Source organism: Oncorhynchus mykiss, chromosome 26 (assembly GCF_057628025.1).
Source record: "Oncorhynchus mykiss isolate SJ-2025 chromosome 26, ASM5762802v1, whole genome shotgun sequence".
Taxonomy (NCBI): domain Eukaryota; kingdom Metazoa; phylum Chordata; class Actinopteri; order Salmoniformes; family Salmonidae; genus Oncorhynchus; species Oncorhynchus mykiss.
In genome coordinates this window covers 25,950,629-26,094,807 of record NC_143047.1, presented here as the reverse complement: position 1 = coordinate 26,094,807, position 144,179 = coordinate 25,950,629, and the positions used below count along the sequence as shown (strand labels likewise).

General features: G+C 44.0%; 3 protein-coding genes across 4 annotated transcripts; 1 reads left to right on the top strand and 2 right to left on the bottom strand.

The window, feature by feature from the left end:
- Positions 1-13,470: 13,470 nt before the first annotated feature.
- On the top strand, positions 13,471-24,810 carry pepd (peptidase D). The gene is made up of 15 exons (XM_021586531.3): positions 13,471-13,935; positions 16,083-16,266; positions 17,490-17,617; positions 17,770-17,833; positions 17,999-18,046; positions 18,170-18,231; positions 18,332-18,376; positions 19,172-19,247; positions 20,325-20,371; positions 21,822-21,890; positions 22,068-22,145; positions 23,037-23,185; positions 23,445-23,629; positions 23,778-23,969; positions 24,221-24,810. Exons 1-15 carry the CDS (start codon positions 13,895-13,897, stop codon positions 24,335-24,337), a joined length of 1,485 nt encoding a protein of 494 aa, XP_021442206.2. The 5' UTR covers positions 13,471-13,894; the 3' UTR covers positions 24,338-24,810.
- Positions 24,811-29,752: 4,942 nt separating this feature from the next.
- Positions 29,753-72,448, bottom strand: LOC110506714 (thrombospondin type-1 domain-containing protein 4). Of its 2 annotated transcripts, XM_036964153.2 has the most exons (18): positions 72,147-72,448; positions 71,028-71,084; positions 70,743-70,812; positions 68,884-69,245; positions 67,285-68,350; positions 66,908-67,010; positions 65,740-65,876; positions 36,241-36,448; positions 34,152-34,327; positions 33,934-34,024; positions 33,584-33,781; positions 33,283-33,412; positions 32,797-33,001; positions 32,202-32,375; positions 31,643-31,816; positions 31,054-31,233; positions 30,754-30,898; positions 29,753-30,486 (listed from the first exon to the last, which is right to left on the bottom strand). In XM_036964153.2, the coding sequence occupies exons 2-18, from the start codon at positions 71,054-71,056 to the stop codon at positions 30,344-30,346; spliced, it is 3,591 nt and encodes a 1,196-aa protein (XP_036820048.2). In that variant the 5' UTR covers positions 71,057-71,084; positions 72,147-72,448; the 3' UTR covers positions 29,753-30,343. The 2 variants fall into 2 exon arrangements, with proteins under 2 accessions (XP_036820048.2, XP_090078727.1); XM_090222601.1 differs by lacking the exons at positions 65,740-65,876; positions 66,908-67,010; positions 67,285-68,350; ... (2 more) ...; positions 71,028-71,084; positions 72,147-72,448 and adding an exon at positions 47,147-49,149.
- An 11,989-nt stretch (positions 72,449-84,437) lies between these two features.
- LOC110506118 (uncharacterized) lies at positions 84,438-141,989 on the bottom strand. The gene is given in 20 exon segments (XM_090221647.1): positions 84,438-86,086; positions 86,542-86,704; positions 93,592-93,701; positions 93,854-94,039; positions 94,240-94,474; positions 101,630-101,725; positions 101,842-102,020; positions 102,229-102,306; positions 105,281-105,364; positions 107,703-107,850; positions 112,786-112,847; positions 112,989-113,045; positions 128,162-128,335; positions 129,813-129,909; positions 130,002-130,247; positions 130,347-130,636; positions 139,121-139,187; positions 140,388-140,611; positions 141,644-141,867; positions 141,956-141,989. Coding segments are annotated over 20 exon segments (2,976 nt in total). The 3' UTR covers positions 84,438-85,864.
- Between the last annotated feature and the right edge of the window lie 2,190 nt (positions 141,990-144,179).

The following is a 144,179-nucleotide window of genomic DNA, read 5'->3' as shown; positions in this document are numbered from 1 at the left end:
TCTGGCCCTTCTTTGGACTCTGTTAACAAACCTCCAGACGAGCTTCAATTCCATACAACACTGCTTTTAACTGCCAGTAAAACTAAATGCATGCTCTTCAACCGATTGCTGCCCGCACCCGCCCGCACCCGCCCGCGCTCGAGACCGCCAGTCTAGCATCACCACTCTGGATGGTTCTGACTTAGAATATGTGGACAACTACAAATACCTAGGTGTCTGGATAGACTGTAAACTCTCCTTCCAGACTCACATTAAGCATCTCCAAACCAAAATTAAATCTAGAATCAGCTTCCGATTTCGCAACACAGACTCCTTCACTTATGCTGCTAAACATACCCTCGTAAAACGGACAATTTTAACGATCCTTGACTTTGGCGGTGTCATTTACAAAATAGCCTCCAACACTCTACTCAGCAAATTGGATGTAGTCTATCACAGGGCCATCCATTTGGTCACCAAAGCCCCATATATTACCCACCACTGCTATCGCTTCATATTCGGCGCCAAACCCGCTGACTCCAGGTCATCTATAAGTGCTTGCTAGTTAAAGCCCTGCCTTATCTCAGCTCACTGGTCACCATAGCAACACACACGAGTAGCACGCGCTCCAGGAGGTATAGTTCACTGGTCATCCCCAAAGCCAACTCCTCCTTTAGTTGCCTTTCCTTCCAGTTCTCTGCTGTCAATGACTGGAACGAATTGCAAAAATCACGGAAGCTAGAGACTTATATCTCCCTCACTAACTTTAAGCATCAGCTGTCAGAGCAGCTTACCGATCACTGCACCTGTACACAGCCCATCTGTAAATAGCCCACCCAACTACCTCATCCCCTTATTGTTATTTATTTTTTGCTCTTTTGCACCCCAGTATTTCTACTTGCAGATCATCATCTGCACATCTATCACTCCAATGTTTAATTGTAATTATTTTGCCACTATGGCCTATTTATTGCCTTACTACCTCCCTAATGTTACTACATTTGCACACAATGTGTATAGATTTTTCTATTGTGTTATTGACTGTACGCTTGTTTATGTGTAACTCTGTGTTGTTTTTGTTGCACTGCTTTCCTTTATCTTGGCCAGGTCGCAGTTGTAAATGAGAACTTGTTCTCAACTGGCCGACCTGGTTAAATGAAGGTGAAATTAAATTAATAAAGAGTAAAATTCAGTTGGTGGTACAGTAAAGGTTGGGATCCACTGCTGTACCCACAATCAAAATATTCTGGGGTTTTCATGTAGTTTAGCTACCTTTGGTATCAAGAAATACTCTCAGAGATCCATTGTTTCTCAGTTTTAGATTGGATACAGTACTGTACAGTCAAAGAGAGGCACACCTCCCCCTGCTGTCCATACTATAGTGGTGTCTTACTGTAGTTTTCCCTTGTTATTTTAGGAAACATGATGGATGCAGTGCTGTCCCTGATGTGATCTGACCCTGGATTCAGTCATCATATAGCCTAACCCTAGAGTGTGATTGAAGCTGTAAGATGTTTCATTATATATTTATTATGAGCTATTATTACATAAACACTATTAGTTTTATGTGACAAAGTGGCAGCTTTAATACCAGTTGAATGATGGGGCAACAATCCAGTGGCGTGCGGTGGGCCTGTGGGCTGGGCCTTCAGTGAGGTCCTACACAGTCCCACCCGAATTAATCCACCTCTTATTACCATCATTATGATGCTATGGCTCTAGACACTATACATTTAGACAGAAACGCAGTATAAAACCAGGCGTTGCGTCACCTTGAAATTGACATTTTTATTCATAGAATTGCAGGGGAAGAGTACAATACCTTTTCATTGTGCAGCTCCCATTGCCCTGCGCGCTTGTTCGTTGAGCTGTAGATCCACTCGGGTGTCCACAAAAGTTTTCAAAAGCACCATTGCTTGTAAGTGCCCAGCCGTGTCTCATTGCTGCTTGGTTAGACAATTCAAGTTTGCAAAGCCAGTGTGGCTCCAAACACCAAATCTATCACTTGCAAATAATAGGCATTCCCAGCAGTACAGTTTGCAGTGCTTCTCGGAGCCTGTGAGCCATTGATAGCGCTCGTAGTTGGAACTTTGAAAGTGGCGAACAAACCCCTTTCAAACCGCCTGTGACAAGCTTTGTAGCGTCGGCGTCGGGCGACCTCTCCTGACAATGTCTAACTTTTCTTGAAAAGTTTGTCTTGAGAATGGCGTTCTAATTATATCCTCGACCAAATCGATGTCTTCTCCTCCTTCCGCCATTGTGGGTTAAAAAAACAGCTTAGTAGTACGCAAATTAATTAGTTTATCAAATTCAGTTTCCTAGTTCTGGGGTTTGCATATACCTTCCCATATAGGACCTGCCTCTCAATATTGGTAATCCAATCAAAAGACGTGCACGCACTACGCCTGCTAGCTGGCTCCTGTGTAACACTGGAGCCAGCCATCAGGCGTACAATAGCCAACTCTTAAGCTGATTGGTTGACACTAAATTTTCATTTCCATTCACTTTAAGCTACAAGCGCCCGCACTGTTGATTCTGAAGGCCTGAGGGCAGATTTTAGACCCCTGGCAACACATGATGGCTGAATATGATTGGATAAAAGATCTAACATAAAGACCAGCCCTCCAAATCTCAACCTGGGGCTGGAAGCAGTGCAACCAAGAGGAAAGCCATGAAATGAAGAGTATAACTCTTACTCTGGGGAATAATTTAATACATATTTGTGGGAAAATATATTTAAAAAAAAATTATATTCTGATGATGTTTAGGCCAGCAGAGAAGGCCTTGCTGGCCCTGACGGCCCACCACTGGAAGAAGCTGATCAAACAGCATGATCATTACACAGATGCATTGGGAGAATAAAAGGCCACTCTACAATTTATAGTTCTGTCACACAACACGCAGGAATGCCCACCAGAGCTATTGCCAGATAATGTAATGTAAATTTCTTTATCATAAGCTACCTCCAACATAGTTTTAGAGAATTTGGTAATACGTCCAACCGGTCTCAAAACCACAGACCAAGTATAACCACACCAGCCCAGGACCTCCACATCCGGCTTCTTCACCTGCGGGATCATCTGTGACCAGTCACCCGGACAGCTGATGAAACTGTGGGTTTGCACATCCGAAGGATTTCTGCACAAATTGTCAGAAACCGTCTCAGGGAAGCTCATCTGCGTGCTCCCCGTCCTCACAGGGTCTTGACCTGACTGCAGTTCGGCATCATAACCTACTGCAGTGGTTAAATGCTCACCTTCGATGGCCACTGGCACGATGGAGAAGTGTGCTCTTCATGGATGAATCTCAGTTTCAACTGTACCGGGCAGATGGCAGACAGCATGTATGGCATTGTGAGGGTGAGCGGTTTGCCGATGTCAACATTGTGAACAGTGTCCCATCGTGGCGGTGGGGTTATGGCATGGGATGCTACGGACATCGAACACAATTGCATTTTATCAATGGCAATTTGAGTGCACAGAAATATCGTGACGAGATCCCGAGGCCAATTGTCGCGCCATCACCTCATGTTTCAGCATGATAATGTACAGCCCCATGTCGCAAGGATCTGTACACAATTCCTGGAAGCTGAAAAGGTCCCAGTTCTTCCTTTTTTAGGGTATCTGTGACCAACAGATACATATCTGTATTCCCAGTAATGTGAAATCCATATATTAGAGCCTGATTAATTCATTTAAATTGACTGATTTCCTTATATGAACTGTAGCTCTGTAAAATCTTTGAAATTGTTGTATGTTGTGTTTATATTTTTGTTCAGTGTATATGGTTTTATTTTTTTCCTATTTAACAAAAGTGGGGCAATAGGACTTGAAATGACTGAAATTCTTTCTACATATGGTACCAATCAAAATATTTATTGGGTGAATACTAGATCCAGTCCAGGGTTTTTGGCATTATTTGTCAGTCGGAACTGGTCCAGAACCACTGAAAGACTAAACATCTAAGAGGGTATTAAAAAGACGATGGTGCTTGAAAGGGGAACTCTTGGAAAGCCTCTTTAACATACCCACTGGATTCTTCTTGAACGTTTGTCTTAGAGGTTGAAAGTTGAGCAGGTTTAAAATGTTGATACACAGAAGATGGATCCTTTAGAGTCTTGTATCACTGAGTGGCTCTCCCATGAGTTTATTCATAAACAGAGCACAGCTTGACTGTATTTGAACCTGAGGCAGGCTGCTGTGTGCATAGGGATACTGATGGAGATTTAAAGTGGCTGTTTGGAGCGCCCATGGTGACAAAACATGAGCACCTTTGAAAGGCAAACTGCCTCCACTCAAAACTTTTATTCATTCTGATGTGCATGCTGGGAACAATTTATTGTCTGTTTGACAAGGGTGGAGAAAGCACTCTATGAGGCTTTGCTGAAGTCATCATGGACCATCATGGCTCTCATTAAACCAGGTCATTAAATCAAATCAAATGTATTTATATAGCCCTTCGTACATCAGCTGATATCTCAAAGTGCTGTACAGAAACCCAGCCTAAAACCCCAAACAGCAAGCAATGCAGGTGTTGAAGCACGTTGGCTAGGAAAAACTCCCTAGAAAAGGCCAAAACCTAGAAAGAAACCTAGAGAGGAACCAGGCTATAAGGGGTGGCCAGTTCTCTTCTGGCTGTGCCGGGTGGAGATTATAACAGAACATGGCCAAGATGTTCAAATGTTCATAAATGACCAGCATGGTCAAATAATAGGTCTGAGACAGGTAGCACGTCCGGTGAACAGGTAAGGATTCCATAGCCGCAGGCAGAACAGTTGAAACTGGAGCAGCAGCACGGCCAGGTGGACTGGGGACAGCAAGGAGTCATCATGCCAGGTAGTCCTGAGGCATGGTCCGAGGGCTTAGGTCCTCCGAGATAGAGAGAAAGTGAGGATTAGAGAGAGCATACTTAAATTCACACAGGACACCGGATAAGACAGGAAAAGTACTCCAGATATAACAAACTGACCCTAGCCCCCCGACACCTAAACTACTGCAGCATAAATACTGGAGGATGAGACAGGAGGGGTCAGGAGACACTGTGTCCCCATCCGATGATACCTCCGGACAGGGCCAAACAGGAAGGATATAACCCCACCCATTTTGCCAAAGCACAGCCCCCACACCACTAGAGGGATATCTTCAACCACCAACTTACCATCCTGAGACAAGGCCGAGTATAACCCATGGCGGGGCGCCAGCCCAGACAGGAAGATCACATCAGTGACTCAACCCACTCAAAACACATGCATACTTACAAATATGTCTAAATCAAGTGTCAACTCTCTTCATTCATATATGCTAGTGAGCAAATCAAATGGGCTATGCCTTTAATAGTGAATACTATATCCAGTCCACAAAACATGCCTGGATGAGTCTTGTGTTTCAGAGGTCAAGTAGACAGAGATGCACCTTCTGGCTGACCGGGTTTGTCAGGAGCTGGTGAAGATTGGGATCCTACGTGGGAGTGTGGAGTTCATGCTGAAGGTCCACATGGGCTCTGTCTTCATGTCCCATGGCCTGGGACACCTGCTGGGCATCAACGTGCATGAAATGGGCAGCTACCCAGATGTCAGTACTTCCTGAACCATCCAGGGTGAGACACTGACTGTGGTCCAAACACTTAAAAGACACCCTCGTCCACTTACCCTCACCTTATGCCCTTGGGGAATCCCCGTTGCCATCTTGGAGGGCAGTCCAATGATTAGCCAAGCAAGGGAAGTTTGCAACGTAAACCCCTCTGCCCTTGTTTTTAGTTGGCTTTGCGAGTGTACAATTATGTTCACTCTGGGGCCTGAAACTCCACATACAGTGGCTTGCGAAAGTATTCATCCCCCTTGGCATTTTTCTTATTTTGTTGCCTTACAACCTGGAAATAAAATGGATTTTTAGGGGATTTGTATCGTTTGATTTACACAACATATCACTTTGAAGGTGCAAAATATTTTTTATTATGAAACAAACAAGAAATAAGACAAAAAAAAACAGAAAACTTGAGTGTGCATAACTATTCACCCCCCCCCCCCCCCCCCAAAGTCAATACTTTGTAGAGACACCTTTTGCAACAATTACGGCTACAAGTCTCTTAGTGTATGTCTCTATAAGCTTGGCACATCTAGCCACTGGGACTTTTGCCCATTCTTCAAGGCAAAACTGCTCCAGCTCCTTCAAGTTGGATAGGTTCTGCTGGTGTACAGCAATATTTAAGTCTTACCACAGATTCTCAATTGGATTGAGGTCTGGGCTTTGACTAGGCCATTCCAAGATATTTAAATGTTTCCCCTTAAACCACTCGAGTGTTGCTTTAGCAGTATGCTTAGGGTCATTGTCCTGCTGGAAGGTGAACCTCCGTCCCAGTCTCAAATCTCTGGAAGACTGAAACAGGTTTTCCTCAAGGATTTCCCTGTATTTAGCGGTATCCATAATTTCTTCAATTCTGACCAGTCTCTCAGTCCCTGCCGATGAAAAACATCCACAGAGAATGATGCTGCCACCAGTATGCTTCCCTGTGTGGATGGTGTTCTCGAGGTGATGAGAGGTGTTGGGTTTGCGCCAGACATAGCGTTTTCCTTGATGGCCAAAAAGCTACATTTGAGTCTCATCTGACCAGAGTACATTCTTCCATATGTTTGGGGAGTCTCCCATATGCCTTTTGGCGAACACCAAACGTGTTTGCTTATTTTTTTCTTTAAACAATGGCTTTTTTTCTGGCCACTTGTCCATAAAGCCCAGCTCTGTGGAGTGTATGGCTTAGTGGTCCTATGGACAGATACTCCAATCTCTGCTGTGGAGCTTTGCAGCTCCTTCAGGGTTATCGTTGGTCTCTTTGTTGCCTCTCTGATTAATGCCCTCCTTGCCTGGTCCCTGAATTTTGGTGGGCAGTGTTATATAAATATTCATACACATAGCTCATATAAACAAAGACATTCCGTCGTAAGAACACATACACCCAGCCATAAGACTGACCCCCTTTTCCTTATATAAACACACATCTCATCTCCCTCTAACTGGCCGGTCCCAAGAGCAAAGAACTTTTGCTGTGCACCAATGGGGCCCGCTCTGGCTAGAGCAAGGCCCGCCTCCAACCCTCCGACCAGTCAAGAAGACCGAAACGACAAGACTCCACCTTTATACCTATTCTATGTATAAAAATGTATGTAACCATTGTATAGGCCTCTTTTTCACCTGGCTCCTTGCCGAGTTATGTGAACTAGGTCCGTGCACGTAAAACTGCGGGACAAGATATCTCTGACTCATTAAAACTGTCTTTTGTTACAACTGAAATCCACTCTGTCCAGCGTCCGTGATTTGGTCTCAACTCTCCAGTATTTGAACACTAACAAAATTGGTAGCAGAGGATGGTTTTTCTTGAATTCGATCTATTATAAGTTAGTGTGAGAGGATGAGACTGATCACGGCTAAAAAATCAGACGGAAGAGTGACTTCCCCAGCCATTCATCTTGCCTCAGGAAATCTGATCGGAGCGCTCTATATAAAGGTGAGCAGAGCCCGTTATATCGAAATCTGCATATTGTATTATAGCCTAAACCAAATTTTGATCAGAAAGTACTGGGCGTGAGTATGAATCGGTGCCCAAATTTTTACATAAGAACCTAAGACATTGATCGGGGAGATCTTGTTTTGCTCGTTTTTATTTTTTATTTGTATTTTTATTTTTTATCAATTGGCCTATTATTAGAAGTGTAGTATGCATGTACAAGTTCCTATTAAATAAGTGCTTACTGTTTAATTGGTTGTGTTTAGAAGTGTAGTATGCACGTAAAAGTTCCTATTGAATAAGTTCTAAACTGTTTAATTGGTTGTGTTTAGAGATTTAGTTAATTAATAGATCGACTGAATCTGCATGTAAAAGATCCTATTGAATGAGTTGTAAACTGTTTAATTGGTTATGTTAGAGGTGTAGTCGAATAGATATAGGATATGTAAGTTTGGCCTTCCACAAGACAGAGATCGGGAATGATGTGGCTATTGCACATCAAACAATAAACATAATATGAACCAGAGTTGACATTCCATGATTTGGAGAGGGGGAAATTAAATTGAAAGAAACGTTTGTCGCGGAGTAGGTTGGGATACGTAACTGGGCTATTATGCACACGTGCTGGTAGACAAAGCCACCTTAGTATCGAATGGAATACTGATTTTCTTTTTTTTCATTCCTGTTGATATTGCCTAAAGTTTAAAATTATTCTGACAATTGCTATAGAATCGCTGGAATTTACTGATATAAGTTCATAAAGGAACTTACTGAATTGTTTCTAGAAAGTATTTAAATAAGCCGCCGAGCTTAGTACAGACTTTGTTTGACAGACGCTAAAAGCTACACACTGATTTTTGGGTTTTTCTATTCTATCTATATTTACTAAAGAGCTAGAATTACTCTGAAAATTGTTATAGAACCGCATATATTCACTGATATATTGTTCCAAAAGGAAATCGCAGAATCATTTATAGAAAATACCTAAACGAATCGCTGAACAAATTCAAATAAAATACCGGTGAAATACACACGTGGCGGGCGTCACATACTGATAACCCCCTTTGTCTCGACCAGGGACAGGCTAAGCATACAACGATAGAAATAAACACCACATAGTAAGGATTGGATATACCTAAATAACGCATTATACACATTATCAGACGACTTAGATAAAATGTCTGCAGCCATCACGCCCAAACAAATGATTGCAGTAGAAACTCAAGACCAAGGGGAGCAGCCAGATAACACTCAGATCGTGGCACAGACTGTCTCTCAGATGATCCAACAGCAGGCAGCCCCACCACCCCATTACCCTCCCCCACAGCGGTATATCCTGCAACGGCAACGGGCTCAACGAGGCCCCTACACTGGACCATACAGAGGGGGAAACTACCAGTGTTTTAACTGCGGAATTACCGGTCATTTTGCTAGAGATTGCATGAAACCACTCTCCCCGCAGCAACAGCAATGGAGAGCAAGAGGAAGTGGGGGAAACCCACCTCTGCAACATCAGCAACCAGGACCCACACCCATGCATCAGCAACAGCCAGCATACAACCACCCAGAATCTAGCCACATGCAGCAGGAGCAGCAAGATTACAACTAACCCTCCCACTTCAACACCTGATCACCCAGTAAGAATGATGAGGATGCCACTCCTGCCGATGACCACACTGTCTGAAGCCCAAGAAGTGTACTGGCTAAAATGCCTACCCACAGGGCCTGCCACCCCTCACATCCAGTTTAAGTTCAACCAACTGAAAGCTCAAATCTACACTCTGCACCCATATAAGACTCCCCAAGCTGAGATCCATTGCACACTCAATGCAACAGAAACTGATGACTGCCTCTACACTGCAGACTGGGACGAAGACATGATGCACCTGACCCCACCTATCAGGTGTTGTACCATTGGGTGTGGCCCAGAGGGGGTGGCAGCACCGGTCATCCTACGATCAAGGAACCTCCATGCACCCCTGGCCTGGACGGCTGAAGCATCAACAGCCATAGCACTCCTGAAAACAGATCTATCAGCGGCAGCAGCTCTGACTGCACCTGACTACAAGAACAAGTTCCATTTGGATGTTTCTGGAAGGGAAGGATTCACCTCATCCGTCGTATTCCAGAAACAAGAGGGGGAGAGAAGGGTCTTGATGTACTACTCTTCAAACTTGACCACATTGAGGTAGGACAGTCAACATGCTCCAGATACGTTGCTGCAGTAGCAAAAGCTATTGAAAAAACAGCTCACCTCGTGACGGCACCCTTCAATCAGCCATCATCCCTCAACCAGCATCGGCCAAATTAGCTGAAATCATCGGATTGACGCAGGTCCTCATCAGAGGAAAAGGAAAGACTGAATATCTATACAGACTCAGCCCATGCCCAGGAAGCAGGCCACACTGATGGACCCAGAACTTTTATGAGAAACACATGGCCCCACACACGAAGGCAAACTAAAGACCCTCCAAAAAGGCCTCGCACATCTGGTGGCACCCTCACATAAAAAATATGACTGACTTATTTTATGACGATGATTTATTTTGTGACGAATGCAATGGTTGTGACAGACACAACCCAAAGAAACCATATCAAACACCAATGGGCTCATACGTAATACCTAATGCATGTTTTCAGGATATTAGTATAGACTACACCGACATGGACCCCAAAAATGTATCTAAAGGCAAACTCTATCTCCTAGTCATAGTAGATAGGTTCTCCAAATGGGTAGAGGCAATACTAACAAAAGGGGAGGATGCTAGGTCAGTCTTTAAGTGGCTACAAACCAAACTAATACCCAGGTATGGCATCCCAAGACAAATCAAATTTGACAAATGGCTACATTTAACAAACACCTGAGACAGGTGGAAGAAAGATTTGGCATAACCCACAGATTTGGATCTGTGTACAGGCCCCAATCCCAAAATCTGGTGGAACGTCAAACCAAAAGCAAAAGCTAAGATAGCTAAAGTATGTGCCTCATGGGATAATGACTGGTAGAGTCATGCATGGTCCACCAAGGGAGGGAGGTCATATGCCCGCCCTTGATGTACAACAAATTGTAATGTCTAATTATGTGAAAAAACTGACGGTTCTCGCTGCAGCACTCTCTACCCAGGTTCACAAGGTCCAGGAGGGGGAGCTGCCGGGGGACACGCCACTACTGAAGGTAAAGGTTGGTGACGGGGTGAGGGTTACAGTCCACAAGAGAAAGTGGCTGGAACCCAGGTGGACTGGACCGTACGAAGTGAAGGAGGTTACTTCACACTCAGTCCAGGTCAAAGGTAAATCAGGCACACCTTGGCACCGCCTTACACATTGCACCCCAGCCCCAATTCCTTCTAGAACACTGACTGAAGTCAGAGCTGATTTGAGCGGCCTAAATTCGATTCCAAATGAAGACACTCCTTCCTCAGGTGATGCGGCATCAAACTCCGCCTCCCCTGAGAAGGGAACCTCGCCCAGTTAGAGGGAAATTTCTCCCTCTCTGGGTGAGGCTGGGGATATCTGGTCCCTTATTTGTGATATTCATACTGATATTTGGAGTAACCCTAGGACTTTCACATGGTTAATTGAACAACTACTTCACCCTGCCACATCACATACACCAACCCCTACACATGTCCCTAACTCCTTTCCTGATATCACTCCCTCCAATCACTCCCGTCCCAAACGTAGCACTACACCTACAGACCCACCATGCAAACCAGACAAGGTTAGGAGCACCACCTTATGTATACCCACGATTGCAACCGCCACCTTTCTGCTATAGTTTTCACGTCTAATAGACGTGAAGAGGGGGATTTGTTATATAAATATTCATACACATAGCTCATATAAACAAAGACATTCCGTCGTAAGAACACATACACCCAGCCATAAGACTGACCCCCTTTTCCTTATATAAACACACATCTCATCTCCCTCTAACTGGCCGGTCCCAAGAGCAAAGAACTTTTGCTGTGCACCAATGGGGCCCGCTCTGGCTAGAGCAAGGCCCGCCTCCAACCCTCCGACCAGTCAAGAAGACCGAAACGACAAGACTCCACCTACTTTATTCTATGTATAAAAATGTATGTAACCATTGTATAGGCCTCTTTTTCACCTGGCTCCTTGCCGAGTTATGTGAACTAGGTCCGTGCACGTAAAACTGCGGGACAAGATATCTCTGACTCATTAAAACTGTCTTTTGTTACAACTGAAATCCACTCTGTCCAGCGTCCGTGATTTAGTCTCAACTCTCCAGTATTTGAACACTAACAGCAGCCCTCTCTTGGCAGGTTTGTTGTGGTGCCATGTTCTTTCCATTTTTTTTATAACAGATTTAATGGTGCTCCGTGGGATGTTCAAAGTTTCTGATATTTTTTTATAACCCAACCCTGATCTGTACTTCTCCACAACTTTGTCCCTGACCTGTTTGGAGAGCTCCTTGGTCTTCATGGTGCCGCTTGCTTGGTGGTGGTGCTGCTTGCTTAGTGGTGTTGCAGACTCGGGGACCTTTCAGAACAGGTGTATATATACTGAGATCCTGTGACACTTACATTGCACACAGGTGGACTTTATTTAACTAATTCTGTGACTTCTGAAGGTAATTGGTTGCAGCAGATCTTATTTAGGGGCTTTATAGCAAAGAGGGTGAATACATATGCACACACCACTTTTCTGTTTATTTTTGTTCATTTTTAAAATATTACTTCACCAAGTTGGACTATTTTGTGTATGTCCATTACATGACATTCAAATAAAAATCAATTTAAATTACAGGTTGTAATGCAACAAAATAGGAAAAACACCACAGGGGATGAATACTTTTGCAATGCACTGTAATTCAATTCGCAACTATTGTACATCTGCTAAGAAAAGTTAGAAATTGTGCTACTAATGCCCTTGATGGCACAACCACATCTCGTAAAAAGTAAATATGTTTTTGTTTGGTTATCTTTTGGAAATTGTAGAAATAGAAAATGTTCCTTCTTCAGAAGTTCTAGCTAGGCAGGCTAATGTTAGTAAGCAAATTAATTTGTCAGCTATCATACAGTAGGTGTTTATTAATAATTATATATTTAATATAAGTAGACATGCACTCATAATTGACTGTAGCACATATAAAGCTACCGGTGGCTGAAAACACAATCATCGCGGGATGAATGAGTGACAAATTTGCAGCCAAGGGTGGTTCATTTAAAAATCATTCCTTCCTTCCTCCCTCGCCCCTTGCCCTGCAAGTGTATACTCGTCAGACGTCATGATACGTCATCAGAAGTGTCCACTTAATTTGAGGGCTGAGGGGATAGGGTGTGTCTTTTAAGTGTTTGGACTGCAGGCACAGGTTAATTCGAGTCTCAATTAAAGACGCAGTCTGTCATTTCTCTGCACTCTGTAGCATCCAGGCAGAGTACAAGCACCAGCAACTCATTGATTTGTTCATTATATTTTAAGTTATAGCAGTAGTTCTAATGGTGTATGTCTGGTGCTGGTCAGGATGTGGAGCGGGGTCCTTGTCAGGAGAATAATCTATGCATTTACACTGGCTAAGAAGTACATGCTGTACGGAGTACAGTACTGAATTTAGCGGTGGAAAGTACAACTTTACTGCATGTACTTATCTACCTAGTACACATTAACATGGGTTATTGCATTATAATTACACTGTAATAAGGTCTCTGAAATGGATTACATGAATCTGTTCAGTTGAAACAAATTCACCCCACTGCCCTCCTAATCCAAGTGGGGCATGTCCGTCATAGTCAATACTGTTAGGGCTGGGATGCATTTTCTATTTATGACAGTCAGGCAGCCCAATTCAGATCTTTTTGCCACTAATGGGTATTTTGACCAGTCAGATCAGATCTTTTGGCAAATATCAGAATTGGGCTGCCTGTGTAAATGCAGCATGAGTCACGCAGTGTCTGCAAATGCTTTCTTGAACCTTGAACTAAGTGTTGAAATAATTGCTGCTTCTGATAAAAAGAAAGGCCATAATAAGTTACATAACTTGTGTGCGATAACAGACTTCTGTAGAAGTTATCAGTGAGAAAATATGTCAAGAATATTCACTGAAGAGTGACAATGAAATTGAGAATGAAATAACACCTCAAAAGTTGGTTCATAATAAAAACTAAAATCTGAACACTAGGTATATATCCAACACAAACATTTAAATATTGTGTGACGTTTACTGATTTTAAAAAAAAGTGGATTTGTAACTGAAACAACTCCCTGGGGGTTTTCTGAAAGACAGTTATAAAGACCTTGCCATGCAATACAACCCTAACATATATTTCAAGTTAGTGGATCAAATAAATGGCCATACTATTTCAAGCATCATTCGGTTCGCTTGATATTACATACTGCCGACATACATTTTGTTCAGCACTCACTTCAGCCATAATCAGCTGATCGCCACTGTCACATGACACCTCCATTCTTGAGCAACATGGCTGCACGACAGGAGTGAGTATATTCTGTTTTGTATTATTTCTGTGATTTCTCTTTCTCTTAAGCGTACTTGGCCACTGATTCTGAATTAAACAAATTATAATGCACGAATTTTTTGCTTGCTTGCTATCTGCATAAACCTGATCAATTAAGGTAACTCTCGTTACCGGAGCTAGCTGTCAAGCACAAGAAAATAGCGGCGTAGTTTTTGCAGGCTGGCAGTCAGACATCAATGAGCAACGTTGCCATTAACTAACTATGCCTGTCTGACTTTACATTTATTCGCATAATAGGCAAAAACAGGTGGTTACAGCTCCAGTTTGTGGATAATATTAGCTAGTATCTCTACAGACGGGTTGTTTCCGGAATAATTGCCAGGGACCTCACGATACGATGTTATCACGATTGGTAGTAGCACTTTTGATCACTTTTGCAGTCAAAAACAAGCTGAGATCTACCACTCAGATTATTTAAAAGCATGTAAGCCTATTCAACATTAATAAAAACAGTTCTGTAGGAATGAAGTTTGCAGCAGGCCAGAAACGTTATCGCCTCATATTGGCCACAGTATATGTGCTTGGCCTGTCAATATTGTTCTTATAAGACCATATTATATTTAAAAACTCGAGCTTTGATAACAAAATAGATCAGTTGTACCACTTGCGAGGCATAGCTGAGCATAAATTGAGAAACGTTGCTTTTTTATTTTACTGGACTGATGGTACCAGCAGAGGGTCCACCTCTCCCTGTCCCTGTTCTCTCCTTTCCTCCGGTGAGACTAGCCAGAGAGAGGACACCATCCTACCACTGATGCCAAAACTTGAGTCGCACCGCATTGCTTTTGCCTCATGCACAAATTCGTGTTCCTACTGTATGACTAGAGAAAGTGAAATATTCCTCAACGTTAAAATAGACATGACGAGCTGCTAATAATAGAAACGCAGGCCCATCGATACACTTAGCTACTAATTCATTGCAGCTGTGGCACGAGAAGTAGGGAGAAGCGCGTTTTGTAGAAGTGTTGACAGTGCAGCAATTTTTTTTAAACAAACTCATTTATAAAAACAGCAGGGCTTTTCTGTATTCTGAAAGTTTATCCCTGGTCATGGTTTTAAAAGTTATGAAATCTCACGTAGGCTAGTATCAAACTTTGCTGTGGGGTTGTGGAAGCGTTACTCGGCATGGTGATAACATTTTGAGCTATCTAATTGGCCAGCGCACTTGATTTAACGACAGCTCTTCTGGTCCGCTGGGTAGGTGGAGTTTGAAATGGTTCAGAACAGTTTGCCTACCTGGCATGCAGGGCTTCTAAATCAAGTGCACCTTCCGCCAAAAGCGCAAAGTCAAATAAATAAAGGAGCGCAAGCCTTTATCGTTGGCTTTTCTACAGCTATGTTATGTTTGGTGATCAACTAGGAATGCATAGAAGATCGACTGAAGACCACTGCTCTACTGTATCGATTTCCCCCATCCCTACAATATGTCAATGTTCCAATTGTTATTAATTAATATAGAGGTGATATGATGCATTATACTCTATCCTATCATAGCTCGTGTTTCTTGTTTAAATGTACTACATCTCTAAAACAGGAAGTGCACATTGAAACCCACTCACATGATCACAGAAGTGTTTAGACATCTTATTGTCGAGTTGACAAAATCTGAGGCAGGTTGGTGATCAACAACTCTAAGTTTAGTGACCTTTGATCATGTACATTGGTCTTTGTTGTTACTAAATCACACAAGGAAGGGAGCACTCTCCAGAGATCAAGTGTTGTCTTTACCACACACTGGGGATCATTGAAACCAGATCCATTTAGGGCAATACTGTTCTACAGTTTGTGCAAAATCATATTTTTTGTTGAGTGTAAAACTCTTTGAGTCCTAAAAATGGTCAATGTCTATGTCCTCACCACTTCTGCTAAAGTTTCACTAAAAATGTAACTTTCATAACTGTGCAGTATAATGATAAACAATGATTTGTTTTTTTTACATTGTATATTTACTAAAGGGTTTAAGTATTTTTATTGATTTATTGTTTTAGATAGAATCAGCCGAACTGAAACAAAGGCAGGCAATTGGTTTAGCTAACTGAAAATAGAAAAGTACTAGACAGTAATGTACAACATATTAACCCATTTCCCAATGCTGTCTTTCTATAGACCTGTGTATTGGCTGGGTAAAGACACCCTGAGAGTGTCAGCAGCCCTGTTTGCTGAGAACCGGCGGCGGCTGTGCCAAGGCATGAAGGCCACGGATGGGGTGGCCCCCAAGTCTGTAGTCGTGCTGCAGGGAGGGGAGCAGAAGCAGAGATACTGCACCGATACAGACATGCTCTTCAGACAGGTACATGTAAGGATCGGTGTCCCGCTAGCGGGACAACTTCCGGTGAAAATGGAGGTCGCGCAAAATTCAAATAATCATAAATATTATGGATTTTAAACATTTATGTTATAAGTGTCTTATATTGGCTGAAAGCTTAAATTCTTGTTAATATAACTGCATTGTCCGATTTACAGTAGCTATTACAGCGAAAACATGCCGTGCGATTGTTTGAGGACGGCGCCACACAAAATATTTTTCCACCAGGTTTCATAAATTCACGTGTAATGATTAAATATTCACTTACTTTTTGAAAATCTTCCTCTGATTTGCAATCCAAAGGGTCCCAGCTATAACATGTAGTGTCGTTTTGTTAGATAAAGTCCTTCTTTATATGCCAAAGAGTCTGTTGAGTTGGCGCCATCGATTTGAGTAATCCACTCGTTCAATTTGCAGAGAAATTAATCCGAAAATCTACCCCTAAACTTTGTTTCAACAAGTCAAAATACGGTTCTATTTACTCCTCAGATACCCTAAAATATAATCAAACTATAATATTTACTTTGGAAAGAAGTATGTTCAATAGGAAAGCGATTTTAGCAGGTGCGTAATGGCTCCATGACGCACGCAAACATGAATTTCCAAGACTGTGTCCCTCTCATAAAACTGTTATTTCTTATTCGTTTTTAAAGTTACAAGCCTGAAACCTTGAACATAGACTGTTGTCAGTCTGTGGAAGCCATGGGAATTGCATCCAGGGAGCTAATTTTCAATATGACCTTTCTCTTGCATTTCTAAGAGAATTGGTCTCTCCAAAAAAACAAAATTCTGGTTGGTTTTTCTTTGGATTTTCTCCTACCATATCTGTTATATTCTCCTACATTATTTTAACATTTTTACACAAACGTCAAAGTGTTTTCATTCCAATGGTACCAATTATATGCATATCCTGGCTTCAGGGCCTCAGCTACAGGCAGTTCGCTTTGGGCACGTCATTCAGGCAGGAAGTGGAGAAAAAAAGGGGCCTAGCCCTAACAGTCAGTTACAGATATGCCATTGTTTTATCCTAAAGCGACATACAGTAATAAGTGCATACATTTTCATATTGATGACCCCAGCGAGAATTGAATCCACAATCCTAGTGTTTCTCTACCAGCTGAGCCACATAGGATCACACATTGATGAGATGGATGGAGGTGTGACTGAGCAGACCCTGGCTGACTCTTTTGACTCATGTGGTTCTGTAGGAGTCCTTCTTCCATTGGGCTTTTGGAGTGACTGAAGCCGACTGCTACGGAGCCATCGATGTGGACACAGGAAAATCCATCCTCTTTGTCCCAAAGCTGCCTGAGAGCTATGCAACCTGGATGGGAGAGTGAGTCAGTGACTGTAACTCAAACTATATGTGAATGTGATCAGCCTCAGGAGACAGCCTACCACTTTCAGCATCATGGACTCACAAAGACACTCTAAGAACACTCCTTAGGCCTTTTCATTAAAAACGATTGTGTCATTGTCTATTGACAGGATCCATCCGCGGGAATACTTCAAGGAGAAATACGCAGTCGATGAGGTGCAATACACCTGTGATGTAAGTTAGTGTGTCACGTTTGCATGCACATACTGTACACCTTACCCATCTTTGTAGTGTTGTAGCTTAGCTTGTGATCTTGTAGCTTCACTTCTTTCCCTCTATTTGATAGTGTCAGTTCTCTGATCCCTCGACAATTCTGCCTTTCTGTCTGAACTCTTACAGATTGCTGATGTCTTCTCCAAGATGAAGCTTGGAGCTCTTCTCACTTTGGTATGTCCTTAATATATTCTGTTGATGCTATGACAGTGGTTTACAGTAGAAATTCATTAGATAAAGTATCATTTTAAAAGAGACGTGAAAGTGGGCCTGATAAGTATATCATGTTTCTTCCAGCGTGGACAGAACACAGATAGTGGGAGTACCTGCCGCGAAGCCTCCTTTGAAGGAATCAGCCAGTACGTTTAATTGGCATCAATTGATGTCCATTTGAAACTTTGTATTTCTAATTTATTTGGTTCAATGTTTTACCTTGATAAATATGATATGATATTTCAGATTCCAAGTGAACAACACTCTTCTGCATCCAGTCATTGTGGAATGGTAAGTACTGTATGATACTATATCCAGCTCGTAACCATTGGTTGCTGCTGCTTTTCTGTTATGTGGAACTATTTTTGTGAAACCTTATTAGTCTGTGCCTGTTTCACACTGAGTCATCTGAGGTGGTGACTGCATCTCTAATGTGAAGAGAATCATTAAGACATAAATGGTGGTAGAAACCATAACCAAGAATAGAATCAGAAAAACACCTCACTAACAATATGGTAAGAAGCTGATTTTCCTGAAAGATAAAGAGGGGAGTGTAAGGCTCCTCCAGCAGTGAGGAATGGATGAGTAATACAGGTATTATTTCTGCATTCATTATGAGCTACCAAATATAAAGCACACACATAAACACAGAGCTTTAGCTTTGATCATCAATATTTTGTTTCTGGCTGGGTGCTATAAGCCAAGCCTAGTACGTGTTTGTGCATGATGGAATTAAGCAAAAATGCCTGAGGGGGTGCGGTATATGACCGATATACCACGGCTAAGGGCTGTTCTTATGCACGCCACAATGTGGAGTGCCTGAATACACCCCTCAGCTGTGGTATATTGGCGTGGACAGAACACAGTGTATATTATATTACCACAAACCCTGAGGTGCCTTATTACTTTTATAAGCTGGTTACCAACGTTATTGAACAGTAAAAAGTAATGTTTTGTCATACCCGTGGTATATGGTCTGACATACCACGGCTTTCAGCCAATCAGCATTCAGGGCTCAAACCACCCAATTTATAATATAGAGATATACACCTGGCCTTTGACTCCTTGTTCCTTCTCTTCCTGCAGCCGGCTGACTAAGACTGACATGGAGCTGGAGGTTCTGCGATACACTAACCGGATTTCCAGTGAAGCCCATAAAGAGGTAAAATCCTGCAGGACAGACAGACATACCTGCCACAGGGGGAGAAGGAGCTCCAGATTCTGGCTCATCTCATTTGATCTGTGCATTTTGGATTTTAGGGGACCGAAAGTATTGGGACAAATTCACTTATGTGTATTAAAGTAGTCCCATATTCCTAGCACACAAGAACTACATCTAGCGTGTGACTCTTCAAACTTGTTGGATGCGTCTGCTGTTTGTTTTGGTTGAGTTTCAGATGATTTTGTGCCCAATATAAAGTAATGGTAAATCATGTATTGTGTCCTTTTGGAGTCACTTTTATTAAATAAGTAATAAGAAAATAAGAAAATGTTTCTACACACTTCTACATTCATGTGGATGTGGACCCATGATTATGAGTAGTCCTGAATCAATTGTGAATAAGATGAGTGAGAAAGTTGGACGCACAACTATCATACCTCCCAAAAAAGGCTAACCTCCCCTGTTATTTTAATGTTGGGAGGTTAGCATGTCTTGGGGGTATGATATTTGTGTGTAACTTTCTTACACATCATTATTCACAATTCATTCAGGACTATCCGTAGTCATGGTAGCATCCACATGAATGTAGAAGTGTTTAATAACATTCTCTTCTTATTTCCAATAAAAGTGACAGCAAATGCATCCAACGAGTTTCTAGAGTCACAAGCTTCATGTAATCATTGCGTACTAGGAATATGAGACCAAATACTGAATTTTTGACTTCTTTAGAACACATGTACAGTATATATGAGTTAATTTGTCCCAATAAAATGGGGGGGGGGGGGACTATGTACAAAAAGTGCTGTAATTTCTAAACAGTTCACCTGGTATGGATGGAAATACCCTCAAATTAAAGCTAGGAGTCTGCACTTTAACCAAAGTGCTGGAGTACACAGCCAAAACAACCAAAAATGTGTCAATGTCCCAATACTTTTGGAGCTCACCATGTTGTTATATCATGATTAATATATGAATATAATCAAAGCTAAAAGAATACATCTCAGTCATTATTGCCCACTTGCAGCCTTGTATATCACAGGCACAGCCAACCTGAAGTGCTGTTGTCTTTCTCCTCAGATCATGAAGCATGTGAGACCTGGACAGAAAGAATATGAAATGGAGAGGTGAGTGGAGCTTTTTATCATGAAGGGTATGCCAGCTATATTGAACTGTTTGTACCGTATAAAGGCATATTGTATGACAAAAGGCTATGTGGTGTACTATGTCCCGTCTGACCATAAAGGTGATGGTAAAACGGTATGTTCCTTATCTATCAAGGTGTGTTCCTCTGGATAAACTACATTCACAGCACGTCTGATCTGATCACTACTGAAGTCATAAGTTTTTGGACAAATTCACATAGTTTTTTCAAGTAGTCAAAAGTGTAGTATTTGGTCCCATATTCCTTGCATGCAATGACGACATCAAGCTTCTGACTAAAAACGTGTTGGATGCATTTATTATAAGTAAGAATAGAAGATGCTTCTGAACACTTCTATATTCATGTGAATGCTACCAGGATAATCGACCATCATGAATGAATCGTGAAAAAGGAAAAGGTTAGAGGCACAAATATCACCCCCCCCCCATTTTTAACCTCGTTACTGGTAATGGTGAGGGGTTAGCATGTTGTTTTGTAGCTTCTGAACAGCATCTCACTGATCGTTATTCATGATTCATTCATGATTTTTGCATTATGAAAATGTATTTAGAAGTGTTATTTATAAGAAATATCTAATCATTTTCTTTCTGTTACTATTGGGCAAAACATAATCCAAAACAAACTTCAAATGCATCCAATGAATTTGCAGAGTCACAAGTTTGATGTATTCATTGCGTGCAAGGAATATGGGACCAAATACTAAACTTTTGACTACTTTGATACACTATAAGCACATTTGTCCAAATACTTATGACTTCTTCACATGGGGGGGACAATACATGAACTGCTTTCATTTCTAAATGGTTAAACAGATACAGTATGCATGAAAATACCCTCAAGTAAAAGGTGACATTCTGTACTGTCACGTCGTGTGAAACATTTGATCTCAAACGTAAAATGTTGGAGTATCGAGCCAAATGGAAAAAATGGCTTCACTGTCCAAATACATATGGAGGGGAGTGTATTTTACGATGAAGTAACAGCCACCCACTGAGCTGAATCAATTTCCTGTTTTTAGTTGGCAGCTTTTTGTGTTTTTAATTAAACCTTCATTTGGGTGGCTGAAGAATGTAAATAATCTGAACTACTATAGCAGTGCCCCTCGCCAGCCCACTATCTGACTAATTGACTGCAGAAAGAACGTGCAGCAGAGAAATATGTAATCACTGACTCAAGTCTCCAGTGAATAAACCAATAACCAAGTGAAGATGAGTCCAAATGCTTTTATTATACTATCCCCCAGTTAAGTATCAGGCGATGGAGATCTTCAAGGTGGGAGGTTCAGATGACTCTCTTCTTGTATTCTAGGCTAACCAATATCAAAAAGGAGGTTAACCCTTGATTACACTTCATTGTTAGAACTGTGGAGCTTCTTGTGTACGGTCACTCATGTCAGTGCTTTTCTGTTGCAGCCTGTTCCAGCACTACTGCTACTCTCATGGGGGAATGCGTCACACCTCCTACACCTGTATCTGTGGAACGTAAGGCACTTACTTCCCTTTGCTGCACACAAATGGGTTAATTTAATGGAGAACATATATGATGCGTGACATCATCCGTGTTACATTTTGACGTACAGACATGAGGTGCTATTGTTCTATCTGACGTGTGTTCAGTGCCTCTATAATGACCTACTCGTATGCTTAAATCTTCATCAGTGGAAACAACGGCTCAGTCCTGCACTACGGCCATGCAGGAGCTCCCAATGACAAGACCATCGATGACGGAGACATGTGGTAAGTCGGCGCGATCATTTCACATGATGTGAAGTTATTCCACTCCTCAATTGTCCTTTTGGGGTTGTTTGCTTGGTTTTATTATATTCTGTGTTAATTTTGTCTTGGATTTGTATATCAAAAACACTTGTGATCTGTTGTTTTGTTTAATGGAATACTGTACATCTCAGAGAGCTACACCTCCCCTGCTGTCATTAGTATAGTAGGGTGTTGTTTTGTTTAATGGAATACTGTACATCTCAGAGAGCTACACCTCCCCTGCTGTCATTAGTATAGTAGGGTGTTGTTTTGTTTAATGGAATACTGTACATCTCAGAGAGCTACACCTCCCCTGCTGTCATTAGTATAGTAGGGTGTTGTTTTGTTTAATGGAATACTGTACATCTCAGAGAGCTACACCTCCCCTGCTGTCATTAGTATAGTAGGGTGTTGTTTTGTTTAATGGAATACTGTACATCTCAGAGAGCTACACCTCCCCTGCTGTCATTAGTATAGTAGGGTGTTGTTTTGTTTAATGGAATACTGTACATCTCAGAGAGCTACACCTCCCCTGCTGTCATTAGTATAGTAGGGTGTTGTTTTGTTCTCGCTGTCAGCTAGATCCACTGAGTGGCTCTCCCATGGAGAGCATAGCTTGGACTGGCTTTGAACATAAGTCAGGCTGCTGTGTGCATAGGGATACTGATGGAGATTTAAAGTGGCTGTGTGGAGCGCCCATGGTGACATAACATGAGCACCTTTGAAAGGCAAAAGTTGTATTCATTATGATGTACATGCTGTGAATAATTTCTCTGATTTATGTTTGGAAATAATGATGCCGGAATGGCTATAGAGCCCTTTGGTTGAGCAGTAACACTGATCTAACTGTGACGTGTGTTTTTTTTCTTGCAGTCTGTTTGACATGGGTGGAGAATACTACTGCTACTCCTCTGACATCACCTGCTCCTTCCCAGCCAATGGAAAGTTCTCTCCAGACCAGAAGGCCATCTATGAGGCTGTGCTCAAGTCATCACGGGCTGTCATGGCTGCCATTAAACCAGGTATAATCCTACTGTACACAGGCAGGACAGAGGAAGCATTCACTAAACATACAGTACATACTTAGCTTGGGCACAAGGAAGGATTATACCTTTAATATATTCATTTGTTCCATGGTTTGACTAATAGTGAGTTGTTGAAGACTGAAGACTACTACAGAACATATCCTCACCACCGGTCATTATCACCTGCATACTAGGCTGCTTTGAAACTTTTAACCTCCAATTTAAAAACCTGACTGAAGGTGGTCTTGTGTTTCAGAGGTCAAGTGGACAGAGATGCACCGTCTGGCTGACCGGGTTCACCTAGAGGAGCTGGTGAAGATTGGGATCCTGCGTGGGAGTGTGGAGGACATGCTGAAGGTCCACATGGGCTCTGTCTTCATGCCCCACGGCCTGGGACACCTGCTGGGCATCGACGTGCACGACGTGGGCGGATACCCAGAGGTCAGTACCAGAGAGATAGATACAGTATTCTATTCATCAATGGTCAGTGCTACAGGAAGTTCTAAATACACTTCCAAAAAGACATGTCTCTCTTTCCTTCTAGACAAAGCTAACGTCCGTGTCATGCCGCTTGTTCTTGGTTACACAGGGTATTGAGCGGGTCAACGAGCCCGGTCTGAAGAGCTTGAGGATGGGCCGTCTGGTGCAGGAACGCATGGTCCTGACTGTGGAGCCTGGTATCTACTTCATCAACCACCTGCTGGACCAGGCCTTGGCCAACCCAGCCCAGAGCTGCTTCATCAACAATGAAGTGCTGACCCGCTTCCGCAGCTTTGGAGGGGTACGTTTACCTATCCACAGACAGTTTGTACTCATTAGTGTGCTGGTTTTACTGTCAATGTCAACCACCCAAAGCTTGCACATAGAAACCCCTTTGTCTCAATCTACTCCATGGCAGCAAATAATATACACATTATGCTGTTCTGTTAAGTCTTCTGCTATACCTGCTTCCCCTGATTATTATCTGCTGTTGATTATTAACCTTGCCTCTGACCCTCATGTGTCTTCCTGGATATTTCCTCCTCTCTCCAGGTGCGTATTGAGGACGACATTGCAGTGACTGCCAGCGGAATGGAGCTGCTGACCTGTGTCCCTCGTACAGTGGAGGAGATTGAGGCTTTCATGGCCGACCGTGGAAAATCCTTCTAAATAATGTCGCACATATCCAAGCTGATCTAACCAAATGGTATTTTCACTCCTAATTGTGGAGAGAATATCTGTTTTCTGATGTAAGAGATGCAGTTTCTCTAATATCTTGCCAGTCTACATAATGCCATATATAATCAATAATGGATGCATTAGATGCAGAACATTTCAATCTAGAAAGGTGTCTGTTTAATCTCAGTGAATGCAGTATCAGTAGCATAACACACTAATAAACAAGTGCAGGTTAAACTACCTATACTATTTGAAGCTCTTAGTGATAAAGATGATTATTGTGAAAATGCAGTGAATTAAACAGCTGTGGCCATCTTGCCGCGTAAAAACAGTGACGGTTGACAATATTTCAGTGCCTAGTTAATTGCTTTATGACTGTGCGTAATAGAGACTTTATTTTCTTGGACGTTTATACAATTCTCATAAAATACAGTGCAATTGAAGTAAATAAACCCCTCAACTTGTTTTGCGTTCTGTGACATTTGTAGAGTGTGCTTCCAGTTGTAAATGCCAGTGATCATAGTGTCATGGAACAGTGGGTTGGTTTACTACAACTGTGTAGTAATACTGCCAGTCTTCACTAGATGGGGTCCTTAAGTCATTGTGAAGTTCATGTAGCTCTGGTAAGAAGAGTTGCCTTGTATTGATGCCCTTATTTGTTACAGATTTGATTCACACCACCAGTGAACTGGTGTTAAAATAAATGGAATGACTGTGAAATATGCACTAAATAAGTATAAACACATTTATTTACCTATTCTCTCCAAAACAGTGTCAATCAAACCTTTCCCATTTCAATTATGAAGTAGTGTACAGATGTTTGCATTAGAATTCCAAATACTAAAGTATAGCATTTCAGTCATACACCATGTCTCTGATTTAAAAATATATGTTTTAAAAGAGAGCAAGATGGTGTTAAATCATTCAACTTAAATACTTGGCAGTTGGCAAATTCAGTTAATTCCCTTTAACTCAAAGTTGCATTGAATACACTGTATTATCATGTTTTTAGCTATTGAGTCCATCCCAGACGTAGCATCTGATTACACACACAATACATACAGGATGAGAATCCTCAAAACCTTTTCTTACAGTGAACGTTACTAGGATGGATGCAATCAAAAGGGAACTCCTTGCTCTTGAGGTACAATACAGGATAAAGGACAAAATAATGGGGCATACTGCTTTACTGGCATGGTCAATTTATCACCTTTGTTTAGATGTTTACCAGGCCTACATGAGTAACAGTTTCAATTTAATCAAATGTACTTTTTAACATTTTTATTATTTGTGAAACTTGTGGTACATTACTGCAGTTATAAAGTGTCATGAATAATCCAGTATCCTTTCAGTGAATTAATGTTTCTATTTTCCCATGAGCATAGAAATGTACAATGGTGTAATCTTTTTATCTCACGCAAATGTAGTAGTTATTTTACCTTCTCTTTAAGAAGTATAGTGTTCTAGAATTTCTAACCATCTGCTTTAACCATCCAGTGGGCTCTGGAATGCCTACATCCCTTTCCTAGGCAGCGATTGGTGGAGAGGTAACAGACGTTTTAACCCTGCAGCCAAAAGGGGCCACTGGTGCCGATAAACCAGCGCCCTCCCTGGGGACCCCAATAAATAAATGGAGGGCTTTCTGCTCTGTTCAGTCACTGGGAGGACCTGCTGAATTTCCTTCAGTTCAGCAACTTCTTCACTCACTCACTTACACACCTACTCATTCCAGGGTTTTTCTTTATTTTTACTATTTTCTACATTGTTGAATAATAGTGAAGACATCAAAACAACACATATCAAATCATGCAGTAACCAAAAAAGTGTTAAACAAATCAAAATATTTTTTATTTGAGATTCAACAAAGTAGCCACCCTTTGCCTTGACAGATTTGCACACATTTGGCATTCTCTCAACCAGCTTCATGAGGTAGTCACCTTGAATGCATTTCAATTAACAGGTGTGCCTTGTTAACTTGTGGAATGTCTTTCCTTCTTAATGCGTTTGAGCCAATCAGTTGTGTTGTGACAAGGTACAGTGCCTTGCAAAAGTATTCGGCCCCCTTGAACTTTGCGACCTTTTGCCACATTTCAGGCTTCAAACATAAAGATATAAAACTGTATTTTTTTGTGAAGAATCAACAGCAAGTGGGACACAATCATGAAGTGGAACGACATTTATTGGATATTTCAAACTTTTTTTAACAAATCAAAAACTGAAAAATTGGGCGTGCAAAATTATTCAGCCCCTTTACTTTCAGTGCAGCAAACTCTCTCCAGGAGTTCAGTGAGGATCTCTGAATGATCCAATGTTGACCTAAATGACTAATGATGATAAATACAATCCACCTGTGTGTAATCAAGTCTCCGTATAAATGCACCTGCACTGTGATAATCTCAGAGGTCCGTTAAAAGCGCAGAGAGCATCATGAAGAACAAGGAACACACCAGGCAGGTCCGAGATACTGTTGTGAAGAAGTTTAAAGCCGGATTTGGATACAAAAAGATTTCCCAAGCTTTAAACATCCCAAGGAGCACTGTGCAAGCGATAATATTGAAATGGAAGGAGTATCAGACCACTGCAAATCTACCAAGACCTGGCCGTCCCTCTAAACTTTCAGCTCATACAAGGAGAAGACTGATCAGAGATGCAGCCAAGAGGCCCATGATCACTCTGGATGAACTGCAGAGATCTACAGCTGAGGTGGGAGACTCTGTCCATAGGACAACAATCAGTCGTATATTGCACAAATCTGGCCTTTATGGAAGAGTGGCAAGAAGAAAGTCATTTCTTAAAGATATCCATAAAAAGTGTTGTTTAAAGTTTGCCACAAGCCACCTGGGAGACACACCAAACATGTGGAAGAAGGTGCTCTGGTCAGATGAAACCAAAATGTAACTTTTTGGCAACAATGCAAAACGTTATGTTTGGCGTAAAAGCAACACAGCTGAACACACCATCCCCACTGTCAAACATGGTGGTGGCAGCATCATGGTTTGGGCCTGCTTTTCTTCAGCAGGGACAAGGAAGATGGTTAAAATTGATGGGAAGATGGATGGAGCCAAATACAGGACCATTCTGGAAGAATGATGTAGTCTGCAAAAGACCTGAGACTGGGACGGAGATTTGTCTTCCAACAAGACAATGATCCAAAACATAAAGCAAAATCTACAATGGAATGGTTCAAAAATAAACATATCCAGGTGTTAGAATGGCCAAGTCAAAGTCCAGACCCGAATCCAATCGAGAATCTGCGGAAAGAACTGAAAACTGCTGTTCACAAATGCTCTCCATCCAACCTCACTGAGCTCGAGCTGTTTTGCAAGGAGGAATGGGAAAAAATGTCAGTCGCTCGATGTGCAAAACTGATAGAGACATACCCCAAGCGACTTACAGCTGTAATCGCAGCAAAAGGTGGCGCTACAAAGTATTAACTTAAGGGGGCTGAATAATTTTGCACGCCCAATTTTTCAGTTTTTGATTTGTTAAAAAAGTTTGAAATATGCAATAAATGTCGTTCCACTTCATGATTGTGTCCCACTTGTTGTTGATTCTTCACAAAAAAATACAGTTTTATATCTTTATGTTTGAAGCCTGAAATGTGGCAAAATGTCGCAAAGTTCAAGGGGGCCGAATACTTTCGCAAGGCACTGTATATGTACAGTAGGGGTGGTATACAGAAGATAGCCCAATTTGGTAAAAGACCAAGTCCATATTATGGCAAGAATAGCTCAAATAAGGAAAGAGAAATGACAGTCCATTATTACTTTAAAACACAAAGGTCTGTCAAGAACTTTGAAAGATTCTTCAAGTGCTCTCGCAAAAATCAGCAAGCACTTTGATGAGACTTGACTCTCATGAGGACCGCCACAGGAAAGGAAGACCCAGTGTTACCTCTGCTGCAGAGGATAAGTTCATTAGAGTTACCAGCCTCAAATTGCAGCCCAAATAAATGCTTCACAGAGTTCAAGTCACAGACACATCTCAACATCAGAGGAGACTATGTGAATCAGGCCTTCATGGTGTAATTGCTGCAAAGAAACCACTAAAAGACACCAATAGAAGAAATTTGCTTGGGCCAAGAGACACGAGCAATGGACATTAGACTGGTGGAAATCTGTGCTTTGATCTGATGAGTAATTTTGAAATGCGGAGTAGGTGAACGAATGATTACCGCATGTGTGGTTCCCACCGTGAAGCATGGAGGAGGAGGTGTGGGGGTGCTTTGCTGGTGACACCGATTTATTTATAATTCAAGGCACACTTAACCAGCATGGTTACCACAGCATTCTGCAGCGATACACTATCCCATCTGGTTTGCGCTTAGTGGAACTATATTTTTTACTACAGGACAATGACCCAACACACCTCCAGGCTGTGTAAGGGCTATTTTACCAAGAAGGAGAGTGATGGAGTGCTGCATCAGATGACCTGGCCTCCACAAGCAACCCTATTGAGATAGTTTGGGATGAGTTCGACCGCAGAGTGAAGGAAAAGCAACCAACAAGTGCTCAGCATATGTGGGAACTCCTTCAAGAGTGTTGGAAAAGCATTCCAGGTGAAGCTGGTTGAGAGAATACCAAGAATGCAAAGCTGTCATCAAGGCAAAGTGTGGCTGTTTGAAGAATCTAAAATGTATTTTGATTTGTTTAACCTTTTTTTGGTTACTACATGATTCCTTGTAAAATTTCATAGTTTTGATGTCTTCCCTATTATTCTACAGTGTCGAAAATAGTAAAAATAAAAAACCCTTGAATGAGTAGGTGTGTCAACTTTTGACTGGTTCTGTATATACACAGTACATACACGCAGCAGTGATGCAAAATATATGATACACTACAACAACACATGAACATTTTAGAGCTTAATTTGTTAGAGGGTTGCTGTGTAAAACTGGTGAGCTGTCACATAAAAACACTTTTCAACTTAAGCTGTCTTAGCACCATAACTTGGGGCTCTATTCAATCCGTATCGCAGAAGTTCAGCGTTACAGCGTGTTTGAAACTTAAAGGCAATGTTCCATATTAGTGGAGACTGCATCACGGTAAACACTGCATATGTTGGCTCAATCAGAAATGACCTTAACATTTATATTGCGCCATCTGTAACGCTTCACCGGTACAGATTAAATAGAGCCATAGATCTGGACTGAGCAATTACTGTTTGACACGTCCTCCTGTGAAATAGTGAAATCTTTGGTCAACTAAACTGCAGTGTAGGAGAGTATTGAATAGAGCCCTCATGATACGTAATTGGGGATGATTTAAGAGCAAGCTTGGGCAACTTAATACTACATGTAGTTAATTAGATCATAAATATTGTGGATTTTAGAGCATAAAGAAGCTTATTAAAATGTGTACAGTCTATACATTATGCAAAACAAACAATCCCGCTTTCCTTTCATACTGTAGCTTCCTCTCTTTTAGTGTAATCCAAGAGAGCCATGGTAGTCAAGAGTCTCATCACAGATGCGGTAGCAGTTTATTTTGTCAACGTTTCGGCCAAAGACCTTTTTCAAGACCTTAATCCATTCAGGTGAATGGCAGCGGCAAACTGCTTCCCGTGAAACACAATATTAACCCAGACGGGAACTTTTATTGCAGGGGATTCTGGTTACAGTCCATAAAGTGGTTCCAGATTCTTCGGTTTGGTGTCCTGTCTATCATCTCGCCTCACCAGAGCTCCTCCACTCATAGCCCTGTTAAACGTGTCCTTCAAAACCATCCTCCACGAACCATTCAGTTTCACGTATTGCCCATTGGCAATCTCCTCACATGCCAAAAACAAGTTGGGCTTTCACTTCCTTTCTTTGCAGTCTTTCAGTTTTTCAGTCTGTAGTTTCAGCACTCATATTATAGTGTCCAGTCAGTGTCCACCCAGAGTCAGGTTCTAGGCTGTCCTCTCCACTGTGGGTCAGTGTGTTTGGCCCAGGGACTGAGGGCCTGCTCTGGGCGCTGTGTCAGGCCCCCTAGAGGTCTGAGGCCTGGGGAGAGGGGGCTAGCTGAGTGCCCTGTGTTGTGACTGTCTGTGGGCCACTCGTGTGCAGGAGGCACAGCAGGTTGTCTTGTAGTAGTCATACACACAGAGACGTGCCTGGACCACCACATTGCAGTTGAAATACTTGTCTCGACAGTTCTCGTCTGAAAAACAATCATAACATCGAAAGTCAGTGATGATCAGTGATTTTAAGTTTTAGAAAACTTTAAGTATTTTCACAAGTTTTCTGTATGGAATAAGATCTTCATAAATGTTGAACCATTTCAGACTAAAATCCCATCTAACCCTCATTAAAACTGTCTGACAGTAGTTAGGACCAGACATGCCATCATTAACCAATCCAACTGTATGACATTCCAGCGGAGGTGCCTTGGCCCCAGATCCATGTTTACTACACAGTAGTAACTGACCTATGTGTGGGACGCAGGGCTCTGGGTTGCACTCCTCTCTCTCCACTGGTTTCAGCTCCTCCTCACAGCGCTCACTGGAAAGCATGTCATCAGACAGACAGCGCACCTCCCTCACACGGAAGCCCCCCTCACACGTCTTAGAACACTGCAGGGACAGAGAATACAGTGCAAACCACACTCTCCCTTTCTTCAATTACACTTTCAAGAGAGTGTATTTCACAACTCCACATAAAAGCGTGTGTCTGTTTTTTCATGTGTGAGTGCACGCATGTGTGGGCATGTGCGTGTACAGTTACTCACAGCGCTCCAGTCTGTGTGGTACCACTTGGCCCCGCAGGACTTTAGGTGGCAGCTCTGCTGATTAAGAGGCTTGTCTAGAGAAGAACATTCGTAGGGCGGCATTACATTGAACCCCTCGTCTGACTTCATCAGACACACCACTGCCCTCTGCTGGCTGCCAGAGCCACACTCCGTTGAACACTGGGGGAAGGAGAAAATACCATAGGTAATACTACACATGGGCATGACATGAGGCATCTGAACTGTTTCAACATGTTTAGTTTTTTTATTTAAAAAAAGAAAAAGGCATCACTGGCTCAGTTGATTGGCCGACCTGAGTTATAGAAGGTACACATTACTTACAGGGCTGGTTTCCCGGACAGAGATTAAGCCTTGTCCTGAACTAAAAAGCTATTTCAAATGGAAATAATGGACAATGGATTTGTAACATCTGAGTGTTCCTCTTTACAACACTGACATGAGACATCAGCAAAAATGTAAGATATGGATAGGAGACATCTGTAAAATCAGCAGCAAATCCTCATCCTAATCTTTTCCCAGATGATGTGTCCCTACAAGCCCAGTTTGACCCCGTGTTGTCCTGTCTTACCTGACTCCAGGGGGCTGTAAACCACTCGATGCGACTCTCACAGGGGCCGTGATTACAGACCTGAGAGTCAGTGGGGCGCTCATGGCCACACCCCTCCAGAGGCAAGCTGCTGATGTGATTGGTCAGGCACAGTACGCCTCGGGTCCGCACACCCATCCCACACTCAGCAGAACACTACAGAGAGCAAAGACATGGTAAGTGACAATACAAACAGTTGACCTATGCCTTGATTCAATCCGATCAGTGGCAGATCCGTGTATAGTGCACTTGACATTCAAAGGTAATTTCCAATTGAGCCGGCATATGCAGCGTTTACTGGGAATGTGGAACATTGCATTTAAAAAGTGCAAAGCTGACAAAACGCCAACTGATTGGATCCCGGCCCTAGTATCACCCCCATTTTTAACACTAGCATCAAGTCAATTTGTATTCAATTATAATCTTGCATCTATAATACTGTAGTAGATCAATCAAGTTCAACAATTACTACAGTATTAGGTTAGAAAAGTGTTAGACAGTGATCTTGAGAGTCCATGTCCACAGTCCTACACATACATACCTTATTCCCCCACTCAGTGAAGAACCAACTTTTAGCACAGGGCCCCATGTCACAGTTCTCATTGTCACTGGGTCGCAGCTTCATGTTGCACTCCTCGTCCGACACAAAGTCTCCCACGTTGCTGACACAGTGCACCTTCCTGGTCCTCTGGCCCACGCCACAGGGAACATAGCACTGGGGAAACACAGGAGGGACAGTAAAAATACTATAGGGGTAGTTTTCAGGTCATCTCACAGTGTAAATAATGGTCAGTTCTCTCTGATGAATGTAACCTGTTGTCTGTGAAAACAACTGGGAAAATGCTCCATAGAATACTTGCTTGGGTTTCATTTCTGATAAGGAATGCTAGCAACTTTCGAGGAATGATAACATTTATCTAATTGGGGTTCATGTACTTTCTGATACATTCTTCTAATACAGTATGTTAAATCTTGTAGTACTTGGAACGTTTGATTGAGCCTCAGATGGGTGGGGTAAGTTTACACTTTTAACACTAATCTAATAGTTCCATGCGCCGAGCAAGCTCAAACAAGTGCAGCTAAAGTATTTGAAACAAATACTATTTGAAGCATATTGATTGACAGCTGTCACTCACTGCGCTCCACTCGGTTTGTATCTGCCACTCGCTGCAGATTTTCAGCTGGCAGGTGCTGGTGGTCTCGGGCTGCTCCAGGTGGCGGCAGCGGCTGGTGTGGACGTTGAGGGTCCGGTTGGCATACACCTGCCTGCACAAGACCTGGCGGTGCTGCATACCCAGGCCACATGTCTTACTGCACTCCGACCACTCACCAATGTCCCAGCTGCACAGTAGGACACACAAGGCCCCACATTCAGAAGGACACAATAGCTATGTGGTACCAACATAGCTAATAAAACATGTGGTCAATTGTCCAATTAGATTCTAATTATGATCTAATTATTAGACTATAAAGAGGACGGGTCAGGAACTTTTCATGAAGAATATAGACATCTGGGTCCTATGAGTTCTGCTAAAGCTCTGTGTATGTATTGAATCAGTGTGTGTAATGTCTAAGAGCCCTGTATGTAATGTAAGTGTGGTTGAGACAGAGGGGTCTCTCACAAGGCAGGGCAGGACTGAAGGTTGCAGGGCTCTTCCTGTGAACTGGGCCTGGTGCTGCTGTCACACTGGTTCTCTGGTACCTGCTCATGGCTCAGTCTGTGGACACAGCGGAAGATGGTGTACCTGCTACCTGAAAACCAATACACAGGAGAGCATTAGATGTTCATGCCTCAATACTGCATCGTCACTACTCACTGTGGGAATCTGTTAAACCTAGTTGATCAACTAGTATCAATCATAGCATCAGAGGTTGAGAACTTTTGGGGCTTCAGTTCAGACAAAGATACATGCCATGTCTTACCTCTGCCACAGGAGGCGCTACATTCTGTTGCCCCAGACAGTTTCCAGTTGTATTCTCTCTGACGTCTGGGTGGCAGGACTGCTGGCACCTGGTTGTTGGGTACCTGGGGAGGGTACTTGCCCCCTCCGGCTGGATCGTACCCATCCCGGTTGGGGTTGCCCCGGTGATCATTCCCACTTTGCCCATACAGAGTGTTCCCTGGGAGATCGAACATGGTATTTCAGCCAACAAAACCAGGGGAAAACTCACAGTCATTGAGATGCTTGTCGACCCCCTCCCTTTGTGGACTAAGAGTTAATTTAGGCCATACAGTCCCAGTCAGATGCATCAGTAACTATGGGGAGCCTCACCTCCAGGTCTGTGGTCGGGGTGCTGTGGAGGGTTGTCAGAGGGAAGGATGAATTCATAGCTCACTCCTGGGTTGGGCTGCTGGTAGATCACCTGAGGACAAAAAAATTCTTCAGTGAACAAGTTAATTACAACTTAATGTGCCAGTGTAAACTGCCAGAGACATATGTGCCAATATGAGCTACATTTTACTGTACATACAAGTTGACTGATTACATACATAAACATCCAGGATCTCATTGGTTGGCCCCTCAGCCAGGAAGGACTCCCCGGCGGTGCTGGTGACCTCATTTGGTCGTCGGTAGGTGAACATGGTGCCCACCCCCTCATACTCCCCTGGCCGGTCAATGGCCCAGTTCCCATTGATGATGGAGCGACCTGAGCGGCTTTTCAGAGCTGCAGACAGACCATGAGTTGATGGTTGACCGTTAATAAAACTGCACCCAAAAACAATATTTTGGTATTTCTTCCATTAGTCCCAAAATGTTTTGCTTGCCAAGTTCAAGTTTTCAGGTATGTAACTTTTCTGTAATGTTTTTCAGATGGCCTGTTGCCCTAACCATGGAATTCTCCAAACTGGCTGTAGAGTTGAGAGATTCAGCTACACAATTAACATAAAGCTATGCCAGCTTTTTACTAACAGGTTTGCTCATTTACAAAAGACAGCTTTTTTTTCTGAGGATTTCTGTATTTTGAAAGGAGTGAGCTATTTTTCTTTAAATGCTGAACATTAGACAAGTAACATTAAGACTACTGAATATAAGAGTGTTTGGACAACTTAAAGCACATATTAGGCATGCAGAAATAAACTAGAACAGAAGTCTGTTGAGAAGAGTGGGGCAAACATCAGGGGATAATGGTAATGATAAGTAGTTCCATGGAAGAATCCTCAGTCCTGTTTATCTCCAGGATGTTGCATCACAGCACGCTTTTACCCACTGATATATGAACTCTTCCAACAACAACGCCAAACGACGCAGGAACAACAGTCACAGAAAGGAGCCATTGTTCACGCATACTCTACATTTCCTGCTTAGGTGCTTACTCACTGAGTAAGTATTGTGTATGGGTTGAGTGGGGACTCATATAAAAAAAGCAAGGCATAACTTGGCACCCCCAGTTAGTAGTTTTGACTTAGAAAGGTAGTTTCAAAGTAGGTTTCATCGCTGTGTTCAGTCAGTAGTGGTGGTTTTCTAGGCAGCAGTGAAATTCCTCACCTTAATTAAAAAGGATGGGAAGGCTAGAGGAGAGGGTCCTCTAATGAAAGCTTGTTTATATACTTTCCCCTGAGGGGAGCAGCCAGGCCAGGGGAAGTGAGTCTCTCTCTCTCTCTCTCTCTCTCTCTCTCTCTCTCTCTCTCTCTCTCTCTCTCTCTCTCTCTCTCTCTCTCTCTCTCTCTCTCTCTCTCTCTCTCTCTCTCTCTCTCTCTCTCTCTCTCTCTCTCTCTCTCTCTCTCTCTCTCTCTCTCTCTCTCTCTCTCTCTCTCTCTCTCTCTCTCTCTCTCTCTCTCTCTCTCTCTCTCTCTCTCTCTCTCTCTCTCTCTCTCTCTCTCTCTCTCTCTCTCTCTCTCTCTCTCTCTCTCTCTCTCTCTCTCTCTCTCTCTCTCTCTCTCCTCACACACACACAATAGACCCACTTCTGTGTCACACTGTTATGCTCATATAAAGACAAGATCTATTCAATTAATTAAATAAAAGTTTGTAACCAGAAAAATCCCTCCTGCTCTGTATTTGAGCTGCCTTTTAATTAAATGAATCAAATCAATTTAAGAAGCAGCTGTTCCCTGCTGCCTGATACCAGGCTCACAGCACGGATGTAGCAAGACATGGCCTAAATTATATTTCAAAAATAGCTACTGCTGTCAGATGTTTTATAACCTGAAGCTTATCTTTAAATTGTGACTTTTTATTAGTACTGTTAATGTAATATGAAACATAATCTAACGTGGTCGAAGGGAAAACCTAAAATTGTTATTGCATGTGTCATAGCTCATGGGTCTGATTCAGACAGAGATGTATGGAGCCTTAAAGGGCCGTGGATAAAGAGCTGGTAACTCTGTAGTTAAACAGAGGTGGTTTGGAACCATGCTTGTGTGTTGAGTAACCTTGCCTCAGACATGAAGACTCTCAAGCTACCCACTGGGCATATCAACATTGTTTCCTCATCATTTCAATGAAATTACATTGAACCAACGTGGAATAGACATTGAATTGACATCTGTACCCAGTGGGTAATGTCTAGGCTTTAGCTCAGCAGGCTAACACATTCTGACCCGGTTTAAAACACTGGTCAGTCACAGTCCTACTCACCCAGGTAATTCCTGCTCTTCACCGTCTCGGTGACGTTGATCTTGGTGGCTCCCTCTGGGATCTCCACTATCTTGTGGTAGCCCACCTTGTTCAGGCTGTGCTGCTGGAAGAGCCCTGACACCAGCTTACAGGCCGTGTTGTCCCCGCCACACACCCCACACTTGTCCATCACCTTGCCTGAGCCCAGGTACTCATCGCAGCCCAGACTCTGTCAGAGAGAGAGAAGGAGGTTAAAGGAGGGGACAGAAGACATGTATTGCACCTCACTAATCAATACCAGTACATTACAAACAGTACAGTACGCTTTTTGTTGTAAGCAGAGGGACTGTAGGATTTTTGAGGTGAAGCAATGTTCAACTGTTGAGCTACTGAGACATCTATTTTAACAGGCAACTGTTTTACCACTGAAGTGCATGGAAAAGTAAATAACATGAGCAACCTCATTAATCAAGTAAAGAGGGGAGAATGAGAGATAATAAACCAAAGCCTATCCAGCATATTCATAAACAAACCCATGTTATTTCACCTCTCTAATTCGATGACCTGCTGCACATAATTAACTACCATAACACAACAACCAATTAGCCTGAGCCGGCTTCATTCCAACAACAGGCATATTCTTGGCATGATGCTAGAGTAGTAATGGCTCCCAAAGCAAATCCTCGGGGGTGTTAGCTTTCTCTGTCACATTGGCACTCATAAATTACAGGAAGCCTGGATAAGGTTAGTATAGAACACTCAAATCAGCAGTCGATAAATCCAGCCAATCCAGACATAAAAGTAGCTCGCTGTGTGAACATGTGCTGCAGGCAGGGGCCTGGTTGGGACTGATCCCAGCAGGTCACCGTATTTCTATAACTGCAGACCCCTGGGCAGTGGAGAGTCACCACTCGAACCTCGAACCGAACAACCAAGGGAGGGGTCAGCAGGGGACAAAACAACTGTTTTGTTTTAATGACACAAAGCTCCTCTGTGATTGGACGGTTGCCAACGTTAGTCTCTAGTAAGTCAGTATCTCTCAGGGAACGTTACGTTCAGCAGTCCAGTCAATAATCCCCCCCATTCCTAGACAAAACCCTGTCACAAACAATTTCCTCCCAATCCCAAACCAGGACTAATGGGGATCTTGCCTTGCTAAACCGGCGTATTTTCTCAGACCAACTGTATATATTATGTCCCAACATTCATAAAAAATATTACACAACATGTTTTGTGTGGTCCTTAAGCACGGGACATAACTAGGCTTACATAGAATAATCACACAAACAAATGAAGAGCAGTCTACAGTGGTAATTAAAAAGGGTTTTGCTGTAGATTCATGCTCTCTCAGCGGACTTAGTTCTTCCTGGAGCTGCAGTAAGACAGTCAGCTGCAGGCTGGATGCAGGCTGGGACATGGGGCTGGAACAGGGGAGATGGTAGCCAGGCCAGGGCTAGGGGTGGACTGAGGAGATTGGGGTAGGCTCAGGAGACAGAAGCCTGGCACTCGCCCACCCATTGCAGCGAGGTCTGCATTGGGCCAACACTCCACCCAGGCCAAAACAAATACACACCACCTCCTTCTATACAGGAAATAAGCGATGAGAGAGGGAATAGCAAACTAAGAGCCCTGAGAAATGACCGAACAGGGTAAATGTTATATTAGCCTATGTGGAATTATGGATACATACTGTAGCCTATAGGCACTCAAATGTAAGAATGGTATATGATGAAAACCAGATTGTTCCATATGAGTTTACACATTTTATTTTCATACATCACATATACAGTATGCAAGGCTATCACAAAAAAATTGGGATACTAAGTGAGTGGTATCGGTCTTCTCAATTTTCACCATAAAACACCCTGACTTTAAGCAACAACATTATCACAGATATCATTTCAATGTTTAGCCTTAATCCCAGGAGAAAGAAAACTGTTCCTTCCTTCCCCTCATAAACTACAGCTTGACAAGCTTGGCGAGTAATGGCTATCTGTGGCCATTTTCCAGAGAAAAGCTCTGAATCACTGTGTGTTAACGTGTGAATGGAGAGTCACATAATTTATTACCTGTAATCTGAGTCATCCGTCAATGTATGAAATATCATGTGACTAAGAGGCGTCAGTAGTGTTTTTAGAAAAATTGTGCAATAAGGTTTTCCAAGCCTTTTAATATGGTAAAATGGCTTAGGGCATGGGACCTATACAGGAAGCATTGAAGTGTGTGGGTATTATTTGATATCAAATAGTTTCACTGTTAATATACAGTATATCTTTCAAATCATAAACTGTCAAAACAGACTTTGGAGAACAGATGATACCCCATGCAAAACAGTGAAGCCAGCAGTCATTTGTTTCCCAAACCTGAAAACAGTCATCCAGGCTGTCCTTGATACATCAAATATAAAAGGTCCTGCATCACAAATCCATCAAAATGAGGTGTCTCACTGAACCAAGTTTGGAGGGATCCTAGTTTTCCCTTTCAAGGGGATTCACAGTGTTTAAGTACTCAATTTATTAAGAGACCACATCATTGCATTTTTCTAATCTGCTCTCTGTGGGTGGTTTATAATTATGCTTGGCACTGGACGACATCCCCTTTCAGTAGCACTATAATGGGCCTTTAAATGTCACTAAAATCCACCTCATCTGGAAATGGTTAGACGTGTCAGGATGGTAGTCAACTACCAGTCAAAGTGAGGAACGTCGGATGAAAACAACATTAGCCTTCCAATAAACCCCAGCAGTACTTTTCCAGATACAATAGATGTAAGGTCTTGTGCTTTTAGGAATTGGCTTGTCATGATATGGATAATAATCCCTTGCTGAGTTTAATTGAATTGAATTTATGAAATTCTACACAACTGAACCAGCAGACTATCGGTCTCTTGCCATCATACCAGTAACCACTTTATAACAAAAGTTTGAGTTTGCATTTATAAGGTTATTAGATACCCTTGAACTACAGTCTCACTATGATGGTAAAGCTATCCCAATTTCAAGCATGTCCTCAGCTGTGCACAGAGGCGCCTCTTCTCAGAAATCAAGGTTTGGGAGCTTTAAAATAAGTGCCTAATGCACTTTAATTGAGTGGGTAAAGAAGGAATGAAAACCAACATTTATTTCATTACAAACATGCACAAACTGTCAATAAACAGTTGCAAAGACACTCCATGTCACTTGATCCTTTTCCCACAGGCTTGGCGCAGGTTACACTTGCCTTGCAATAATGTTGCTTTTAACTGTGTGGGGGGCCTTGGTTTGTGGTTTCCCACAAGGAATGAATATGAATATGAAAATGAGTGGTCACAGTGACTTTATGCTGGAGTCAACAGGAATGTTGGAAACATCTTACAGTCCTTAAGTAGACCAGCCTCCATCTTCTTTGACTGTAAAGACTTCGGGCTAGATTCTATTAGATCTGCGCTAGTCAACACCCGCATAGCGATTGTTTTGGCGGTGTTGTTGATAGAAATACGTTAGAGCTGTCAGATCCACAAGCGGCTCCTTGCGTTAGCTTATCGTGGCAACAAAATCACCCAATTTTATAATCCGACAAATCACATGCAGCCACATTACAAGTTCTAACACTCAAATGTGTGATGTTGTTTTGTCTACACCTCGATTAGACGGATAGACTATAACCCCCCCCCCCCCCCCATTCAAATTCAAATGAAAACATGCATTAGAAGCCTACAGTTTCTATCGCCGTTTTGAACTTCTAATGCAGTGGGGATAATAAGGAAGGGAGTGGTTTGTGACACATGAGCAGCCACTCACCTATTTGTCAGCTCACACCACAGTTACACCTCCAACACCACCAAAACATCTGCTATGCGTATGTCTGCCAACGCCGGTTAACACTAGTTCTGACTGAATCGAGGCCTTCATCCACCCCATCTTCTGTAAAGGAAGTTATAGATGTGGTGGAAAAAGTCATCAGTGGACTGACTGCTAGGGTTTCTCACAGGCGTGGGACTGTGACCCTGGGTTTAAATGGAGAGTGTTTGTGAGTGGATGTTTAGACAGAGAAATACACTAATGACAACGAGATTTAAGCTAACGAGTGATTGACATTAACATGTGCAGACGGCTGTACTGTATAGGCCTATCAGGGAGCACTATGGTGCACAAATACATCCAGATTCATGCAGCTGTTTCAGGAGCCCCATCTACACAAATGATCCATTATCAACCACACACTCTGCATATCAGGGACTCCAGACACTTTTATTCAGTCATTGCTGTAACTGATCCTAGACCATAACTCTTCTGATCTCTGATCTCTGCCATGTCCATGGCTTGAGGTCAGAATGTACTTGGGTCTTGTCAGAGCTTAGACTAGAGCTTAGACTGGGTGCCATGCCAGACCCACCAGCCTAGAAACCACCAGGGAGTCAGGAAGGTAGATTGCTCAATGAGTCCCTGAGAGAGTACCAAGACTGCTCACTGTATACATGATCCTAAACTCAGCAACAAAAGAAACGTCCCTTTTTCAGGACCCTGTCTTTCAAAGATAATTCGTAAAAATCCAAATAACTTCACAGATCCTCATTGTAAAGGGTTTAAACACTGTTTCTCATGCTCATGCCATAAACAATTAATGAACCTGCACCCGTGGAATGGTCATTAAGACACTAACAGCTTACAGATGGTAGGCAAATAAGGTCACAGTTATGAAAGCTTAGGACACTAAATAGGCCTTTCTACTGACTCTGAAAAACACCAAAAGAAAGATGCCCAGGGTCCCTGCTCATCTGAGTGAACGTGCCTTAGGCATGCTGCAAGGAGGCATGAGGACAGCAGATGTGGCCAGGGCAATGAATTGCTATGTCCGTTCTGTGAGATGCCTAAGACAGAGCTACAGGGAGACAAGTTTGACAGCTGATCGTCCTCGCAGTTGCAGACCACGTGTAACAACACCTGCACAGAATAGGTACATCCGAACGTCACACCTGGGGGACAGGTACAGGATGGCAACAACAACTGCCCCAGTTACACCAGGAACGCACAAACCTTTCATCAGTGCTCAGAGTCCGCAATAGGCTGAGAGAGGCTGGACTGGGGGCTTGTAGGCCTGTTGTAAGGCAGGTCCACAACAGACATCACCGGCAACAACGTCTCCTATGGGCACAAACCCACCATCACTGGACCAGACAGGATTGGCAAAAAGGAGTCACGGTTCTCTCTCACCAGCGGTGATGGTCGGATTTGTGTTTATCATCGAAGGAATGAGCGTTACACCGAGGCCTGTACTCTGGAGCAGGATCGATTTGGATGTGGAGGGTCTGTCATGGTCTGGGGCGGTGTGTCACAGCATCATCGGACTGAGCTTGTTGTCATTGCAGGCAATCTCAACGCTGTGCGTTACAGGGAAGACATCCTCCTCCCTCATGTGGTACCCTTCCTGCAGGCTCATCCTGACACGACCCTCCAGCATGACAATGCCACCAGCCATACTGCTCGTTCTGTTTGTGATTTCCTGCAAGACACTGATTTCAGTGTTCTGCCATGGCCAGCGAAGAGCCCAGATCTCAATCCCATTGAGCACGTCTGGGACCTGTTGGATTGGAGAGTGAGGGCTAGGGCCATTCCCCCCCTGGGAAGTTGCAGGTGCCTTGGTGGACGAGTGGGGTAACATCTCACAGCAAGAACTGGCAAATCTGGTGCAGTCCATGAGGAGGAGATGCAGTGCAGTACTTAATGAAACTGGTGGCCACACCAGATACTGACTGTTACGTTTGATTTTGGAACTTTTGGAACTTGTTCAGTTTATGTTTCAGTTGTTGCAGGTCCTCTTGTTATGTTCATACAAATATTTTCACATGTTAAGTTTGCTGAAAATAAATGCAGTTAACAGTGAGAGGACGTTTCTTTTTTTGCTGAGTTTATAAAGTTTGAATTTGAATATATTAACACACTTAACACGATTACAGGGTACATAAACGTTGAGTGCACAAACTTAGATATGCATCCAGCTGTATCTGGTCACCGATACTAAAAGTTTTTGTTTAATGTTCCAAGGTTGAAATCTTGCATATTATTTAACATGACATCTAATATTTTAACACCTAACATGTTGTCACAACATGTTTATCAAATGACAACAAACTAAATGAATGCTGCATTAATGGAATACATATTAATAACAATAACAGGCTCTAGAATTAAGTGTCAGCTCAATGGTTTGGCCTCGCTTCACCAATGACATTTGATTCAACTTAAATTCTAATGAGAATATCTTCAGATTAAAGGAATTCTCCCTTTATTTTCAAATGATAACACTCCACTTTGACATTTAAAAAAAACACACACACACTGTCGACCAAATTTACGACCAAAGAGTAACAAACGTTGTTTTGTGAACATTATGAGAACATTTTTAACTCTTCACTTGCTGTACAGCCAGCAGAGAGTTCTGCTGGAGTGTTGCCATTGCTGTTATCAAGACTTGGCTTGCAATGATATGCCAGCTCACCTGGAAATGTAATATTTACATTACTGGGCTTCCAAGCTGAGAATTCTGAGGCAATGTCATACCAGATAATAATTCATAGCGGAGGTGACCTTACAGCAAGATGGCCACCGAATGGAAATTACATTATGCTGAAATCTATAGAAAACTCAATGACTGACCACAATCTCAACATAAAAAAAAAGATGAGTTGGGATCATTGTGAACGCTATTTAGCGCCCACGCTAACTAAGCTAGCCGTTTCACATCCGTTACATCTACATAATCCTACATCAGTTGGGCCAACTTAAACTCTTTCAGTTTGACTCCCCAATGCACAAAATAATACTTACATTCAATAAACATAGTTAACTACTGCTGACTGGGTTGGAAAGACGAAGGTATAGATCTATAGAAATGCCAAAATAACATCCTCTCTGAGACTGATTATGGTTTTCTATCTACCTACCCACTCACTGAGGATGCCTTCACTGTCTGCCTGGTTTGAAATCACAGAGCACTTTGGCACTGTGGTCAAGGAAATGAACCAGACCTTCCTTTAACCTTCCTTGACTGTGATGTGAACGACTAGAAGTGCTCTCACCCTGACATCCTGTCAGTCTCCCAAGCTAGACTTGTGATAGTGGTACAGTATCATAAGGGTTTGGTGTAGACTTTAAGTTAGACATACCATAGTGGTATCATCTGGGGTTGGTGTTTGTATGGTATGCCAGCCAGCTACCGCTGAGTCTCCCAGGCAGGCAGCCCTGGGAGTTGGTGTCAGGATGTCAGGAAGCGGTGTGGCTTGGCTTTGGAGCGGGAGCGGGCAGCAAACCTCAGCTATGCGTCAGTCATTCCATTAATTTAATCTCCGTCCATGTACGCTTTCCTTCCTGTCTGTTTTAACACTACAGCACAACGAGGTGGAGGTGCTCTCTGCCACAGCAGGCAGGCAGGCAGGCAGGCAGGCAGGCAGGCAGGCAGGCAGGCAGGCAGGCAGGCAGGCAGGCAGGCAGGCAGGCAGGCAGGCAGGCAGGCAGGCAGGCAGGCAGGCAGGCAGGCAGGCAGGCAGGCAGGCAGGCAGGCAGGCAGGCAGGCAGGCAGGCAGGCAGGCAGGCAGGCAGGCAGGCAGGCAGGCAGGCAGGCAGGCAGGCAGGCAGGCAGGCAGGCAGGCAGGCAGGCAGGCAGGCAGGCAGGCAGGCAGGCAGGCAGGCAGGCAGGCAGGCAGGCAGGCAGGCAGGCAGGCAGGCAGGCAGGCAGGCAGGCAGGCAGGCAGGCAGGCAGGCAGGCAGGCAGGCAGGCAGGCAGGCAGGCAGGCAGGCAGGCAGGCAGGCAGGCAGGCAGGCAGGCAGGCAGGCAGGCAGGCAGGGATTCAGGCAGGGATTCAGGACAGAGGCTCACTCTACTATGTTCATTACTGTCTGATGAGCTCAACTTCTGACTGAAGGCTAAAGGTGCTCTAATGGGAAAGGGGGATACCTAGTCAGTTGTACAATGCATTCAACTTAAATGTGTCTTCCGCATTTAACCAAACCCCTCTATGCTGCTGCTGTTGTTGAATAGTATTCACAATACAGGTATAAAGTAAAGGTGATTATTTAGAAAATAACAAAATGCTAAATTCTATCAGCTTTTAAATTGTTACCAAGGCTAGGACAAATGCAAACCCTGTGAACACTGAATATTGGACCTGCTGATTTGAAACACTGGGCAGCTTTTAGAATAGGACCATACTGGCATCCTGTATATCATTAGAAAACACAGAGCCACATGTCCCATATAATGGTGTCTGTTTGTGTTTTACCACTGATTCCTATTTCATTTCTCACACAGAATCCAGTATAACGTCATAGTATGGCATGACAACCCACCCCCTCCGTTCGGTCGGTCGGTCCATGTGAAGTGCATGTGGCCGACCGTTGGCAGGGGCGTAGGCCACAAGCATCTGTCTCCCACATGGTGAGATGCTGTGTTCCTTTCTACCTTCCCTTTAGAGGCTCCTTTATCAGAACAGTGTTTAATGAGGGTGAGGTCGCTAACAACACACACTGCCTTCAACACAGTCAGCACTGGAAACACATCTGCAGCTGTGGTGGAGGTAGGCTACTGTAGTGCTGGGGACTGCTCAGTGATCACAAGGTAAAAGGTGATTTTCACTTGCGTACAGTATAATGAAGTCACTTTGTAAACTACATCCATCAGACATTGAAGGGCAGCTCCCATAGCAGTGCTAGACCTGCTGTGGTACTGTACAACTTCCAATACCAATTGACATTTCCATATCAGATTGCAGCATTAAAAGGAGATTAGGAAATATGGCCGTTCTGTCTGCTATGACAGAAGAGAGGGAAAATTGTCAGACTTCAACAAAGAACTAGAAAATCTATTTATGTCCTATGCATGTGCACTTAAAAAAAAAATGTTGCTTCACAAAATTAAATAGACAAATGGACCATCACAATACTTTCAAGAATCACAGACTTTTCCTCCGATTTCATCCCTGGAACTTGTATCAATCAAATGTATTTATACATCCGCTGATGTCCCAAAGTGCCCTACAGAAACGCAGCCTAAAACCCCAAACAGCAAGCAATGCACATTTTTTATTTGAACCTTTATTTAACTAGGCAAGTCAATTAAGAACAAATGTTTATTTACAATGACGGCTTACCGGGGAACAGTGGGTTAACTGCCTTGTTCAGGAGCAGAACGACAGATTTTTATCTTGTCAGCTCAGGGATTCGATCCAACAACCTTTCGGTTACTGGCCCAACACTCTAACCACTAGGCTACCTGCCGCCCCAGATATAGAAGCACGGTGGCTAGGAAAAACTCCCTAGATAGACTGGAACCTAGGAAGAAGCCTAGAGAGGAACCAGGCTCTGAGGGATGTGTTGGGAATATCATGGATGTGTTGGGAAGTCAACCAAACCAAGGCAATAATCTGAGCTTGTAACCACTAAAAGAAGTGGTTACGTTTCCCAACATCAATCATTACATGTGTCAAACCCCAAGTGGGTATCCAAAACAACCAGGAATAATGACTGAACTGTGGGGATAACTCTTCCCACTGAAAGGAGTAGGGCTATTGGGCTCCTCCATCCATTTTAAAGACACCCTCTACTGTAGAACGTCACATCAGCACCGGATACAATACAGGATAAAGTGGCAATAACATGATAATAGTATGGCAACAAGCTATAGTAACTCAAATACTTTTTGAGGACCCCTCCTGGATAAGAGAGGGGTCCTCAACAGTGAAGAGTAGAGTGATATATACTGGTCATGACTGGGGGATGTTTTCTCACATACCCCACAAACTTCTCAAACCTCTCTCCCAGCCTCAGGCCTCAGGTCAAGGGCACAGCAGCCTCATAAATGCCCACTGCTTGTAAACGTCTCTGAAATAGCACAAACCGTGTTGATTCTACAGTCTTTAAAACACTGAGGGTTTCTTCTGTCATCAGTATCTGTTTGTAGAGGTTCTGTGTTGGGAACATAATGAATGGATATTTTAAAAAGTGCCTAAATACAGGGTGAGGGACAACTTAAGGACACACCTACATGTTTACATATGGAAATGAAAGGTGCCCTATAGTGAGAGTATTATAGAGGGAACACGTATTCCTATACAATCATTCTCTAAGACACCAATCTCAACTCCTGCCAAATGACCAACTGCAGCTTCGCCTGACGTCACACATTTTAGATGTTTAACAGAAGACAAAGCAAACCGGTTTCATGGACTCCATTCATTCACATGTAATATTTTGGTCAAAATGACCTTCATTAAGGCATATGACCTTGATGAACAGATCAAAGCAGGATACTGTACACACTAGAATGAGATATTCTATTTCTATGACTGTACATCACCTGTCTGCAGCAGTATCACAATGATGTCACAGCCATGTAGTCAATCATCTACACACACGGAGCTGTGCCAATCTATGCCCTATTACAAGCCAGACATCCCCCTTTAGAGTTTCCACAGTTATACTAAGTACAACTTTGAAGGACTCTGTCCTTTATAACTATATAACAGCCTGCCTTATATGTGCTACAGAGTCAACAGCACAGACTGCCAAAGCTGCTTAACAGTGAAAACAGTCACACAGTAAATACCTGATCTGATCCCTACTTCCTCCTCATGATCTATAGTCTGCAGTCATAGCCAAGGCATGAACTAACTTAGTCTGATTCTAATAGATAGAATTAAACCTATCAACTTACAGTTCAGCAGCTCGAGAATTACTTAAGAAGAGCACCGGCTAAACAGGCTAATTACATTCATAATACAGATTTATACAGGTCATAATTTTAGAGGGAGTCCCTCTTATGTCTGTTTGGGACGTGTAAAGGTGCTGGGACTGGGAGCGATGAGTAGCCAGTCCCAGACGGTCAGTCTCAGTCCAACCTGTGGAAAAGCAGAGAGAGGGTCCATAGTAAGACCATGGTATGGTTTAAGTCTTACCTGTGACCACGGGTTCCCCTGTGCAGTCACAAACATGTGGAGGAGGCAGACAAGCAGCAGAAGAGCCAGACCTGATAGCATTCTCTCATGTGGCCAAGAACTATTGACCAGCAGCTCTCAGTCATGCATTCAGACAGGTCCAGTAGAAAACGGTAGCTGCTCCTGGCTGTTTCGCCTTGCCCCTGTAGTGCAGTGAACGCCAAAACCACTACTCTGCTGATCTGTATGCACAGCCTTGTAAACTGAGCTGGAGGAGGCGCAGCTGGGAAGGCTGGGGCATTTAAGAGGAAAAGTTAGGGCCGGGAGGGGGGAGGGAGAGAGACAGAGAGAGAGAGAAAGGTATATCTGGGAAGAAAGAAGATTAGTGGAGAGATGTTTAAAAGAAAAGGAAATATTTGGGAAGGGAAGAGGAAGAGTATTTATTGTTTATGAATGGTGGAACATGAAGCCTCCTACTGTGTAGTCAACAATGGACAGGTGTTGGTGAGACAACTCAACTGGATACCTTTGCTAATCATTATTTAGTAGGACTTGATGGAATACCATTGCAATGTAATCTAGACCACTGACAATGGAACACAGCAGACAGCCAACGTAAAGTAACATAACAGCCCAAAACACTTTCTGGTCAAGTGGACATTCTAACACTGAAATAGACAGACTACGGACTGCATTTCATATTCTTAAACATGGAGAAACCACAAACTCTGCAACAATACGATCCCTTTGCACTCTCTCTTATACAAGCATACTCAAGCACTTAATTGCGAGCCACGTCGCAAGGAAGGCTGGAAGTAAAGAAGCCGAAGCCAAAAAGACTGAACTCATCATATGGTTTTCCTATTTCTGCACCATTGTTTCCACAACATTAAACCCTAATTCATCAGGACACACTGTAGTTAGGAGTGCGCTCTTCATCAGACTATGACAGTTGGTTTTCACATAAAATTATATGACCATAGTGGGTGCATCAGGGCATTGTGGCTGTATTTGATTTGTAGACAAAGAGCATTTTTGCAGCCATCCTCACTTAACGCAATATTTTCCGATTTTAAAGCAGTGTAGGGAGACCTAAACAGGCACATGCAGCAGACTGCTGTATCCACTACAATTCTGTATTTCAGCTGGGCTATGAGGAGTGAGTGAGTGAGTGAGTGAGTGAGTGAGTGAGTGAGTGAGTGAGTGAGTGAGTGAGTGAGTGAGTGAGTGAGTGAGTGAGTGAGTGAGTGAGAGAGAGAGAGAGAGTTCCAGCAGGCTGTTAGTGAACACACCCTCTTCTTTGGGCCACAGGTGCTTACACACCATTAAGAGAAAATAAGCTTTTTTAGCACTAAAAAAATGGCCTGCCCCTGTTAAGCAAAGCCAGCAATGAGTCACTGCATAATATGAATGAGAGTACTGAGAACACTGAACAGGATAACAAGTCATATCAGCACCTATTGAGTGCATCTAATTCCATTACATCTCCAATTGTGTTTAAATCTTTCACAGCGGCAAGCAAAGGCATCATGGACAGGCAAAAAGCCAGAAAGTTTAGATAGTGGCGTCTCAACACCTGGACTTGGCTTGGCTTCTGCTGGCACTCTCTTGTCTTTCCCCACTCGCTGGCACTCTCTTGTCTTTCCCCACTCGCTGGCACTCTCTTGTCTTTCCCCACTCGCTGGCACTCTCTTGTCTTTCCCCACTCGCTGGCACTCTCTTGTCTTTCCCCACTCGCTGGCACTCTCTTGTCTTTCCCCGCTCGCTGGCACTCTCTTGTCTTTCCCCGCTCGCTGGCACTCTCTTGTCTTTCCCCGCTCACTGGCACTCTCTTGTCTTTCCCCACTCGCTGGCACTCTCTTGTCTTTCCCCGCTCGCTGGCACTCTCTTGTCTTTCCCCGCTCGCTGGCACTCTCTTGTCTTTCCCCGCTCGCTGGCACTCTCTTGTCTCTCCCCACTCGCTGGCACTCTCTCTCTCTCTCCCAGAGGCAGACTGACTGACAGCCAGTGAGTGAGCAGTGAGCAGTCTCTGCAGCAACACAGCTGCACACATGTTTACAGGGAACGTAGTGTATGGGGAGCTTTCAACAGCGTATATATCTCTATTATCTCAGACACATCAGCTACTAATGCTCTCCTGATATACTGTATACTAATCTGGACTGATATACTGTATACTAATGCTCTCCTGATATACTGTATACTAATCTGGACTGATATACTGTATACTAATGCTCTCCTGATATACTGTATACTAATGCTCTCCTGATATACTGTATACTAATGCTCTCCTGATATACTGTATACTAATGCTCTCCTGATATACTGTATACTAATGCTCTCCTGATATACTGTAACGCCCCGAGATCGGCTGCTGGATCAGACAGGCTGAAAAGTAAAGCATGGCCTGGTTCTGGTTGGAGTTGTGTTTCCTTCAACATATGGGTCAGGTCAGCAGCCTTGGCTCACAATGTCTGATTCCTGAAGTCTCCTACCCACACACATCCACACACACCAGAGACATGCACTAGCCTACAGCATCAGGTGGTCTTACCATTACTGTATGGTATTATGATGCATTACAAAAGGATTCATACAATGGGTATATTCATGTTTGCTTTTTTCACATCCTGTCAATTTGAGCAGACATATTCAAAAACCATTTTCTAACCAAACACTACTCTGGATTTCAATTAAATCTGTCGTATATTTAAAAATTATTTATCCATATTACTGTACATTTCAAACCCGAAACCCAAACATGAACTGCTTGTACGTTAGAAAGACCTATTGGAGTGGACTGTGTCAGGAAGAGCACAGTTTGAAGATCGAGTAGTAGAGCAGAAAGAGAGAAAAAAAAACAGATTTTTGTGCATCTGGAATACATATTAGCTGCAGCAAGGCCAGGCATGTAGGTCCCTTGATTGTTTCCTTCAAGCAATGTCTTTGACTAAGGAAGGCAGAGAGAGTGGGTTGTTAATGAATAAAACAGGTGAGAGTGTTAGGATAATGAGGGGTGTGGTGGAGGTGAGGTTAGGAATCGGGGAACATAGCTGCAATCACTATTTATTCTTTGGCCTGTTTGGCTCATAAAGCCAGCTGTCTGTGCATAACAGGGTCATCCTGTGAGGAGGACAGTGGTATGGAGATCCACGGTATGCTACATTATCACTGGAGATTCATTGTGGGGCATGGGACTGACTGACTGACTGATAGAGCGATGTGCCCCAAATGGCACCCTATTCCCTTTATAGTGCACTACCTTTCACCAGAGACCATAGGGTTCTACAGTTGTGGCCAAAAGTTTTGAGAATGACACAAATATGAATTTTCACAAAGTCTGCATCCTCAGTTTGTATGATGCCAATTTGCATATACTCCAGAATGTTATGAAGAGTGATGATGAATTGATGAATTGCAATTAATCAGATGAATTGCAATTAATTGCAAAGTCCCTCTTTGCCATGCAAATGAACTGAATACCCAAAAAACATTTCCACTGCATTTCAGCCCTGCCACAAAAGGACCAGCTGACATCATGTCAGTGATTATCTCGTTAACACAGGTATGAGTGTTTACGAGGACAAGGCTGGAAGTTCAGTGAGGATCTCTGAATGATCCAATGTTGACCTAAATGACTAATGATGATAAATACAATCCACCTATGTGTAATCAAGTCTCCGTATAAATGCACCTGCACTGTGATAGTCTCAGAGGTCCGTTAAAAGCGCAGAGAGCATCATGAAGAACAAGGAACACACCAGGCAGGTCCGAGATACTGTTGTGAAGAAGTTTAAAGCCGGATTTGGATACAAAAAGATTTCCCAAGCTTTAAACATCCCAAGGAGCACTGTGCAAGCGATAATATTGAAATGGAAGGAGTATCAGACCACTGCAAATCTACCAAGACCTGGCCGTCCCTCTAAACTTTCAGCTCATACAAGGAGAAGACTGATCAGAGATGCAGCCAAGAGGCCCATGATCACTCTGGATGAACTGCAGAGATCTACAGCTGAGGTGGGAGACTCTGTCCATAGGACAACAATCAGTTGTATATTGCACAAATCTGGCCTTTATGGAAGAGTGGCAAGAAGAAAGCCATTTCTTAAAGATATCAAAAAGTGTCGTTTAAAGTTTGCCACAAGTCACCTGGGAGACACACCAAACATGTGGAAGAAGGTGCTCTGGTCAGATGAAACCAAAATTGAACTTTTTGGCAACAATGCAAAACGTTATGTTTGGCGTAAAAGCAACACAGCTGAACACACCATCCCCACTGTCAAACATGGTGGTGGCAGCATCATGGTTTGGGCCTGCTTTTCTTCAGCAGGGACAGGGAAGATGGTTCAATTTGATGGGATGGATGGAGCCAAATACAGGACCATTCTGGAAGAAAACCTGATGGAGTCTGCAAAAGATTTGAGACTGGGACGGAGATTTGTCTTCCAACAAGACAATGATCCAAAACATAAAGCAAAATCTACAATGGAATGGTTCAAAAATAAACATATCCAGGTGTTAGAATGGCCAAGTCAAAGTCCAGACCTGAATCCAATCGAGAATCTGTGGAAAGAACTGAAAACTGCTGTTCACAAATGCTCTCCATCCAACCTCACTGAGCTCGAGCTGTTTTGCAAGGAGGAATGGGGAAAAATTTCAGTCTCTCGATGTGCAAAACTGATAGAGACATACCCCAAGCGACTTACAGCTGTAATCGCAGCAAAAGGTGGCGCTACAAAGTATTAACTTAAGGGGGCTGAATAATTTTGCACGCCCAATTTTTCAGTTTTTGATTTGTTAAAAAAGTTTGAAATATCCAATAAATGTCGTTCCACTTCATGATTGTGTCCCACTTGTTGTTGATTCTTCACAAAAAAATACAGTTTTATATCTTTATGTTTGAAGCCTGAAATGTGGCAAAAGGTCGCAAAGTTCAAGGGGGCCGAATACTTTCGCAAGGCACTGTACTAACCCATGAGGTCGAAGGAATTGTACGTAGAGCTCCAAGACAGGATTGTGTCGAGGCACAGATCTGGGGAAAGTTACCAAAAAAGGTATGCAGCATTGAAGGTCCCCAAGAACACAGTGTCCTCCATCATTCTTAAATGGAAGAATGGCCTGAATGCCAAGCATCAAGTCTGGAGTAAACCTGGCACCATCCCTATGGTGAAGAATGGTGGTGGCAGCATCATGCTGTGGGCATGTTGTTCAGCGGCAGGGACTGGGAGACTAGTCAGGATCTAGGGAAAGATGAACGGAGCAATGTACAGAGAGATCCTTGATGAAAACCTGCTCCAGAGCACGCAGGACAAGTCTCTGAATGTCCTTGAGTGGCCCAGCCAGAACCCAATCGAACATCTCCGGAGAGAGCTAAAAATAGCTGTGCAGCGATGCTCCCCATCCAAGCTGACAGAACTTGAGAGGATCTGCAGAGAAGAATGGGAGAAACTTCCCAAATACGTGGGTGTCAAGCTTGTAGCATCATACCCAAGAAGAGTCGAGGCTGTAATCACTGCCAAAGGTGCTTCGACAAAGTACTGAGTAAAGGGCCTGAATACTTGTGTAAATGTGATATTTAAGTTTTAAAACGTGTATACATTTGCAAAACAATCTAAAAAAGCAGGTTTTGCTTTGTTATTATGGGGTGTAGATTATTATTGTGTGTAGATTGATGAAAATATAAAACTATTTAATACATTTTAGAATACGGCTGTAACGTAACAACATGTGGAAAAGGTCAAGGGGTCTGAATACTTTCTGAAGGTACTGTATAGGGGGATAAGGGGCCATGTGGGATGTAGCTGAGAGATAGACAGGATATAAGCTCTGTGGGAAAACTGATCCTGTTTGTATGCTGGTGTTTTTTTCCTGCGTGACACTCCTGCTAATAGCCTGATGGTAATGAAGTCGTTAGGAGACACAGAAAAGGTGATTATTCATGACCAGGTTGACCTCTGGGGGCAGCCCACTTGCAGCACTGATGACACATTCACTTAGACACGACAAGTATGTACCAATGCACTTATCCCCTTTTTCACACACACATGCAGCACACAAACACATGCACGCTCAAACATGCACTTTCACACTCGTGTGCGCTCACACACACACAAACACACAATGTCACCCTCTCAATTGACCATATAATTCCTGCCATTCAGCGAACCTTGACCACTCATTGAATGGCCTTCAGATGAAACAAACAAACTATTGAAGCTTCAAATCCATTCAACTAGCTCCTCAATTGACATTGACAACCACCCAGACAACAGCCAATCCAATCACTGTCAACAGCAGTCAGTCAGTGTGTGTGGCTGCTGACTGAATGTAAAGAATAACACTGTATGACCCTACAGGGTCCCCTCATAAATCTGTTCACCTCTCAGGTACAACTGCACTAAGGCCCATAACCACATAGTACCAAAACTATAATATTACTTAGGCTATGGTGTAGTGAACAACAATCACCACAGGATACCAAAAACCAATCACTAGAGGAGTTCATCAACCTTGGTCAGTCTCCCAGAAAACTAAAAAAGAGTGTTAGATTTTTTTCTATTGACTCATAACAAAGACTGATGAGAGAGTATTAGTATATAACCTGCGAGTACTGTACTGTAAAGATACTGTTCCAGTCGAAAGAGACAGTTTAGCACTCGTTTCAACCTGGCAGAGGAAGCAACAGCAGTCAGAGAGTCTTTAACACTACCTTGGAAGTATTCTGTTCTGCTCCACTACCTGTCCCCAGAGGTGTGTACTATAGTTCAGGTCTATCTTGCGCTCATGTATGGCTTGTTCAAGCTCAGTGGAGCTGACAGCTCCCATAGTACAAAGGAGCCATATATTTCAGCTGAATACCAGGGGCAGGAAATGAGCATGGAGGTCCGGGGGCAGTGAAGGCCGTAGAGACCAGGGGATGTTTCACACAGTGGAGAAGCCTGGACAGACAGCCGTCACAGACAGTAAGCAGTCAGCAAATGGATTCCAAATGGTTCAGCCCTTTGGCTGTACATGTAAATTACCGTATTATTTATTTCAAAATTGAATCATGATGGAAATATTAAATGCATAGTTTTGTACAGTGTACTTACTGTATTTAGAGTAAATAGTATATCTCACTTTATCTACCAGACAAAGAATCAAACAGGGAAAACATCTCAGACTTCAGAGACACAGAGCTAAAAATGTATTTATTGTATTCAGAGGAAATGAGTCTTCCTAAATCTAAAAGCCAGGAGGTGGAGACCGGAACTAACAGAGTGTTGGAAATGGATAAAGTTTGAGTCCTATTGAAAGCAGACACTTTCTGTTCACAGCGTGAAGGATTTAACGTGCCCCTACTCAGAGGGTCAAAGACTCCCCTGTCTCCAGACACATCCTTTATGAGCTCTGTGTTCAACCCCTGAGAATTGGTCAGCAGAAGTCTGACCCACAGATCCAGCCGGCACATTACAGGCCAGTCACCCAGTACGAAACAGGTGGACCAGGGCTGAACGGGACCAGGGAGGCTGAGATGACACACTTAGGGGAGAATCCTAACTTCTGCTTAAATCAAATGTTCACTTAGTCTCCCATTGACATTAATGCATGACTAAAATGTGATTTAAGTGTCTATCATCTCCTTCTCATCCGGCTGGCCTAAACCATATACTGTACAGTAAACACCTCTACTTTAACATGCATACAGTGAAAGAACAAGCTACCTGCTGTATTTCACTGATGCACACATGTTGCCTGTCCTACTGGAAATTATTTACAGCACATACACTAACTCACCCAATCACTGGCTGTTGTTGTTTTGGTAATCAGTGACTGTATTGGAAGGGGGAGTGACTTCACCTCTTTTCGGAGTATATAACCAGCTTCTTAGTACAGAGAGATGTGCTCTTCACCTTTGCAAGGAAATTAGCAATTAGTACTTCCGTCTCCCCTGTTTTCTCAGCAGCAGCTGTAAATGGCGTGTCAGAGGCGGACTCGTTGCCACACTAAGGCTGTCACCGTAACAAAAACGGTTCTGCAGAGTTGTTCTGAGAAAGGAAAGAGAGGGATCCACACCACTAGGCTCACTTGAGTATCTTACCTAGTCATTTTCAGATTATCTCCTTTTGCTCTTGCAACTATGTGTGTGTTTTCTATACCTGTTTGCTCCTCTCCCTGTAGGCTTTACAGATGCTCCACACCCCTTGACAGCAACCCTTCTAATTTAGTGTATCCTGCACGCACAACCCATGTGGAATTCCTGGTCTTTGGCACCGGCTGTCACTCACCAGATACCCTTGGAGAGTTCCTCAATGAGCTTGACACCTTGATGAGCTAATTTCCAGAGGATGGTTCACTGCTCTTCATATCTGGTGACTTCAACCTCCCGATGTCTGCCTTTCAATTAATTTCTTTCCAACTCTCTTTTCCTCTTTTGAACTTACCTTTTCCCAGTCGCCTCCCACTCACAAGGCAGGGAATATGCTTGACCTCATCTTTACTAGAGGCTGTTCACCTACTAATCTCACTGAACCCCCCTCCAGGTCTCTGATCACTACTTTGTTTCCTTTTCTGTCTCCCTCTCCTCCAACCCTAGCCACTCAGCCCCTATCCAAATGGTAATGTGCCCTCGCAATCTTCACTCTCTCTCTCCCACTATTCTCTCCTCTTCTATTCTATCATCTCTCCCTTCAGCTAATTCCTTCTCCCTCCTGTCTCCTGATTCTGCATATTTGACCGTACTCTCCTCCCTTTCCACATCTTATGACTCGCACTGTCCCCTTTCCTCCCGGCCGGCTCGGTCCTTCCCTCCTGCTCCGTGACTCATCGCCAGATTATAGAACAGGGCTGCGGGTAGCTGAGCGTAAATGGAGGACCTATCATCCTTTCACTTCCTCCTTTCTACCTTATCTTCCTTTGTATCAGTTGCTTAAGACACTTTCTATCATTCTAAATTTCAAGCTTCTGCCTCTAACCCTAGGAAAGTATTTTCCACCTTCTCCTCCCTCCTTAACCTCCTTAACCTCCTTAATCCTCCACCACCTGCAGGTTGACAAAATCAGCTCCTCATTCTCTTAGCCTACTTAGTCCACTGGTCCCACACAGAACTAACCTACGCCTTGACATCTTTCTAATCTCTCTCTCCAGATGAAATCCTGCAACTAGTAAGGTCCGGCCGCCCGACAACTTTCCCGCTCGACCCGATCCCCTCCTCCTTTCTCCAGACCATCTCTGGAGGCCTTCTCCCATTCCTCACTTCCATCATCAACTCATCCCTAACAACTGGCTGCATCCTCTCTGACTTCAAAATGGCCCGAGTCGCTCCCATCCTAAAGAAACCAACACTCAACTCCTCTGACATCAAAAACTACAGACCGGTATCCCTTTCTTTTCTTTCCAAAACACTTGGGTGTGCGGTCTCTGACCATCTCTCTCTGAGTCTGCACCATGTATTCTCACCACTGGTGTCCCCCAGGGCTCGGTTCTAGACCCCTTCCTCTTCTCTCTGTACATCAAGTCACTTGACTCTGTCATGTCCTGACATGGTCTCTCCTATCATTGCTATGTGGATGACACTCAATTACTTTTCTCCTTCCCCACTTCTGACACCCAGGAGGAGACACGCATCTCTGCGTGCCTGGCAGATATCTTAGCTTGGATGTCAGCACACCACCTAAAGCTCAATGAGACAGAGCTGCTCTTCCTCCCGGGGAAGGCCTGCCCACTCAAAGTCCTCTCCAATACAGTTGACAACGCCACGGTGTCCCCCTCCCAGAGCGCAAAGAACCTTGGCGTGACCCTGGATGACACTGTGTCGTTCTCTGCAAACATCAAAGCAGTGACTAGTACCTGCAGGTTCATGCTCTAAAATATCCGTAGAGTACGACCCTACCTCACACAGGAAGCAGCGCAGGTCCTAATCCAGGCCATCTGGACTACTGCAACTCGCTGTTGGTTGGTCTCCCCACTTGTGCCATCAAACGCCTGCAACTCATCCAAAACGCTGCAGCCCGCCTTCCTAAATACTCCCATATTACCCCACTTCTGGCTTCCAGTCAAAGCTCGCATCTACTACAAGACAATGGTACTTGCCTACGGAGCAGCAAGAGGAACTGCCTCTCCCTACCTTCAGGCTATGCTCAAACTCTACAACACAAGCAATCTGTTCTGCCACCTCTGGTCCCCTACGAGAGGGCAGAGCAGCTCCCCCTCAGCCCAGCCCAAGTTCTTCTCTGTCCTGGCACCCCAATGGTGGAACCAGCTTCCCCCTGAAGCTAGGACAGCAGAGTCCCTACCCATCTTCCGAAAACATCTGAAACGCTACCTTTTCAAAGAGTATCTTAAAGAATTCCACAGTACCCCCACTCGCACCCCTCCTCAATTTTTGTAAATAATATATATATATATATATATATATATATATATATATATATATATATATATATATATATATATATATATATATATATATATATATATATATAAATTTAAAAAGCCTTTTGTGAACTAACACTCGCACTTGACTTTTTCCCCCTTTACTAGCTCTGACTTTGCTGATAGCTACTTTATTGAGGAAACATGTAGTTACTATGACTGAAATGTGGTTGTCCCACCTAGCTATCTTAAGATGAATGCACAAAGTGGATTAAAGCATCTGCTAAATTACTAAAATGTAAATGTAAGACCAGGCTCTTTTGACTAAAGTGCCTCTTCATACCCAGAAAATGGTGGATAACATGCTGGGGCCTGTAGCTGGGGCCTGTCATGAGAGAGACAGAGTTGTGATCTCTTCACCAGTCTGTGCCAGCCGTATTTCAGAACCTCTCATCCCCATTTTAACAAGTCAGTCGCTCCCCGCGCGGGGAATGCCTAAAACAGATGCAGCTGTCTCTTGGTCGGTGGAGGAGTTTTGCAGGGAGCGACGGGAGACTTGGCTGTGTTAGGGTGAGCCTGGCAGAGAGGGATGCAGAGGTATGCAGGCCAGCCACAGCAGCACTGGGGAGGAGAGGAGAGGGAGCCACTGCAACGGCCAGGCAGCCAAGCTCTTTACCCAGGACAGGGCAGGGCGGACCCATAGACTCACACAGACACACAATCTGACCTCAAACACATAATGAAAGTGAGATATGGAACAGAGACAGAGCACTGGCAAAGACACCAGTGGAGGAGCTGACTTTGACCGCCAAGACAAGGCTCTGGGGAAGAGACCGCTGAATTACAGTAGTAGGAGTCTATGGTTTTACCCTGTCAGAACAGGGACCTGTGTTAGCCTACATGTTGAAACCACACTATTTTCAGCCTTTAAGAGGTCATTTTACCCTTATACTCTTGTTGTTTGAAACCATACGAAACCATATGGTACTATTGAATACATTCACAGGGAAATGTTTATTTAACTGGTGTGAAGAAAGTTTAAAGGAAGGAACAGGAGGGCCATCTGTTATGTAAAGGGTATAGAGCCTAGGTTAGCACTCTATCCTCAGTGTTCAATAAAAACACAGCAAATGTGGAAAAAAAAGAGAGGTATAATGCATGTGAAAGTCTTGACCAGAATGACCAACAGTGGATGTTGAATATATATATATATATATTTTTTTTTTGGGGGGGGGGGGGTTCATTAAGTTACTCTTACGGTAGATGTGGTAAAATACGGTAGATGTGGTAAAAGCTTTATCTCCTAATTATCCACAGAGCACTCAGAACACACCCTCCAGCTATTGAGGTGGATCTTCATCCCCACCATCACCCGCCAGCAGAAACGTGTGTGGTCAGAGATTGCCCTTCAAAAATACACACACCCTTCTCAAGTGCCTATCCTTGTCATGTAAAGAGAAAGAGCAGCTCAATGGAATTCCAGCCATAAAAGCAACTTTATTTTAGCGTCCATCTGAAATGTGTAACCACATTCAACGTTTTCTATGGCTCAAATCTGGGTTTTCCTTCTTTCAGCGTAAAACCTGGATCGTGTATGAGGCGCACCGTATTCAGTGACAAGGTCCAAGCCTTTCACATTAAGCTCATGATTCATAGGTAGGGCTCAGTCTTTCCACTGTTAAGAGACAAAGGGGTATCCTAAAGAGACCTCGTTTAGCCTCTATGCATCGGTCAGACAGTTTACAGTGCACACTACACTAATACTGTTGTACTCACTCCCATGATGAAGACTCTTTATGAAGACATACATCTGTTAACAAGTAGAGATATCCTGACTATAATATATGTAGGAAAATGTAACAGTCCTCTACAGAGGACAGGCTTTTCCTCTTTGTGTTATACAGAGGGGAGAAACAGCACCTGAAATAACACATTTCTTGGTAGGTAGAGTCAGTAGCACATGCGCAGAGGATCACGACAAGTTCAAACAGTTCTGACCAAATTTTTCTGTTTCAAGGAAAATACAGGAAGCCGTAGAAGAAGCCACACAGTTTTCCAGCTGCCATCTTCAGTAGTAATGCTGATCAAAAGAGCTGCTTCCAACTCATTCTCTCTGTTCTTTGCTTACTCTTTGCTTCCTCATATCAAAGACCCCAAAATAACACATTTGTCACTTTACAATACCTATAAAGATATCCTACACCCTATGTAAGATTTTCCTCTAGTGTACTGTAGAAATATCACATCAACTCAACCAGAGTAGATAGTAGCGTATCCAGTACCGTGTTCAGTAACAAAACGTCATTAGACAACAAGGTTGGATTTGAGGATGTGTCCCATGGATCTGAGTGAGATGTGTGTGAGCCCTGTGGAATTTAAGGCATCCCATGGAAAGCATCAACTAAAGCACCCGTGTAGAGAGAAGAACTTAGCAGTGTTCTCAGTCTAAAGTAATGTACTGTGGGCTCCAAAATTACTGGCAATACACAAACAATACTTTAAAAAATATAAGCATTATAATTATAGAGATAAACTCAAAATACCAACATGTGAGAAATACTATACTTTATTCATGTTTCAATGGAACCAAACAAAATCATACAACTATTTAATACAAAATACATTTCACCAAAATCAAACTTTCAAAATTATTGGCACTCCTCATTTAGTACTCTGGCAAGGATAACAGCATGGAGTCTTTTCCTGTAATGTTTGACAAGGTTAAGGAACACATTTGAAAGGTTGTTGGACCATTCCTCTATGCAGATCCTTTCAAGATCCTTCACATTCTCGGCTTTGCACTTATCAACTGCCCTCTTCAACTCAGCCCACAGGTTTTCCATTGGATTGAGGTCCGGCCACTGAGATGGCCATGGCAGAACATTGATGTTGTTGTCACAGAACCATTTCTGTGTGGATCTTGAGGTATGTTTTGGGTCATTGTCTTGTTGGAAAGTCCACCTACGGCCAAGTCCCAGCCTTCTGGCAGAGGCAACCAGATTGTCAGCCAAAATTGCCTGATACTTGGTGGAATTCATTATGCCATCAGTCTTAACCAGTGCTCCTGGATCTCTGTAATTAAAACAGCCGCAAAACATCACTGACCCCCCCCCCCCCCTCCATATTTCACCGTGGGTATGAGGTGCCTCTCCTTGTATGCATCTCTGTTTCGACGCCAAACATGCCGATGCTGTATCTGACCAAAATGTAACATTTTGGTCTCATCTGACAAGAGCACCTTCTTCCAGTCATAATTTAAATGATGTTTGGCAAACTCCAAGCGCTTGCGTCTGTGTCTTGGGGTCAGAAAGGGCTTTCTTCTGTCAACCCTTCCAAAGAGCCTGTGGTTGTGGAGGTGACGTCTGATAGTGCTTTTTGAAACCTGGTGACCCCAAGACGCCACCAAGGCCTGCAATTCTTTCACAGTGATTCTTGGGGATTTTGTTGCTTCTCTCACCGTCCTCCTACCTATCCTGTGGGGCAAAATGCATTTGCGTCCTCTACCCGTGAGGTTTTCAACTGTTCCATATCTTTTGAATGTTATAATAATTGCCCTGACAGTGCTCAATTGTATATTCAATCGTTTGTGGATGTTCTTGTAGCCATTATTAGATTTATGAAGGTCTACAACTGTCACGCCCTGGCCATAGAGAGGCTTTTATTCTCTATTTTGGTTAGGCCAGGGTGTGACTAGGGTGGGAATTCTAGTTTCTTTATTTCTATGTTTTCTGTTTCTATGTTATGGCCGGGTGTGTTTCTCAATCAGGGACAGCTGTCAATCGTTGTCTCTGATTGGGAATCATATTTAGGCAGCCTGTTTTTCCACCTTAGTTGTGGGTAGTTGACTTTGTTAGTGGCCTGTATTGCCCTAGTAAGTGTCGTTTTTGGTATTCCTTGTTTTTGTTGGCGACATTTATAACATTAAAAAGAAATGTACGCTCACCATGCTGCACCTTGGTCCGGTCATTTCCCTGACGACGTTCGGGATAACAACCATCTGTCTCTTTTGAACTGCCAGTTATTTTGTTTCCTTCATGGTGTTGGATGACAAAGGGATATTGCATGCGTGTTACCAAATGTTTATACAAATCAAATTTATTTATCACATACATATGGTTAGCAGATGTTAATGCGAGTGTAGCGAAATGCTTGTGCTTCTAGTTCCGACAATGCAGTAATAACCAACGAGTAATCTAGCTAACAAATCCAAAACTACTACCTTATACACAGTGTAAGGGGATAAAGAATATGTACATAAAGATATATGAATGAGTGATGGTACAGAACGGCATAGGCAAGATGCAGTAGATGGTATCGAGTAAAGTATATACATATGAGATGAGTAATGTAGGGTATGTAAACATATTAAGTAGCATTGTTTAATATAATGTTTACATACCCTACATTACTCACCCTACATTACTCATCTCTACTCATCTACCCTAGTGAAAGTGAAGTAATGGCTCAATATAGTTTCTTAAGACTTAAATAAGAGGAATTTAATTCCTGGTTACATTTTGGTAGATGTGATTTATTTTGTGAAACCTTGATTTGGAGGACATAGATTTTTTATTAAATCAATAAATGATTTTGGTGGGTTCCATTGAAACATTAATAAAGTACAGTACATCTCATTTGTATTTTGAGTTTATCGCTATAATGATATTGTTTATATATATATTTTTTAAGTATTGTTTGTGCATTGCCAGTCAGTCACTGTATGTAATACATCTATTGCATTTAGCAAAGCCTTTTATCCAAAGTGACATACAATGTTATGTATGGGTGGCCCCGGGAATCAAACCCACCATCCTGGCGCCATGCTCTACCAACTGAGCTAACAGGACTGTAACAGGACTGTGGTAGTAGAATATGGTTTACTACTCTCTCACTGACAGAGATAGACACCTCTCTAGCTCTGAGAATACCTCCATGCCGGATGGTTCTAGTGCTGCTATGAAATCTGGCACCATTCCGTTAAATTTCTTACGAGCCTTAGGAGATCACAGTGGGCCACACGCCAAGAGTCATTCAATGTCATTCATTTCACCGTTTATGTTGAGCTATCTAATCAAGTGTGTAGTGCAATTCCACAGTTATGTTGAGCTTTTTCACTAAGAGTGCATTGCATATAACCCAGTTCCACAGCCCTGAGGCGGCTCATTGGAGCCAAGGCATCACAGCTGTAGGAAGACCAATCTTAATACAAAGCAACACTGAGCACAAAGAGACTACAGAACAGACCAAGTGTTTAGCCAGCTAAGCTCTCTTACATTCAGCATGCAGCCTGCCTGTCTCACAGTAAGCACAGGGACTTAATAGGAACCAATACAAGCAGGCTTTACTAACATTTTTAACCGATGACTACTGGATATCTGCCAAATCCTTTTTTATACTATCTAGGGCCATTTTGAAGAAAGAAGATGTTCAGTTTTTCTGACATTCTCTAATATTCTGATACTCAACTCACTGCCTGATTAACAGTATGAGCTCTGAGACATGGACCTAAAGGAAATGTCACCGTGTTTACTGAGCTATAAAGTCAGACTGATATATCATCAAAGTGGGTCAGGAACATGAGCAAGAGGCATGCAGGGACACCTTAGGTCAGAGGTCAGATTGAGAGCTAGGTTGTTTATCATATTGATCCGGTATGGACCACACAAAAGGCATGTGTTTAGCCCGACTAATAGAAAGAGTAGAGGATCAATATTTATTTATTCAACCTGTATTTAGCCAGGTAAATTATTGAGAACAAATTATCTACTGCAATAATACAGGGATTGTCACTGTGCCTAATTTAGGTCAAACCTGTCTGTGTCTGCAGTGTGTATTTAGGACTGTAGAGCTATAGGGGTATGAGTGGGCAGGATGCCAAGCTCTCCAGGATCTGCAGTGGGAAACTCTACTTATCTATTGTGTGTGTGGTACACATAAATAAACACACATACTCCTGCATTATACGCTCCAGCACAACCTCACATCACATTTGAAAATCACCCCCATCCGCACACACACCCTGAGCTTATAAAACACAGCAACACAGAGTTCAGCACACAGTGCAGGACAGGTCTGCTTTCTGTTGAGCAGGACCACAGGAAACAGACAAGGCAGAAACAGACCTGGGCTCTACTCTATGCAACATGTCTATAGGATAAATCTGATTGAGCTCAAAGAGAATGCAGCCATAAGCCTCTGCAGACACCTTGCGAAATAACAGAGTCACAGTTTAACCATACAAAGTAACGAGATGCCTGCTGCAAACTGACTCCAGCTCCACACAGAGGGCAGAATAAACAGAGCCTTTGGTTACAGCTACAGTAGGAGATGTGATGTTATTGTACGCAAGCAAAAAGGGCCAAGGCAGGAAAAGCAGATGTTTCAGTGTCTATGTCATCAGTCCACTTTGGTCTCCTCAATATAATTTATGACAGCATCTCACTGCTACTATGGGATGTGCTCTGACCTGCTGAATATATTCCCTAGGTGAGTATACACAGAAATCAGGCCTCAATACGTTCCCTAGTAGTGAGAGAAAGAGAGTACAGAATGGTCCCTGGTTGGTTTAGCTCGCAATGTGTAGCAGATGGTGAAGTTACTGTCGGAAATACTAAAGCACTGTCGGAAATGCCTAGGCTTTCTGGGTAAGTGGTGTTGACGTTGGCGTCGGTTCAAATCCAGGGTCCGCCTTGGACAGAGATGGACCGTGTTATACACAAGTAAACCTACTGGGAAACTCACTGCAGGGTATCAGAGACAGAGAGCCAAAAAGGACCCAGACACATAGAGTACAGTACACACTGCAGTTCATACCACACCCACAGACCACAGCAGTATAAGCTAGAGTACAGTCCAATACAGTAGAGTACAGTACACACTGCAGTTCATACCACACCCACAGACCACAGCAGTATAAGCTAGAGTACAGTCCAATACAGTAGAGTACAGTACACACTGCAGTTCATACCACACCCACAGACCACAGCAGTATAAGCTAGAGTACAGTCCAATACAGTAGAGTACAGTACACACTGCAGTTCATACCACACCCACAGACCACAGCAGTATAAGCTAGAGTACAGTCCAATACAGTAGAGTACAGTACACACTGCAGTTCATACCACACCCACAGACGACAGCAGTATAAGCTACAGTAGAGTACAGTCCAATACAGTAGAGTACAGTAGAGCAGTCCAGTCCAGTAAGTCTAGTCCAGACTACTGTCCATACCACAACAGTGTAAGTTTCAGTACAGTCCGGTTCAGTCCAGTGCAGTACAGTAGAGTACAGTACAGTGCACACTGCAGTCCATACCACACCCACAGACCAGCTGCATGAATACTGAGTGAGATCCCACCACGGCCACATAAAATCAGACCACTCCCTCCATGGGGTCATCTAGTCACCACACTGCCCAGAGATCTATCGGCTGGAGGGCTAGAGGTCTGGTGAGAACACTGGCCCCTGTGATAAATCACAATTTCACTGGTATTAAAAGTGGAAATTACTTAAAGCTAATATGAGATCAGAGGGACTCTTTATCTTGATTAAATCTTAATATAGTAAAGATCTCCATGGGGGAAAAAATGTGGTTGAGAGCGCAGCAAATTGGGTTGAAGGGAGACTCAGAGGCAAGCACGAGTTCCTAGAGCGCAACTTGGAAAGGGTTCACTCAGAATTGTGGCTTAAAATCATATTGGAAAAACATCTCTAAGAGTTAAATCCTGATGAAATAAGAAGTAAAACGTATCCAGCTGCACACTGGACACAGCCAGTCAATAGCACAGGTTTACACAGGGACTGTTGACTTTCCAAGTTCTGGCCACAGGTGTGTTTTAGAGATGTATATAAAAAATCAAGTCAAAGGAACAAATATGTTCATCATAATCCTTCATTGAGATCCCAGATCCTGGACTCAGAACCCAATCACCCCAAGCTGACCTCTGTTTCACTCCTTATGGACAGATAACAGTGTTATACTCTGCTGCCCTCTGCTGGTTATATATAATTGATTAAATGTCTTTAATAAATTGTGCTGTCATCTTGCATTTGGATGCAGTTGATCTTGAGAACTCTTTTGGGGCCGTGTTTTCTCGTGTATGAAGGTTTGTGTGGAATGATGTCAACATTTCATCTCAATGAATTAAGCTTTTCTTTCCTCTGATTCCATCCATCCTGTCACTGTTCTGTTCTATTCTGAGTGGTTTGGCAGGAGTCCACAGGTCTGGCCAGGCCACTGGTAAATGAGTTAAGTGTCCTACCTGACACCTCCCCGCCACACAGATGGAAGTCTCGTTCTGGCCGCACGGCGTCCCATCAATGACCCTATCCGACTGACGCACGTAGAAGCGGAAACCGATCGCACGACAGTTGAGCTCACAACGCTGGTCCCCTGAAACTGTGACAGAGGAGACACAGAAATGAATGATTTGATATGATTTATGAGTACAAAACATTATCTCTCTCTGGTAGGGTGCCTGGCAGGGCTGTAAATGTACATTGTTCAATGTAGGTGGACAAGCTGGGTAGACTGCTGCATTAGAATTGTGATCTAGTGCAGTAATTGGTGAAGAGATGCAGAGTTGTTGTTTTCTTCCATTGAGCCATGCTGCCATCTAGCAACTGATGCGAGGAGTGGACTAAATACTGGCACGTCCTCACAATTATCCTGTGATTACAAGTGATGAGTAAATCAATGTCTGCAGTGTGCCTTCTACAGTAATGCTGTGTTGTGAAAGGTAATGCCAAGCAACAACGAGGGATTCAAGGAAAGCAAACCAAATTCTTAATAAATCCAAGGGATCAAGGGAAGTTAACAGGTTATTTGCTCCTCTCTGGTGATCCATTAGTGGTAATTAGAACCACAGATCTCTGGGTGGTGTCTCTTGTGTGGGAGGGAGGCAGATGCCCTCCAGGCCTGGAAACCATTGGGAGTTGGCAGGCAGTGGGGTGTATGTAACGTCAGGTTTGTAATCCACCTGCACTTGGACTTCACTCAGATGTTTTGTCCATTAGCTCATGAGGTTACAAGGACAGCTACTGCTAAAAGTGTTGTAATTGCATGTTCATGTGTTTGAGATAGGTATCAAGCAAACTTGACCTGTCCTCATCAACTAAAGTGAAGTTATTTGAGCTTTATTCTAGTCATACGTCTGCAGTAAATACCATTCACTCCAACAGAGAGAAGAAAAACATCAAATGTTAATCAGTATCCTAAAAGTAATTGTCTATCCTTGAGGTGTTTTGACTGTTGCTTGGATACTTAAGACACCTAGATCTCTAAACAGCTAAACAACATCTGGCAGCTCAGGACATTCATCAAAATGGCCAAGACAGGTGACATACTGTGGTGCTTACATCACCTCACACCTTGGGTAATATTGTCCAACACCAAGGCAATATGAAAAACATGACAAGACCCTCCCATACCTTCATTGAAAGGCTCCCACTCGTACAGTCGACCCATGAAGGGATAGCTGTTGTAGGAAGAACACTGCACCGCTCTGATGTGTCTGCTGGCTGGAGGACAGGCCTGGACAGACATATAGACAGATAGAGAGTGAATATGTGTCCCCCGGCCTACTAAGTCCAGAAATGGCCACCCCCAAGGTAAATTCCAGTCTTTACAATCGCAGCCTAGCATTGTCAACCATCACAACATCTCCACTATATCTGTCTTATCAGACCTCATCTTCCTTAATAACCTCCATGCTTTACCCTTCATGATTGATGTAGCTGTTTAGCTGTGGGTTACATTGAGGGATTCATTCATAAATGATCATAAGTGATGGCTGAACCGTTCTTACATTGTTGTTGCAAATCTTGTACTGGTTGTGCTCTCCCACACAGGAGGAGGTGGGCAGTGGGTTGTAGGGCCGTCCAAAGGGTTGCTGAGCTGCTGAGGCCTGGCTGGATGAGTGCTGCTGCTCCTGCCTAGGTTGGTGCCTCTGGCTGGGCTGGTAGAGTGAGGAGGACCAGGGTGGGTTAGAATTGGGCTGGGGGGCTGGGTTGGGGTTAGAGTCAGGGTTAGACCTGGGCTGGAGGGCTGGGTTGGGGTTAGAGTCAGGGTTAGACCTGGGCTGGGGGGCTGGGTTGGGGTTAGAGTTAGGGTTAGCCCTGGGCTGGGAGGCTGGATTAGGGTTAGACCTATGCTGGGGGGCTGGGTTAGGGTTAGGGTTAACCCTGGGCTGGAAGGCTGGATTCGGGTTAGCCCTGGACTGGGGGGCTGGATTGTGGTTAGAGTCAAAGTTAAACCTGGGCTGGGGGGCTGGGTTGGGGTTAGAGTTAGGGTTAGCCCTGGGCTGGGAGGCTTGATTAGGGTTAGACCTATGCTGTGGGGCTGGATTAGGGTTAGGGTTAACCCTGGGCTGGAAGGCTGGATTCGGGTTAGCCCTGGGCTGGGGGGCTGGTTTAGGGTTAGAGTTAGGGTTAGCCCTGGGATGGGGGGCTGGTTTGGGGTTAGAGTTAGGGTTAGCCCTGGGCTGGGAGGCTGGATTAGGGTTAGCCCTGGGAGGGGAGGCTGGGTTAGGGTTAGACTTGGGCTGGGAGGCTGGGTTAGGGTTAGAGTTAGAGTTATGGTTAGCCCTGGGAGGGGTGGCTGGGTAGGGGTTAGACCTGGGAAGGGAGGCTGGGAGCTGGTGATGGACTGGACTGGGGTTGTTGTAAGGCGGACGGTAGGGGTTAGGCCTGTGGCCTCCGTGCCTGGTGGCTGACGGGCTGGGGTCAGAGAGTGGGGAGCGTCTCTGTCTGTGGGAGAGACCAGTCCCTGTCTCTATCCCAGACCTCTGGCCTGTGTCTGTCTGGAGAGACACAACGTAAGGCATCCTCCCATAGCCATACTTCCCTGGAATGATGGGACTGCCACTGCCCCTCCTGAAAACACACACACACACACACACACACACACACACACATGGGTAAGGACAATTGTCCTAAATAACCTCCACTTACGGCACTTGTTTACATTCAAAATGTGTTGACTGGACTATCAAAGACTGTCAAACAAAATGTCAAAGATACACATCACAGGTGCAAATTACTTCTGAGAGGCGGATGGATATTACTATCAGCAAACAAGAGCCGAGCAGAGAGCGCTTTGTCTGGAGACTTGGATTCCTACGTCAACAACCCCCCATTACTCAACTGTCAGCTCTATTTATTTAAAAGCTTTTTAACTCGAGCTCACAGGAAGGAGGCCACAAACCCGCCAAGCACAAGCCGAGCCATTGACTCCATCCTTAAAAGAATAGTTTTACACTGGAGGGGAGTCCAATGGACCATGGGGTGAGCTGGAGCTCCACAGGGACACTTTTAGACTGGGCTGCTCAACATGCAGGGCATTAAACACAGGTCAGACTGAAAGACAGAGACAGGCCCCTGTCTGTATGGTGTGATAGAAACTGTACCTGCGTCCAGCATTGGCCTCTCTGTCTCTCTGCTGGTCCCTCAGCTCTCCTCGGCTGGCCAAGCTGGTGTTGCTGTTGGATGGTGGGGGTCTCCCAGGGTTGGTGCGGTGCAGTGGGACAGTGGGTCTTAGGGCAGACACTACATGGCCTGGGTTCTGGTTGGGGTGGTGGCCATCCGGCCTGGAGGGGTAAGCAACAGCACCCATGGAGGGGGTGTGGGAGGGTAGGCAGGGTCGGTTCTGTTCCTGAACCCCTACCCCACAGGAGCGGGAGCAGGAGGACCAAGGCCCCCAGGAGCCCCAGGAGCCTGGGGCCCCACCCTGCACTCCTCCAGCCTCCTGCTGCTCTGCCCTTTGAGGAACCTGCAGGAACATCCTGAGTTAAAGCCCTACTCCACCCACAGCATGGATAACATGAAACAGACACCACTTAAGAGCAGAGTAGAGAAGAAAAAGAATAACATCATTAATCATGAAAGACTTGAAGCCAATGAGACAATGACCTCATGTCATCAACAACGGTTTTCTCTCTCCCTCGCTGTGTATGCAATGAGCTTCTGTTCATGTCGGATAAAACCCAGATTTGTCTGATTAGAGGTTGTCTGTTACTCTCCCATCCCCTACTGACTACCTGCATATCCCTCTGTTGACTAGCCCTCTGTGTAAAGCTGCCAGAGACGTATTAGCGCCTTAGTGGCTATCACTGCACTCTCTGTCTCAGGACCCTACGCCAGCCAACCCTGCCCTACGCCAGCCAGCTTTGCCTGAGGAGCCGCAAAGAAGGAAATCCAGCTCTTTAAGAGCCACTTTGTCTACATTCATCCTGTCCTCTGTGAGCTTACACATGCACATGGTAAAGGCTCAGCCTCCCTTTGGCGTTGAGAAGACTGTAAGAGAATACCCAAACGGTAGGGATAGTAGGGAGAGTTGGCAGATAGCTATCCTTCTGTCAGTCACTGACATGGGGCTATTCAGAGATCACTCAGACCATGGCCTCCTCCTCGCTGCAGCCTTTGTAACTCTACTCCACTGTCATCTCCAGGGTCAGCCATGGGTCAAACAGCTGGACTCCTGGAAACGCAAAGGGCCAACAGAGACAAACTCTCTCCCAGAGAGGAATGCCCCATCCGACAGTTAGCCTGTCCATCAACACTCTCCACAAAGTACAGTTATAAATATTGGTCCATCATTCATTTGCGCGCTCTCTCTCTCTCTCTCTCTCTCTCTCTCTCTCTCTCTCCCTCTCTCTCTCTCTCTCTCTCTCTCTCTCTCCCTCTCCTCCCCCCCTTCCCAAGCCACTCTTCATTTCTCATAGCACTGAGGTTGAAGGGGATGTATTGCTGACTGCTGGCATGATCCTCTACATGTTCCCCAGTGTTGGACAACGTACTTTCACCGCTGCTCTCCTGATTTACACCCGGATCGGATTCCCCTGGGGGGGCATCCTTCCTCAATGACTGATTGCATGTTTAAATGGCCCGAGATAGACTAGTGTTGTATTTAATGGCTTTATGGTTGAACAATATCATCACGGCAGCAGACACTATAAACTTCCCCTGTACAGCTGAAAGGATATACATCCTCTGTGAACTGGAGGGTGTTAATTGGCTCCGGTTACGATCGGAAGACAAGACCATGCCTTCTTTGGCAGTTCAGATTCCGTGAGTCTGTGCCAACTGGCGTGAGATGATGATAAAGGCGAGTGAAAAATGGATTCTCAGGCTGCAAACACATGAGGGAGGTCTATCGTCCTGCGCTTGGGGATGTCAAACAGACCACACACATGTTAAAACTCCACCCAGCACAACCCCCTCCCTGCTCCCCTTCTCCCCTCTGCTGACCCCCAGCCACTCTACTGACCTTCCTGTGGCCTGTAGTGAGTTGGCAATCCAGGGGATTTGGCCTGAGCAGCAGCAGAAGCATGGAAACTCTGTGTGTGACAGATAGCATACTGAGCTATAATACATTTAACAGCTTTTTTACAGAGAAAAAGTATTATAATCTAAAATGGAGACAATTAAAACAAAATTATTAAATTGAGTCATGCATAGTGCATGATCAGCAGCTGCAGTGTGATACAACATGTTTAAGATGAGTCTGTTCAGTGTACACCAAAGTGATTGTAAGTGACAAGTGATATCTCACCTCAGAATCCAGATACAAAGTCCCCTCATATCTCCTAGATTTTGAGGGCTACAGTACCTAAAAAAATTGATATGTTGTATTTGCAGACATAATGACATTAATAACACAGCAATAAAGCAGTAATATCATATTTAATACAACACTTTCTCCTCAAGACCACATGCAGTGTCTGGTCTGCTCTTTAGTGTCTCAGTTTGTCTGAAGGTCCTGACCATAGACTCAGGGGAACATGGCTTCTGCCCACTTGACCATGTGTGTTGACCCTTGACCCTTACCCTGGTCCTAATGAGTGGCCACCCACTGAAATAGGACTCCATTTTCAGATGGCTGGAATGCAGTGACACTTTTATCACTGTGCTTGTAGTAAAAACTCATCATGATGTATCTCTCAAAATAAACCACACTTGGTATGATGAATGTGGGGGTTTAAAGATCCCAACTTAAACATAGACCTATCTGTTTTGTTTGTCTCACACTGGTGCAATTCCACTCCATGTGAGGTTTGGAAAGTTCCATTGTCATTAAATAAATAATATTCACAATATCTATTTACTTTATTTTCACAAAAGCCTAGAATTTAATTTATCCAAAAACATGTAGGCTATGCCTATTACTTCAAACGTCTTTAAAACGTATTATGAGGCTGGGCTATTACAAATATGATGTAGTTATGGTAAACAACATCACAATTGCAGGCATGTATATATCTGTGTTATCAACAAACAGGAAGCTGGCTGCATCCTGCGCAAAAAGATCGACATTCTGTCAAACCCGACAGGGACTGGACAGGAGGCTCTCGTCCAGGCTGAGGGGTTTTCATTTAAAGTGTGAGCGCGCAGTAGCGAGCCAAATTAAATTACACTTTCAAAATCTGAAATCCTTAGCGATTTAATAGAAACATAGCATGTAGGCTACCATTTGAATTTTCTTTGAAAGAAATTAGTCGACAAAACAAAAACACTATAAGCATAATTATGGATAAATTACTAAAATGTCAATAATTTAATCAATTGCATTATAATGTTTCCTTATGTATTATATGATTACGATTAGGCTATTATGAATATTATTAGGCCTATATTATTACACTTTCATAAAACGTAACTGGTCTGTTCCTACCTTGGATGACTGTGTTTGTGTTTGCTACCTTGTTGCTTTCTCCAGTGCAGTATTGCTGCTTCTCAATGGTAAATTGTGGCGCCAGTTATCCTCATAATCCAAGCTATCGACAGAGTTCAATCCAGGTGTAAAAAAGTTACTACAACCGAATCAGTTAATCCATTTTAAAACCGCTCCAAATATCCAAACGTTCTGTAAACGTGCTGGTCACTGGTCAACATGACATTATTCAGTTCATTTTCACTCTCTCTCTCTCTCTCTCTCTCACGCACGCTCTCTGTATCCCTGGCGTCCTGAAACACAATTCTACTCAGAGAGAGAATGAAAGTCATGGGAACGACAGAGAAGAAAACAGCTTGTTGCGCCCCCTGCTGCCTCTCTTACTCTCTCTACTGTATAAACTGAGTGTACAAAACACCCCGCATGGTGTGGGCATGGACTCTACAAGGTGTTGAAGGCTTTCCACAGGGATGCTGGCCCATGTTGACTCCAATGCTTCCCACAGTTGTGTCAAGTTGGCTGGATGTTCTTTGGGTGGTGGACCATTCTTGATACACACGAGAAACTGTTGAGCGTGAAAAACCCAGCAGCATTGCAGTTCTTGACACAAAGCATTGCGCCTGACACCTACTACCATACCCTGTTCAAAGGCACTTAAATATTGTGTCTTGCCCATTCACCCTCTGAATGGCACACATACATAACCCATGTCTCAATTGTCTCAAGGCTTAAAAATCCTTCTTTAACCTGTCTCCTCCCCTTCATCTACACTGATTAAAGTGGATTTAACAAGTGACCACCTGGATTCACCTGGTCAGTCTATGTCATGGAAATAGCAGGTGTCCTTAATGTTTTGTACACTAAGTGTATATATTTTTCAAAAAGTTTTATTAACTCAGAAATCTGTCCTAGTTCCTAAGGTTTGTCAGACTTTCATAATCATCTATAAGATATGTTCTCCTCCTCCGGTAGAGTCTCTGAGAGTCTTTCTCTCCTGGATGGCCACTACCATCCTCTCACTGCTGAAATATGGACTAAGACAATTCTTCATGACTACAAAGCCCAGAGTGTAGAGACCAGACGAGGTAAGGGTTATCACTGTCATTACTGCAAGTGCCATAGGCTTGACAACCACAATCAATTAATTGGTACACAGAATAATAAGCCAACACAAAGGTCAAAGTTATCCAACTGTCTGTCACGACTTCCGCCAAAGTCGGTCCCTCTCCTTGTTCGGGCGGTGTTCAGGGGGGGGTAATACGGAGAGAATTAGTCTCTTCCTAACTGACTCTCCTGCATTTCCCGTGGTGCTGGGCCTACCCTGGTTAGCTTGTCATAACCCAAATGTTTCTTGGCCACAGAGGGCTCTCACGGGGTGTTTGCGAGATTGCTCAGGTAGGTGTTTAGGGGTTTCCGTTGGTGCTACTACGGTGGAAAGTCCAGACCAGGTCTCCACCGTGCGCATTCCCACTGAATATGCCGATTTGGCTCTCGCCTTCTCCAAAAAGAAGGAGACTCAATTACCACTGTTACGCGGTTCTTCCTGGAAAGGAGAGGAGGACCAAAATGCAGCGTGGTTGAAATTCATGTTTGTTTTTAATAAGAAAACTACACATGAATAAACTACAAAAACAACAAACGTGTAAACCCGAAACAGTCCCGTGTGGAACAAACACTGACACAGGAGACAGGAACAATCACCCACAAAACACTCAAAGAATATGGCTGCCTAAATATGGTTCCCAATCAGTGACAACGATAAACACCTGCCTCTGATTGAGAACCGCTCCAGGCAACCATAGACTTTTCTAGACAACTCCACTAACCACAATCCCATAACCTACAAAAAAAACCTAGACAAAACCAACACATAATTCACCCATGTCACACCCTGGCCTGACCAAAATAATAAAGAAAACACAAAATACTAAGGCCAGGGCCTGACAACCACCTTGTCGACGGGGGCGATTGTGCGATAGATCTCCTGGTAGACGCTGCACTTCCACGGAGCCCCTCTCACAGGCGGAGACGGGGGCTTTGGAAACATACGTCTCCGAATCTCTGGAGCAGGGGTACATTCGGCCCTCCACTTCACCTGCCTCCTTGAGTTTCTTTTTTGTGAAGAAGAAGGATGGAGGTCTGCACCCGTGTATTGACTATCGAGGTATCAACCAAATCACTGTGAGGTACAGCTATCCGCTGCCTCTCATAGCCAGTGCGATAGAGTCAATTCACTGGGCTGTGCTTCTTCACAAAATTGGATCTCAGGAGCGCTTACAACCTGGTGCGTATCACGGAGGGGGACGAGTGGAAGACGGCATTTAGTACCATCTCAGGGCACTATGAGTACCTCGTCATGCCGTACGGGTTGATGAATGCTCCATCAGTCTTCCAGGCCTATGTAGATTAGATTTTCCGGGACCTGCATGGGCAGGGTGTATTCTGATATACTCCGCTGCACGAGCCGAGCATGTGTCCCTGGTGCGCAGGTGCTTGGTCGACTGTTGGAGAATGACCTGTACATCAAGCCTGAGAAATGTCTGTTTTTCCAACAGTCCGTCTCCTTTCCACGTCAGGGGTGGAGATGGAGAGTGACCGCATTTCAGCCATGCGTAATTGACCGACTCCCACCATGGTAAAGGAAGTGCAGCGGTTTCTAGGGTATTCCAACTACTATCGGAGGTTTATCCGGGGCTTTGGTCAGGTAGCAGCTCCCATTACCTCACTGCTGAAGGGGGGACCAGTACGTTTGCAGTGGTCGGCTGAGGCGGACAGGGCTTTTGGTCAGCTGAGGGCTCTGTTACCTCGGCTCCCGTGCTGGCTCATCCGGATCCCTCTTTGTCGTTCATAGTGGAGGTGGACGTGTCCAAGGCTGGGATAGGAGCCGTGCTCTCTCAGCGCTCGGGTACGCCACCAAAGCACCACCCCTGTGCCTTCTTTTTGAAGAAGCTCAGCCCAGGGGAGCGAAACTATGACGTGGGGGACCGGGTGTTGTTGGCTGTCGTCAAGGCTTTGAAGGCGTGAAGACATTGGATTGAGGGGGCTAAACACCCTTTTCTCTTCTGGACTGACCACCACAATCTGGAGTACATCCGGGCAGTGAGGAGACTGAATCCTCGTCAGGCAAGGTGGGCCATGTTTTTTACACGTTTTGGTTTCACCCTATCCTACAGACCAGGTTCCGAGAAGGCGAAGGCAGATGCACTGTCCCGGATGTATGACACAGAGGAGCGACCCATGGATCCCACTCCCATACTCCCGGCCTCTTGCCTGGTGGCACCGGTAGTGTGGGAGCTGGACGCGGACATTGAGCAGGCATTGCGTACAGAGCCCGCTCCCATTCAGTGTCCGGCTGGGCGTCTGTACGTTCCGTCTGCTGTCCACGACCGGCTGATCTATTGGACCCATACGTCACCCTCCTCTGGTCATCCTGGTATTGGTCGGGCGGTGCGCTGTCTTAGTGGGAAGTACTGGTGGCCCACTTTAGCTAAGGACATGAGGGTTTATGTTTCCTCCTGTTCGGTGTGCGCCCAGTGCAAGGCTCCTAGACACCTGCGCAGAGATAAGTTTACAACCCTTACCCGTTCCACAACGGCCGTGGTTGCACCTGTCGGTGGATTTCCTGACTGATATTCCTCCTTCACAGGGTAACACCACGATCCTGGTCGTTGTGGATCGTTTTTCTAAGTCCTGTTGTCTCCTCCCTTTGCCCGGTCTCCCTACGGCCCTACAGACTGCGGAGGCTCTGTTTACACACGTCTTCCGGCACTACGGGGTGCCTGAGGATATAGTGTCTGATCGGGGTCCCCAGTTCATGTCGAGGGTCTGGAGGGCGTTCATGGAACGTCTGGGGGTCTCGGTCAGCCTTACCTCAGGTTTTCACCCCGAGAGTAACGGGCAGGTGGAGAGAGATAACCAGGATGTGGGTAGGTTTCTGAGGTCTTACTGCCAGGCCAGGCCCGGCCCGGGGGAGTGGGCAGCGTTCATGCCCTGGGCAGAGATGGCCCAGAACTCGCTCCGCCACTCCTCCACTAACCTTTCTCCCTTCCAGTGTGTATTGGGGTAGCAGCCGGTTCTGGCTCCTTGGCATCAGAGTCAGACCGAGGCTCCTGCGGTGGACGACTGGTTCCGGCGCGCGGAGAAAACATGAGACGCCGCCCAGAAAGTTGCCGCAGGCCGTCACTGCAGTGAGGCCCCGTGTTCGCACCTGGCTCTCGACCCTAAACCTGCCCCTCCGCCTGCCCTGTCGGAAGCTGGGTCTGCGGTTTGTGGGGCCATTTAAAGTCCTGAGGAGAGTGAACAAGGTATGTTACAGATTACAGCTTCCCCCCAATTACCGCATTAACCCCTCATTCCATGTGTCTCTCTTCGGGCCGATGGTGGCTGGCCCACTCCAGGAGTCTGATGTGTGGGAGGTTCCTCCCCCCCCTCTGGAAATCGAGGGAGCCATACTGGATTCGAGACGTCGGGCGAGGGGCCTTTAGTACCTCGTGGACTGGGAGGGGTATGGTCCGGAGGAGAGATGCTGGGTTCCGGTGGAGGACGTGTTTGATCCTTCAATGCTGCGAGAGTTCTACCGTCTCAATCCGGATCGCCCTGCGCCTCGCCCTCCGGGTTGTCCCCGAGGTCGGTGTCGACGTCAGGGGGGTGGTACTGTCATGACTTCTGTCGAAGTCGGTCCCTCTCCTTGTTCGGGTGGTGTTCGGCGGTCGAAGTCACCGACCTTCTAGCCATCACTGATCCATTTTTCATGTTCCATTGGTTTTGTCTTGTCTTCCATCACACCTGGTTCCAATCCCATCAATTACATGTTGTGTATTTAACCCTCTGTTTCCCCTCATGTCCTTGTCGGTGATTGTTTGTTGTATGTATTGATGCTATTATTATTCTGGTGTGCGACGGGTTTTGTACCCACTTTCATTATTTTTGTATATGTTGGTTTTCAGAGTTTGTGAGCACTTATTAAACAAATCCGTTTATACCAAGTTCGTTCTCCTGCGCCGGACTTCCCTGCACCCTTTACACTGTCCCACTCAGTCATTTGCTGAAAGATCAAATACAATGTAAAGGGTCAGGGTGAAAAGACCAGGGAAAGTATGTTTAAAGATTCTGAGTAAAAAATTCTGAGTATTAATACAGTGCCTTGCAAAAGTATTCATCCCCTGTAACGGTTGTTGTTGGTGGAAGAAGGAGAGGACGAAGGTGGAGCGTGGTAAGTGTCCATTTTAATGAATAACAACTGAACACTGAATGACAAAAGAACAAGAGAAATAAATGAAAACCGAAACAGTCCCATATGGTGAAAACACTGGAACGGAAAATAATCACCCACAACTCAAAATGGGAAAACAGGCTACCTAAGCATGTCTCTCAATCAGAGACAACGATAGACAGCTGCCTCTGATTGAAAACCATACCAGGCCAAACACATAGAAAAAGAAAACCTAGACCTACAACATAGAATACCCGCCCACATCACACCCTGACCAAACTAAAAATAGAAACATACAAAGCAATCTACGGTCAGGGCGTGACATCCCCCTTGGCGTTTTTCCTATTTTGTAACATTACAACCTGTAATCTACATTTAATTTAATTTGGATTTCATGTAATGGACATACACAAAATAGTCCAAATTGGTGAAGTGAAATGAAAAAAAGAACTTCAAAAATATAGAAAACAGAAAGGTGGTGCATGCATATGTATTCACCAATTGACCAAATACTTATTTTCCACCATAATTTGCAAATAAATTCATTAAAAATCCTACAATGTGATTTTCTGGATTTTTTCCCCCTCATTTTGTCTGTCATAGTTGAAGTGTACCTATGATGAAAATTACAGGCCTCTCTCATCTTTTTAAGTGGGAGAACTTGCACAATTGGTGGCTGACTAAATACTTTTTTGCCCCACTGAATATACTGTGTTATATATGTGTCTCATCATGGCCGTTGTGTCCAAAGGTGCCGGCTATCATAATGGCTTTATTCAATGGTGGGACCATGTTGATGCTGGCTGTGAATTTGCCTTTAACCTCTATGTTTCCAAACCATGGTCACGGGTGACCGCACCCAATTATAGCAACTTAATGAACTACTGTTCCGGTTGACCCATTCAAACTATACAAGGAAACACTTTCAAAAGGAGAGCTGTTCTACCCTGTCATCGACAAAAATGTGAATCCCCTGCCATCAGACGTACAGCACAGTCAGCACTGTAACTAACAATAAACAATGTGCTAAGCTCATTCCAGAACCAGGGAAAAGTAATACTCTGTCCTATGAAGTGGAACTAAGAGGAATCCATGTGTCCAGATCATACATTATGAGGAGGTGGTGTCTCAGTGGGATGGCTTTACGAGCAGAAACAATAGAACACACTTAAAAAGCTAACTCCTCATCAGCAGCACCTCAGACTCTCAATCCGTCCTTTGCTTGAGAAGTAAAACATTTTTTCTATGGGATACTTCTGGTCCATTCACCCATACACACACACATTGCTATCTTAACTGGTATCAAAGTCTCTATTTGCTGAATGATACCTGTACACCACAGTACAGATACATATTTTGATATACATGAGTGAACTGATAGCAGAGGCTACTATCAGAGCCAACAGAGCTGGTTTGTTTACAGTATAACCAGTATTTAATCCTGTGAAATACATCCTGCATGACAAGTAAATAATACAACACAAGGTTACTGCCAGTTTCTGTCGTCACATACTCTATATGGAGAAGTATCTAGGCTTATAAACAAGCTATTACTGTGGAGACACTCTGATTTGAGGATAAATTTAATGAATAAAAAGTTAATCGTCTGTCATGATAGTCTATCGTTTTGATAACACCCCACACACTGTATGAATGTCACTTTCATTGGTTGTGCATGCCACCATAATGCATTTCCCTAATGTCTGAATGAGTTCACAAATTACGCATGAAGAGTAACCTTGACGAAGACCTTGAGACTCATCATATCACTCAGAGCTCATGCTCAGTGGGCTTATGCAGTCTAGATTCCCACAGACAACCTGGGTTCTATATGCATGTGACAATCATTCTTGAGGAGTCCAATATTTATTCACTAAAACATTTTTCTCTCTTACCTGAGGGCTTTTTCCTTTGCTCGTATCAAAGGATTTGGGTGGATTAAGGTGAAGATTCCTCATTGACAGCAACACCTACATGGCAATATACAGTATTAATTAATATGACGGATCCTATGCAGCTCTTTGATACTACAAACACCCTGGCTGTGTTTTGCTTGTCAACAGCAGAGCTCTCCTTGGCCTGCCTCCATTACAGTGTCGAAGGAGGAACCTTAGGCTGGGCATGATATAAGAGTGTGGGGGAGAATTCAGCTGGGAATACATTGCTTTGGAAGGAAGCTCTACATATGGTTTGATTTGATACCAGCATCTCTCAAAAATGTTCTCAAGAACGGAGTCTGCAGAAGTTCCCTTTTATGACCTTGTTTTGCTCACATCAAGGATTGTTGGTTCTCATGCACCAGTCCAACAGATATCAGAAGGACGTTTTCCAATGATGGATTCCAGTACCACATCTTTCAGTCAGTGTAAAAATAAGCTTCTAAATAAAGAGTATAGACCAATAAGGCTGGCTATTACTCAAAGAGTGGTATGTAAATGTCCGGCATGTTGGAGTTGATATTGAGTTGACCCCTCAGAGCCCTGGGTTTGGGAAGTGCTGCCATGCCAGCAGTTCTCATTTGCTTTCCAACAAAGGATGACTTATTACTCTCCCTCTCCTCTTATCTACTGTACCTCCCCACCAAGCACAGTGTGCTGTCACTTGTCATCAGGTTCTCTGAGGTTCTCCCTAAAGTCTGTTTGTGTGAATCTGACTCAGTTTCGTCTCTATAAACTGACAACTGTTTCAATACGATGTAGTTGCATGTTGTGTCAAAGTAAAACTTCCTGAAATGTGTAAAAACTTGTTGTATTTTGATTACTGTCATTATCACTCCAAATCACATGAAGTATTATGAAGAAATGAATGCACTGTTTATCTGTCAACAAAAGAAACACAGCACTGATGTTTTCTAGCTATCATCATTTAAAAATCTAAGTTTGCTCTAAGTGAGGCAGATATTGGCACTCATTCCACAGGTCAATGTTGTAAAGTGTCAGAAAAACACTAATGAGAGAAGACTAGATGGTGTCTGACAGCTCTAGTTATTAAAATAATTGTATTTCAAAGATTGTAACAGCCTCTAATCCCCAACAGGCCACTGTCATGAAGGAATGATTCCTGCAGGATATAAATAAGTGCATCGATGATGTCGTCTCCACAGTGACGTACGTACATACCCCAACCAGAAGCCATGGATTACAGGCAACATCCTCACTGAGCTAAAGGGTAGAGCTGCCGCTTTCAAGGAGCAGGACTCTAACCCGGAAGCTTATAAGAAATCCCCTTATGCCCTCCAATAAATCATCAATCAGGCAAAGTGTCAATATAGGACTAAGATTGAATCGTACTACACCGGCTCCGATGCTCGTAGGATGTGGCAAAGCTTGCAAACTATTACAGACTACAAAGGGAAGCACAGCCGAGAGCTGCCCAGTGACACAAGCCTACCAGACAAGCTAAATTACTTCTATGCTCGCTTCGAGGCAAGTAACACTGAAACATGCATGAGAGCATCAGCTGTTCTCCGCAGCCAATGCGAATAAGACCTTTAAACAGGTCAATATTCACAAGGCCGCAGGGCAGACAGATTACCAGGACGTGTACTCCGAGCATGCGCTGACCAACTGGCAAGTGTCTTCACTGACATTTTCAACTGTCTGAGTCTGTAATACCAACATGTGTCAAGCAGACCACCATAGTCCCTGTGCCCAAGAACACTAAGGTAACCTGCCTAAATGACTACCGACCCGTAGCCCTCACGTCTGTAGCCATGAAGTGCTTTTCTGTCAAAAAATGATGCAGAAAAATTTATCCATGCTTTTGTTACTTCTAGGTTAGACCACTGCAATTCTCTATCCGGCTACCCGGATAAAGCACTAAATAAACGTCAGTTAGTGCTAAATACGGCTGCTAGAATCCTGACTAGAACCAAAAAATGTGATCATATTACTCCAGTGCTAGCCTCCCGACACTGGCTTCCTGTCAAGGCAAGGGCTGATTTCAAGGTTTTACTGATAACCTACAAAGCATTACATGGGCTTACACCTACCTATCTCTCTGATTTGGTCCTGCCGTACATACCTACATGTACGCTAGGGTCACAAGACGCAGGCCTCCTAATTATCCCTAGAATTTCTAAGCAAACAGAGCTCCATTTTTATGGAATGGTCTGCCTACCCATGTGAGAGACGCAAACTCGGTCTCAACCTTTAAGTCTTTACAAAAGACTCATCTCTTCAGTGGGTCATATGATTGAGTGTAGTCTGGCACAGGAGTGTGAAGGTGAACGGAATGGCTCTGGAGCAACGAACCGCCCTTGCTGTCTCAGCCTGGTCAGTTCCCCTCTTTCCACTGGGATTCTCTGCCTCTAACCCTATTACAGGGGCTGAGTCACTGGCTTACTGGTGCTCTTTCATGCCGTCCCTAGGAGGGGTGCGTCACTTGAGTGGGTTGAGTCACTGATGTGATCTTCCTGTCTGGGTTGGCACCCCCCCTTGGGTTGTGCCGTGGTGGAGATCTTTGTGGGCTATACTCGGCCTTGTCTCAGGATGGTAAGTTGGTGGTTGAAGATATCCCTCTAGTGGTGTGGGGCTGTGCTTTGGCAAAGTGGGTGGGGTTATATCCTTCCTGTTTGGCCCTGTCCGGGGGTATCATCGAATGGGGCCACAGTGTCTCCTGACCCCTCCTGTCTCAGCCTCCAGTATTTATGCTGCAGTAGTTTATGTGTCGGGGGGCTAGGGTCAGTACTTCTCCTGTCTTATCCGGTGTCCTGTGTGAATTGAAGTATGCTCTCTCTAATTCTCTCGTTCTCTCTCTCGGAGGACCTGAGCCCTAGGACCATGCCTCAGGACTACCTGGCACGATGACTCCTTGCTGTCCCCAGTCCACCTGGCCGTGCTGCTGCTCCAGTTTCAACTGTTCTGCCTGTGATTATTATTATTTGACGATGCTGGTCATTTATGAACATTTGAACATCTTGGCCATGTTCTGTTATAATCTCCACCCGGCACAGCCAGAAGAGGACTGGCCACCCCTCATAGCCTGGTTCCTCTCTAGGTTTCTTCCTAGGTTTTGGCCTTTCTAGGGAGTTTTTCCTAGCCACTGTGCTTTTACACCTGCATTGCTTGCTGTTTGGGGTTTTAGGCTGGTTTTCTGTACAGCACTTTGAGATGTCAGCTGATGTACGAAGGGCTATATAAATACATTTGATTTGATTTTGAAAGGCTGGTGATGGCTCACATCAACACCATTATCCCAGAAACCCTAGACCCATTCCAATTTGCATACCGCCCCAACAGATCCACAGATGATGCAATCTGTATTGCCCTCCACACATCCCTTACACACCTGGACAAAAGGAACACCTATGTGAGAATGCTATTCACTGACTACAGCTCAGTGTTTAACACCATAGTGCCCTCAAAGCTCATCACTAAGCTAAGGACCCTGAGACTAAACCCCTCCCTCTGCAACTGGATCCTGGACTTCCTGACGGGCCGTCCCCCAGGTGGTAAGGGTAGGTAACAACAAATCCGCAGTGCTGATCCTCAGAGACCTGACCATGTGGTGCAAGGACAACAACCTCTCCCTCAACGTGATTGTGGACTACAGGAAAAGGAGGGCCGAGCACGCCCCCATTCTCATTAACGGAGCTGTAGTGGAGCAGTTGAGAGCTTCAAGTTCCTTGGTGTCCACATCACCAACAAACTAACATGGTCCAAGCACACCAAGACAGTTGTGAAGAGGGCACAACAAAACCTATTCCCCCTCAGGAAACTGAAAACATTCGGCATGGGTCCTCAGATCCTCAAAAGGTTCTACAGCTGCACCAGAGAGCATCCTGACTGGTTGTATTACTGCCTGGTATGGCAACTGCATGGCCTTCGACCGCAAGGCACTACAGAGGGTGCAGGAATTTCCAAGAAACTGAAGATCTCGTACAACGCTGTGTACTACTCCCTTCACAGGACAGCGCAAACGGTCTCTAACCAGAATAGAAAGAGGATTGGGAGGCCCCGGTGCACAACTGAGCAAGAGGACAAGTACATTAGAGTGTCTAGTTTGAGAGACAGACACCTCACAAGTCCTCAACTGGCAGCTTCATTAAATAGTACCCGCAAAACACCAAACTTTTGAACGGTAGTGTATGATATCGTTTTCCCTAAATGTGCATGAGAAATTCTTATTTTTGCTGAACAATGTTTGACTATAATGCACATAAAACCATTACTCTGTCTGAGAGCAGTAGGACATTTCACTGTCTGAGAGCAGTAGGACATTACACTGTCTGAGAGCAGTAGGATATTACACTGTCAGAGCAGTAGGACATTACACTGTCTGAGAGCAGTAGGACATTACACTGTCTGAGAGCAGTAGTACTTACACTTGAACCACAGTTGCCTCTCCCCAAGATGCTTCTGTTTATTCAGTTGCACATCGAACATTCAATTCAGAAAACCATTTCTGATAGCTTCAATTCTGAACTCTCCCACTCCGGCAAAGCTCCAGTTTCCCTTTTCACCAACCCTGTGTAGTGCCACAGGTGTCTGGAGTTGACTTTGGAAACCCTTGACTGTAAACCATTGACAGCACAGGCAGCGTGGAGAGCCCAGCCTCCCTACAGAGTAGTTGTAGTGAGTGAGGGGACCAGGAACAGCTGGTAGTAAACCAGTCTACACTATCGAAGCCTGCAAGAACATTCCTTTCTGAGTTCAACAGGAGAGAGAGGACCCTCTCCATTGCCCCTGGATGTCCCAGTGCAGGGTAGAGCATGCACAGGGAGGGACACTGAGGTACTGTGGAACAGCATTAGCACACGGCTCTGTCTAATGTATTAGGAGGTGGCTGGATATAGTGCTGTTCTTCAAAACAATTCAGTTAATAGTCAGATCAGAGGAGCCAGAGATGGTATAATATAGTATAACATACTTAGGGTTTAATGCTCAAAAGAGATAAATATAACAAAACAAAAAAATAACTTTTGATTATATGTTGTTGTGCAAAATCGTCTGTCTGATTCAGTCAAAATATTAGCTCTGAGTAATTTGATGATTGATGGATGGAGAATACATTTCCTGCAGCATGGTTTCTTGATCAACAGAGACACTACAGGAGCAATAAACATGGAACAGTTAAGTGTTAGAGAATATTTTATTTCTAAGTACAATACAGAAAATGAGTGGTCCGAAAAGAAAACGTGTATTTTGTGCCCTTGTCATCACGCCAGGCAGAGAGAGAGAGAGTAACATTAAGAAGAGGATTATCATGACACAATCATTCTAGGCTCAATGAGACACACTCATTGTAATCTTCAGCTGGAGATGAAGGCTCCAGAACAGGATTTTTATGAAGGCTTTAAAGTGCAAAGCATGTTCCTCTTTAGGGATGACAATGCACGCTCACAATGACTTTCTCAAGTATATAGCTCTATAGCTCCGTGCATCCTGGAATCAAGTTGAATAGGAAGAACAGAGTATAGAACAAACATCAATATTGTCTTTTCCATGATAATGTGAATTCAAGCTTATGAGGCCCAGCTGGTGAGAACCCCCCCTCAAAGTTGCCTTTAAAAGAAAAATCCACATCCATCTTCCAGTATGCTGTACCTGTTTCCATTATGCTGTACCTGTTTCCAGTGTGTCCAGTATGCTGTACCTGTTTCCAGTATGTGTCCAGTATGCTGTACCTGTTTCTAGTATGTGTCCAGTATGCTGTAGCTGTTTCTAGTATGTGTCCAGTATGCTGTACCTGTTTCCAGTATGTGTCCAGTATGCTGTAGCTGTTTCTAGTATGTGTCCAGTGTGCTGTACCTGTTTCCAGTATGTGTCCAGTATGCTGTACCTGTTTCTAGTATGTGTCCAGTATGCTGTAGCTGTTTCCAGTATGTGTCCAGTATGCTGTAGCTGTTTCTAGTATGTGTCCAGTATGATGTAGCTGTTTCTAGTATGTGTCCAGTATGCTGTACCTGTTTCTAGTATGTGTCCAGTATGCTGTACCTGTTTCCAGTATGTGTCCAGTATGCTGTAGCTGTTTCTAGTATGTGTCCAGTATGATGTAGCTGTTTCTAGTATGTGTCCAGTATGCTGTACCTGTTTCTAGTATGTGTCCAGTATGCTGTACCTGTTTCCAGTATGTGTCCAGTATGCTGTACCTGTTTCCAGTATGTGTCCAGTATGCTGTACCTGTGTCCAGTATGATGTACCTTTTTGTAGTATGTGTCCAGTATGCTGTACCTGTTTCCAGTATGTGTCCAGTATGCTGTAGCTGTTTCTAGTATGTGTCCAGTATGATGTACCTTTTTGTAGTATGTGTCCAGTATGCTGTACCTGTTTCCAGTATGCTGTAGCTGTTTCTAGTATGTGTCCAGTATGATGTACCTGTTTCTAGTATGTGTCCAGTATGCTGTACCTGTTTCTAGTATGTGTCCAGTATGCTGTAGCTGTTTCCAGTATGCTGTACCTGTTTCTAGTATCTGTCCAGTATGCTGTACCCGTTTCCAGTATGTGTCCGGTTTGCTGTACTGTGGGTCTTATGGAGTTTTACCAGGTCTATACCCCTCACCCTCTCACTTTCCCTGTGTGGAGAGCCTGTTGAGGCAGGCCTGACGGAAGGTTGGTCGGTCCCTCATCTCCAGCACATAGTCTCTCACCATCTCCATGAACATGGAGGGCCACAGTTTGTGGAGGGACTCCCCCTTCAGGTTGGTGTCAGATGCCCTCTGGACCTGAGCCTGTATATACTGTTCCATCACAGCGCGGCGCTCCGATGACGACTCCATAGCACCCTCCTGAGGAGATCCAGGGAACAGAGGACTGTTAGCTTTGACACTGATGAGAGGAAGAGTGAGAGTCTCCATTGATCATCCTATTGGATAGTAATCATGTTACATTGTAAATCAGTGATCCTCAATCCTTCTCCAGGAGAGCCACTGTCTTCAATACTTTTATTGGCTAAATCAGGTGTTTCACGGCTCAAGGAGCAGGATTGAGGATCACAGCTGTAAATGTATGAAACATGCCCTCAATAAAGTTGCTATAGTATGAAGCATCAGGTATACAGTGACAGGTAGTGGTGATGTCTACAGTAGCAGAGTGAGCGCAGCCAGTCTATCCTGGTCCCAGATCTCTTTGTGATGGAAGAGATCTGGGACCACCAGGCTAGACTGGCTGCTTCCACTCTGCTACTGCAGTCATCACCACTGGGACCAGGCTACAGACAGAGTGATAGTCTGAGAGTGCTGACCTCTGGGCTCTCCGCTCCCACACTGCAGCAGTCTCTACTGGGGTAGTTGAACAGGGCTCTGCTCAGGCCCTCTCCAAGCAGCTTGCCGTTGTCACGCAGCTCCTCTGGGCTCAAGCCTGCGCGGCGCCCACGCCCCTCCAACAGAAACTGCAGCTGACGCTTCCTAGAGAGAGAGAGAGAGGCAGGGAAGGAGGGAGCAAAAGAGAGAGAGGAGGGGAGAGGGAGAGAGAGAGCAAGAGAGAGAGATTGAGACAAGGCAGAAGTCGTTTTGGGGGTGGGGGTGCTGTGTTGTCTTTTACGTCCATATCAGTCCGCTAATACAAGACTAGCAAAGGCCCAACACACTCCTTTTGTGACATTTTTTACCCTAAATGCATTTGAGTGTTTACCAGCATTTGTAACTTGAGTCTGATGATTATCTGTACAAAACAGTTAATCTGAAAATGCTTGTGGAATATAAAAATACATGGTTGATATATATATATATATATATATATATACACACACGTACATATTTTTTCATACTAGTCCCGTGGGAATCAAACCCACAATCCTAGCATTGCAAGCACCATGCGCTACCAACTGAGCCACATCATATCATCACAAACCACTTGATGTGTCAATGTACTCAATTACTGTATTGTGCATTGTTCTTCTTCATGGTGATGGAAAGTCTACAGGGACAAACCTAGATGACCAGCCTATGTACTATACAGTAATGTACAAAATCTTTAATTTGATGTGGATGTTTTGTTGAGGACAGTGTTTTGTTCATTCTGGATTCTATTAGAATGACAATCGAGGAGAAAGGGAAAGGGCAACAAGTCTTGCAATTCCAACTATTGAATCCTGCAAGGTACTGTTCTTAATTATACAACTACCTTATTTGCCAAAGCGGGAATGCTGAAAAAATGGTTTTGCCCACGCTACAGATGTCTATATTGGTCCGCTAATACTAGTAAAGGCCCAGTGCACTACTTTTGTGAAAAAACTGTTTGTTCAAATAAATGTTTTTCTTAATTAATGTTTAAAAAAAAAAATATATATATGATTTTTCAGGGGGTGCTGCAGCACCCCTACTTCCAGCGGCTATGCAAAGGGGACAGGTGAGTTAGACATGTCTGGGGCATCAGGGCATCCAATAGGGGCATCCACTGCCAGGGGCAGTGCCATCGTCAAAGAAGGGAATAACAAAGTATCACAATACACGTTTCGACAAATAGTAATGACATTCACTCAGTGCTCCGCATTAACACATCTGTCAAGACTGGTATCAGATACTATTACAGTCGTGCCGACATTAATTCCATGGAAGCCAAGCCAAACAATTACTTTACGAACAATGAATTGGGAATGATAAAGTACTTCTACATACATTTTTAAATCAGTTCTTTGTCAGTCGTATAGTTTTCAGCAGCAGGATTGGTACAGATGTAACCAGGATGAGAACATTAATAAAGGATGTTAGCTACATCAAACGTCCCTGTCCATCATTATTCATCTCATGAAATTCAGCACTGCAACAACATGTTCCAAACGCTGGTGCCAGAACTCTGGAATAGTCATTGAGACGGAGGCTGCAGGCTAAAATACCTACTGGGATAAGTGTGTGTGCTTGTGTCGGAGACAGAGAGCCTGAACACTGTATGTATAGGTGGGCAGAGGATCAACTGAGTGGTGTGTATCTATCAAACAGCCCTCATTCAGCATAGCTGAGCATGTACTCTACTGTATAATGATACTGTACAGTAGAGTGGAGGTTGAACGCAAACACCCCAGTATAACAGCCCACACCATCAACTTAATTCACTGAGAAGAAGGATGAACCACTCGTACATTGGGTTCAGGACTCCGTTCTGGCCTCCAGTAATTTGTATTGTATCACAGACATGAATGTCAAAACTATCACATGATGGTTCACACAACGGGACAAGCTGTCCCCCACCCCAGAATTGCCTATCTTCAGGCCTTTTGGCCTTCTCCCATGTTCAATGACTTTTTATTATGACTTGGTCCTCAACCGCAATACACCAAAAGCATTATAGCCATCATAGCCTTTGCTCTGGCTACCTTCACAGCAATATCTGCCCTACCCATGACCATATGTGTTCCCACATGGATTGTCCAAACCTAACTATGACTGTATAATGTATATCTCAGGGTTATACATGTCTGTACTGGATCTGAAACCATTCACTGATGACTGTAGTGAACTCCCATCTTAATTATTACAGGAATACACTGGAAGGACCAAACTACAGGAAGTAGTGTGAGAGCACTGTGCACTGTGCAGAGGCTGAGAGGGGAAAGTTTAGACATTATTTTATATGGAAGGTTAAACCTTAATCAAATACAGACATATTACTGGACTTAAAAGGTTAGGGCTGTTGCAGAGTAGGTCAGTGGGCTCAGTTGGGGGAAAAAGGATGAATTCCATAAGGCAGCTCAAGGTAAAGTATTGGTTGATACTCAGACATTTCTTCAATGCTCTGCTCTAGAAGGCCCAGGGGTGTTGTGGGTAATCATACAGAGTGAACCTGAAGGGACAGGCTAGGGAAGTGAACTAACTGCCATGCTCGTCCATTTCTCACAGCGAGCGATAAAAACGGCAGCTGCTAGGGACAGACAAGCCCTGGCCTGTCATCTCAAGGCCTCACACAGACAGAGATATACAGTACATTTACAGTACATTACACATACCTGCGGCACACATGCATACATAAATACACATTCAAAGACATTCAAAGACTAATATATTAGTCAGATACACATTACAAACAAAACGCTCTGGCACTCATTCAACTTCTCAGAACATATTTTGCAGTGTACCAAGTGTATTGTGATTCATATAATGGAATTAATTCAAGTAGAGAGATTTATGATATGAATAACCTTACATGTTTGATCTCCATGGAGTGGCCATCACATCAATTGTTTCTTCATCTGCCCTGAACCAGTCTATAAAAACTCTCTTTATAAGATCAAGTTAATTTCAACTAGTATTTTTGGAAAGGTCAAAGTTCATGTTATCAAACATCCTATACATATAAAATATTTATTTGACAAATCTATGCAGTATCACACAATGTCAGCAGGTCACAGCGAATACCATTTCATTGTTGATCTGAAAATAATGATCAGCTCCCAGCTATTGGTAGAGCGTGGTCCTTTGTAGCTCACTTGGTAGAGCATGGTGCTTATAACACCTGAGTAGTGGGTTTGATTCTCGGGTACACCCATACGTAAAAATGTATGCACGTATGACTGTAACTTGGTTTGGATTAAAGCGTTGGCTAAATGGCATATTTTATTGTGTTTTCTATTTCGGGTGACAGTGAGTGTGAGTTATTAAAGAGGAACTGGAAGCCAGCAGAGAATGGCAGTTGGCCTTTTGTTTGCCAATTAACTTTTAATATATAGTATTCTCCTGACAGACAGGGCTCTGCTCGGGGCACTGAGAGAGATGCCACTACAGCAGAGCTGAGGAGGCATGACCCCTTCAGTTCAATGGCATGTTTTACTTTGCTTGGTTGTGTTTCAGTGACCAAGTGATATAGTTGAAGAGCTGTTGGCTGGGGAGAGGAATGGGAATGTGAGGAAGATGCCAGGTACCCACCCTATCACTGGGACCCTGCTTCCAACCAACTCCCTATGGCTCCTTGATGTCAGGCTTTGTCTATCCTTCACACACAGACTCATTAACATACGTACACACAGACACACACACAAGCACACACCCACACAGTATACAAACTCATAAACAAACTCAGACAGGTTCTCTAGGGTACAGTGAACACACGTAATTAAAGTGTAGCTAATGTTTTTGTTTGGTAACCTGAGTGAGCGCTGTGTGTTAGTCAGTGCCAGGTACCAGGTGTACCAGGTACCAGACTGTGGCCATGTCCAAATACTCATACTTACATACTACATATTCAAACTGCATACTATGTACTCATCGTTGGATACTATTTAGCATGTACTGTAGAATATGAATGGAGTTATAGGCCTACTCAGGCTGGTTACAGGCAGACTATCAAATTGGACCTATACTGTAGTCCTTATAGCCCATCTATCCTATTTAAAAAGAAGACAGAAACAGATCATTTGGTTAAATGTCAACATATTTATTAGTGAAACTAAAGTGCTGTAACATATATAAGTTCAATTAAATAGCTTAGTACACACACAGAAACATTTCAAAAGTTCAAATCAAAAGACTATTGCACAGAAAACTGTCTGGTGCGTCGCAAATTCAGAACCGTTGGACAGCAGCATAATAAACTAAAGCACTTATCATTGGGAACGATCCATAAATGAAATAATTAAATAGGTAGCCACGCCTACAAAACTAAAACAATTCAAGTGTTTAATCAAAAGGCCTGACTAATATGACATCAATACCGCAGCCACATCCTGAGTCCACGGTGCCGACACATTAACAAATCAAAAGATGGTTTAGTATTTAGTTTAAAAGCTCTGACGAAGGCCAAGAGAACAATAAACACTTTTCAATGAGAAAACAGAAAGCCACTTAAAAAAATAAAAAAATAAAAACGACTTCTGTTTTCAAAGATGTATCCTACGATGCAATACTAATTTTAAGGAGAAGAAAAATGACTTAGCTTACATTTGAACACCACTGCAGAAGCTTCGCTATTCGGCATCTTCCCAATTAAGTAGCCTAGTCTTGTTGTATGGCTACTTGAAGAGTACTAGGGCCTATCACTCCCAGTCCACCTCTTCCAATGCATTATGGAAAAGTGTTCATCTAATTCTACTGGATGAAGAACCAAAAGGAGTATAACATCCTGGCATTTAAACCATAATCGATTTTTCGAAATTCACATACTCTATTTTCGCATACTGAGACCGCGACATGATGATTGCGTTGTTTCCCGTTATTCATTGATTTCGGTAGCATTTCCCCATATCTAATTGATTAGCTGTTGTTAAAGCTGAAAAGAGCATGGCATCCGGGCATTTAAAGTATACTCGATTTTCAAAATGACGCATACATTTTATTTTTTGCTTACTCTAACGGCCTACTATTTAGGATGCAAGTATGGGTATTCCGGCCAACATCTCAGCACCACCTGCAGCAACTTGCAAAATCTGGATCCCTACAAATCAGCTGGGCTAGACAATCTGGACCCTCTCTTTCTAAAATTATCCACCGAAATTGTTGCAACCCTTATTACTAGCCTATTCAATCTCTCTTTTGTATCGTCTGAGATCCCCAAAGATTAGAAAGCTGCCGCGGTCATCCCCCTAGTCAGAGGGGGAGACACCCTGGACCCAAACTGTTACAGACCTATATCCATCCTGCCCTTCCTATCTAAAGTCTTCGAAAGCCAAGTTAATAAACAGACCACCGACCATTTCGAATCCCACAGTACCTTCTCCACTATGCAATCTGGTTTCCGAGCTGGTCAAGGGTGCACCTTAGCCATGCTCAAGGTCCTAAATGATATCATTACCGCCATCGATAAAAGACAGTACTGTGCAGCCGTCTTCATCTACCTAGCCAAGGCTTTCGACTCTGTCAATCACCACATTCTTATCAGCAGACTCAATAGCCTTGGCTTCTCAAATGACTGCCTCGCCTGGTTCACCAACTACTTCTCAAATAGAGCTCAGTGTGTCAAATCGGAGGGCCTGTTGTCCGGACATCTGGCAGTCTCTATGGGTGTGCCACAGGGCTCAATTCTCGGGCTGATTATTTTCTCTGTATATATCAATGATGTCGCTCTTGCTGCAGGTGATTCTCTGATCCACCTCTGACGACACCATTCTGTATACATCTGGCCCTTCTTTGGACACTGTGTCAACAAACCTCCAAACGAGCTTCAACACCATACAACACTCCTTCTGTGGCCTCCAACTGCTTTTAAATGCAAGTAAAACTAAGTGCATGATCTTCAACCGATTGCTGCCTGCACCCTCCACCCCGACTAGCATCACTACACTGGACGGTTCTGACATCTACAAATACCTAGGTGTCTGGTTAGACTGTAAACTCTCCTTCCAGACTCACATTAAGCATCTGCAATCCAAAATTAAATCTAGAATCAGCTTCCTATTTCGCAACAAAGCCTCCTTCACTCATGCTGCCAAACATACCTTCGTAAAACTGACTATCCTACCGATCATTGACTTCGGCGATGTCATTTACAAAATAGCCCCTAACACTCTACTCAGCAAACTGGATGTAGTCTATCACAGGGCCATCTGTTTAGTCACCAAAGCCCCATATACTACCCACCATTGCAACCTGTATGATCTTGTTGGCTGGCCCTCACTACATATCCGTCGACATACCCACTGGCTCCAGGTCATCTAAAAGTCTTTGCTAGGTAAAGCCCCGCCTTATCTCAGCTCACTGGTCACCATAGCAACACCCACCCATAGCATGCGCTCCAGCAGGTATATTGCACTTGTCATCCCCAAAGCCAAAACTTCCTTTGGCCGCCTTTCCTTCCAGTACTCTGCTGCCAATGACTGGAACAAATTGGAAAAATCTCTGAAGCTGGAGTCTTACATCTCCCTATCTAACGTTAAGCATCAGCTGTCAGAGCAGCTTACCGATCACTGTACCTGTACATAGCCAATCTGTAAATAGCACACCCGACTACCTCATCCCCATATTATTACTTACCCTTTTGCACCCCAGTATCTCTACTTGCACATCATCATCTGCACATCTATCACTCCAGTATTAATGCTAAATTGTCCTTATTTTGCCTCTATGGCCTATATATTGCCTACCTCCCTACTCTTCTACATTTGCACACACTGTACATAGATTTTTCTATTTTTATTTTCTATTGTGTTATTGACTGTACGTTTGTCTATGTGTAAATCTGTGTTGTTTGCGTGGCACTGCTTTGCTTTATCTTGGCCAGGTCACAGTTGTAAATGAGAACTTGTTCTCAACTGGCCTACCTGGTTAAATAAAGGTGAAAAGAAATATATATATATATATAAAATTCAGACACGGCCTGTGTGTGTCAGTCAGTGCCAGTTACCATGTACTGTGGGTAGGGAGCTCACCTGGACTCCTCCAGTAGTACTAGCAGGCGGCAGCGTGGTGTCTCGGTGGCAGCGATATGACCCAGCGTCCCAAACAAACGCTCTGCAGAGATCACGTCATTCATGGTCACCTGATGCACACACACACCCAATATAAATACACACACACACACAAGGGGAATAAAAAGGGCATCAGCTAACACGTTGTTCAGAACATTATAGCACAAAGACACTGAAAGACAAAACATGTTAGATTTTTTCTGAGTGTGTAGGTGGACCTGACCTCCAGGTTGTTGATCTTGTGCAGGTTGAAGTGGTGCAGGCGGTAGATGAGGAAGGATCTCCACAGGGAAAGGCTGACTACAGGGTTCCCCTCTGGGTGGATGGTCAGCTGGTCCAGACGTCTCACCTGGGCCAGAGCAGCCAGCTGGGGAAGACGGCTGACGTTGGTCTCCAGGAAAATCAGGTGCTGTATGGAGGTACCATAATAAGTCAGGAAACCAGTCAATGAGTGGCCATATCAGTATCCTATTGGCTAATGAGAACCCTCAGTTTAGAACTCCAACAGAGACCATGTGTTACCATGGTGAGAATATGACTCCTATCATAGTAGCCAATGATAAGACCCTTTATTGAACAGTATGTAATTTGTAGTAAATGTGTTCTCACAGATAGGTTGGGGAACTTGACCCTTATGCGTGGCAGTGTTGGCACGATCGCATCAAAGTGGATGTAGCGGAAGGCTATGACAGTGACGGCCCCTGCAGTCTGGACCCCCCAGCCTCTCTCCAGGGCCTCCAGGGCCCCGAGGCCGAACAGGCGCAGGGTTTCCCCATCCAGCTCCGCCAGGTGGCTGTCTGACAGGGAGAGGCTCTGCAGGCTGGCACCCCCTGCCTCAAGGAGCCTGGAGCACACAGAGAAACAGACAGTCAGCACACACACCTGTGAGGATGGGCACCTGATTCCCCCTCCCCCCCCCCCCCCACCTGGCCAACTCTCTACCCACCTGGCACAGTCACAAGTTTCCAGGATCCTCTGGACTATCATTAAGAAAAATATATCTTAGTTTACATGTGTCTGAAGAAGTGGGCCAATCAGCGGAGGGGAGAGAAACAGCAGTGAGAGGGGTCATCAGAGTTAAGTGAATGTAACATTTGTCTTCAATGCTGACTAATTGCTCTCCATTCTCTGTGACAACAGTTGAAGTGCCCTTCCCTGATAAGGAGTCGTGAGAGTAGAGAATCAGGATGAGTCTCAGGGAGACATGATCTCTTTGTCCCTGTTGGAGCCTCACTAGCTGCCCTGGGTCTCTCTGCCTTCTCTCCCTGCCTCCCAGTCTGCTGACACTCAGGGGACCTGCTGCATACCAGAGGATCATATAGCTCCACGGACCAGCAGTCCACACCAGCCATTAGAGTTCACCCACCAACAACCTAATCAGTCTATTCATATTTCACACCCTTTCGAATGTAACACCTCTGATCATGGGAAAAGAAAACACAAGGGAGGACTAATCCTGACACTATTGGAGCTGTAATCCTATAGGCCAAGTCTTGTTGGGCTGATTGTTACAGAGTCAGGGGAGTGAAACAAGGCTTCTTTAAAAAGCCATCGTTGTTGTCACACACCAAACCTGATCCCCTGGAGGTCACTTCTCTCTCTCTGGAGGACTGAGGACCGACTCATACCCTCCTCTCATATCTCTGTCTGCCTCACCTTTTAGTGCATATAAGACCTGGCAAGATGCTGTCCAGGTAAGCAGAGACAAAGAACAGAGAGGAATCAAGGAGAGTGGTCTGACAACATGTAAGAGAGGCTTTGTACTGTGAGCAAGAACAGGAAGAAGAGAGGATACAAAGATGGTCAGACAGGTGTGCTGACCCAGAAGGAGAGTGCTGAAGTGGGAAACAGGGAATATTCTGGTACAAATTAAGGTGTATTGGAACAGAGGAGAGATTAAAATGTTGATTGACTTGTGATTATCATGTAATAACCATGACAGGACATTCTAAAGACCACTATCAAGGCTGTGGCTGCAAAGGGACACAAGAGAGCAGTTTGTTATCACGCTGCAGGGTTACAGGTCTAGAGTTGACTCCATCCCTAGGAGAAAGAAAGGTGAATGTGAGCCAGAGAGATTCAGGACACTAGGGTTAAAGGTCACATAGCTACAGTGTTAAGCCATGTATTGGCCACCATGACTACTGTGTCTCTATAGGACCACCTGTGTGTGTGTGTGTGTGTGTGTGTGTGTATGCTTGTGTATGCATGCAAGCGTGCGTGTGTGTGTGCGAGTGAATGAGAGTCAGTAAACTGCCCATGGCTGCCTCAGAGTTCAGTCATTAACACCTGCTGTAATACTCCATTTCCCCTCAGAGTTTTAATAACCTGGGAGAAAACCCAACCTTAACAAAACAACCCAGGAATTACATTAGCTAATAGACACAACCTCCAGATAATCCTAACATTCAGTACGAGCCGATTCCAAGAATCCAGCAGTGACTGACAGACTAGCGTCTGACTCAATCATGGAGAACAATTTTTCTAGCAGGCCGTGTTGCTAGCAGGCCGTGTTGCTAATCTAAGACGACCCACCATGCGGTGGATGTAAAACCCAATCTTAATCAAACAGTGTCGCGTTTCAAGGAAGCGCCGCGTCTGACACCGACGGGCAGGCGAGGAACGTGAGGGGTGATGACTGGTGATGTAAGAGCAAGGGGGTACTACTGGCCACACGGAGGAAAGCATCTCGTCCAGGGAGCTACTAGCTGGAGGTCTCCTCATTCACACACACACACGCACACACACACACTGGGAGACCCAGGCCCCACGGAGCAGAGCGGAAGTCTGGGCCAGCGATAGACAAGACAAGTGAAAGACGGTGCTAATCTTCAGGACACGCCACACCTCTCAGAGGTGGCTTTGCCAAAGGTACTAAATCAAAAGCAGTTGGACAGACAGACAGAGACAGACAGAGAGGGATAGTGGTATAGAGAGAGAGACAGAGACGAGAGCGAGAGAGAAAGAAAGAAAGACAGACAGACAGAGAGAGAGAGAGGAGACTGGGTAATATGTAGATAGAGTAAAAAAGAGTGATGGTAACTTTTCACCCCTTTCTGGGGAAGTCTGGAAGCATGCCATCAGCCCACTCTGCACTGTGTCATGTATTGTTCCTGGTAATCACTCTTGATAGACTGCCAGGTGCCTCCAAATCCCCTCCTGAAACACTTAGAGGAAGAGGAGACACAAAGATGATCAAACTGAGGAAAGTCTAACTGTGGAAAACATTTCCTGATGTGTTCAGCAGCTCAATTATCTGGACCTAATCCAGCAGGAGCTTCAAAACGATGTCTGTCATGAGCCTACATGTGTATGATAGCACCACATAAGGAACATGGTTATTTAGCTTGTCATGATGTGAGAAGAACCATTCAAAATGTTCTAAACTGAAAGAAAAATGTAATTGTTCAAGCAATTTCTCTATTAGCATGGTAGCAGATCTGTACAGTGTCTGCAATAAGGCATGAAAATGATAGTCAGAGGAGTTGGCTAGAGCTGACACAGATCTGGAACCAGGCTATTTCTGTATGTCTCTCCTGACATGATGTAGAGTAAGATCTGGAACCAGGCTATTTCTGTATGTCTCTCCTGGCATGATGTAGAGTAAGATCTGGAACTAGGCTATTTCTGTATGTCTCTCCTGACATGATGTAGAGTAAGATCTAGAACCAGGCTATTTCTGTATGTCTCTCCTGGCATGATGTAGAGTAAGATCTGGAACTAGGCTATTTCTGTATGTCTCTCCTGGCATGATGTAGAGCAAGATCTGGAACTAGGCTATTTCTGTATGTCTCTCCTGGCATGATGTAGAGTAAGATCTGGAACCAGGCTATTTCTGTATGTCTCTCCTGACATGATGTAGAGTAAGATCTGGAACTAGGCTATTTCTGTATGTCTCTCCTGACACGATGTAGAGTAAGATCTGGAACCAGGCTATTTCTGTATGTCTCTCCTGACACGATGTAGAGTAAGATCTGGAACCAGGCTATTTCTGTATGTCTCTCCTGACACGATGTAGAGTAAGATCTGGAACCAGGCTATTTCTGTATGTCTCTCCTGACACGATGTAGAGTAAGATCTGGAACCAGGCTATTTCTGTATGTCTCTCCTGACACGATGTAGAGTAAGATCTGGAACCAGGCTATTTCTGTATGTCTCTCCTGACATGATGTAGAGTAAGATCTGGAACCAGGCTATTTCTGTATGTCTCTCCTGACACGATGTAGAGTAAGATCTGGAACCAGGCTATTTCTGTATGTCTCTCCTGACACGATGTAGAGTAAGATCTGGAACTAGGCTATTTCTGTATGTCTCTCCTGACACGATGTAGAGTAAGATCTGGAACTAGGCTATTTCTGTATGTCTCTCCTGACACGATGTAGAGTAAGATCTGGAACTAGGCTATTTCTGTATATCTTCGGCATGATGTAGAGTAAGATCTGGAACCAGGCTATTTCTGTATATCTTCGGCATGATGTAGAGTAAGATCTGGAACCAGGCTATTTCTGTATATCTTCGGCATGATGTAGAGTAAGATCTGGAACTAGGCTATTTCTGTATATCTTCGGCATGATGTAGAGTAAGATCTGGAACTAGGCTATTTCTGTATATCTTCGGCATGATGTAGAGTAAGATCTGGAACTAGGCTATTTCTGTATATCTTCGGCATAATGTAGAGTAAGATCTGGAACTAGGCTATTTCTGTATATCTTCGGCATGATGTAGAGTAAGATCTGGAACTAGGCTATTTCTGTATATCTTCGGCATGATGTAGAGTAAGATCTGGAACTAGGCTATTTCTGTATATCTTCGGCATGATGTAGAGTAAGATCTGGAACCAGGCTATTTCTGTATATCTTCGGCATGATGTAGAGTAAGATCTGGAACCAGGCTATTTCTGTATATCTTCGGCATGATGTAGAGTAAGATCTGGAACTAGGCTATTTCTGTATATCTTCGGCATGATGTAGAGTAAGATCTGGAACTAGGCTATTTCTGTATATCTTCGGCATGATGTAGAGTAAGATCTGGAACTAGGCTATTTCTGTATATCTTCGGCATGATGTAGAGTAAGATCTGGAACTAGGCTATTTCTGTATATCTTCGGCATGATGTAGATGTAACATTTATTGAATGAAGTGTTATGGTTTATTGAAGTGTTTCTGAGTGGTGGTGACATCAGATTCTCTCGCTCATTCCCAGACTTCCTTCTCCCATCATAAGTAGAACTTGAAGATTGATGTGCTTGCCCCTCCACCTACTTGGAGACCCAGCGTGCCACTGTATTAATGAATATATACATAGCATGTGGGCACTGATGTCTCCTCTCTAACTCTCTGGCCAGCCCCAATATTGGATTTCTGGGTAATAACTCTTCCCTCCTGTCATATCTCAAGGGAACCGTGAACGAATAAATGTTCCTCCAGTCTGCTCACAAAGGAATATAAAACAGAGGCTACTATCCAGCAGTCGGACGGGCACGGGCACACCCGCGCGTATACACACACACACACACAAACTTGTTTCTGCACGCACACACGCTAACACACACTCACGAACAGACATTCACACACACACACACACAACATTTGCTAAGCCCTCACAGAGACAACCATTCTCCTACTCCATCTCTCATGCTAACACACTAAAAGGGATTCCCTCCTTCCTCCATTCTAAACGCACTGTCAACATTTGCTCCTGTCTTAATTCTTCTCCAGCTCAGGTCGGACTGCTAATGCCAAACAGAGATGACAACATATGTTTCCTTTTACCTGCTGAGGGGCAGGGGCCCATTTCAGTCAACCCATATCATTTACCACTCTAGCTTGGTGTGGAAAGGGGAGCTTGAAAAGGCCATTGACTATACTGATAAACACTTACAGCATTAATACACCAATTCTAGCCAACTAGGTATAATTGCACAAGGTTAGCCAAGGTTCATGCCTCTGTGTGTGCCAAACATCACCATTTTGCAGGGACAAGTGTTCTGAAGTTATGAGGTGCATGACTTTCACTGGGCACAGTCCTTTAAGCTAGTTTCTCAAGGGAAGTAAAATCAAACGATTCCACTAACCCGCATCACATCTATTCATGTTTATGTGGTTGTTAATTATTCAGCAGGACTTTAGCTGGCCCTCTCTCACATGCTCTTATAAAGACGATGATGTGTGTCTTCATATGGCAGCAGCAGTAACGTGTGAACTGCCACACGCTGATTTTTCTGTGATGAATGTGAACATTGCCGGTCACACCCAGGGAACAACAGATAGCATATCCAGAGCTAATGGATCTAATCATGCAGACGCCAGCGGTTATTCTTTCTCAGAAGCAATGTGGGGACAGAGCAGAGGGCAGCCTCCAGGCCCTCCATCTCTCAGAGAGGAAAACCCTCCACACCAGGGGGCCCCCCTGCTCCCCCTGCCCCCCTCCCCGGTCCCAGAGCAGAACCAGATGTGGAGGACAGAGAGAGACAGGCCCAGCTCTGCAGCTCTGCCCAGCTTGTGGGAATGAAGAACCCTTTCTGTCTTTTGAGGATTAAGGAGGAATATACCGGACCAGGACAGACTATCAATCCGGAGATAAAGCAAATCATTCTTACCATGGGATGACAGAGGGTCATACCTGTAGAACATCACATCTATAAATCACTGCTCAGTCCATCTATCATCTTCTCTTTTATACTTTCAGGAATAGGAACATTCCCATGGGCATATTTACTGTAAGACACCCAAAGGAGTGAATACCAAGCATCACAAACATACATCAACTACATGAAACAGACAGAGAGATGACAAACTGCACTTAGACAAAGGACAGTACGAGGTTATAGATGTAAAACATCATAAAATGGTTATTCTCTTTTATCCTATTGGACAATTGCGCACAACAATAAAAAACGGTTAACGTTACAGATAAGTAGACCACATCACACCGAATGGTGAATCACTTGAGCTCTAGCCTTGGCCCCTTTCGCGACACAAACTGCTATAAGTGAGCCTATAAGTGAATTAGGGCCATGAAGGATTGCGCTTCCAGGACATTTTCATATCCTGGAGGAAGAAAGCAACATGTAATAATAGTGGTTGACACTGCCACAGTGTCCATCTCAGCCTGACCCCTTATAACTCACAGGACTGGTATACAGGCCCTCCAGGAGGAGTTAGGGCCTGCAGCACGGGGGCTAAGCATGGTCAGGCCAGGCTGGGGGAATGGCCATATGGAGAACAAGGTCTCACCCTCTAAACCTCACAATAAAGTTAGCTAACTAAGTAATGGGGCCCTGTGCAGTTTTAGGAAAATCTTCAGTGTAACGACTAACGAGTGTTAGAGGGTGAAATGTTGAGTGTGTAAAGCAGAGGGAACCATGTCTCTATGGAGGGAACCATTATAGATGAGGGATATCCTTTTGTATGCTAGTGTATAGTGAAGACAGTCAACAGGAGGCTGGTGAAGGGAGGACGGCTCATAATAATGGCTGGAATGGAAAGGTATTAAAACATATAGAAACCATGTGTTTGATATTATTCCATTAATTTCGTTCCAGCCATTACAATGAACCGTTCTCCCCAGTTAAGGTGCCACAAGCCACCTGTGGTAGACACCAGTCAACTGACACATATGGAACCCAGGAGAATGAAACAAAATCCTCAAATGTGCTCCAACCATACAGTTTTATTGGCTAAACTTTAAATAATTAGAATGTGTGAACAATTATAACGGGACCATGTTTTCTTGCATTGGAATAATGTTTACATTCCAATATCCTATCCCCTGTGAGTACGCATATCAGTGGAGGCTGCTGAGGGGAGGACGGCTCATAATAATGGCTGGAACGCAGCAAATGGAAAGGCATCAAACACATGGAAACCATGTGATTGATGTATTTGATACCATTCCACCTATGCCGCTCACGCCATTACCACAAGCCCGTCCTCCCCAATTAAGTTGCCACCAACCTCCTGTGATGTGTATGTATTCCTGGGTGTGGTGTAGTACTAACTTGGGGTCTCGAGGACTGTTGGGGCGACTGGTGGAGCGTATCCGGGTCTCACTGCCCCCTGTTGGCCTGTCCGGAGCCGACACCGGACTCACCCGTCTGGCAGAACAGAAAACATATTATGTATACCTCTATAACAGTCCTGCAACTATAACTACTGTCTTCCAGAGCCCAAAGTACAACCCCTATGCACGGCCCCTCCCCCCTAACGTTACCTGAGCTGCTCATCCGGAGAAGGTTCCAGTGCAAGGCCATTGGTCTGGGCAGGACTGTGGGCAGGGCTTGCTTCAGGGCTGACTTCCTCCTTGGCTCCGTTCTGAGCCGGGTGCTCCAGGCAGGCCCTGACCCCCTCCCACTGCAGTGCTGCATTACGGATGGCCAGACGCCGCTTCTCCTGCACATACACAGAAATGCACGCAGACAGGCACACACACGATCACACGCATACACACAAGCACACATGTTTGCACAAACATGCGCGCACACACAAGGAACAGAGCAGGGTTCAGTTGGCATTGGTCCTCAGCAGGGCACACAGAGGACAGGATGATATTATGAAACTGAAATCTCTCTCCTGCTACAGACAAATACATTCCACCTACCTTGCTTGTCACTGAGGAGTCCTGAGACTTGAGTCCAAGTTGAGTGTAGAACTGCTGAGGCACAACATGTGCAGGACTCTATGAACACAAATACACATGTACTGTTTATCTTCAAAAAATAAAACATCAAATGTTATTCTAACTGATAGACTGTCACTTAGCTTACATTACTTACAAACATGTCTATCTTACCAATACCTAGTCTCAGTTACAGTTACAAAGGCTCTGTCTGTAATAACAAGGTACAATTTGTGTGTGCTGTACTGTATATGCCCCATATCTCTCAACATTACTGCAGCAGCAGAATCCGTGTTGACTGTAGCAGAGGCAGCAGCAGTACTTCTGTGCCACCCCCACCCTGCAACAAGGAAGAATGCAGCTCTCTCGCTTTCTCTTCTTTTTTTTGTTGTTGCCTTTATTCAGTTCAGTTTTGTTACGCACAGGTATGGAATGGAATGCTCCACTCCCACACACAGAGGACGGCTGGCAAACAGGATTGATAGTGGATCATTCTGAGACTACATGAACCCTCACGGAGCATTCCATTTATCATTATTTCCTCAACTAGCTCAATTAGCTGGCTTGGATTACACACAGGCAATTAAACTTCCTCTAGACCTCTTGCTGATCTCTCAGTATGGATCAGTCAATGCAGCAGGAAGGCAGGAACACCCACATCAATATACAGTATATAATGAGCAAAAATATAATATGTGCAAAAATATGTGAAGTGTTTCATGATCTGAAATAAAAGATCGCAGAAATGTTCCATTACCCTGTTAGTGAGCGTTTCTCCTTTACTAGATAATCCATCCACATGACAGGTGTGGCATATCAAGAAGCTGATTTAACAACTGTCACGACTCCTGCCGAAGGTGGCTCCCCTTCCTGTTCAGGTGCCACTGATCTTTTTCTCCCCCTCCTTGTCTGTTTATTACTTACACCTGTGTTTAGTTAGGTTAATTAGTTGGGCTTTATTATCCAGCCGGCCCGCCTGCTGGGTGTGCAGGATTGTTTTATGTGTACACACCTGTTCGTGTACCTGTGTTATTCAGGACTGTTTAGTTCCTCTGTGTTTTGGGGCATTTGTTTGAGTGGTGTCGTTTTCACCTGTGTGGTGAATAAAGAAGAAGTGCTACTCTGAACTCTCTATTTCCTGCATCTGACTTCTTCCTCCACTACACCCCGGGCATTACAACAACATGATCATTACACAGGTGCACCTTATGCTAGAGGACAATAAAAGGTCACTGTAAAATGTGCAGTTTTGTCACACAACACAATACCACAGATGTCTTAAGTTTTGAGGGAACATGCATTTGACATGCTGACTGCAGGAATGTCCACCAGAGCTGTTGCCAGAGAATTAAATGTTCATTTCTCTACCATAAGCTGTCTCCAACATCATTTTAGAGAATGTGGCATTACGTCCAACCGGCCTCAAAACTGCAGATCACGTGTAACCACGCCAGCCCAAGACTTCCACATTCGGCTGAGACCAGCCGGCCGGACAGATAATGAAACTGATTAGTATTTCTGTCTGTAATAAAGTCATTATTATTAAGGGGAAAACTCATTCTGATTGGCTAGGACTGGCTCCCCTGTGGGTGGGCCTATGCCCACCCATGGCTGCGCCCCTGCCCAGCCATGTGAAATCCATAGATTAGAGTCTAATGAATTTATTTCAATTGACTGATTTCCTTATGAACTGTAACTCAGTAAAATCGTAGAAATTGTTGCACGTTGCGTTTATATTTTTGTTCAGTATAGATACAGTACAGTATGCATTCTCTAACACAGAGGTACAGTACAGATAGACAATGATTGAACAAGCATGTTTTGGTCATTTGAACTGAAATCATAACCAGTCTCAAACAAAGGTTGGTGGGATCTGATATTCTTCAAAAGGAACTGAGCACTTAGAAACCCTGTAGTTAGAACAGTTATTGTGAGGAACACTTATGGAAAAGATAATGGAGGAAAAAGACAAATGACTATTGAAGTGGATTGAAAAACTTGTAGCTACAGTCACTGTTATTTGAGCCCCCTTGGAAAAATAACTTTTTTTCTAAACAGAAGACACCACGCCAAGCTACATAAATGCAGGGTTACTGGGGCATAGTGGGTTGAGCCTTCATCTCCCTACTATAATGCTCCCATTGATCAACTCATGGTTGGGCGGTTAATGCAAAGCAGATGACTCCTCTTTACATGACAAGCGAACACCGCGGTGCATTTCAAGTAGTTAAGAATTAGTGGCCATTGAGGAGCAGCCCTCAGAGCGCTTTAGGTATCATCTGAGATAACTGCTTACCGGGACCTCAGCATCAACAGAAATTGCTTACAGACATATGACAGCATATCATACAAGTTGATATAAATGATTTAATACATTGTTCAACATCAAAAACGGCCCTCTTGCACTCTCCTTAAATAATGCACTTATAGTGTAACTCCCACAACATTAGTCATCCTCATCCACTGTCTACAAGGGGTTATGCAGTGTATGTTACATGTGAAATGAGTTTAAACAAAAGCACACCTAACATCCTATTGTATTCATAATAAACCCTAATGGCTAGCAGACGATAAGCATGTTCATATTGTGACTAGTTTTGGCTATTCATATGAATAAACAGGAAATGTTTTGTAGGTAAAAACGTTTTAACAAACAGCATTGAGGGCCAAGGAGTTTGGTTATTGTCCAAATAAGCACTTTCCACAAATGAAATCTGTATGGCTTAATTATGTTGTTGACATGCATAAGGCAGAAAAGCTTATATAACATGTTAAATGCCACAAAATATTTGAAATATTTGGTTAATGACTTAAACTCTCACCAGCTAGTCTGCTCAGTACGTGTCAATGACCTGTGACATTATTTGAATTCCACTATATCGTTGTGGAATTTTTCCTCTTATGTGACAATCAGCCAGCTAACATCAGTTGTATATATGTCAGAACAGAAGAACATATTGTTCAGTCAACATGGCGAGATATCTGCAATAGTAACAGTATAGTGCAGTATGTTAACATAAGGTAAGTCAGGTACCTTGTGCATGGCCTGCTTGTGACTCTCCCTCTTCTTCTCATCCTCCTTCCGGGCCGTGACGCAGGCCATACGTCTCTCCTCCTCCTGCAGAAAAGAGGGCCAATAACACAATCAGGGTGTCGCTCCATTCAAGGACGAGTCTGAATTATTCAACATGAGACGGAGGCACAGTCAGAATAATGTCTGATATGTTGGCTGCAGGTTTTCCATCTGTAGGAAGGACCAGTTGGAGAGACAACATCTCCTGCTGCATCACAGGATTATCTGTCTCTCTAATATTCGGCTGCAGCCTCATCTGAACTGAGCCCAGCTGTTTGGGTGTGCCAGGCAGAGCTCCCAGCATGCAATGCACCAGCAGAGACAATATGAGACTGCCAGCTGAGCTCTAGGGGATGTTTAGCGCTGGCTACTCTGTGACGATTCGGCTGAGAAAGGATTCCTTGATATGGTTCACTGAAAATGCTGCCATGGCCCCAGAATCAAAGTGCTATCTTTCATACCCTTTGCATAATGTTTTTTTCTATAAGGGAAGGCCTTTTATCAAAAATACTTTGTAACAAAAAAGTTAAATCAGTATGTGAAATGTTGTATTTTTGTATTTTATTAGAATCCGCATTAGCTGTTGCAAAAGCAGCAGCTACTCTTTCTGGGATCCACACAAAACATGAAACATAATACAGAATGACATAATACAGAAAGAACATCAATAGACAAGAACAGCTTAAGGACAGAACTACATAAAAAAAATGTAAAGGCACACGTAGCCTACATATCAATGAATACACACAAACTATCTAGGTCAAATAGAGGAGAGGCGTTGTGCCACGAGGTGTTGCTTTATCTGTTTTTTTAAACCAGGTTTACTGTTTATTTGAGCAATATGAGATGGAAGTTCCATGCAATAAGGGCTCAAATCAGTTTGAGTAGAGGACCTTAAGTGCTGTCACAACTAGGCTATGTGTAATAGTATCAATAATGCATTGTCATCCTTTCCCACTAATTAGTAGACTAGATTATTAGGTGAAATAGCGCTGAATATTTGTCATTAACACTGTTCATTTCCCCGTGAACAAACCCAGTCTGTTGTGTTGACCAGTATTTATGCTGCAGTAGTTTATGTGTCGGGGGGCTAGGGTCAGTTTGTTATATCTGGAGTACTTCTCCTGTCCTATTCGGTGTCCTGTGTGAATCTAAGTGTGCGTTCTCTAATTCTCTCCTTCTCTCTTTCTCTCTCTCGGAGCACCTGAGCCCTAGGACCATGCCCCAGGACTACCTGACATGATGACTCCTTGCTGTCCCCAGTCCACCTGGCTGTGCTGCTGCTCCAGTTTCAACTGTTCTGCCTTATTATTATTCGACCATGCTGATCATTTATGAACATTTGAACATCTTGGCCATGTTCTGTTATAATCTCCACCCGGCACAGCCAGAAGAGGACTGGCCATCCCACATATGCTCTCTCTAATTCTCTCTTTCTTTCTCTCTCTCGGAGGACCTGAGCCCTAGGACCATGCCCCAGGAATACCTGACATGATGACTCCTTGCTGTCCCCAGTCCACCTGACTGTGCTGCTGCTCCAGTTTCAACTATTCTGCCTTATTATTATTCGACCATGCTGGTCATTTATGAACATTTGAACATCTTGACCATGTTTTGTTATAATCTCCACCCGGCACAGCCAGAAGAGGACTGGCCACCCCACATAGCCTGGTTCCTCTCTAGGTTTCTTCCTAGGTTTTGGCCTTTCTAGGGAGTTTTTCCTAGCCACCGTGCTTCTTCACCTGCATTGCTTGCTGTTTGGGGTTTTAGGCTGGGTTTCTGTACAGCACTTTGAGATATCAGCTGATGTACGAAGGGCTATATAAAATAAATTTGATTGATTGATTGATTGATATCCCACAAGGAGCAAAGGTAACAGTTTCCTGGCATCTATTGATTATTTTCTGTCTCAAAGCAAGAGGAGTTCAGCTCCTCCACATCTGCAGCCAGCTTTACCCCTTATTTTACTCATACATTATATCTACCTGCCTTGGCACTGACAGCAAGTATGTTATATCTCAAACTATGTTACTACCAGTCACATAGAGCGAGTGCTCATCTGTGGAAAGTTGTGCAAATCAGATTCTGATCTCAGGAGGACTTGCCCATCCTATTGGCTGCAGGCCATTACCTCCATATTCTAAGGGTAAGGTGTGTGTGTGGTGTACCTCAGGGTTCATGTAGCCTACAAGCTCAGACCTGCGTGTTGCCTGCCTGCTTAACAGCTTTAAAATGCATGAACCTCTGAACTCTAGTGCCTCGTATGTAGTGTGAATACAATGACATCATGTTTGACGGGCAATTCAGCTTTTATCCCTATGGATATCAAGCATGTGGTAGTTTCAAGGATCCGGTAAAGTGTTACACCGAGCGTATGTCTTACCGTGACACGTTTCATGTCCAGCTGTCTGAGTTGAAGCACACAGCGCAGGGCGGCCTGCTTGTACCATGTCTCCAGGGCTACTGGGTTCCCATCCAGGGTGAGCTCAGAAAGGGAGCACGACTCTCCCAGGCAGGCTAGCTCATCAAAACTACACACAGAGAGAGAAAACACACACCACAAAGGTCATTAACAACTATCAATGGGATAAATACAATATCAAATAAAATTTTATTTGTCACATGCGCCAAATACAACAGGTGTAGACTTTACCGTGAAATGCTTACTTACAAGCACTTAACAAACAATGCAGTTTTAAGAAAATAGAGTTAAGAAAATATTTACTAAATAAACTAAAGTAAACAAGTTTTAAAGTAACTTTAAAATAACAACAATGAGGCTATATATACACAGGGTACTGAGTCAATGTGCGGGGGCACATGTTAGTCAAGTTCATTTGTACGTGTACGTAGGGGTAAAGTGACTATGCATTGATAATAAACAGCGAGTAGCAGCAGTGTAAAAACAAAGGGGGTGTGTCAAGAAAATAGTCCGGGTGGCCATTTAATTAATTGTTCAGCAGTCTTGTGGCTTGGGGGTAGAAGCTGTTAAGGAGCCTTTTGGACCTAGACTTGGCACTACAGTACCTCTTGCCGTGTGGTAGCAGAAAGAACAGTCTATGACTTGGGTGACTGGAGTCTTTGACAATTTTTTAGGCATTCCTCTGACACCGCCTAGTATATTTATTGGGTTCCCGAGTGGCACAGCGGTCTAAGGCACTACATCTCAGTGCTTGAGGCGTCACTACAGACACCCTGGTTCGAATTCAGGCTGGATGGCAACCGGCCGTGATTGGGAGTCCCATAGGGTGGCGCACAATTGGCCCAGCATCGTCCGGGTTTGGTCGGTGTAGGCCGTCATTATAAATAATAATTAAATAAAGGTTAAGTAAAAAAATGTATATATACTACCGTTCAAAAGTTTGCGGTCACTAAGAAATGTCCTTGTTTCTGAAAGAAAAGCAGATTTTTTGTCCATTAAAAAAACATGAAATTGATCAGAAATAGTGTAGACATTGTTAATGTTGTAAATTACAATTTTTGCTGGAAACGGCAGATTTTTTATGGAATATCTACATAGGCGCACAGCGGCCCATTATCAGCGACCATCACTCCTGTGTTCCAACGGCACGTTGTGTTAGTTAACCCTGGTGCACAACTGAGCAAGAGGACAAGTACATTAGAGTGTCTAGTTTGAGAAACAGATGCCTCACAAGTCCTCAACAGGCAGCTTCATTAAATAGTACCCACAACGTCAACAGTGAAGAGGTAACTCCGGGATGCTGGCTTTTCTAGGCAGAGTTGCAAAGAAAAAGCCATATCTCAGACTGGCCAAGAAAAATAAAAGATTAAGATGGGCAAAAGAACACAGACACTGGACAGACGAACTCTGCCTAGAAGGCCAGAATCCCGGAGTGACTCTTCACTGTTGACGTTGAGACTGGTGTTTTGCGGGTACTATTTAATGAAGCTGCCAGTTGAGGACTTGTGAGGCGTCTGTTTCTGTTTCTCAAACTAGACACTCTAATGTACTTGTACTCTTGCTCAGTTGTGCACTGGGGCCTCCCACTCCTATTTCTATTCTGGTTAGAGACAGTTTGCGCTGTAATTGTGAAGGGAGTAGTACACCGTGTTGTACGAGATCTTCAGTTCCTTGGCAATTTCTCGCATGGAATAGCCTTCATTTCTTAGAACAAGAATAGACTGACAAGTTTCAGAAGAAAGTTCTTTGTTTCTGGCCATTTTGAGCCTGTAATCGAACCCACAAATGCTGATGCTCCAGATACTCAACTAGTCTAGGTTTCATTGCTTCATTAATTAGCACAGCAATTTTTAGCTGTGCTAACATAATTGCAAAAGGGTTTTCTAATGATCAATTAGCCTTTTAAAATTATAAACATGGATTAGCTAACATAACGTGCCATTGGAACACAGAAGTGATGTTTGCTGACAATGGGCCTCTGTACGCCTATGTAGATATTCCATAAAAAATCAGACCGTTTCCAACTACAATAGTCGTTTACAACATTAACAATGTTAAAAACAAGGACATTTCTAAGTGACCACAAACTTTTGAACAGTAGGTTATATACAGTTGAAGTCGGAAGTTTACATATATTTAGGTTGGAGTCACTAAAACTAATTTTTCAAGCACTCCACAAATTTATTTTTAACAAACTATAGTTTTGGCAAGTCGGTTAGGACATCTACTTTGTGCATGACACAAGTCATTTAAAAAAAAAATTGTTTACAGAAAGATTATTTCACTTATTATTCACTGTATCACAATTCCAGTGGGTCAGAAGTTTAAAGTTGACTGTGTCTTTAAACAGCTTGGACAATTCCAGAAAATTATGTCATGGCTTTAGAAGCTTCTGATAGGCTAATTGACATAATTTGAGTCAATTGGAGGTGTACATGTGGATGTATTTCAAGGCCTACCTTCAAACTCAGTGCCTCTTTGCTTGACATCATGGGAAATAAAAATAAATCAGCCAAGACCTCCACAAGTCTGTTTCATCCTTGGGAGCAATTTCCAAACGCCTGAAGGTACCAAGTGCAAACGCAGCCGTCATACCGCTCAGGAAGGAGACGCGTTCTGTCTCCTAGAGATGAACGTACATTGGTGCGAAAAGTGCAAATCAATCCCAGAACAAAAGCAAAGGACCTTGTGAAGATGCTGGAGGAAACAGGCACAAAAGTATCTATATCCACAATAAAATAAGTCCTATATCGACATCCACTCAGCAAGGAAGAAGCCATTGCTCCAAAACCGCCATAAAAAAGCCAGACTACGGTTTGCAACTGCACATGGGGACAAAGATCGTACTTTTTGGAGAAATGTCCTCTGGTCTGATGAAACAAAAATAGAACTGTTTGGCCATAATGACCATCGTTATGCTTGAAGGAAAAAGGGGGATGCTTGCAAGCCGAAGAACACCATCCCAACCGTGAAGCACGGGGGTTGCAGCATCATGTTGTGGGGGTGTGTTGCTGCAGGAGGGACTGGTGCACTTCACAAAATAGATGGTGTTATGAGGAAGGAAAATGATGTGGATATATTGAAGCAACATCGCAAGACATCAGTCAAGAAGTTAAAGCTTGGTCGCAAATGGGTCTTCCAAATGGACAATGACCCCAAGCATACTTCCAAAGTTGTGGCAAAATGGCTTAAGGACAACAAAGTCAAGGTATTGGAGTGGTGAATAAAGTGGTGATCCTAACTGACCTAAGAAAGGGAATTTTTACTAGGATTAAATGTCAGGAATTGTGAAAATGTATATGACTAAGGTGTATGTAAACTTCCGACTTCAACTATATATATAGTTGTATATATATATATGTATGTATGTATGTATGTATGTGTCCTGGATGGCAGGAAGCTTGGCCCCAGTGATGTACTGGGCTGTAAGCCTTACGGTCGGATACCGAGCTGTTGCCATACCAGGCACTGATGCAACTATATGTTAATATGATGAGTAATTCACTTAGAAAAGCTCCCCCAACCTCTATTTTTGTTGAATTAACCTTATAATCCATAGGTCGACAATACCACCAGGGAACAGGGCCCGTATTCACAAAGCGTCTCAGATTAGGAATGCTGATCTAGGTTCAGGTCCCCCTAGTCCATATAATCTTATTATGGCAAAATGAATCCAATATTAGCTCTCCTACCCTAAGACCCTTTTTGAATACTCAGGGCCCAGAACTCAACAAAAATAAAACATGGAAACGTGCTAATTGGGCCTGGGGCTGGCAGTGGAAGAAGGCATTGAAAGTAACAGACATGGCCTGGGGCTGGGTGAACAGAGTTTTAGATGGGAAGAGAATAACTAGGCTAAACAGGGTGGTAGGTAGCCAAGCTAACTAGGGTGGCAGGTGACCTAGCGGTTAGGAGCGTTGGGCCACTGAACGTTGGGCCGCTGGTTCAAATCCCTGAGCTGACTAGGTGAAAATAATCGGTCGCTGTCCCTTTGAGCAAGACACCTAATCCTAATTGCTCCTGTAAATCACTCTGAATAAGAACGTCTGCTCAATGACAAATATGGAAATGTAATGTAAACAGTACAGTTGGTTCACCATGTGAATATAAATAGTGTTCTCGGCACTGTTTGCACAGAGAACTTCTGATTGGCCTAATTGTGATAATGATCGCTTCAACCAAAGGCTTTGCTGAGCCTGGGATGGCTTCTCCCTCAGCTACAGCTATGCAGACGTCAAATAAAGGCACGTGTTATCCACCAGGACTTCACTGTGCATAGTAGCCTACATTTCTCAGACGATTTAAATCAAAAGGCTCTGACAGAGGATCAAATGCAAGCCAGATTAGACTAGATGTTGTATTTTGCCATCATTATTGATTTATATACGCTTTATGTTTGGGCAAGGCAGGCTTTAAATGATTTATTTCCTGCCTAAAACAGAGTGGGCTAGCAAGAGCTGCCATGAGAAATTAATCACATCAGGAGTCAACTGTGGCCCTCTGGACTGGCAACACTGTCTTATTAAATCAGGACTTCACAGGACCGTTTTCACAGGCAGAGACAGTGCTACTTCAGCATTCAGCCCCTGTCCTCCTGACTGAACTCAATGACAACTCCACTATTTATATAAGGCTAAGGGAGGTAAAAGGCAGAGCCACAAACCACACAATGAAAAAAGAACAGGGGTTTGAAAACTCTCTCTACAGTAACAAAACAGACTTTCCATTCATGAGACATGCCGACACACCATCTCTTAGCAACCCAGCAGTATAGTAGTTTGTTAGTCACTGGGGTAGGGAGAGACTGCCCACCCCAGCAGTACAGTAGGTTATTACCCACTTGGGAAGGGAGAGACTGCCCACCTCAGCAGTCATTCAGTGTGTGCTCAGAGATAGAGAGACCAGGCAGTATGGGTCCTCCTCTGCAGCAGAGGCCAGACCTAGCCCTGCGCTATAGGGAGCTGGCTGGGAGGGGAACCTGCCAGCACTGTGCTCTGTGGAGAGGAGGGGGTTAAGCAGTAGCAGCAGTAGCAGCAGATCTTACCTGGTGATGCTGTTGCAGCTGAGAAAGAGGCGCTGGAGGCAGGGCAGCTGGTCTACCTCTGTCTAGACAAAAAGAGGGAGAGAAAGAGGGGGATGAAGAGAGGAGAGGGTGCTCTAGAGGGGCTTGCGTTGTGGTAGCGGTGGGGCACTGCACAGTCACAGCGTGGCTCAGATCTTCCCATCCCTCTCCATTCCCTCAGTCACCTTGCAGCTCCCAGATACAGCCCCATCCGCCCTGCGCGCGCAGGCACACTGCCGCGGCTGCACAGGGAGGGGAGGGGGAGAGCAAGGAGAAGGGGAGGGAGAGAACAGGAGAGTGCGCTAATGCAGTGATCCCCTGCTGCAGGAACTCGCTCACTCACTCTGCTTATAGAAGAGAGAGAGAAAGAGAGCGAAAGAGGGGGCTACTGGCACACAGAAACACACAGAGACACAGCCCAGCAGCAGAAGAAGAACAAAGGGAAGGCGACAGCGATATGGGCATATTATGAATTCAACAGGAATAGATTAAAGTCTCCAGTGGTGCCGTTGTCATGGAATCTGTTTCACCATCAGGCTGTTTCAGGATCAATGGAGGAAGGGAGTCTGTGGGAGGATGGGAGGATGTGAGGAGGACCAGCAGGCTGGCTGGCTGATGAGGACACAGAGGCACAGGCAATGTCACAGCCAGCTACAGAGGGTAGGACAGGGGGATGGCAGTGGGGATGACGTGTTCAGCCTCGCAGTAGGACAGGGCAACCTCATTAGCTGCAACTTTCGAAGCCTTCTCCTGCACTGCTGTAGTGTGTCTCTGAGGATGAATGATCTGCGCTGGGATGCGTGTGTGTGTGCGGACACTGCCAGGAGGGACTTAAAGCGCTGTCAGCCCATACTGCAGACACACAATACCTCACATACAGCTACTGTACAGCCTCTACCAGCAATGAGCTGGTAGAGCTTAACCTAGCAGCCATCCACATAAACTCCCTCTACACTACCACAATACTCATCCACATAAACTCCCTCTACACTACCACAATACTCATCCACATACACACCCTCTACACTACCGCAATACTAATCCACATAAACTCCCTCTACACTACCACAATACTCATCCACATAAACTCCCTCTACAGTACAATACTCATCCACATCAACTCCCTCTACGCTACTACAATACTCATCCACATAAACTCCCACAATACTCATCCACACACGCTCACTTGCACGCACACCCCCATCCCCCCCATTCTAACAACCCAAACGCCCACCTGGCAGATTAGCCTAATGGAGGTACTCCTTTCATCTGTGTGGGTGAAAGACGTGATGCCCAGTTATAGTGGATTCCCTCTGATCAGTCTACTACACCTGGTCGTCTACTACAGCTCTCACTATGCCGAGGGCCAACTGGTCAGCCACTGGACTAGAGCACAACATTGTGTAATGGCCATGCTGACCTCTAAAGCCATATCCATGCTCTCTGTTACATGAATCAGATCTGTGGGGCTTTGTCATTTAGTTTAGTTTATTAATTCGACCATTTAAAAAACAAGTACACACAAAACTTGAAAAACCCACACATGCACATGAGTAAAATCATGGAGGATAACACACAATAAAGTCTGGGACTTATTTTCATTGTGGTCCTCTTATAACAAGATGGCTAGGAAAGATCGAACACGGTTGAACAAAGTATGACAGCAAGATAATAAAACATAAAAACAAAGAAGAATAACATCCATCTCATCATTGCAGTTACAACGTAACTGGGCACAGAAGACATCAAACAGTTTTTTATTTTTCAGAGCTGCCCAGAGAGGACCTTGTTTTATGGGCAGAGACAACTCAGTCCACTCTCAGGCTCCAGTATACAAGAAAGTACCTTTCCCAGCATTACTCCTGAACCTGTATAAGCACACATTAGCAACACCTGATCTGGTGCTGTGATTGTGTGCATCCCTAACATGGGAAAAGTAATCATTTAGATATCTGGGTGCAGAACCATAAATACTCCTGTAAACCAAACCCAGTCTAATCTGGGACACCTTAGCCTCAACAGGCAGACAGTTGAGTTCCTGAATGCAGCTCCTGCCTATGTGAGTATGTGGACTCACCTTCAATACTATCCTGATCAGCGTACTGTGGGCTATCTGGAGCTTCCCCTTCATAAGCTTAGATAAGCCCCCAAACCAGGAAGTACTCGCATAGTCAAAACTGCATTGAATGAGGGCAGTGTCTAGCACTCTCATGGAGTCCTTATCAAGCAGCTTAGACATTCTAGCCAAAAACTTAGTCTTGGCATTAACCTTCCCTAGCACTTTAGTGGCCATGTTCACACCTCCCAAGCTTCCATCCCAGGTAGCTAACAGAGGTTTTAGTAGTCAGGACCTCACCCCCTAACTCCACTCTGATTTCAGAGGACCTACACAATTTCGGTCTGGACCCCAAAATAATTGCCTCAGTTTTACCTAAGTGCAGAGATAGCTTATTATCTCCAAGCTATTTGCTAATGCTAGTAAGCGCTGTGCTAAGTGTGCTCTCCAACATTGTTTTACTTTTGTGAGACAACAGAGGTGTAGAGTCATTCGCATAAAGGAAAAGACGGCAAGAACAAGCATCTTTCATATCGTTTATATACTGTAAAAACACTAGAGCCCAAGCACGCTCCCCTGCGGAATGCCACAACTCATTTGTTTTGCCTGAGACAGCGAACCATTAACCTCTACTACCTTCTCCCTACTTGACAAATAGGCCTCCAGTTTGGAGATTAGGAGACAGTGGTTAACTGTATCAAAGGCCTTCTGTAGGTCCAGCAGTACCATTCCACACAGATTTCCCTTTCCTAATGAAGTCAGTCAAGTAAAGTAGACATGAATCAGTGGAGTATGTTCTTATAAAACCCGACTGAAAATCATGCATTAGACTGTTTCTTGACATATTCATAAATTTGCTCATGTACAGTACAATTCTCTCCGGGATATTTGGTGTTTTACTAAGGATAGATACGGGCCTATAATTCTCAGGGTCAGACTTTATCCCCTTCTTATAGAGGTATAACTTTAGCTTGTTTCATGTCCATGCGAAAGATGCCTTGTTCAAGAGAGAGATTAACAATATGCGTAATATAAGGGGCAATTTGCTCAGCAGAATCTCTAAGAAACCTTGCAGGAATATTATCCAGGCCTGTGGCTTTGGAGCATTTAAGTTCTGCTAGTATACTGGCTATTTTGTATGTTGCTACATTTGCAAAATAGAAAAGAGTTTGGCTGAACCCTTAACTCAGAATAATATTTCCTGACTTGGTCGTTTCCAGTCAAACTGGTGGGCAGCTTGCTAACTAGCTTGCTGGCAACAGAAGTAAAAAAAATAGTTGAATTATGTCACGTATCCCCCCGGTACTGCTGCTCATTCTGTTCACCAGTTCCGGAGGTCGACGTCAATGGCCTTCTAGGCTGTACTGAACTGTGTCATTACGCACACCTGGTTCCAATTCCTCACTGATTGTGTTTGTGCCCTTTGTTTCCCCATTGGGCTGTCGATTATTGTTCCTATATCCATTGGTTGTGTGAGTACCTATGCGTTGTCTTAGCCTGCGCTTGGTATTTTGTGCATTGTGTATTACCGGTCCCGTGTCATTCTATGAGCTTTACCCTCGCTCTTTTATTTGGGTACATCCCAGTGTATTGTATACATGTTTGTTTTGGGTGTATTAAAAACCCGAATGATGTATTCCTGCGCCTGTCTCCAAATCCTTTACACCAGCGTGACAAATTAATTGGCAACCTCTGCATATACCATCTCCCCCCTGATGTTCAGTCCAATACTGTTTAGCTTGTTTTTAGTAGTACTACAGCCTAATTCCTTAAATGATTTTCAAAGATTTTTAGGGTTATTTGTTCTCAATGATTTTTATCAGCAAAGTAACCCCCCTTAGCTTCATCCATCCTGCTCTGTCTGTGGTGTGTAGGACAAAATCAGGTTGCTCTTGAGAGTTCTTACATTTCTTAAAGGCCTTATTCTCTACTTTACTCAGATGTCTAATGGGAGCCATCACATTCACCACATCAAGGAATCTACATTTAAAGGCTTCCCAGGCACTGTCTACCCCTACACTATCGAGCACAGGTGACCAGTCAATTTTACCCACTTGCTCCCTAAACAGTTCAACAGAGTATTTTTTGAGTCCTCTGATTCGAACAGTTTTGTGACCCTTAAATATATATTTTAAAAAATCGTACTTGTGCAAAATGTAATAAATGATCACTGATTCCATAGACTATTACTCCACTCTGCAATATTTAGAACTTATCAGACACTAATATTTAAGTCAATTGTACTTTGCACTGTTTCACATACCCTGGTGGGATCTTTTATCATTTGGGTCAGAGCAAGTGATCTACAGAAGTGCATAAATACATTGTGGGTTGGTCTATACTTTTGCAGACATCAGTATTGAAATCCCATAACACAATGATTTCCTTCACCATCACTAGTAGCAGCCCAACAGCTAACTGTCAGGCTAGCTGCCTGCAACCAGAACACTGGACCAAATCCAAGGGCACAGCTTAGAAAAAATAACATTAATAGTGCATGTTAGATTCAAATGTGTGCCTGGTGCAATAAACAGACAAAACTAGTACTGACCACACCAATAAAATATATGGATTCACTACAAAATGTATAATACACTGTAAATAATATACAGTACTGAATTAGTCTAAATAATTTGTCCAGTATGTTAAGGCAGCTGAGTTCTCATAGATCAATATTACTTATGAATAGCTCATGCTGTAAGCATATGACCCAGATAGTAAAGTACATTAGAAGCCCATGAGATAGACACTGCGTTAACATCCAAGGGAAACATTAAAGTCAAAATAATACAGGACAGACATCAACATGCCTTAATCTCTCATTCCACTCTGCTCCCACATGAAGGGCAAAGCTTGGGCAAAGCTTTCATGGGTTCCGATTTACTTAAACATGAATATAATTCAAAAGTCTGATACTCATATTCCTTTTGTTTACGTTATGTTCATACCCCCTGGGCTCTAACACTCAATCATTATCAAAATGCATGTTTCCCTTGGAAAAAGATTAATGGCAAATGCAGGAGAAGGCTTCTAAAGCTGCAGCTAATGAGGATGAAACAAACTAAACAGGGCCAGGCACAGAATAGAACAAAACTCTCCTCGTATGGCCTGTTGCTGCACCATCCTGCTCAGCTACAGTGCTGACTTTTTCCACATTTTGTTATGTTACAGCTTTATTCTAAAATGTATTAGTGTTATTTTCCCCTCATCAATCTACACACAATAACCCATAATGACAAAGCAAAAACTGTCTTTTAGACAATTTTGCAAATGTATTAAACATTTTAAACATCACATTTACATAAGTACTCAGACCCTTTATTCAGTATCTTGTTGAATCACCTTTGGCAGCGATTAAAGCATCAAGTATTTTTGGGTATGACGCTACAAGCTTGGCACACCTGTATTTGGGGAGTTTCTCCCATTCTTCTCTGCAGATCGCCTCAAGCTCTGTCAGGTTGGATGGGGAGCGTCGCTGCACATCTATTTTCAGGTCTCTCCAGAGATGTTCGATCAGGTTTAAGTCTGGGCTCCGGCTGGGCCACTCAAAGGACATTCAGGGACTTGTCCCAAAACCACTGCTGCGTTGTCTTGGATCTCTCTGTACTTTGCTCCGTTCATCTTTCCCTCGATCCTGACTAGTCTCCCAGTCCCTGCCGCATGCTTCACTGTAGGGATGGTGCCAGGTTTCTTCCAGACGTAACACTTGGCATTCAGGCCAAAGAGTTCAATCTTGTTTCTCATGGTCTGAGTCCTTTAGGTGCCTTTTGGCAAACTCCAAGAGAGCTGTCATGTGCCTTTAACTGAGTGGCTTCCGTCTGGTCACTATTCCATAAATGCCTGATTGGTGGAGTGCTGCAGAGATGGTTGTCCTTCTGGAAGGTTCTCGCATCTCCACAGAGGAACTCTGGAGCTCTGTCAGAGTTACCATCTGGTTCTTGGTCACCTCCTTGACCAAGGTCCTTCTCCCCCGATTGCTCAGTTTGGCCGGGCGGCTAGCTCTAGGAAGTCTTGGTGGTTCCAAACTTCTTCCATTTGGGGAGGCAGGGTAGCCTAGTGGTTAGAGTGTTGGACTCGTAACCTGTAATTACTCCGTAGAGCTCTGAGAAAAGATTTTGTCGAGGCACAGACCTGGGGAAGGGTAACAAAAAATGTCTGCAGCATTGAAGGTCCCCAAGAACACAGTGGCCTCCATTCTTTCTTTCTTTTTAACCTTTATTTAACTAGGCAAGTCAGTTAAGAACAAATTCATATTTTCAATGATGGCCTAGGAACAGTGGGTTAACTGCCTGTTCAGGGGCAGAACGACGGATTTGTACCTTGTCAGCTCGGGGATTTGAACTTGCAAAAAAAAAAAAGAAAGAATGGAGGCCACTGTGTTCTTGGGGACCTTCAATGCTGCAGACATTTTTTGTTACCCTTCCCCAGATCTGTGCCTCAACAAAATCTTTTCTCAGAGCTCTACGGAGTAATTACAATTTGGCAATTAACACTGGAGTGATAGATGTGCAGATGAGGATGTGCGAGTAGAAATACTGGTGTGCAAAAGAGCAGAAATTGTTTTTTTTTCAATAAGGGGATGAGGTAGGTAGTTGGTTGGATGGGCTATTTACAGGTTGGCTGTGTACAGCTGCAGCGATCGGTAAGCTGCTCTGACAGCTGATGCTTGACGTTAGTGAGGGAGATATAAGTCTCCAACTTCAGTGATTTTTGCAATTCGTTCCAGTCATTGGCAGCAGAGAACTGGAAGGAAAGGCGGCCAATGAGGTGTTGGCTTTGGGGATGACCAGTGAAATATACCTGCTGGAGCGCATGCTACGGGTGGGTGTTGCTATGGTGACCAGTGAGCTGAGATAAAGCAGAGCTTTACCTAGCAAAAACTTATAGATGACCTGGAGCCAGTGGGTTTGGCGACGAACATGTAGCGAGGACCAGCCAACGAGAGCATACAGGTCGCAATGGTGGGTAGTATATGGAGCTTTGGTGACAAAACGGGTGGCTCTGTGATAGACTGCATCCAATTTGCTGAGTAGAGTGTTGGAGGCTATTTTGTAAATGACATCGTCGAAGTCAATGATCGGCAGGGTAGTCAGTTTTACGAGGGTATGTTTGGCAGCATGAGTGAAGGAAATAGGAAGCTGATTCTATATTTAATTTTGGATTGGAGATGCTTAATAGGAGTCTGGAATGAGAGTTTACAGCCTAGCCAGACACCTAGGTATTTATAGTTGTCCACATACTCTAAGTCAGAACCGTCCAGAGTAGTGATGCTAGGCGGGCAGGAGGGTGCGGGCAGCAATCGGTTGAAGATCATGCATTTAGTTTTACTAGCGTTTAAGAGCAGTTGGAGGCCACAGAAGGAGTGTTGTATGGCATAGAAGCTCGTTTGGAGGTTTGTAACATAGTGTCCAAAGAAGGACCAGATGTACAGTGGGGCAAAAAAGTATTTAGTCAGCCACCAATTGTACAAGTTCTCCCACTTAAAAAGATGAGAGAGGCCTGTAATTTTCATCATAGGTACACTTCAACTATGACAGATAAAATGAGAAAAAAAATCCAGAAAATCACATTGTAGGATTTTTTTATGAATTTATTTGCAAATTATGGTGGAAAATAAGTATTTGGTCACCTACAAACAAGCAAGATTTCTGGCTCTCACAGACCTGTAACTTCTTCTTTAAGAGGCGCCTCTGTCCTCCACTTGTTACCTGTATTAATGGCACCTGTTTGAACTTGTTATCAGTATAAAAGACACCTGTCCACAACCTCAAACAGTCACACTCCAAACTCCACTATGGCCAAGACCAAAGAGCTGTCAGGACACCAGAAACAAAATTGTAGACCTGCACCAGGCTGGGAAGACTGAATCTGCAATAGGTAAGCAGCTTGGTTTGAAGAAATCAACTGTGGGAGCAATTATTAGTAAATGGAAGACATACAAGACCACTGATAATCTCCCTCGATCTGGGGCTCCACGCAAGATCTCACCCCGTGGGGTCAAAATGATCACAAGAACGGTGAGCAAAAATCCCAGAACCACACGGGGGGACCTAGTGAATGACCTGCAGAGAGCTGGGACCAAAGTAACAAAGCCTACCATCAGTAACACACTACGCCGCCAGGGACTCAAATCCTGCAGTGCCAGACGTGTCCCCCTGCTTAAGCCAGTACATGTCCAGGCCAGTCTGAAGTTTGCTAGAGAGCATTTGAATGATCCAGAAAAAGATTGGGAGAATGTCATATGGTCAGATGAAACCAAAATATAACTTTTTGGTAAAAACTCAACTCGTCGTGTTTGGAAGACAAAGAATGCTGAGTTGCATCCAAAGAACACCATACCTACTGTGAAGCATTGGGGTGGAAACATCATGCTTTGGGGCTGTTTTTCTGCAAAGGGACCAGGGCGACTGATCCTTGTAAAGGAAAGAATGAATAGGGCCATGTATTGTGAGATTTTGAGTGAAAACCTCCTTCCATCAGCAAGGGCATTGAAGATGAAAAATGGCTGGGTCTTTCAGCATGACAATGATCCCAAACACACTGCCCGGGCAACGAATAAGTGGCTTCGTAAGAAGCATTTCAAGGTCCTGGAGTGGCCTAGCCAGTCTCCAGATCTCAACCCCATAGAAAATCTCTGGAGGGAGTTGAAAGTCCGTGTTGCCCAGCAACAGCCCCAAAACATCACTGCTCTAGAGGAGATCTGCATGGAGGAATGGGCCAAAATACCAGCAACAGTGTGTGAAAATCTTGTGAAGACTTACAGAAAACGTGTGACCTCTGTCATTGCCAACAAAGGGTATATAACAAAGTATTGAGATAAACTTTTTTTATTGACCAAATACTTATTTTCCACCATAATTTGCAAATAAATTCATAAAAAATCCTACAATGTAATATTCTGGATTTTTTTTCTCATTTTGTCTGTCATAGTTGAAGTATACCTATGATGAAAATTACAGGCCTCTCTCATCTTTTTAAGTGGGAGAACTTGCACAATTGGTGGTTGACTAAATACTTTTTTGCCCCACTGTATACAGAATGGTGTCGTCTGCGTAGAGGTGGATTAATGAATCACCCGCAGCAAGAGCGACATCATTGATATATACAGAGAAAAGAGTCAGCCTGAGAATTGAACCCTGTGGCACCCCCATAGAGACTGCCAGATGTCCGGACAACAGGCCCTCCGATTTGACACACTGAACTCTGTCTGAGATGTAGTTGGTGAACCAGGCGAGGCAGTCATTTGAGAAACCATGGCTGTTGAGTCTGCCGATAAGAATACGGTGATTGACAGAGTCGAAAGCCTTGGCCAGGTCGATGAAGACGGCTGCAGAGACAGGTGCGAGGAAGGCTGTAATCTCTGCCATTTGCAACACTGCTTTTATAGGAACATTTCTCTACTGCTAGTTGAGTACACACATTAACAGTACTGTCTACAAATTATGAGGATTTATATTTATTTAATCCCTGTAACGTAACAAATTGGGGGAAAAGTCAATGGGTCTGAATACTTTCCGAATGCACTAAATGCGCATGTCAGTGGCAGTGTGCAATGGGTTACAAAATAAAGCCATAGCCTACTTTAGGCATAAACAAAATAAGGCTACTGTATGCATACAGTACCGTCAACCCACCACACCACTCAGTGACTTAGTTAGGGGGACATTAATGGTGGGCTGCTCTAACACAATTACTGTATAAACAACTAAGGAGAAGAGGAGTGCATTCACTTCATGCCGTTCAGGCACCGTTACACAACACTTTTAATGTGCTGTCTTCTACAGTTTATCAGAGTACACCCAATATGTTCTCCCTGTTTATTATGCTTATTATACATTTTGGTTGAACCAAAAGATTACATGTAAAAACATTTTATGAAATTGGAAACAATTAAATATATATGTGAAATTAAATTAAACAATAATATATGTTGATGATAATGCTAACAATACCCTAATATATTCAATATGCTGTAAACTATTGTCTTTTAGCAGTTTCACTCAATTCCTTATCAACCTAATAATTATGACACCCCTCACTATTGTCATTGGTTTCACTAATTGCACTATTTGTCTACATAACCTGGTTCAAGCATTCCTGACATTACCCCGAAGAAGGCACAGTGACGCCGAAACGTTGGTGTTTTACACAATAAATGACTAGGAGTTTATACATATGGTGTGTGTGACTCTCTTTGTTTTTACAGCTTACTGTCTCTAACACTAACAGTATTACAGGGATGCTGCCTCCGCAGGGGTGCTGTAAAATCAATCACTGCATAAATGATGAGAGAGACAGGTGCGAGGGAGGCTGTAATCTCTGCCATTTGCAACACTGCTTTTATAGGAACATTTCTCTACTGCTACTTGAGAACACACATTAACAGTACTGTCTGCTGCTGCATCCCCATAGTGACAGGAACGCTCTGCTCCTGAAATAAAGACATTAGATGACTGTGCGCTCCCACTCACAGTGTCACATAGTAGGCTTTGAGGAAAACGCTGCAATGAATCCTTATAACATACATTTCTGCATGCTGACAATGCGATTCATACCACAGTATGAGCACATAGTCTACCACACATACACCTGCTTCCCAGACTGAATATTCACCTCTGCTTCTCCGTCAGTGCAACAGCACTTCCAGCTCCGACCGTGGCTGAGTCTATATTTAGACACAGTCTCAGACAGAGTGATGTCATCACTGGGCTGATGTGGTGCATAAAAAAAGCCCACTGTCTGTCCACCACTGTCTATCTCATCTTCTAACAGCAGGGGACCAGAGAGTAGGAGTTGTGTCTGAACCTGGTGTCCGTCTCTCTCCTGCGTGTCCTGGGCTTCACTTCAACAGCTCAGCTCCACCCAAGCTATGCTGACAGCTGACGTGTGTTAGATTTTCTCACACACTGAGGAGCGCCCCTAAAACCATTACTGTGCCAACACAGCCTCTCATAACCTCTGTCTCTGCTGCATGCAACAACACTACAAAGAGAAGCGCCAACAAACGTGTGTGTGTGTGTGTGAGAGAGAGAGATCCTTAGTAAGTGCTACTGGTGACCTGGTCATTCAATGACTAAGGTTGTTTAAGTTACTTGTCTTTTAGAGAGTGCATACAATATACAGACTAAAACCATACAGAACAGTATCTCACCCATTCATCACAAACAGAGTGTTACTCTGTTACCATCATCTCCAAACTGTTCCATTTTAGGTGTCATTTAGGATGGTTTTCTAGGGTAAACAAACCTTTCAGACATGTACTCTATGTAGCACAGTACCCAAAGGGTTATACATACAGAATGTCTAAAATACTGGCCTTCCATGTAACTGAGCCCAATGTTTAAGTGTAGGTTTAAACCTGTTTGGAAAAGTGCACTTCAATGTATTTGTCTTTCCCTTCAAGTCCTTTCCAAATATCCACTCTATTCCTCTCTAGAATGAAAAGAAAAACCTTTTAAGACACCTGAAAGTATCTGTGTTTAGTTTGCGCCTGCAATCCGAAAAATGAAAGAGCCTTGAGAAAAATGCTGGAGGGTAGAATTTTTTCCAGTGAGGCCAATAAAACATTATATCCGATTATTAAAAGTAATTTCAGCAAAACTTCTAAGTGAGTAAACAGAAGCTGTAGTTGATAAGATGTGACATTTCTGTTTTTTTAAACAATTTTTCCAGCCTGGTCACGTGATACAAGTCAGGATTAGACGTCCATCTATGTCTGATGATGTCGGGAGATGACATAGAAACTGGCCACTAGAGGCAACCATGAGCGCTGTTACCTTCAAGAAGATTTCGGTTTTGCTAAGGCGTTGCGGATAGGGATGGGAGATGGGAGTAAACATCTGCCTCAGGTACAAAAGTAGGTTGAATGTTTAAATCCAATGATATAAACCTTAATCCCCCAAAAATTCACTCGGGGCCCCCTCCAGTATTGGGGAACAGCCCCCCCACATGATTCCATATCTGTTATTTCCTAGTTTTGATATCTTCACTATTATTCTACAATGTAGAAATAAAAATTATTTAATGAGTAGGTGTTCTAAAACGTTGGACCGGTAGTGCATATATATATTTTTGATCCCCGTGCTCGGGGGCCGTGCCTCACGAGCCACTGCCTTAACCATTCAGAGTTAATGCCTAACCATAAGATTTCAGAGTTAATGCCTAAACTTAACCCTAACCTTAAAAATTCAGAGTTAATGCCTAAACTTAACCTTAAACACTTTGAAATTTGATGTTTGAGAAACATGAATGAATGTCTAATTCTGACGTGAGACAGAGCTTGTTGAATTTTCCAACATACCAAGTGAGGGAAGGGTTTGGAGATGTCAGACTTGTATACAAATGAAGGACCTGTTTAGGCCTGTTTGTGCTCCTCTGTTGATCAGAAATACAATACTATAGAAACTTAGGGGGAGGGAATTTCTGTTTCAAAAATATCCTATTTAATTTCCACTGGAGTCAGCATGAGGAGGTGTTAATGAGCTAGCTATTTCCCCTTGGTAACCACCGTAAATGAATGGCAGGAGGACAAGTATGCTACTTCACTTTGTGTTTTTTCTTGGTGAGACATGAAACAGAAATTCTTCTAAATGTGATACCAAGACAAACATCAAAATAAGGAAAACATGCAAAGGCTTGTGCCAGCAGCGGAGGATGATAACAAGATGAAAAAAGAATCTGCAGCTAACATTATCATCTAAGAAGAAAATTATAATCTGTCTACACATCTCAATGCGTGAGTGGGTAGGGGGGCAGACACTGGCATCACCTTGAGGACTAGCTTAAGCCATCAGCTGTATGCCAATGAGTGTGTATATATCAAACCACGACAGTTGGATGTGTGCATCTGTTATAATTGGCAGCATTAGCAACACAGCAGCATACTGTTCTTGCACAGTATATTGCAGGGTGGGGGGAACCATCTTCAACCATTACTGTGATGATAGAAGGGCCAAGCTGTTTGCGATCTTAGCACAGATCTGAATCACTATAGGCCTGAGCCATTACATCTGCACAGTGCATTAGTGTGAGCCCAAAGGATTAGACACAATCCAGCTGCTTCAGTTCAGAACAGCCAGGGCTCTGCTCTACCATCAGCCAGTCAGTAGCCCCCTCAGTATGTCAAGCCTGCAGTCCCTCCACCAACCCCAGCCTGTGGCCCCTCAGATCTCAAAACCCAGCAGCTCTCAGTATGTATGCTATGTTGTGTGTATATACTGACATGTATGTGTAACTGATAGATGTACACACACACACACGTTAATATTTTTAAATTTATGTACACTACCGTTCAAAAGGTTAGAGTCGCTTAGAAATGTACTTGTTTTTGAAAGAAAAGCACATTTTTTGTCCATTAAAATAACATTAAATTGATCAGAAATACAGTGTAGACATTGTTAATGTTGTAAATGACTATTGTAGCTGGAAATGGCAGATTTTTAATGGAATACCTACATAGGCGTACAGAGGCCCATTATCAGCAACCATCACTCCTGTGTTCCTGTAAGAGGTGCGTAACTGGCTGCAGGGAAGTCAGGCGCAGGAGAGCAGAACCGGGTAACAACCGGAGCAGTTTAATGAGCAAAACAAACTGCACTCAGAACAACATAATACAGGTTGAAATAAGCCATAGCAAACCAGTCTGAAGTGCACATATACTTTACAACAAACAATTCCACACACAGACATAGGGGGAACAGAGGGTTATATGCATGTCAAGTAATGAGGGAATGTAAACCAGGTGTGCGGGAAAACAAGACAAAACAAATGGAAAATGAAAGGTGGATAGGCGATGGCTAGAAGACCGGTGACGTCAACCGCCGAACGCCGTCCGCAGAGGAACCGACTTCGGCAGAAGACGTGACAGTAACCCCCCCCCCCTTGACACGCGGCTCCAGCAGCGCGCCGACACCGGCCTCAGGGACGACCCGGGGGGCGAGCGAGGTGCAGGGCGTTCAGGACGAAGACGGTGGAACTCCCGCAGCATTGAAGGTTCCAACACGTCCTCCACCTGAACCCATCATCTCTCCTCTGTACCGTACCCCTCCCACTCCACGAGGTACTGAAAGCCCCCCGCCTCGAATCCAGTATGGAGCGAACGGCGTACGCTGGGGCCCCCTCGATCGAGGGGGAGGAGGAACCTCCCGCACCTCAGACTCCTGGAGCGGACCAGCCACCACCGGCCTGAGGAGAGACACATGGAACGAGGGGTTAATACGGTAATCGGGGGGAGCTGTAACCTGTTCTGGGCCATCTCTGCCCAGGGCACGAATGCCGCCCACTCCCCCGTCCGGTCCTGGCAATAAGACCGCAGAAACCTACCCACATCCTGGTTAACTCTATCAACCTGCCCGTTACTCTCAGGGTGAAAAACTGAGGTAAGGCTGATCGAGACCCCCAGACGCTCCATGAACGCTCTCCAGACCCTCGACATGAACTTGGGACCTCGATCAGACACTATATCCTCAGGAACCCCATAGTGCCGGAAGACGTGAGTGAACAAGGCCTCCGCAGTCTGTAGGGCCGTAGGGAGACCGGGCAGAGGAAAGAGACAGCAGGACTTGGAGAAACGGTCCACAACGACCAGGATTGTGGTGTTACCTTGTGAGGGGGAGATCTGTAACAAAAATCTATCGACATGGTCGTTGTGGAACGGGTAAGGTTTGTAAACTTACCTCTGGGCAGGTGCCTAGGAGCCTTACACTGGGCGCACACCGAGCAGTAGGAAACATAAACCCTCACATCCTTGGCCAAGGTGGGCCACCAGTACTCCCCACTCCAACAGCGCTCTGTCCGACCGATACCTGGATGACCAGAGGAGGGTGACATGTGGGCCCAATAGATCAGCCAGTCACGAACAGCAGACGGAATGTACAGATGCCCAGCGGGACACTGGAGGGGAGCGGGCTCTGCACGTAACGCCTGCTCAATATCCACGTTCAGCTCCCATACTACCGGCGCCACCAGGCAGGAGGCCAGGAGTATGGGGGTGGGATCCATGGGCCGCTCCTCTGTGTCATACAGCCGGGACAGTGTGTCTACCTTGACATTCTGGGAACCTGATCTGTACGAAAGGGTGAAAACAAAACGGGTAAAAAATATGTCCCACCTTGCCTGGCGAGGATTCAGTCTCCTCGCTGTGCGGATGTACTCCAGATGTGGTCAGTCCAGATGAGAAAAGGGTGTTTAGTCCCCTCAAGCCAATGCCTCCATGCATTCAAAGCCTTGACAACAGCCAACAGCCCCAGTCCCCCACGTCATAGTTTCGCTCCGCTGGGCTGAGCTTCCTCGAGAAGTAGGCACAGGGGCGGAGTGTCGGTGGCGTCCCCGACGCTGAGAGAGCATGGCTCCTATCCCAGCCTCAGAGGCGTCCGCCTCCACTGCGAACGCCAAAGAGGGATCCGGATGGGCCAGCATGGAAGCCGAGGTAAGCAGGGCCCTTAGGTGAACAAAAGCCCTGTCCGCCTCAGCCGACAACTGCAACCGAACCGGACCCCCTTTAGCAGTGAGGTAATGGGAGCCGCTACCTGACCAAAACCCCGGATAAACCTCCGGTAGTAATTGGCAAACCCTAGAAAACGCTGCACCTCCCTTACCGTGGTGGGAGTCGGCCAATTGCGCACCGCTGAAATGCGGTCACTCTCCATCTCCACCCCTGAGGTGGAAATGCTGTACCCTAGGAAGGAGACAGACTGCTGGAAGAACAGGCATTTCTCAGCCTTGACATACAGGTCATGCTCCAACAATCGACTAAGCACCCTGCGCACCAAGGACACATGCTCGGCGCGTGCAGCGGAGTATATCAGAATGTCATCGATATACACCACTACAGCCTGCAGGTCCCTGAAAATCTCGTCCACAAAGGCTTGGAAGACTGACGAAGCATTCATCAACCTGTATGGCATGACGAGGTACTCATAATGCCCTGAAGTGGTACTGAACTCTGTCTTCCACTCGTCTCCCTCCTGGATACACACCAGGTTGTAAGCGCTCCTGAGATCTAGTTTTGTGAAGAAGCGTGCCCCGTGCATTGACCCAATCGCTGTAGCTATGAGAGGCAACGGGTAACTATACTTCACAGTGATCTGGTTTAGAGCTCGATAGTCAATACATGGGCGTAGACCCCCGTCCTCCTTCTTCACAAAAAATAAACTTGTGGAAGCGGGTGAAGTAGAGGACCGAATGTACCCCTGACGCAGGGATTCTGAGACATATGTTTCCATAGTCTCCGCCTGTGACAGGGGATACACGTGACTCCTGGGAAGTGCGGCATCTACCAGGAGATTTATCGCACAATCCCCCCGACGTTGGATTGGTAATTGAGTCTCCTTTTTGGAGAAGGCGAGAGCCAAATCGGCATATTTGGGGGGAATGCGCACGGTGGAGACCTGGTCTGGACTTTCCACCGTAGTAGCACCAATGGAAACCCCTAAACACCTCCCCGAGCACTCTCGCGACCACCCCGTGAGAGCCCTCCGTTGCCATGAAACAGTGGGGGTAATGACAGGCTAACCAGGGTAGGCCTAGCACCACGGGAAACACAGGAGAGTCAATGAGAAAGAGACTGATTCTCTCCTTGTGACCCCCTTGCGTCACCATGCCCAGGGGAGCGGTGACCTCCCTAATCAACTCTGACCCTAATGGTCGACTGTCTAAGGCGTGAACTGGGAAGGGCATAGCCACTGGAACAATGGGGATCCCTAAACTATGGGCAAATGATCTGTCTATGAAATTCCAAGCCGCACCTGAATCGACGAGTGCCTTATGCTGGGAATGCTGGGGAAACTCAGGAAAAGTAACATACAAAAACAGGTGTGCAACAGAGGGCTCTGGGTGAGAATGGTGCCGGCTCACCTGGGGTGACGCCAGAGTGCCCTCCCTGCTGCCTCGACCCCCAGAGGAACCAACCCGGCACCGACCGGCAGTGTGACCTCTGCGGCCACAGATGGTGCACGTGACGGAACCTCCTCCGGTCTCCCTGAGCGCTGCGCTTCCCAGCTCCATGGGCATCGGAGCGGTGGTGCTGGGGGATGGAACCGACAGACCCTGCTCTGGACGTCCGCGGGTAGCCAGCAAGTTATTCAGCCGAATGGACAGGTCCACCAGCTGGTCAAAGGTGAGGGTGGTGTCCCTGCAGGCCAACTCCCGACGGACGTCCTCGCGAAAACTGCAGCGATAGTGGTCGAACAGGGCCCTGTTGTTCCATCCCGCGCCGGCGGCCAGGGTTCGAAAGTCTATCGCGAACTCCTGAGCGCTCCTCGTCCCCTGCCTCAGATGGAAGAGACGATCACCAAAGACTGAACGAAGACTGCCCGGAAGCGGCGGGTGAAATCCTCTAAATGATCCAGCGCCGCAACTCCTCCCCACACGGCGTTGGCCCACTCCAGGGCTTTCCCCGAGAGGCACGAGACGAGGGCGGACACCCTCTCACGGCCCGAAGGAGCCGGGTGGACGGTTGCCAGGTATAGATCCAGCTGCAACAGGAAACCCTGGCAGAGTGCAGCCGTCCCATCGTACTCCCGGGGAAGGGTGAGACGAATCCCACTGGGACTGGGTGCAGAGGGGGGGCGAGTAGTAGAGACCCCGGTTGCGCTGGTGGGGTGGAGGAACTCCCTGTCTCTCCCAGCGGTCCATGGTTTGGATGACGCGGTCCATGGCGGCGCCGAGATGGTGGAGCATTGCCGCGTTCCCCCGGACACGCTCCTCAACCCCTATACCAGGGGCATCTGCTCCTGCTGACTCCATATTTGGGTGTGGAATTCTGTAAGAGGTGCGTAACTGGCTGCAGGGAAGTCAGGTGCAGGAGAGCAGAACCGGGTAACAACCGGAGCAGTTTAATGAGCAAAACAAACTGCACTCAGAACAACATAATACAGGTTGAAATATCCCGTAGCAAACCAGTCTGAATTGCACATACACTTTACATGTGGAAACAATTCCACATACAGACATGGGGGGAACAGAGGATTATATGCACGTCAAGTAATGAGGGAATGTAAACCAAGTATGCGGGAAAACAAGACGAAACAAATGGAAAATGAAAGGTGGATCAGCGATGGCTAGAAGACCGATGACGTCGACCGCCAAACGCCGCCTGAACAAGGAGAGGAACCGACTTTGGCGGAAGTCGTGACAGTTCCAATGGCACGTTGTGTTAGGGGATTCCGGGGATTCCCCGGTTGCTGCCTGTCTGTCAGTCTGAGTGTGTGCCACTCAGACCTGTGTCCTCTCCATTTCAGGAAGAGGTCAGGGATGCTTCCCAAATGGCACCCTATTCCCTATGTAATGCACTACCTTTGACAAGGGCTCATATGGCACTTGTCAAAAGTAGTGCACTACATAGGGAATAGGATGCCATTTGGGATACAAGCCAGAACTAACTACTACTGAGGGGCCGGCTGTGGGGGTTCCCTTTCCCTTGATGATGATACACTGCATGTTACTCCGGGGTCAAAGGTTGAAAGGCTCCTGCAGTGAGCTTGATGCAAGTAGACATGAATCAAGACAGACTGAGTATGGTTGTTAGCTTAGGGCAGAATCTTTAAATGAACATCATTTAAAGGACAGAAGCAGCATAGAGCTCTGGCTAAAAGGGCCTCTACTTTTCCCTTCCATTTAGGGGAGGGAGGGGGGTGACAGCCTGCTCTCCACATCTAAAGCCCTTTCATGAGTGATACTGAGGCACACTCTTCTCTCTGACTCTCCTCATTCATAGCTTGACCAGACAGTGCTTTCATAGCCGAAGCACTCTAAGGCCAGTGTAACAGTGCTATACTATGTTTTTCCATATACGTAACATTGCAAAAATCTTAAACTTTCTATCCAAAAATGATGCAGAATAATTCATCCATGCTTTTGTCACTTCCAGGTTAGACTACTGCAATGCTCTACTTTCTGGCTACCCGGATAAAGCCTGGATAAAGCACTAAATAAACTTCAGTTAGTGCTAAACACGGCTGCTAGAATCTTGACTAGAACCAAAAAATGTGATCATATTACTCCAGTGCTAGCCTCTCTATACTGGCTTCCTGTTAAGGCTAGGGCTGATGTCAAGGTTTTACTGCTAACCAACAAAGCATTACATGGGTTTGCTCCTAACTATCTTTCCGATTTGGTCCTGCCGTACCTACACATACGCTACGGTCACAAGACACAGGCCTCCTTACTGTCCCTAGAATTTCTAAGCAAACAGCTGGAGGCAGGGCTTTCTCCTATAGTGTTCAATTTTTTAAAAAAAATGTAACATTTTATTTATTGAATATTCGAAATATACAATATACTTGCAGTGAAGCCACTCAACAACTACATCATACCAGTCATCCAACAAATTCCCATTCAGAGCGACACACAGAAGCATCCAGGGTCAATGCCCTGCTCAAGGGCATGTTGACCAATCTACCACCAGGCCAAAAAACGTGAATCCGACCCCTCCAAGATCCCCAATAGCTGTCACTCAACCATTCGAGACCCCTCCCACAGTCCCCCCCAGGAAGAAAAATACAAAATAAAATGAATTCCAATCCCCACCCCCAAGAACCCCCCAATGAACCAACAACCAAGAGAATTAACTAAAGAGAGAAAATGAGAAGACAGAAGAAAACAGGAAAAAAACTATGCAAAAGAAAAAATTACTAATAACAAAGGACATCAAGGACAACTAAAATCATAACAGCAATGCCAAATGTATGTTTGTGTGCATGTCTGACACTATTACATGTATGCGTGTGTTCTTCTATGTGTTTATTTGAATGAGAGTGTGTGTATATGCATGTGTACAAACACCAACAAATCGGCATTAGTTGTAAAAACACTGCCACTTAACTTTTATCTTTGACCATCATTCTATCTCTCACACAGCAACTCCACTCCCAGTTGTCTCCAATTCCACATTCCAACCCTCAGCTTCCCTCAGCCCATCCCATCTATCTCTGCTGGCCACCCACTTCGGGTTTCTACGCAACACATATCTTTCAACTATGCTGTGATGTTTAACATACAATTTCAATCTATCTAATCAAATAGAATCCACAGCCTGCGAGTTGAAGATACATACATTTACTAAGAGTATTAGTATATTAGTAATTGACTGACCCGGTCTCGCCAGATCTCCTAACTATTAGTACTATTAGTACTATTTCTAGGGTCAATTTTAGATCAATGCTATGCATTTTCAGCCATTCCTGAACCTGAGACCAGAAACAGGCTACCTGAGAGCAATACCAAAATACATGGTCTATTGATTCTGTATCCTCACAACAAAATCTGCAGAGCTTCGATATTTAACATTTTGTTGGTGGCAAGAATTCAATATAATAATTTTAGCTGAAAAGCACGAAGTCTAGAATCTTCCATTGTTTTATATATCAACTCATACCATGGAATCAGTACGTCAAAAATCTCTTCCCAACTATTTTGCAATCTGTTTGGCAGAGTTGTCAACATCCTGGTCCTCAAATTATGATTTTTATTCCTTCGCTAGTTTTGATCCTTTATATTGGCCAGACAGACAAGTTCCCTACCTCCTCCTGCTGCCACCCGCCTCCTCCATTTTTGGGGCAATGCTCTAATCAATTGGTTGTACTCTTGGATTGAGCAGACCTTTCCGTACAATTCTGATAACTCCATGAAGGACATAACTCAACCATTCCAATTTACAATATAATTTAAGAACAAAATACCCTTTTTAAACATCTTTCCCATAAAGACAGGTATTTTATCAACCAGCACATTAGAGTTCAGACATAATATTTGTTGTAATATTTGTCATGTCTTTTCAGGGGGATTAATTTAAAATTGTAGCCAGCTCTGCAATGCTTGATTGAAAAAGAGAGATACTTTGAAAAAAGTATAATTTCAATTAATCGAAAATGAGACATGACAATCTGCACAACGGCAAAAGGGCCATTTTTAAACAATGGATGATCTTTTCTTAGTAATCTACTTGAGAACCATTTAGGGTTAAAATAAAACTTTTGAATTAGTGAAGCTTTTAGAGAGATGTTTAGTGTTTTTATATTTAATAATCTCAACCCACTGTCTGGTTTAGCGTCCCAGATAAAGCAAAATATTTTTTGCTCATATGATTTGAAAAACTAATCATCAGGAGTAGGCAGCGCCATAAGTAAGTAAGTAAACAGATATGACTAAGGAGTTAATCAAGGCAATTTTTCCATAAATAGACAGGTATTTACCTCTCCATGGTTGCAGGATCTTGTCTATTTTGACAAGTTTTCTTTTGAAATTCATTGTGGAGAGCTTATTTATAGCTGTTGTGATATGAATACCGAGTATGTCAACTTCACCATCAGCCCATTTTATAGGTAAACTGCAGGGTAATGTAAAAGTTTTATTTTTTAAAGATCCAATATGTAATATTGTACACTAATCATAATTAGGTTTTAGTCCAGAGAGTACACAAAAGTTATCTAGATCTTCAATGAGACATTGCAGGGATCTAGCTTGCGGACTTAATACAAAACTTGAGTCATCGGCACACATGGACACCTTTGTTTTTAAGCCTTGGATTTCTAATCCTTTAATGTTGTTTTTGGATCTGATTTTAATAGCTAGCATTTCGATGGCCATAACGAATAGATATGGTGACAGCGGACACCCTTGTTTAACTCCTCTTGACAATTCAAAACACACTGAGAAGTAGCCGTTATTTGCTATTTTACACCTGGGGTTGCTATACATTATTTTTTACCCATTTTATAAGATAATTACCGAAATTCTAAAAAATCCAGGCATTTACAGTGCCTTGCGAAAGTATTCGGCCCCCTTGAACTTTGCGACCTTTTGCCACATTTCAGGCTTCAAACATAAAGATATAAAACTGTATTTTTTTGTGACGAATAAACAACAAGTGGGACACAATCATGAAGTGGAACGACATTTATTGGATATTTCAAACTTTTTTAACAAATCAAAAACTGAAAAATTGGCCGTGCAAAATTATTCAGCCCCTTTACTTTCAGTGCAGCAAACTCTCTCCAGAAGTTCAGTGAGGATCTCTGAATGATCCAATGTTGACCTAAATGACTAATGATGATAAATACAATCCACCTGTGTGTAATCAAGTCTCCGTATAAATGCACCTGCACTGTGATAGTCTCAGAGGTCCGTTAAAAGCGCAGAGAGCATCATGAAGAACAAGGAACACACCAGGCAGGTCCGAGATACTGTTGTGAAGAAGTTTAAAGCCGGATTTGGATACAAAAAGATTTCCCAAGCTTTAAACATCCCAAGGAGCACTGTGCAAGCGATAATATTGAAATGGAAGGAGTATCAGACCACTGCAAATCTACCAAGACCTGGCCGTCCCTCTAAACTTTCAGCTCATACAAGGAGAAGACTGATCAGAGATGCAGCCAAGAGGCCCATGATCACTCTGGGTGAACTGCAGAGATCTACAGCTGAGGTGGGAGACTCTGTCCATAGGACAACAATCAGTCGTATATTGCACAAATCTGGCCTTTATGGAAGAGTGGCAAGAAGAAAGCCATTTCTTAAAGATATCCATAAAAAGTGTCGTTTAAAGTTTGCCACAAGCCACCTGGGAGACACACCAAACATGTGGAAGAAGGTGCTCTGGTCAGATGAAACCAAAATTGAACTTTTTAGCAACAATGCAAAACGTTATGTTTGGTGTAAAAGCAACACAGCTCATCACCCTGAACACACCATCCCCACTGTCAAACATGGTGGTGGCAGCATCATGGTTTGGGCCTGCTTTTCTTCAGCAGGGACAGGGAAGATGGTTAAAATTGATGGGAAGATGGATGGAGCCAAATACAGGACCATTCTGGAAGAACCTGATGGAGTCTGCAAAAGACCTGAGACTTGGACGGAGATTTGTCTTCCAACAAGACAATGATCCAAAACATAAAGCAAAATCTACAATGGAATGGTTCAAAAATAAACATATCCAGGTGTTAGAATGGCCAAGTCAAAGTCCAGACCTGAATCCAATCGAGAATCTGTGGAAAGAACTGAAAACTGCTGTTCACAAATGCTCTCCATCCAACCTCACTGAGCTCGAGCTGTTTTGCAAGGAGAAATGGGAAAAAATGTCAGTCTCTCGATGTGCAAAACTGATAGACATACCCCAAGCGACTTACAGCTGTAATCGCAGAAAAAGGTGGCGATACAAAGTATTAACTTAAGGGGGCTGAATAATTTTGCACACCCAATTTTTCAGTTTTTGATTTGTTAAAACATTTTGAAATATCTAATAAATGTCGTTCCACTTCATGATTGTGTCCCACTTGTTGTTGATTCTTCACAAAAAAATACAGTTTTATATCTTTATGTTTGAAGCCTGAAATGTGGCAAAAGGTCGCAAAGTTCAAGGGGGCCGAATACTTTCGCAAGGCACTGTATAAATAAAATCCAGCCTTACTTTATCAAATGCCTTTTCAAAATCTGCTATAAATACCATTCCTGGCTTCTTAGATGTTTCATGATATTCTATTAGTTGTCATATATTATCTCCAATGTGTCGTCCATGTAAAAAACCTGTCAAATCAGGATGAACAATACCTGGTAAAACCCATTTAATTCTGAGTGCTATGCATTTTGCTAGTATTTTTGCATCACAACATTGAAGTGTAAGGGGCCTCCAGTTTTTTTTTAGATAGACTGAATCTTTATATTTGCCATCTGGGTCTTGTTTTAATAATAGAGAAATCAGACCTTCCAGCTGAGTGCCAACTGACATTTATTCCTAAGGCGCTGTTGCACCTGTTGCACCCTCTACAACCACTGTGGTTATTATTATTTGACCCTGCTGGTCATCTATGAACATTTGAACATCTTGGACATGTTCTGTTATAATCTCCACCCACACGGCACAGCCAGAAGAGGACTGGCCACCCCTCATAGCCTGGTTCCTCTCTAGGTTTCTTCCTATGTTCCGGCCTTTCTAGGGAGTTTTTCCTTGCCACCGTGTTTCTACACCTGCATTGCTTGCTGTTTGGGGTTTTAGGCTGGGTTTCTGTACAGCACTTTGTGACATCAGCTGATGTAAGAAGGGATTTATAAATACATTTGATTGATTATAAATACATTTCATTATAGCTGTCTATTTGTACAGTAAGTTGTCCAGCTGCCAGTAGTGAATAGTAGAGGTGGTATCTCAGTTATGGAGTTCTGACAATAGGCCCAGGTGTATTAAGTCCCCCAAATGCCTCTCATAATACTGTTGTTATTGGACAGAGACCAGAGAGACAGGCAAGAGACGTTGAGATTGAAACAACTTTTGTTATGACTGCTGACAAATACAACAGAGTGAGGTAATGTTCCACTCCAACTGAGGCTTCCCAGTGGTGTTCTCTTTGATTCACAGTTCCACCATGGCTCCAATGAAAAGCATTCTCTCTGTCTCAAGTCCACTTTAACACAAGTCAGCACATGGCTAAACTCATCTCAGTCCTGGCTGGGACATCCTCTGCAAAGCTAAAAAAGCCAGAGGGTCCACTCCACACTGGCTGTATCTTTCACTGAACAGTCATTTTACATCTCTCGTCAGGGCAGATTAGATCATCTCATCTGAAAATATTTAACTGGGTTGTGTTACAGATAACTGTAGAACTGCTTTCTGTTGGGGTGGATCACGCATCCAAAATATGTTACAGTGTTTCCCCGCTCATTTTACAGAGGAGGAACATGAGAGGTCAGGGCACTGTTGAAGTCTTAATGTCCTATAGGGATATTTGCTCTGCAGGCAGGGTCACATCTGTCCTTTATAGGTCTTAAAATAAAAATGGCAAAGTGCATTGTAAGTTTCAAATAGTTTCATAATGAAGTTAAATATTGTCTGTTTGATTAATGATTTTGAATTTCTAATGTAATTCATTGTAGACATCATATACTGGTACATTCCTGATACAATAAATGTAGTGGCATTCAAAAACTCTCAAGGGATCAAATTTTTTGTAGCCTTGTCCTCATTGAATAGCAGCCGTTATCGCTAGTGTCGACTAGATACAGAGGATCATATTGTGAGCACAATCCATCACTCAACCAATGGAAGGACAGATTATTTAACAATACGATGTCATCCTCTAACTCCAGGATCTGGTCAATGGGCTTGAATGTCCTTCCTTCCCAAAGAGGATATTCCTATTGAACATTTCCAACAAACTGGAAATACGACAAATTCCTATCCCCAGAGCACATCTCCCTTCTGGGTAAAACGAGAGGCCAGGCAGGGGTCATTTGAAATAAGGGCAGAAATTATCCCTTATTTGTGGTCATACATAGGTGACTTAAACACTGCTGTGCTTTGGGAAGTACAAATGTGGTAAGGGAAATGTGGTCAGAAGTGACTGGAAAACAACGGCTGCTGGGTAGATTAACAGAAACCAATGTTTAATTGGGAATGAGAGTATGAGACACATGAAAAAGAGCAGCCGGAGTCAGAGAGAGGAGTCTCACAGGGACTTTGGGTTGACTTTCACTGGAGCAATGTGGGCGATATACTGGCAGCACCTTTCAAACAACCAGCACTGCGGACAGATTACTTTTCAATCCTATCCTCTTTTTACAGGTGCTGGCAAAATCCTGATTTGACACCAGCATTACTGTGATCCCCTCTCTTCACAGGCTTTTAATACGTTGTGACAGCAGCCAGATCATACTGTAGGCCTATCTAAGGAGAAAAGCTCATCAAATCGGCCTTCGCTCAACTTACCATTCATGAGTTGTAGAACAGCTTTATCAAGTGTTCCTTCATTATAAAAGGAACAGAAACAGCCTTGCCTGTTAGAGAAATTACAGTAATTGAAGAAGAACTGTAAGGTAACCCAGAGCAAGACTGGGATGTGTGGGAATAAGCTCCTAAATATGTTTTAATTTGGTGGGAAAACAAAAGAAAGGTAAAGTACTCTAGTAACAATGGCTGAGAGAGCACTGAGTTTCAACTAAAAGTACAAATATAACTCACTGCCTTCACACAACTGAATATAGAATGTACTTAAAAGCCTCACAACAGGAACTAATGTGTTTGCTTTCCTGCAGCCAAGCCTGCTTGAGCTTAACTGTAGGGGCCCAGAGTCAGTGACGCAGTAACCAACCAGCAGTATGGGGGAGGTGGTAGTGCCTCTCTGCTCTTGCTAAACCTCACAGCTAGATATCACAGTCCCCCACTGGTCACCGTATTGCAAACAACATTACAGACAATAAATGCATGTAGGTGTATATTTAGAGAACAAAAAGGAATGTAAGTGAAGTTATACTTTTCTAAGGTTTGAAACATGGTACCTGATTGCCATGCAAGTCCAGAATATCTAGTTTAGTCAGGTTATCCAGACTGCATATCCTCTGGATTCTGCAAAACATTAAACAGACAATAATACTAACATCACCCTCTCTGGTATTCTATACAAGATAGCTCTCCTATAACACAATGCTACTATGACAAAGAGCTGGTATCCCATCTGCTAACTGAATGGTTACCAGGCACAGGAAATGGGATTGTCAAAGAGCGGTAGGAATGTATTTTCTACTGATGGGAAGTTGACTGTTTTCCACTGTCCTGTCGTCCAGAATTGTCTATACAGACCAAACCGTAACTTAGGGAAGTTAGGTTACAGTCCCCTGGAAATTCTATCAGAAACCTAAATCTGTGGTATGCTTTGCTTGAAAGGTACCGCGGACTGTTCTGAAAGTGGGTTCTAAAAAGACAAATGTCAGGTTTTACAGATTATGGAACAAAACCAGACCTCAGCGATGGGATCCCGGTGGCATTTGCCATGATTTGTGACTTTAATCTTCCTCCCTCCTGACCTTTAGTTTTAAAGTAAGGTGATGTTAGATGTAAGATTCACAAAGAGAGCAGTGGTAGGGTTTTGTACTGAAATTGGGCACCTGCAGGAAAGTACTTTTTAATGGAGGTTGATATATAGGTTAGCTGTGCTGTGGCGGTCAAACAGTATCACTTAATCCAAAAAGCAGGATGTGCATATCCCTACGGTAACACCTTTATAAATGTAACAAAAAATCCCACCAAAAAAAGACAGCATAAAAAGTTTTTCATCTGAGCTGGCCGCGACTGGGAGACCCATGGGGCGGCGCACAATTGGCCCAGCATCGTCCGGGTTAGGGAGAGGGTTTGGCTGGCAGGGATGTCCTTGTCCCACCTCGCTCTAGCGATTCCTGTGGTGGGCTGGGCGCATGCACACTGACACGGTCGCCAGGTGTAAGGTGTTTCCTCCGACACATTGATGTGGCTGGCTTCCGGGTTAATCAGGCATTGTGTCAAGAAGCAGTGCGGCTTGGTTGGGTTGTGTTTCGGAGGACGCATGGCTCTCGACCTTCGCCTTTCCCGAGTCCGTATGGGAGTTGCAGCAATGGGACAAGACTGTAAATACCAATTGGATATCACAAATTTGGGGAGAAAAAGGGGTAAAAGTCATTTAAAAAAAATTCTCTCATTTGTCCTTCAAACCATGCACTGTAAAAGCACTGAAATGAGTGGGAGCTCCTATCCTATTGTTCTGTTTGTATGCTGGAGAGACGTAACACAAACCTGTTCTTGCCCAGCATAAGCACTCTGATAGAGGCCAGGGCTGAGATGCCAGACATCTAGGAGATGTGGTTGTCATACAGGTCTAGGAAGGCCAGGTGCCGCAGATGAGACAGATTGTGAATGTGCGTGATGAGGTTGTGCTGAAAGTTAAGCAGCCGCAGCCTACCAATGCCCTCCAGCAGGGGACACTCCTCCAGACAACGCCTGACACTCAAAACACAAAAGCATTGTCAACAACACCACTCTGTGAGAGGATGACCCTGTATTATCTTGTTATGATGCAGATGAGAGGGCTCACAGTAAAGAAGGTACATGCCACTTGATACCACACTGTCTGCCAACACTAGCACGCAGGGTTCAGGAGATCTCATTATTCTAAGTGGATGAGGCTATGGATATGGTTTATTGTTGACTAGTCTCTGCCGAGTCCCCAACAAACGGATGATCCGGTTTTCAGGGGAATTGGAAAGAGAGCCTGTGACAGGACTTGTTCAGTTGCCAAATGTTCTCGAACGTTGCAGATAGAAATGCCGTGAATAGAGCTGATGTGATTCCTTATTCTACATATCAGAGATGCAAGTTTGATCTACATAGCCTATTTCTATCTGAATGTTCTAAAACGTTCAATCCTGCTGAACGTGCCCAGCCACACTCCATCTTAACTCCTCCTCCAAATTTACTGGATTGCTTGAATAGTGCAGAAGAGAACTTCCCCCGACAGTTTTTCTTCTTCTCATCAAGACCAGTATGTAGAGGATCTAGTTTCAGGTGTTTCTTTTATGCCTGCAATGTTGACATGCACTTGTCAGAGGGCAGGATAATCTTTATAAGGGACTTTGCTGCACCCTACTGGTTAATCCAAGCAATTGCAAATGTAGCATTCTATTGCATGACAGTGTACTGAGAAACTCAACAAAGACCACTGAACAAACAAAGCCATGAGTGTTTTAGCCTACCTGTCCAAATCTATTCGCTCAGGACTCAAAGCACAATCATCACAGGAACGAAAGGCAATTGGAAAACCAGAGGGAGAATTCTCACTCAATGTTATGGCATCACCTGGTCTTGTTACAAAGACACATTTGTTCAGAAAAGCATTTTTCATAATATTCAGGATTTGCATGTCCAGAAATGTTTAACTTGAGCACAGAGCAGAATGTTCCATTAGACTACCTTTGATCCATGAAAAAAATCAGGGGGGCTGGCACTGCTGAAGAGAGGGGGAGGATCCTGAGGGTCGGCCACTCACCACTCACCAGTTGGCAGGGTGAGGTACTGTGGGAGTAGATGGCCCCTGCACTGTGGGTTGCTCTCCTAGGCTTCACTCTGTGTGGCTGTGGCCCCGGGTCCCCAGTCAGCCCACTGGGTAGAGCAACAGCTGGAGGTAGGAGGGGACGCTCAGGGCCCATAAACTCACTGACAAACGCTGGCACAGGGGCACAGGGCCTGCCACAGCCACTGTGTGCATTAGGCCTGCTGTCTGGAGAGAAAGTAAATGGTGAGACAGAGAAGACGGGGACAGGTAAGAGACTGTCACGGTATCTTGTAATTTAGTCAGGTGGTAGTACCTTGTCTTGGTGGATTCATTTTCATGGTGTCCATGTTTATCTCTTTTGTAAAGTTTTTAGACCATCGGACGTCCAGCTGTCAAATAAAACATTTAATGACTTAGCAATTTTTTACTTTGATAATTAAAGGGCACTCAAGACATAATGTCATGCTTTCCATGTTCATGCATTGTCTCATTAAAAATATAATTTGGGGAATGGGGACATGAGTATAAATACAACTCCTCACTCTGGATCTCCCTACAAACGCAAACTCACTGGTCTCTGAACATTTCTCTCTATTTGAGAGTTCACTGCTGTAAAGTGCAGTTTATAGCTGTTGACCTGTGGGGAATGACAGATAAGGATGAGGCAACTGAAGACTGGTAATTGTAACAATAGGGTGACAACAACAAAGCCAAGACCACTTGATAATATTCATTCATTTGTGGAGCAACAACATGCAACCCAGCCCCTGTAACGTTAGCTAGATAGATAGCAATCTTGCTCATTTATGTGACTGTTACAGAGTTGCATTAGCTTTCTGGATAAGCTAGCTAGCTTGCTAACTCTTGCCTAATAAAGACAGAGAGGAAGTGCAGATTATTTATTGTGGACACGTCGTTCTTACCGTGGGAGAAAGACACCTTCCTATAATGGCTGTATTGTTGTTGGTCTGTTGTCTTTGTGGCCGCATTTTTGCTAGTGTTACCACGTTGCTAGCCAGTCAGCTTGCTATAATGTGGCTAACTAAACAGTTTTGTTGGTTGTTTAACGTCAATGTTTAATCTTTTAAAATGTATTGTTGTGAGCTGATGCTACAATGTAAAAATGGCTCATCATGACACTGACACAGCACTCACTTCCCTGGCAACGGCCATCGTTTCTATGGAAACGACACCACGTTTAACTTGGTTACGCCACATCCTGTCTCAATATTAGACATTCCGCCAACAACCCTGGAAATGTAAGGTTCCTCTTGTAGAATAACCGGTATAATATGAAATGAAATAGAATAGAATGGAATAGATCATTATTGTTCATTTGGTTAGTACTGAAAATCCAACTTCTGCCTAATCGACTTTTTAGAAGTCTTCTACTCTGCATTCAACTATAGCGTTATCCCCGAAGCGAAAGCCTAGGTCTTAGGTTAACGCTACTTGTTATCAAGTCTCAGGCAAGGTTATCACCTTTTCCGCAATGACCCCAGTTTATAGGAATCACTGACCAAATCTGGGTCACAGTAACTAAAATACTGTTTTAAAGGGTATACAGGTCTGCTCTGACTTTCCACGGTTATTGTTATATTTAGTTATTAATACTTATTTCCAAAAAAGGTCTTAGGAACGTGTAACGATTGTCGTAGTAGGGAGGATCGGAGGACCAATGTGCAGTGTGGTAAGTGTCCTTTTTAATCTATAAAACTGAACACTACAAAAAAAATAATAATAATAACACCGTGAATGACCAAACGAATATCGAAACAATCCCGTATGGTACAGACACAGGAAACAATCATCTACACCACACAGGTGGGGAAAAGGCTACCTAAGTATGATTCTCAATCAGAGACAACTAACGACACCTGCCTCTGATTGAGAACCATACCAGGCCAAACACAAAAACACCACATAGAAAAAGGAACATAGACAACCCACCCAACTCACGCCCTGCTGACCATACTAAAACAAAGACATAACAAAAGAACTAAGGTTAGAATGTGACAGAACGTTTATATGTAAAACATTTTTTATTAAATTATTTTAGGATCAGTTTTCATATGCACTTAAATAGTATACCCTTTTATTTAAATGATTATTTGTTATTTTATTTCTGAGAATAGTTCCTGATTACACTAAGGATTACACTAAAGGTTTTTAGTCTCTCTTACTACAAGAACCCTTGGTTAAGCCGGATAACGTCTAGCTCAAAGGTAATGGAATAAGCTATTTTGACTTTAAATTGACTTAAATGGTGCAGATCTCGGTTCCTTATCGTTTACGTTCACTGCTCCTACGTCTTTGACTCATCCTACTACAGTTTATACTTTTATATCATCTTTGTTGTTTTGTATTTGTCTATAGTTTCTCTTAATGCTAGGGGGTTACGAAACAATGTGAAGCGCAAGGCCTTATTTTTATTTGCTAAACAATTTCGAACAGATTTTTGCTTTTTTCAAGGGTCTCACTCAATTTCAGCTGATGCCAACTTCTGGAGGTCACAGTGGGGCAACGACATTTGGCTT

What these genes read in the sequence shown, in the direction of transcription:
- LOC110506714 (XM_036964153.2), bottom strand. Translation starts at nt 71,056, where the DNA reads ATGAGGGGACTTTGTATCTGGATTCTGAG. An exon ending in CCCCGACCACAGACCTGGAG is followed by an intron (nt 33,782 to 33,933) that starts GTGAGGCTCCCC and finishes TCGATCTCCCAG; the next exon opens with GGAACACTCTGTATGGGCAA. An exon ending in TTACAGCCCCCTGGAGTCAG is followed by an intron (nt 31,234 to 31,642) that starts GTAAGACAGGAC and finishes TCCTTCCCCCAG; the next exon opens with TGTTCAACGGAGTGTGGCTC.
- pepd (XM_021586531.3), top strand. Translation starts at nt 13,895, where the DNA reads ATGACACCTCCATTCTTGAGCAACATGGCTGCACGACAGGA. An exon ending in ATCGATGACGGAGACATGTG is followed by an intron (nt 22,146 to 23,036) that starts GTAAGTCGGCGC and finishes TTTTTCTTGCAG; the next exon opens with TCTGTTTGACATGGGTGGAG. An exon ending in CATGGCTGCCATTAAACCAG is followed by an intron (nt 23,186 to 23,444) that starts GTATAATCCTAC and finishes CTTGTGTTTCAG; the next exon opens with AGGTCAAGTGGACAGAGATG.